Source organism: Eublepharis macularius, chromosome 1, assembly GCF_028583425.1.
Source record: "Eublepharis macularius isolate TG4126 chromosome 1, MPM_Emac_v1.0, whole genome shotgun sequence".
Lineage (NCBI taxonomy): Eukaryota > Metazoa > Chordata > Lepidosauria > Squamata > Eublepharidae > Eublepharis > Eublepharis macularius.
The window spans coordinates 95,071,565-95,193,460 of NC_072790.1; the positions used below are offsets into that span (position 1 = coordinate 95,071,565).

At 40.8% G+C, this 121,896-nt stretch overlaps 1 protein-coding gene across 2 annotated transcripts; it reads right to left on the reverse strand.

Moving 5' to 3' along the window:
- Window positions 1-42,706: 42,706 nt before the first annotated feature.
- On the reverse strand, window positions 42,707-110,440 carry HACE1 (HECT domain and ankyrin repeat containing E3 ubiquitin protein ligase 1). Of its 2 annotated transcripts, none has more exons than XM_054982509.1 (24): window positions 110,260-110,440; window positions 107,836-107,890; window positions 105,809-105,898; window positions 104,638-104,742; window positions 102,606-102,681; window positions 100,976-101,107; window positions 100,413-100,495; window positions 98,428-98,524; window positions 94,873-94,974; window positions 94,541-94,647; window positions 93,847-93,997; window positions 89,856-90,193; window positions 87,896-87,964; window positions 86,737-86,824; window positions 80,506-80,617; window positions 80,320-80,417; window positions 79,620-79,707; window positions 77,911-78,060; window positions 76,557-76,753; window positions 61,642-61,773; window positions 61,123-61,221; window positions 60,475-60,545; window positions 44,285-44,398; window positions 42,707-43,771 (listed from the first exon to the last, which is right to left on the reverse strand). In XM_054982509.1, exons 1-24 carry the CDS (start codon window positions 110,333-110,335, stop codon window positions 43,669-43,671), a joined length of 2,733 nt encoding a protein of 910 aa, XP_054838484.1. In that variant the 5' UTR covers window positions 110,336-110,440; the 3' UTR covers window positions 42,707-43,668. The 2 variants fall into 2 exon arrangements, with proteins under 2 accessions (XP_054838484.1, XP_054838474.1); XM_054982499.1 differs by having other exon boundaries at window positions 93,751-93,997.
- Window positions 110,441-121,896: the final 11,456 nt, after the last annotated feature.

Here is a 121,896-nt window from a genome sequence, read left to right on the forward strand (position 1 = left end):
TTTCCAGCTGACCGTCCATCATGCCAAACAAGAAAGTCTCTGGTTTCAATTGCATTTTAATCTTCAAAATCTCTTGAATTAATTATTGTATCTGCAACTTAAAAGTTTTTGCTTTTTTACCCTTCTTGGTTAGCACATTTCCAGCATATGTTCGATGTACCCTTATACATTCTGGCCAATTTCTCAGGAGTCATATACCAATGGTACATCATCTTGTAAAAGTTTTCCTTAAGACTGGAGCTTAATGTAAATTTCAACCATTTTATCCACATATTTTCCCATTGTTCCATTGATGTATCATGTCCAATTTTTTTGCCCATTTAATCATACATTCTTTCACTTGCTCTTGTCTCAAACTTCATCAAAAGTTTATACGTTTTAGAGGTAACATGTTCATCATTTGTACACAGGACAATTTCAAATTCAGGCTTATATTGCTCAAAGTCATAATGCCTCTTGTCTAACGTAAATCTTTCCAAAATTTGCATATAGGAAAACCATTGACAAACATTTCCTTCTGCTACTAAATCCTCTCTTGATTTAATTTTAACTTCACTTTGTGAAAATTCCAGCATATCTCAATATGTTAACCATTTGTCTGAACGCACCAGTTCCTTTCTAAAATGGGCTTCTTGCGACTATAGCCACAAATGGCTATTTTCAGGCAAACCCTAAGTTTATATTTGTTCCATATTCTCAGGATAGCATGCCTAATGATAATTAAACTCTACATTAGCCTCAGTCTTATTATACCATAAATATCCATGCCACCCAAATTTTAAATCATGCCCTTTGAGATCCAATCATCTTCTGTTTTTTAAAAAAATCCATTCCTTCATCCAAACCAACCAGTCAGCAGCAAAATATAATCTCAAATCAGGTACACCCAAATCTCCTCTTTCCCTTGCATCCTGCAGAACCTTAAATTTAACCTTTGGGTTTTTTGCCTTGCCATATAAATCTAGATATATCCCTCTGCCATTGTTTAAATGGTGCCTCACTTGTCAAATCCTGAATTGTCTGGAATAAAAATAGCATTCTAGGTAGAACATTCATTTTAATTGTAGCTATTCTTCACAACAGAAATAATTGAATTTTGTCCCATCTTAGAAAAGAGTCCAGTAGCACCTTTAAGACTAACCAACTTTACTGTAGCATAAGCTTTCGAGAACCACAGTTCTCTTCGTCAGATGCAGTTGGTTAGTCTTAAAGGTGCTTCTGGACTCTTTTCTATTTTGCTAACATGGCTGACTCCTCTGGATCTATGTCCCATCTTAGCATATCTTTTTTTAACTTCATTCTAAATCTTAATGTAATTGTTTTGAAATAACATATAATCCATATTTGACAAAGTAATACCCAAGTATTTTACCTTTTTATCAAATTTATTTTTATTTATTTTCCAATTTCATTTGATCCTATGTTTTCATATTTTTAGTTAACACTTTAGTCTTCTGCTTATTAACCTTGAAGCTTGCTACTGCACCAAATTCTTTCAATTTTAGCATTAGGGTTTCAATTCCCTTTCAGATTGTTTTGATGCACAACCTGAACTCTGGACAAGAGGCCACTATTAGGACTGGGAAACACAATGGGAAACAGAATTGTTTCCCGTTGTCAAAGATTCAGATGTATATTATCTCCCTAGCTGTCCAACCTATATGCAGAACATATCAGGGAAGAGAGATTAGATTTAGAAGACGGTGGAGTGAAAATTGGTGGAATTTAACAATTTGAGATATGCAGATTAACAATTTGCAGATACCACATATTTAACAATTTGAGATATGCAGATGATATCACATTACTGGCAGAAAACAATAAAAATTTGAAATGATTACTGATGAACAGGGAGAAAATGCCAATGCTGGATTATAGTTAAACATCAAGAAGATAAAAGTAATGACTACAGGAATTTTAAAAGTAATGACTACAGAATTTTAAGATTGACAATGAAGAAATTAAAATCTTTAAAGATTCTCTATTCCTTTGCTTAATCATGAACCCAAAGAGAGATTGCAAACAAGAAATCAGAAGGAGATTGAGACTTGGAAGGGCAGGCATAGAAGAGATTCTTAAGGATAAGGATGTGTCACTGGGGACCAAGATCAAGATAATCTTAACTATGGCATTCCCCATTGCTATGTATAGATGTGAAAGTTGGACAGTGGAGAAAGCTGATAGGAAGAAAATTGATTCATTTGAAATGTGGTGCTGAAGGAGAATTTTACTGATACCATGATTGGCCAATTTTTTAAAAAAGTAGGTTCTAGATCAAAATGCTAGGAAAGGTGGAAGGCAGCAGGAAAAGAGAAAGACCCAAATAAGATAGCCTGACTCTATAAAGGAAGCCAAATCCTCCAGCTTGCAAGATATATGTGAATGATAGGGCATTTTGGATATATGTGAATGATAGGACATTTTGGAGGTCTTTCATTCATAGGGTTGCCATAAGTTGGAAACAACTTGATGGCAGAGAGAGAGAATTTCAGAGACTGAAACTAGATCCAGAGGGAACACTCACTAAAGGAACTATTAGTATAGATTTTTCCCCTTCCCCCAGCAGCCCTGCCGTTGTGCTGAAAATCCTCTTTGAGGGTTGGGAGAGCTTCACAAAAAGCATTTTCCACAGGACAGGGTGCTCCAATTATGTGTGTGTGTGTACACGTGCGTGCACGTGCACTCACGCACGCTCACTCGCATGTGCTGTCAAATTGCTTCTGTCTTCCAGTGACCCACCTCCAAAACATTTTATCATTGACAGCCTTGCTCGGGTTTTGCAAACTGAAAGCCATGGGTGAGTCCGATACAATTGCCTCCATCTCTCTCCTTTACTGCCAGCTAGCAAGAGTGGAGGAGGCAGATTCCCCCTCATTGCTTCAGTGCCCTGTTCTGTGGTGCATTTTGTTTTCAGGCTGCTTGTGGGAGTGTAGGAAAAATCTGCTCTGCCATGTTATTCTGGGAGCTTTTCTACAGGATTCTGCTGCAAGGAAGTCATCTTGTTATCATTGAACTCAGGAAACTAATGCTTCCATTAGGAGGCAGCACATTATTAAGGTAACCATCAATGACTCCATTCATTTCCCATACAGATTACCAGAGGTAATTAGCACTAATTGTGATCTACATCAGGGTATAGCACAACAACAACAACAACAACAAGAAAATTCAATTCCCTCTCCATACCCTACACTTTAAATTGGATCACATCCTCCTGAGGAATATATTTATATAACTGTATAGTGAACACCTATTCAAATTCAATTTGCATATACTCTCTGATAAAAAATGTAAATCTAGACATTTGGAAAATTATCATCTTGAACTTAGTTCATTCACTGCAATTGAATCTGCTACTTGTAAAAATCTTGAGAAATAAAATCTGAGTCATAGAGGGAACTGAGGTGATGGGTGGTAAACTGAATAAAATAACAAACTCGGTTGCTGTCATCGACAGCCTTGCTCAGGTTTTGCAAACTGAAGGCCATTGGTGAGTTGGCTGCTGTACTGTATGTAAAATTTCATTTTTAAATAATTTATCAAACTGTATTTTTAAAATAATTAAAAATTATGCAAAACAAACACCGAGATACTGTCAAAATTAGCACTAAAATAGAACAAATGAGTAGAATTTCATACAGAAGAACAAGCCTTGCAGAGTTCAAAATATTGCTTCTGCAAAGGGAAGTCTGTCCTCATTAGCAGTCATTTGAGGCACATATATAGGAAGTACCCATTAGCAGTATTTGGATTTCTAAAATGATTTGAAAAACTCTGTTACCAAAGGTTCTTCAAAAACTTAGTAGTTTGGGATAATATGATAATCTCTCTCATGGAATGCTGCTAACTAGCTAAAGAAAATGAAGGAGGACGTATGAATAGGTAGTTTTCAGAATGCTTAATACTGCACCCTATTCGTTTCTATGTCTAATGACTCCGTCCTGAGCATCCACAGTCCCTGGAAGCTCATTAAATAGGACACCAGTTCTCTGAGACAGGAAGTTTTTATTTTAACCCCTGAAATTCCTGGCAGGTTTCTGGTGCACCATCAAAGTGGTAGTTTGGCACACCAAATCAGGTGGGGTACCAGATTATTTGGGGAATCATGGGGCAGGAGGTCACAGACATGACTTGCTCTTGTCATCATCTCCCATCCAGGTCAAACAGGCCACCAAAATGTTCTGCAGTGCTTGCTGGCTATGGTGGCACAAGGGGGAAGAACACTCACTCAGAGTCCGTGGGAGTGAACATAATCTTCGCACTTGTGTCACTCTCAGGAGGAGCGTGTTCTGTGCTCTTGCCCCGGGGAATGTAGAATGCACCTAATTATGTGTCCCCTTCTAGATGTGTATCATTGGTTACTGAACCTTTCCTTATAACCAACATCCAGTTAAAATGCACAAAGATCAACAGTTGTTCTGATGAAATTTCTGATCAAACAACCCCATATAATTACTATATACAGCTTACCTACTGTTGATCTTTGCCATGAAGCAGAGTTCCTTCAGAGAATGAGCTAGCAAAGAATAAACTGACAGGAAATGTATACATCCTCAATTTAGGAGGTTGAATAAAAATATGCAACTCCTTTCCTTTTAGCAATGGCTGATGAGATCATGATTTATTTTTCAGTTTACTATCACATCTGCAGTGCTGATGCACATGAAGCATGAATATATCCTGAATGTGCAGCATATTTAGGCTATGTTGATAGAAATGATTCTGGAAAGGTGTATTAGAATGTACTCCAAGTCTCCATAAAACACTGCTGTATTAATATTTAATTATGGAGGTAGTCACAGTATGTTTTTCTGGGCATGTCCCCAAGCTAACTCTAGACTATCGATGATAGTGTTGAAGCATGTACCTATGTAAATTGTAATGGCAGTTGTGTGTGCCCCTCAGTAGGGGAAAAAATAGACTACAGCCTCACACTGTGCAAGGAGGGTGCAGGTAATTGGAAGGGTCAATGGCTATATCAGTCAAAGAAATAGCTTCCCCTGAGAAAGAGACTGATTGTCCTGCATTTTATTCAGCAGCTAACCAACACTTAGCAGGCTTCCCTTTGCATATTATTGGTGCCAGCCCAATGAGGCAGAAAATTGCACCGTGTCATTTAATTTCCCAATCTTTGTTTTCATTGTATTAATCTTTTGGCTTTGCCTCACTTTATAATTTGAAAGCTCAGCTAGGAGCAAACCAAATGGAAATTCAGCTTACTTTTCATGTCTAACTGAATGTGTTCAATGCACTTTTGGGGAAGTTTAATTCTGCATAATCCCACCCATGAATAATAATAATTTGGTTTGTATGCAGACATATTAGTGTTTATTAAGCTTCCCACTAAATTCTTGGGAAATATGCCCAAAAGTCAGCCACCAAAACATAATTAACAAATAAGTTACAGGAAGGCAGCTGATAGGTTTTTTTAAAAAGTGATGTTGACCTCATATCCAAAATTTACCTTTATTAGCATACTAGGAAGTGTAAAATTATTCTAGGCAGTTAAATTCTTCCAATAGTCTTCCATTAAAATATTCCTTTTTCCCGGATTTGAAAGAAATGCCTCAAAATTCTTTTCCTCCTCCTGAACCACATTTGCTGGTTTGTGAATACCATCCCGGAAGACTCAATTATATTTTTAGTGAAGAAACTAGGAAACCTAGCTTTCCTGGGTAGCACCATAACATAAGATGGTTAGCAGAACCACTAGCCCCATACATGAAAAAGGACGGTGAAAGGAATCTCTTTTTTCAAGCGTTTGTGTCAGGTAATCCTCTCTCTCTCTCTCTCTCTCTCTCTCTCTCTCTCTCTCTCTCTCATAATGACATGTTCATGTCCTACTGTGTGATGTTGTATATAAAATGTTGAACTTTGGCTGTGTTCGAATCCCTGCTCACCCATGAAGGTTCACTGGGTAACCCTTAAGTCACTCACCATCTCTGAACCTGCCCAACAGGAGGCTGTTGTGGGAATAAAAAGGAGATGTTATCTGAATAAGGGAAGGCCACACCACCCTGAGTTTAATTGCGGAAGGGTGAGATAGAACTGGAACTAGAGGTGGGCACAGCTGAAAAAACGTACCAAAATTTGACACGGACCGGCCCGGTTCAGCGTTTGTGAACCGGTGGGTCGTGGGATGGGCATTTTTCACGGACACGACGACTTTGGGGCCGGTCCATTGGTCCATGGAACTGGACATCCTGGAGCCGAGCAATCAATTCCCTAGGCAATGGAGGGGACGTCCACAGACCTTTTCTGTCTGTCAAACAAGAGAGCTCCTGTCCTTTATGAGAGCAGAAAGAGTTAAATTCCCCCCCACACACACCTCTCAGGAAAATGGTTTCAGTTTCCAGCAGGCAGTAAGACCAGGAGAAACTGCAGGGTGGATTTTTTTAGTCACAGAGGGGAGTATTTGAAACTTTTGTTTGAGATTCTGGCTGCTTCTGTTCCACAGCCAGTCTCAAGGGTTAAGCCTGTGAGGACTCATGGAATACTTTTATATATTATACTTACTAACAATATTATTATTTAGAGCTCTTGTCCCGGCTGGTAAGGTACCTAGGTGGGTCAGGGCTCTGGACTACCCCGTCCTTGCCAAGTGTGAATGCACTTCCCACCACAAGGGGAATTTTAACCTCCTTCCCCATGGGTCCTCCCATCCCCTAGTATGCCGCCCTCTGGTTGCATACCAGCAGAGGGACTCGTTGTCCATAGCTGCGTTCGTTCCAGGAGGATCTGAACTCCCCCCCCCTTTGGGAATTCCTTGCCACTAGATCATGAGGATCCATGGTTTTGAAGCATGTATTTGCACCATGGTGGTGCAACAAAGTGGTGAGTGCATGGTTTTTTGAGTGCAATTTGTGGCAATAGACATGATATGGGATTGTATGGTGGATTTTGGGTGGCCCCATGTAAAAATCAAGAGGATCCATGAGGATCTGTACTTTTGAAGCACAGTTTTGCGCTGTGGTAGCACCACGGATCGGTGGGTGTGTGATTGTTTCGGTGCTGTCTGTAGACTAGGACATGATCTATAATATGACAGCCTTTTTGTTTTGTTTCAATATAAAATTCATATGAATTCACGAGGATCCATTTAAAATCATCTGGATCCAGCTTTTACCCACTCCCTTTGATCCAGAGGCCATCATTCCACAATACCACAGACTGCACGGGAACGAGCATTTAAAGTACCTAGAGAGAGTCTGTTTGAGACTAAGGAGAGAACCGGCATGAATAGAATGTGATGGCCTATGGACTATACACCATTATCAAAATCATTGAGTAGAATTGTTCACCAGCATTGGTCTCTGATATCTGAGATAGAAGGGTGTGAGCTTCCACCCACTATTGGGTACAGGATGGGCTTTTTTTCTGGGAAAAGAGGTGATGGAACTCAGTGGGTTGCCCTCGGAAAAAATGGTCACATGGCTGGTGGCCCCGCCCCCTGATCTCCAGACAAAGGGGAGTTTAGATTGCCCTCCACACCATGGTGCGGAGGGCGATCGAAACTCCCCTCTGTCTGGAGATCAGGGGGCGGGGTCATCAGCCATGTGACCATTTTCAAGAGGTTCCGGAACTCTGTTCCACCGCATTCTAGCTGAAAAAAAGCCCTGGGTACAGGAGAACAAGAAGTATAAAATATATGTTGGTCCATTCAGATCTGTTGGTACCAATGGTAACAGAAGGTACCCCTAAGGGCAACCATAGATGTGGACATTGTAATATTTGCCCTTTGATTTTGGAAGGAAACTGCATAAATTTGGAATCTCCAATGAGGAAGTTGTCTTTTAAACACTTCTCCACCTGTCAGACTTCAGGTATTATATTTTTAATTATATGCCCATGCCCAAAGTTATATGTCGGCAATACAATCAGGCCACTCCATACCCAGATTTTGGAGCATCTTTCAAGGGTGCAGAATTGAGTTCTGGAAGCCCCTCTCACACAATACTTTATTGAACAACAGCACGGTGAATCTGAATTCAAGGTTCTGGTCCTGTTTGTGAAACGTAGAAACTCTGGTCAGCGTAAGCAAAGAGAATTGCTTCGCAGGGAAGCTCAGTGGATTCACTTTTTAGACAATATGAAGCCATGGGGACTCAATAGTGAGTTCTTATTAAATTGCTTTTTGGGATGAGTATCTTTGGGTGTAGTTTGTTGTGCCTTTAAATTGTATGAGTAGTATTTAAGGGTGTAATGTTTGCTGTGCCTTTAACTGGAATGAGTACTGAGAGAATTGGTAAATGTAAAAGGGGAAATTATTTGAATGAGAGTACGCTAGATAGAGTGCATCAGCGTCATTCTCCAGTTCCCATGAATGAAATGAAATGAATTAGACGCGGGAAAGCTTTATCAATGTAATTCAGGTTTATTTATGAGAATAAGAATTTTATTGAATTCTTATACTATATGTAAATGTTATAGTGGACCATCAATATGCCCCTGAGGAAGTCTATGGGATGAAATCTGCATACTTGCTAGCCAGCCCCAGGTTGGGCGTTGCTTGTTCGGATCTCCCTCTGCCCGCCAAGTCATCTGGGATACTCTGAAAGAAAAGGAAAGAAAGAAGAATATATTACTTTAAGAACTTTCATGAACTTCCTGATACTCACCTTTGCTTGGTCCCGGAGTTATTACCCTGTGTTTCATTGTATATAGGGGGGAGTGCAATATCTATATATATTGTCTGTATGAATTGTATGAGTTTGTTATGAGCACCTGCCACCTTAATACAGCATTATATTTGTAATTTATTGTGTTTACGCCCGGGTGGGGTTTCCCACTTTGTTAATCATGATTCGAATCCCCAGCTGGCCAATCAGCAGGAAACTGGCTGGGGTTTGTGGCTGGGCTCTGCTAGTGGAGTTGGTAAGTGTAGGCTTCAGTCAGATCCACCAGCCAGTTATAAAGCCAGGGACTGGGTTGGCCTGGGTTGCAGTTGGGCTCTGAGTGCAGAGATATCAAGCACCATGAGCAGCAGCAGCAGCAGCTTGGCAGCAGCAGCTTGGCAGCAGCAGCAGCAGCAGCTCAGGCTGCTCAGCAGCAGAAAGCCTCAGAGCAGGCTGAGCAGTGCAGCAATGGCTTATACTGCTTGGGGATGCCCAGCACCAGAACTTCTTCCCACCACTTTAGGTTTGATTGTAGTAGATCTATTAGTACTCCTTCCATTTCTGGTGCTTTTCTCGATTTCCAGTTCTTTACTAGATAGTCAACAACAGTCTCAACTGACACTGGTGATAAAGGTTCCAGTTAGTATGCCTTTCCTCTACCCTAGCCCTATTCAAAATGTTGATTCTAATGAAAATACCCTACATCTCCTCTAAAACAGCTCCAGATCTGTGAATTAAATCCAGATATCCCAGATGATCACTCAAGTCATTCTCTTTCAATCCTTTACACTATACAAAGAATACTGAGTTTATTTTTACCTGCTACATGCAAGATGCTATTCTGTTTATAGAACACCATGTGGATTGTATACATATGATTGCCTTCCCCTCATCAGCAAAAGAATGTTTTTGCTACCAGTAGTAAATCCGTATAGTGGATGGGTTCCAGTCATTTGCTGTGCCATGGCATAAATTTTAAAAGCTATTTTTTTCCAAGGGGAGAAACATCTCTGGAAGTTAATTACTTGTGCTTTCTGCAAACTGACAGGTAGATTTCGTAGCCAGGAGCCAGTGTGAATTCCGTTCTGACATTTAATCACAGAGCTAATAGAGATAAGTGGGAATATGCATCATCAAGACAACCAAATTACCAATAACAATTATGATTACCGGTTATTATTTAACTTTGCTTTGCTATGGGACTTAGCAGCAGATTGTTTCACCTCATTTAAATGGGCAGTGAGTTTCTTTCCAATCTTTTTTTTTTCCTTTTCATGTCTCATTTTTATAGAATGGCACCTTCTCTCTAAAGATAGCGATTTCAACAGTAATTTGGATATGGAAAGTACATGGGATTAGAATAAACATTGGATTGGAATAAATATCGGGGGGGGGGGGAAATCCCCCTAACACCTAAAAAAAATGTATGGTCAAAACTCTGAAAGCAAAAAGAAAAAAATTACTTTCCAGTATATCAGCAAACCACTTGTTTTCTATTATAGTCTCTATACATATTGTGAATTATCTGGGGACACTCAAGTATAGGATTTTATGTGTGGTCCTCAATTCATGTGCAGGCTATCCTTGCTCGGTACACATGCGTGCCGCTTTCATGGAGCTCCCTTTGTATGATTCTATCTTCAAGTCACCAGGTTTAGACAGACTTACAGCAGAATTTTATAAAATGGTTGGGACGTTAATAGCTCCAGAACTGCAGAGCCTGTTTAACAGGATACTGAGGGGAGGGAAAGCCCCAGATTCCTGGACGAAAATTGAAATCATGACCATTTGGAAACAATTGAGGGATCTGGAGGATTCCAACTCTTATAGGCCTATTAGTCTGGCAAATCAGGACTATAAAATTTTTGCAAAAATATTAGCAAATAGACTTGAGAAAATACTTCCAAGTCCAATCGGTCTGAAACGTGGGGGGTTGTTAGAGAGGAGTTAGAGGAAGGTCCCCACCAATTTTGGCTTGATTCGGTTTGAAAATGCCTCCCCCAGGCGTCCGGGAAGACGGAGGCATTTTCCCATTGAAAAACCAGAAACAACCCGAAACAACCCGAAACGTTTCGGAAATCACTGTTTCGGATTACCCGAAATGTTTCAGGTTTTCTGAAACGTTTCGGGAAAACCCGAAACAACCCGAAACAAGTTGTTTCGGGTTTTTTCGGGTATCATATACCCGAATTGCACACCACTAGTGAGGAATTTAAAAATGTTGAAAAAACATTCTGGAAGAAGTTAAAGGAAAAGGGTTATTTTAGAGTGAAGGATTTATACAACACAGGGGATATTGATACCAGTACAAGAAGTATTAGGGAAAGTGGGAGAACAATATGGGCTAAGGATTATGGCTTTATATAATATTTTGAAACAGAGAAGGCATTGTAGAATACTAAATAAGGAGGATACTCCGCTTGAAAAGATATATTGTATTAAAGAGGGTAATAAGAAGGGTATTGCAACTTAATGAATAAAAACAAAGATTACATGACTGGGATAATACAAACTAAGTGGGAAAGAGAGGTGAATTTGACAGTACAGGAGATAGATAGACTAATGAAAGGAATATTGGAAATAAAAATAGAAAAATTTAGAGAATTGGAGATGAAATTAATATTGAAATGGTATAGGACACCTTCCCAATTGGCCTATATGATTAAGGGAATGAATTCAAATTGTTGGCATTGCAAGAAGATAAAGGGATATTATGTTCATCTTTGGTGGGAATGTCCTAAAGTAACTGAATTTTGGCAAATGGTACTGGGAAAGATGGAGGATTTATGTAAAGTTAAATTAGAATTGACAGGGAAGGTATTGTTTATGGGAGTTCTGGGGAATAATAAAGTAGATCACTCTAAACAGGAGTTGTTTAAAACAATGATCATTGCTGCACATGCAGTCATAGCTTATGGCTGGAAGGATGCGGCAAAGTGGACTATGGGTAGATGGAACCTGTATCTATATCAAATGATTCAATCAGACATCCTGTCCATATTAAAACAAGAAAAGACATGGGAGGATAATATATTAGGGATAAGGAAGAAATGGCTTACATATATAAATTGGGTAAGGGAAGGGGGGGCCAACAAAGATACATTTGACAAAATCCAAAGGGTGTGCTTATGGTTGCAAGTATAAAGTATTATTTTCCAATTGGTCGCTCACGGGAATGGGGGGAGGGTAACATAAAGGGGAAACGGTTGTATTGATGTAGGATTATGTTAATATAATGGAAGTGACTATGTATGGCTATGTAAACAAAGATATCAATACATTTTTTAAAAAAAAAAAAAAAAGGAAAGAGGAAAATAATATGTAAAGAGGGATACAGGGGAAAGTGACGTATCCACCACAAATCCTTGTGGGTTCCCTACCGTGCAACTGGCCCAGTGACCTTGCAAATTTTTCCAAGGGAGAAGCTGCCAGGGGAAGGGAAGGAGGTAAAGCTGAAGATGGGTGGGGGGAGATAACGGTAGGTTAGCTGGTGAGTGGGAGGGGAGAGAAGGAAGCAGAACATGAGGAGAGGCTACTGGGGCTTTCAGGTAAAGGAAAGAGGAAATAGTGGGGAAGGAGAAAATGAGATGCCTTCCCACAAGGTCTTGTGGGTCCCCCACTTGTTTTGATGTATTTGTCTACAAACACACACCTTTTCACAACTGAATTTCATTCCAAAAAAAGAGTGCCCCAAGTACTGACATTTTCAGGGGGGGGAAGCTTAAATGTCTACTACCCCTGATAGTCTATGTTTGTGTTTTCGTGAGGCAGGGGGTACATCCACTGATTATCATAGCTAGGGGAAACAATTGTGCTGCATGTTCATAAAAATACTTTAGAAGAAATATTTAGAAAACAACAAAGTGCTTAGAAGATATCTATTGCCTATAAAGCCTAGAGTAGACCAGCTGTAAACAGGCAGCTCCCTCCTGACTGGACTATGGTTAACTTTTAGGCAGATCACATTATCAATGAGGTTTATAAAAATGTTAAGCGCAGAGGAAACAGTTACATGGAATACAGATACCCTATGATGAGCAACAGAGCCAGCTGGTTAAAGGAACAGAATCATTCCCCAGCTCCAACAATGCAAAGACCTTGTGACCTTTTGAGCTCCCCCTCCAAATCTATCCACAAGACACAAAACTTCAGTGTTAACAAATACCTCTTTATTTTTATCAGTGGCAGCACATTCCACAGCAGAAAGGGCAAAGAACTGAAATCACAGAAGGCTTCACTCTATATGCAAATACCAACCCATCAGGAAGATCGTTATACATGACAGAGATGAGCAGTTTAATTTTCTGTAAAAGAGGTAAACAAGGCTCAGATGATCATGGAGGTGCAGCACTTGTGTAGCTGAAAGACAACATTCCTTTTATTGTGCCTTTTTTGCTTCAAGCTTGAGTAGGGGGGCTACATAGAAGGAAGGGTTTGTGTGAAATAAGTTTCACATTTGTCAACCTTTTTTCTGTAAAAAGGGAATGTAATGAAATAATAACGATGATGATGATGAAAATGTCATAAGATGGTGGGGGCAGTAAACTCCCAAATACCATCCTTTAACTAATACATCACAAAAAGCTGGATCTGTTTACATTGAAATGTTTTATCATATTAATATTTTGAGAAATGATTTCTGCAGCATTAAGAACAAGCTACTCGGTAGACTGCAGTTGCCTGCAATGAAGCCTCAATGCTGTTCTCCATTGGAAAGCACATTGGAGAAGGATGATTTTTATCAGCAAAATTACAGGAGCAAAGGAAGTTGTTAACACTCTTCCTAGCAGCCATTTTCTCAATGGAACTCCCCCCCCCACCTCCAAATCAAGCTGGGTTTACCCCAACCCCATTGATGTTCCAAACCCATATTTATCTTGAGTCCAGAAACCCCACTAGGTTGAAAACAGCTGGCAAGAGAAAGTTTAAGTGAAAGACAAAGCATTCCCTTCCAGGGCTGGATCTAGGGTTGCTGGTGCCTGGGGCAACCCTAGCCCAGCTGCACGCACGCGCACTCCCAGCGCGGCGTGATGACATCATTTTGATGACATCATCACGCAGGGCGCCGGAGGCAGCGTGCGGGACTGGGAAGCCACCCGCGCCATTCACCTCCCCGCAGGCGAATGGCACGGGCGGCCTTGCAGCCCCCCGTGCTGCCTTTCACCTGCCCTGCGGCACAGGGGGCGGCTGGCTTGCCGCGTGCCCCCTGTCCTGTAGGGCAGGCAAAAGGCAGCATGGGGGGCTGCGAGGCCGCCCGTACCATGCTTCTGCCCCGCAGGACAGGGGGCAGCCGGCTGCCCCCTCTCCTGCAGGGCAGGCAAATGGCGTGGGCGGCCGTACTGCCCTTTGCCTGCCCTGCAGGACAGGGGGTGCATGGCAAGCCGGCCACCCCCTGTCCCGCGGGGCAGGCAAAAGGCAGCGCGGGGGGCTGCAAGGCTGCCCATGCTGCCGCCTGCGCGCTCCGGCAGCTGGCAGCTGCTCCTGGCGCCCCGTCCCTGACTACTCCCCCTGCCCCCCCTTCATCCGGCCCTGTTCCCTTCTCTCCTGTCACTTTCCCAATGCAAATTAAAGGTGCTTTGCAATGGAGGAGGAGCCACGAGAAGGAAGTCATATCAGCTTAGTTAACATGCTAGTAAGAGATACTTAGCCTAAGATTTGTAACTATTTTCAAAAACTTCCTAATCTCATTATTATTATTATTATTATTATTATTATTATTATTATTATTATTATTATTTGTTAATTACCTAATAGTCCAACACTGTTCCTTACTGCTCCTGCTTTTCTTGAAAGCTCTTTGCTTACCATAAATCTTTCTTAGGACTTAAAAATATTTCTAGGCATAAAGACTATCAAATTGGGTCTTATAACACCAATTCCATGTGAACTCCACTGGTAACCAGTTTCTTTCCAGACTAATTTAAAAATGTTAATACTTATCTCTAAATCTTTTTATGGTCTGGTTCCAGGATGCTTGAAGAAGTTTTTTGTTTTTGAATGTTCAAGAGGACATTCTCAGGTGCTGTAATTTATTGCACTATAATTTATGTATTATCTTGTTTCTACTGCATTGTTTTCAATTTTTTTTGTAATCCAGTTGCTGCGTTGTTTATGGTATATTTTATACTTCTTTTGTTGTATTGTTTTTCTAACTTTGTAGTCCACTTTGAGTTTCAACAAGAAAGAATGATTATAAGCGGGATACATAAAGACTAGACCAAGAATAGACTGGTGCAAGATCACAAGTGACCTCTTAAAAATAGGACTAGAAGTACATTAACTAACTAAATAAATAAATCAGACCAAGAGAGGGACTGGTGCAAGTTAATGTGATTTTCATCGCTGAGTGAGATTTGACCCTGAATTTTCTCCAGCCTCAGACTTACCATCACTTTACACTGGATCTCAGTGACAGCATTACTTGTTATTCTTTTTGTGTATCATGATTTTTTCCAACTATCAGTATATAGCTTTGTATGGTAAAAATTGTTGAAACTGGGGTAAGGGTAGGGGTGATATACTTAGGGTTGTTCCCATTGGAGTGTTAAAGTTCCATTAGGAGTGAACTGCTTTTCTGTGAGTGCTGCTGCATTCCAAGTAGATCTTTAGATTTTGTCCCATATGTGAACTACCTGGTAGTGTACAATATGACCTATGTTCTACATTATCAGCACAGATTATTTAGTGTTTTTAAAAATATATATTTGAAACATTTTTAAACCACCTTCCCACTCAACATAGGGTGCTAAAAGTGGCAAACAATCAAAAACATTAAAACCAGTTTTAAAACACATGCACATGTAACAATTAAAACAAAAATTAAACAAAACACATAAACAGGAAGAAGGGTCAGTGAGAGAAAGCCAAACAAAACAGAAGTCTTCATCCACTGGCAGAAGACAATAATAGAGGGGGACAGAGGAATCTCCTTGGAGAAAGGATTCCATTAGTTTGGTGCCAAGACTAATAAGGCCCTTCTCAGGTTTCCACCCATCTAGCCTCAGATAATGGGGGCATCTGAAGTAGGGTCCCTGCAGATGCTCATAGTGGTCTGGAACGTTCATATGAGAATAGGCAAGATATGCCGGCCCCAACCCATATAGGGCTTTAAAGGTCAATATTAGCCTGGAAGCTAATATTGATCCTGGAAGCAAATTGGGAGCAGGTGTAGGTGGAACAAGACTGGAGTGACATGGTCCCTATGACATATTCCAGTCAACCATTCTGGCACAGCATTCTGTACCAATTGTAGCTTCTTGACAATTGTAAAGACAGTCCCACATGGGCCGTTTCCAAATGGCTTACCTGAAGCCACTCCATGCCGCAACGTTGTGGATCGTGCCGAGGAAAACGTGAAATATCGCGTTTTCTCGTGCGAGTTTTGCGCGATGTCGTGCAAAACTCATGTGAGAAAACGCGATATTTCGCGTTTTCCCTGGCACGATCCACAACGTTGCGGCATGAAGCGGCTTCAGGTAAGCCATCTGGAAACGGCCATGGAATACATTGCAGTAGTCCAATCTAGATGTTATCAGGACATGCACCACAGTGGAAAGATCTTTTCCCCCCAGGAAAGGGGGAATTATAAGTGCGATAAATAAAGATGAGACCAAGAATTCTTCCCCCCAGGAAAGTCTGCAGCTGGATCCTGACCACCACTGCCCCTGCTTATCCGACAGGAGGCCCAGGTCCAAAAGCTACAAACCTGATTGTACTTCGTGAGGACTAGTTGTCTTTTGGTCAGTTGCATATTCCCATGAGAGCCCTATTTTGTGGTTTTGCATCCTCTCAGGTGTGTCAGGAAAGCTCCCACCCCTGGAGTCCAGGACATACTAGTCCTCTTTGCTCCAGCAGGGGAAAGCAATGGCATGCAATGATGACCTGTGCTGCTGATTATTACTTCCAGTTTGTACTATGAAATGACATCATAACACTGTAGGAATGCGGCCCCTTCCTGGCATGCAGCTACACTGCTCAGCCAGGGGCCGTTGATTGACACTCCGGAGGGGAGACGGCACCACCCCCTCGTTCCTAATAAGGATTGCTGGGAGGGCGGACCAAGCGCTTGTTGTGCAGCTCTGCCCTTCCCAGCTCAGTTCGGGTAGTCGCTTGGAGGAGAAGGACATCTCCAACTGAGCGACTGCAGTGAGCGGGCCCAGGCAGCGGAGAGCATTGGGAGCGGCTGAGGAGGCGTGGCTGTCGGCCAGGAAGAGCAGTTTCGGCGGCGGAGCTGCGGCACAGCAGAGAGCTTCCCGGCGCGGCAGTGGGCGGCAGCGGCGTTCCTTGCCAGATGCGTGCTGCCGCCGGGGCTGTGCAGCCTCTCGGCCGGGTTGTCGGGCAGCACTGCGTTCGTGTGTGCGCGGCCCATACAGGTTGAGGGGTCGGGGCCTGCTTTCGCTGGCGGAGGTGACGCAGCCAAGCGGCCTCCCGCCTTGGCTTACTGGTCGGCGGCCGGGTTCGCTGGGGACGGGTGGCTTTTGCAGCCACTGGGGCAGCGCGATTGCTGCATTAAAGCCCCCTTTGAGTTCGGCTCTAAGCCATGCACGGGCGGGTGGTTTTTGGCACCAAAAGGGGGCTGGGCCTTAAGTGGGCTTTGGGCCTTCGGGCGGTGGGGGCTTGCTTACCCGGGTAGCCCCCCACACTTGCGGCTGGGGGGTTACTGGACACGCAGCCAGCACTCGTCTGCTGGCCCCCCTTTTTTCCTCCCCCCCTTCTGGCCATAGGTGGCACGTTTACTATGGTGGCCGTTTTGTGACTGGCCTGGGTGGGGCGGTGGCCATTTTGGGGCTCGTAGCTTTCTGCATTGGGCAGAGTGCATTTACAATTTAGCTAGTCTGCTCTGCCTGATAAGCAGGCCTTAGTGGGGGTGTACTGCCCTAACCTTTGTGGGGAGGGGACTTTGGTATTGGCTGATTGTGAACCCACTGGTTTTGCTAATTGAAACACCACAAGTTCTAAAAGGTAAAAATGGCACCTAAAAAAGGTGGTACTGCTAAGGGAAGCAGCATGCTAAAAAAGTGCCTTCTAAGTGGCCCTTTCCCCCGGCAGTGTCCTCTTCTGACGAGGAGGACTCTTTGGAGAATCAGCAGGATATCTTGAGGCGATTAGAGGCACTTGAGCAGGCAAAGGGGGATGGGGGTGCGCCTAGACAGGTAGTGAATACTGGGAGACCGGTTCATCGCGCGTCTAGGAACGCTGTTAACCGTAATATTTTACGTCGTTTAGCAGCTTTGGAAGGCACTATTGGATCACCAGCAGTGGGAAGCAGCGGTGGGCAGGTGGCAGCAGTGATGACAGCCCATGAACCAGCAGTGGAAGTGGAACAAGATTGGTCTGAGGACCCGCCTCCTGTCGCGGTGGCTGTGGACCCAGTAGAAGTGACTGGTAAGGACAACACACCACAGTACACTTACCCATGGCCTTGGGGGCCGTGGGTGCTGGAGACCATGGGGGGGTCCACGGGTGTGACACAGGACACGCCAAATAGCCAGGGATCATCTTCAGCTGCTGGGGTGCAGCCCATTCCTGGTACGGGTTTTTCGCTTTCTGCCCAGCAGCAGCAAGCTGTTGCTCCTCAGGCTTGGGGAGCTCCAGGGACAGCAGCTCACATGGGCTCGCCGTTTGGTTGGCCTGCTTACCCTGCCACCCCTTGGGGCTATTATCCTTATCCATCCCTGGCTTATGGTCAGGTTCCTTTTAATGCAATGCCTTTTGGAGATACGGCCCTGCCTTTAGGGGACCATCTTACGCAGGCTACGAGGGATAAAATTTTGCGTGGCGAATATGTTGACATCTTTTCCCTGCTCTACCGTGAGTTAGAGAAGAAGGACAAAGAAGAAATGGACGATAGGGATAAGGAGCGATTAAGGAGAAGGCGGGTTGATAGGACATGGAACAATTGTCTGCCCAGCTTTTAATTTATGCGGGGGTAATTGCCAGGGCGCAGCCCAATCGGGCTGCGTCTTTTTTTCAATACCTTGACATTATCTTGAAGGGCTATACGGGCTTCTCGGGTGCTGCATGGATGCAGTACGATGAGGAGTTCTGTATGCAGGCGGCCATGAACCCTAGTCTCCAGTGAGACCGTATCCACCAGCAACTATGGTTGTCGGTGATGTCCCCTGCTAAGCCCAATTTGGTGGATCGCTCAGACAGCGGCCATGTGGTGCACCGCAGCTCCCAGGCGTCCAATACCCACGGTGGAGCGGGGCAGCAGGTTCATCCCCGGCTGCTCTGTTGGGAGTATGCATACAAGGGAACCTGCGCCAGGAAGCCGTGCCGATTTAGGCGTGAATGCCCCTCTTGTGCGGGACAACACCCATACAATGCATGTGGCAAGGCCCGTCAAGGTTGGGGTGGTAAGAAGCAGGGTGGAGGTGGCTCCGGAGGGCAGCAGCCTCCTGGAAAAGGGTCCCAGCCCGGTAAGGCTGAGGGTCCTTGAGTGTTTGTTGCGTGCTTACCCTCTTAAGGAAGATGCAGTTTATCTGTTTGAAGGTTTTAGGGATGGTTTTAGGGACCTAGGGCCCCGTTCATGGCTGAAAATTTGCGATCGGTGCAGGGTAAGGAACATATAGTCAGGCAAAAAATTCAGAAAGAATGTGCTGAGGGTAGGGTTTTGGGGCCGTATGCGCCCCCCCCGACCCCCAACTTCAAGGTTTCCCCTTTGGGGGTGGTGCCGAAGAAGGTGGCTGGTGAGTTCCGCCTCATTCATCACCTGTCTTACCCCAAAGGGGAGTCGGTGAATGACGCCATTCCGGGGTATCTATGTTCAGTAAAGTATACTTCCTTTGACCAAGCGGTCAAGGTGGTACGTAGGTGTGGGGTGGGCGCCAAGTTGGCAAAGTGCGACATTAAATCTGCATTTCATCTTCTTCCTGTCCACCCCGGGGATTTTGAGCTTCTAGGGTTTGCCTTTGAAGGCAAGTATTATATGGACCGTGCCCTGCCAATGGGCTGCTCCGTTTCCTGTGCAGCCTTCGAGCGCTTCAGCTCATTTCTTGAATGGGAGTTTAGGCGACAAGCAGCTTGTAGTGACTCCGCCCACTATTTAGATGATTTTTTGTTCGTTGGGCGGGCATGATCATCTCAATGTGCTGGGAGTGCCATTGGCTCATGAAAAGACGGAGGGCCCTTCTACGGTTCTTACTTTCTTAGGGATTGAGTTGGACACGGTTCAGCAATCCATGCGATTGCCTTTGGACAAGGTTCAAGACTTTAGAATCCATCTTCGGGAATTCTTGGGTAAGCGTAAGGCATCCCTGGTCGAGCTGCAGCAGCTCATGGGGCACCTTAATTTTGCATGTAAGGCAGTGGCTCCGGGAAGGCCTTTTTTGCGTCGATTATGCGACGCCATGGCTCCACTGCATGCCCCCCATCACCGTTTGCGAGTGACAAGTGGTATGCGGGCAGACGTGGAGGTATGGAATGAGTTTTTGGAAGGGTTTAACGGCATTACCCTTTGGCGAGACGAATTGCTGCTTGAGGCGGAGTTGCAAGTCACGTCTGATGCCTCAGGTTCCACAGGCTTCGGAGTTTATTTCCGAAAGCATTGGTGTGCGGAACAGTGGCCGCCAGACTGGCTGGCGTCTGACTTGGTTAGGAACTTGACTTTTCTAGAATTTTTCCCTATGTTAGTGGCAGTCCGTTTATGGAGTGAGGAATTGGCCAACCACTCTGTCCACTTTTGGTGCGACAACATGGCAGTGGTGCATGTGGTCAATTCCTTAATGTCCAAGTTCCCCAGGGTGATGCGATTGGTTAGGGAGTTTACGTTGTTGTGCCTGCGGAACAATATATTGTTTAAGGCCAGACACGTTCCTGGAATTAGCAATGGTGTGGCAGACGCTTTGTCTCGCCAACAGATGGAGCGTTTCTGGCAACTTGCACCGGAGGCAGATCCTCGTCTGGTGGTGATGCCCCCAGACCTTTGGCTGCTGGGGAGGCCGAGGCGTGTTGTGCCATCCAGCTAGCCATTGCACCCAGTACGAGGAGGGCGTATTGGAGAGCGGTAGGCCAGTTGGAGGAGTTCAGGCGGGGGGGCGGGATTGGTCGGTGTTGGCCTGTCCCTGTCGAGCATATTCTGCAGTTCTGTGTTTGGCAGAAGGGCTGTGGGCTGGCAGTGAAATCCATTAAGGGGCAACTTGCCACCCTGGCTTTTGTTAGTAAGGCCCGGGGATTTCCTGAGGCCACAGGCGATTTCCGGGTGCGGAAGATGCTTGAGGGATGGTCTAGGGAGAGCGTGGTCTGTAAGGATCCACGTGAGCCCATTTCACCTTTAGTTCTTAGAGGCCTTGGTGCAGTTTGGAAAGTAGTTTGCAGGTCAGGCTACGAAGCCAGGCTTTTTCATGCGGCTGCTTTAAATGCTTTCTTTGGCGCCCTTCGGGTGGGGAAGCTTGTGGTTGCATCAGTCAAGGATGCTTCTGGTTGGGCCCTTATGGCAAGCGACCTAACTTTTGACGGTGATGCAGTGGTGTTGAAAATTCGTTGGTCCAAGACTGACCAGATGCCTAGAGGGTCGAACATCCGGTTGGGAGCTTGCTCTGATGTGGACTTGTGCCCGGTCAGGGCATTGAGGAGGTACTGGCAAGTGCGGGGTACTGAGCAAGGCTGCCTCTTCAGGCACCAGGACGGTTCTCCGTTAACCCGTTACCAGTTTGGGGCCGTGACTAAGCAGGCCCTGGCTGAACTGGGGTTGCAGGGAGTGAGTTTTGGAACGCATTCCTTTTGGATTGGGGCAGCTTTGACGGACGCTGCCATGGGCTATTCCGGACAAGTCATCCAGGGGGTGGGCAGGTGGCGGTCTTCAGCCTTCCGCACCTATGTGCGCCCCCTTTCTCGATTTTGAATGTACTAATTCGTGTTTTTCTTAGGTCCAGTGTTGCGGGTAGGACGGCAACGCATCCTGATATGTGGGCACAGCTATGTCTTCTGGGCAGCCCATCAAGCACGCAGGACACCAGTCGGGTCCCAGCTTGGACTCAGTGACCAGGCTACGGTTGAATGGCAGGGTAGACGTGGCCTTCAGTTGCCGGGCCTGTTGCCACTGTTGTTTGGTGTGGGGCGGGGTCTGCCACCCCACATCCTTGTTATTAATTTGGGGGGAAATGACCTCGGTTTTCAACAGGGTAAGGCACTGTCTTCCCAGGCGCTGTCTGATATGCGCCTCATTGCGGCACGATGGCCGGGGGTGCTGATCATGTGGTCAGCCATGATCCCTCGTCGGGTTTGGAGGGAGGCTGAAAATCGTCAGGCCATCGAAAAGGTGAGGATGAAGGACAATAGGGCCATCCAGAAAGGATTGGGGGAGGGGTTAGGCATCTATCTGCCTCACCCCAGGATCAGGGCTGAATTTCCCGACCTCTACAGAGGTGATGGGGTGCACTTGTCCCATGTGGGCAATCAGATATTTATAGATGACTTGCGGCAAGGACTTCAGTTGGCCCTTGGCCATCGGTGGGGCGCCAGGACCTAAGCAGAGGCTTGGTTCTGGCGTTGGCGGGTTTGAGTAGGAGTAGGGTGCGGGCCGGTGAGCCCCCTTGGTGCTTCCCTATTGTGGGGAAGAGGGGCCTGCCTAAAGGTCTGGTACTGCTGTGACGGCTGCCAGATGCAGAGGCAGGCTGCCTTCAGGAACCCCAGCCTGTGAGTCCTTCCCTCACTGCTATACGGCTGAGGTGTTCAGGAGCTCAAACCAAAATTGCCTGGCCGGCTGGGCCCGCCCCATCCAATGGATGGGTCCCACCTGGGGCTTCGGGGCTTGCCCAGACAGGTCAAGGCGGTGGTCCATGGGGACTCTGTGGCTTGACCTGTACCGCTTTTAGGTCCTTGCCGCTGTTTGGCTTGTTTTGTTTGTATATAGTTAATAAAGTGGCCCTTAGATCCAACTTGGTGTCCGTCTCTTATTCTGACTGGGGTGGCAATCACACATGCTTATGGTTAAATTCCTAGAGCATTATGATGTCACTTCTGGATTCAAACTGGAAGTGATATCACAACATCCTGCATCAAAAGGTTCCCACTGTTTGCCAGCATTCAGCTCACAACAAACCTATCCACATATTGGTGACAACCCAGCCCAAATCTCTAGATGATGTCTCCCAGCAGCCTCATGTAAATGTTAAAAAGAATATTTGAGACTCCTTGGTGCAGAGCTTGTTTTCCTTGGCTGTGAAGAGCCTTGATCAGTCATTTTTGAGGTTGTTTCTATCTGTCTAAAGCTGCAGGAAAAAAATGCCATGATATACTGACTGTCTTAGGAAGTATTTATCTTAGAACTGTCTCAAGTACAGAAGACTTTGTTACTGTAATAAAAAAGTAATTGTTTTCAGTTGTGGTGGAGAGGCTAATAACCTAATCAAACAAGAGACTGCTGTCAGGGTGAAAAATGAAAACAAAAAAGTGGAAGCTGGTTTTATTTTCCAAAGACTGAAGAGAGTATTATTTAATATTAATACAGGGAATACAGCAGAGCTGGGAGAATTGAGGAGGTAACAATTTGCATACAAGATGTAATTTATTTGTTCTCTGCCGTATCTTTTCCTCAAAAGGTTCTATATAAAATGAGATATGTATGTGGGGGGGAGGGGCAGAATAAGAGAAAATAAGTCAGGAGTGCTTCTTTAGGAATATCAAATGCTTTTGAAATTTCTTTAGCAATCAGCCAACAATTGATTGTCTCCCTCTCCTCTTTATAATACAATGTGGTATATTTTAGAAGGCATAGTTATTTCAAAACTTGGTTTGATATCCCACTCCTCTGCTTGAAGCCAGCTGGGTGACCTTGGGTAAGTCACAGCTCTCTTAGAGCTCTCTCCCACCCACCTCACAGGGTGATTGTTGTGGGGATAATAACAACATACTTTGTAAACTGCTCTGTGTGGCATTAAGTTGTCCTGAAGGGTGATATATAAATGGAATGTTATTATGTTATGTTATTATTCAAACATGTTTGTGTTTTTCCCAGGAATTCCAATCACCGATGAAATTCCCAGGCATTTCCCCAGAATTCCAATGACCGATGGATAATTCTTTGTGCATTAATCACCTCTGGCTTAGAGTTAATAGTTCTACCTGGTTTTCAGATGAAACCGCTGGGCAGCACTAGATAGAAATGGAAGTAACTGCTAGCAACAGGGATGCCAAATTGTGGCTGTCAAGAAGCTCCTTTTCTTATAATAGAGTTGTGATCTCTGGGTTGGTAAATTTGGCAATATTTGAGGGGTGGAGCCTGCAGGAAACAGGGTTTGAAGGGGAGAGGGACTTCTATGGGGTATAAAACCATAGAGTCTACCCTCCAAAGCTGCCATTTCCTTCAGGGGAACTGATCTCCATGTCTTGAGATCAGTTATAATTCCTGAAGATCTCCAGGCCCCACCTGGAAGTTGGAAACCTTATCTTATAGAAGCAATGTAGCCAAAAACATTGGCAACAGCCCGATCAGTGCTAAGGCATTCTCCTGTAGTTACTGTAGGGCAAATGTTCTACATTGTGTGGAAAGCAAGGGAAGCTAGACTTACATACAGTTGCCAATTATTTTTCTATCAGGGCTCATGTCCTTTATACTGCTGTTTGACAGGTTTTTGGAATAGAAAGATGTAGTGGAGTTAAAGTTTCTGCTGCTGATTTATTACATGGCATTTAAAGGCACAACAATCTTTTAACAGCAAGAGGCCATAAAAAGGTTGACAACTCTTAGACAGGGCTGAACGACTTGTAACTCATCAAATTGAACGCAGGCCACCAGCCATGTATTGGGGCCTGCTAAGATTTGATAAGTCACTGGCTTTTCTTTTTGCCTGGAACTGCAACTATACGTTAGGCCTCAGTCCCTGATGGTTTTTGTTTGACTTGCTAAACTACAAGTTGAACATGCAAGTTTCAGAGGTATAGAATTCCTTCCTTTCTACAGAGCTGTGAATTCAGAAATGAGCCACTAACAACTCAGGGTCCAGATTCAGTTAATCTATGTTTCAAGGATTTCCAACCCAGTTAACTCTCATGCATGGGAAGGTGAACAGATTCCAAACACTTTAATGTAGGCAATAGGGCTACATAAGAACATAAGAGCCACGCAACATCAGACCAAAGGTCTATCTAATCTGAAATTCTGTTCACACAGTGGCCAACCAGCTGCCTCTAGGAAGCCCATAAGCAAGGTGACAACAACAACATCCTCCCTCCAGGGTTCCCCAGCAACTGGCATAAAGAGGCATAGTGCCTCTGGCACCGGAAAGAACAGCTATTCATCATGACTATTGTCTGGCAGTATTTTGGACTTCCATAACATGTAACAGCCTACCACAATGTTGAAGAAACTAAGCTGGCAGCTCTAACAAAAATGAAGAGGAGGTTGGGGGAGGGGGCAGGTTGGAAAGATATCGTTTTTTAACATGGCCCTGCTTAAATCATTTTAAGCACACACCAGCATCCATTGTTGGTCTTATTAGTAGTGTCCTTGTAAACAACCTATTCTGATTTTAATCCTGCTCCCTACAAGAAGTTTCCAGAAGAAATTGTTTAACTTCCAGTCCAGAACTGAGGCATTTTATCGTCCTATTGAAGCTTACCCATTCAGAACTGTTTAAACCAACACTAACCTGTGGCTGCTGCAGTCATTTGTATATGCTAAAATGTCATTTTCTGCTGAACTTCTCAGTAGCAGGTGCAATGAAACTAGTAATGCTGAAGGGCATCAAAAAGGATGGTAATCAAGCAGCAGGAAAGCAGTTTCTTCTGCAATTATGCTGCACTATGCAGAAAAGCTGTCAACAAGACTGACCTCTTTAAGTTGTCATGCGAGAAGCCTGATTATTGCCGTTTTCTCCTCTCTTGCACTGGAGAGAGACAAAACTGTCAAGCATTGTTTCTTTATTATTGTCATTTCCTAGGGACCTAGCCACACAGCAGAGTGAGTAAAGATTAACAAACAGAAGCAGCTGGCCTGTTCCATCACTCCACTGAAGGTTAACAGAACTGCCACCTTGATGAAACCTTGCTTTACAATGCTGTTGCAAGCAAGTCAGCAAAGAGGGCTCTTAACTGGAGTTGAAGGGTCTATGCTTTTCTTGCAGATCTCTCACTGGCATCCAAAAGTGACCAAACATGTGGAATGCTGACAGGCTTATGCCCATGGTCATTGGCACTCAGGAGCTTGGTAAATCAGTGTGTGCATACTCTCACTTATGTGCCAACAGGGCCTTAGGGCATGCTTACATCTCTGAGGTTTCAAAATGCATGTATAGGAATGCTAACAATACATGCAAGCTATGCCACTTCTAAACATTTTTGTCTGTCTCTTGCATTGACACAGTGAGGATCTTGATTCTTTCAAGAAGAAGTTGCTGCTTACCTGTGATGGAGAGGTCATCCTGTGCATTCTCATTGATGAGCTTTATTTTTGTACAGAGTTAGGATTTGGAAGCTTCTACAGCTAGCTTTTTGGTGTGGAGTATGCCTAGAGGAGGGTAACCACACCTCCCACTCAGGTTTTTCTAGCATGACTGAGTATGGCCCAGCAAATGAAAAAGGCACCTGTTGTGGAGAACTTGGACAGGTCATGTGAATGTACAGATGATCATATGAAGAACATTAGTTACCAGTAAGCAACCTCTTCTTTTTTGTGGTGTTTGTGCATAGAATAACAAGCTGGGTACAGGTGCTCCAGTTAGAGAAAAGAACATAGTAATGCTCAGATAAAGGAGACACCAGCTGTAGCCCAAGTATAAACGGCAAAATATCTGAAGAAACTAAATGGTTGGACATGTATAACTCTAGCGGGAAGACAAAAATATGTACATTTCTGGTGGAATTAGGTGTATCTGTTGTGAGAGTAGCCAAGATTCAGGCCATAATCAAGTTCTATAGTATATGAAAAACTGAAAGTATGTATCAGGGAAGATACACGTCATCTTTTATTATAGCCTGTGTGATGAGAAAATGTTGTTACTTTACACAACTTTGATCTCAAAATAGACATAGACAGCTCTCCTAACACATAAGATGCACACTATATATTTACAGAAGAAGGGGAAAATGTAGAAACAAGGACTTGACATAAGAAAAATGACACCATGCACTAGAGATTAAGAACTGAAGTGGAGAATACAGTCAAAGTCCAAGAGCAACAGTTTCTCTAAAGATTGAAAGAATCATTGGATGTCAGCCAGATGGATCCTGAGAGATGAGTCAGTAGTACTAGAGACTAAAGGTAGAGCTGGTGTTGTAGGATAGAAGAGGATCCCATCCACACTAGAAAGCAAAATGCATCTGCCACTAGTCTTAAGATTCAATATCAGAAGGGCTGCTGATGTTGAATAGGACCTCTTTCAGAAACCTCCAGAAGCAAGTATAATACACTCAGGGTGAAGTGTTCTAGAAGCTTGCCTAAATGCAGGATCATTCTGTGATGTTGAATGAAAAGATCTGGCATCCTCGGAGTGTGGCCTGTACAACGTGATCAGGATGTTGTCCAAACAATCCCTGCTATCTTCCCCAATGGCTTAGGGTATAAGGAGAGCAGTATGGAAGACACCAAGGGGAAAAGGCATCCTGGCAATATCATAAGGAATGTATCTTCCAGGAACAGGCAACCCTCCCGCTCTCTCTGCCCGGCTCTTGGGGAGCTTCAGAATTTTCAGCATTCAGACCCTGGTTTGCTCTTCAAGTGATGAGTGTAACTTGGAGCCAGGCTGTAATTGACTACCCCAGCTTTTATCAGTGCCACCAGAAATTTTTCCTTTCCTTTTAGTGTGGCTGTGCATTAGCAATGTGTGCTCATGCCTTACTGTATAAAATCTGTCTTGCATTCATTATTTTTCAGACTTGTCACTAAACATGTAATTCATTGATTTTGTTACTTAGACCATGTTTATCTTATATCATTTCTGGTTTGCTTAGCTGTCCCCTGTACAGAACAAAAAACGATGTGATTTAAATCACAGGCATTTGACACAGACAGGGAAAGAAGAAGATATTTCACCTATAATGGTAAACATTAATCAGTTGCCTATCTAGTCTGGCGCTGCATATATTGTCAATAAAGTCATCAATCTTACAGGTGATTATTCTTTCAATTTTATAGAAAGCTTAGAAAGCTAATAGCAAGATGACAGGAAAATAGTCCACATAAAGCTTAGCCTCACTGTTGAGAAAGCTTTTCTGAAGTTCCAAGTTTTAAACTACTGGGAAGCAATTTTTGATCAGAGTTTTGCGTGGACATGAGCTATCCAGAGTACTTATGGAACCCCTTCCCTTAGAAATTTTCAAAGGACAGTCAAAAGTCTGGGATACTTTTAGCTATAGGATACTCTGTGGTGGTTTTGGACAAGATGATAAATTGGGTCCATTCTACCTATACATGCTTGTTTACTATTTAGTGACTGTATACCATGCATGTTTGAAATGAGCCTGGGCAGCTGGACAGTGGGCAAAGGCTGGAAGTACAACTTTCATAGAATACAAAATTTATGTTTCACTCCTTACCTAGGAAAAGTCAAAGGTAATTCTTCCTATTTAGACCAGTTGTATGCTGGTCCTGCCCATGCAGCCATCAGTAACTAACTCTTGGGAATGTATATTATCTCATTGTTAGCCATTACAGTAACCAAACAGTCAGCAAGATTCAACAATCTGACACTAGAAGTGTGGCAGTCATACAGATGGTTACACAATTCCAAGTGGACACCATGGAATGGAATTGCAAAGTGAAATCAAAACCTACAGTATCGGAAGAAAGTTGATCTTTTGAATAGATCCAAAAGAGTTAGCTGTGTTAGTCTTTACTAGTCATAAAATAGTAAACAGTCCAGTAGCACTAAGACTAACCAACTTTATAGTAACATAAGCTTTCGAGAACCACAGTTCTTTTCATCAGATGCATGGAAGGTATGAAGAAACTGGCCAGATTTGGATTGAATAGAGACTCTGGATGGTTATCTCATTATCAGAAGTAACTGCCTTTCAGGCATTCCATTCAGAGTCAGCTATGGAGGGGAGGTGTCACACCCAACCTGAATTGTGCACTCCACTTCTTTCATGACTTTTGCAACTGATTTGCATCTACTACCCCTCCTCCTCACCACCTATATATCTCTGGCCAGTTTCTTCATACCCTCCATGCATCTGACAAAGAGAACTGTGGTTCTCAAAACTTATGCTACTATAAAGTTGGTTAGTCTTAAAGGTGCTACCGATCTTCTGAATAAAATCCCTGTTACGGAAGAGAATAATGACTGAGCCCTACTTTTAACTTTCCTTTGAGAAGTGCTTTGAAATCTCACATTTTCAGACTGTTTTCTACTAGCTTAGGCCTGATTTTTGGATGACCAAAACAGCCTTAGACTTTTTCTTCTGACACAGCATTTAGCTTCATGAAATAACTTTAAATTAGTATGTTTATGTGGAAAATCTGGCAAACAACTTGTCAATAGGGGTGTACGCTTCAGGAATCTGATTCAGGTAAAATACCCGAATCGGACCTGATCTGGAAAGCTTCAGGATTTCCAAATCGGGCCAGCATGCTGGCCCTGGTTTGGAAATCCCAAAGCAAAGCTTCCAGAAGCATTCAGAATGTTTCAGGAAGCTTCGGTGGACCCAGGAGGTTAGGTTTAAAGGTCCCTTTTGCAAGCGGCAGGGTTTTTTAAACCTAACTATTCCCTCCCACCCTTTCCTCCCCACCCCACTTACCTGGCACCAGCAGAAGGGAAGGCTGGCCCTCTCTGCCGGCTGGCCGCAGCAGCCGCAGCAGCCGCAACCGCAGCTGCAGCAGCAGCAGCAGGAGGGAAGGCCCTCTCTGCCGGCCAGCCACACCAGTGCAGCCCCAGCAGGAGGGAAGTCCCTCTCTGCTGACCAGCAGCACTGGCCGTGGCAGCAGCAGGAGGGAAGGCCCTCTCTGCCAGCGAGCCACAGTGGCGGCGGCAGCAGGGAAGGCCCTGACTGCACAAGGTAAGTGGGGTGGGGGTGAGGGAATGGGGTTAAAGGGTGGGGGTGGATGTTTAAGGGTGGGGGCAGCCTCCTCCCCCTCCCTCCTCTCCATCACTTCGGTATGCTCCAAATCTTTACAGAGCATACCGAAGCGACCTGGAAACCTGAATCCGAAGTGGCATGCTGCTTTGGATTTCAAGAATTTCTAGATCTTTTTCCCACTTCTGGTAAACCCGAAGATCTTTTCCGGTTGCACACCCCTACTTGTCAATGTAACTTTGGGTAGGTGATTCTCTGAAACCCTAGTCTTCACTGGAGGTCTCCCATTCAAGGTCAACTCCACATAGCTTCTGAGATCTGACAAGATTGGGCGTACACAGTCTATCCAGATCAGGGATAGGGATTGCCAATTCCTAAAGAGGTATGATGTCATTTCCAGATTTCACCCAGAAATGACATTATGCTGTCACTGATTATTTTTTTCTTTCTTTCACTGGCCCAGCAGGCACATGGCAACTCTAACCAAAGAAGGTGAGGATCTGCTGCCAACCCCAAAGCCAAGTGCATGCAGAGCTTGGAGGTGGTGGAGCTGGTGACCACACCCTTCTTCATGGGAATGGAGTGGTGAAGGCAGGTTGGGTGAGCTACCACGCCTTCAGCCACCTCTTCCCTAGTGAGCTCAGACCCCAACCGATCAAGGAGCCACTGCTGCCTTGCAAACCAGGTGGGTGCAGAGCTGGCAGCTGCCTGCTCTTCCTTCTTCCCTCCATTGTGGGGGCAAAGCTGAGGAAGTCGGGCCAAATGAGCAAGCCTCATCTGCTAGCATCACTACTTAACAAGCCATGCACATGGGAGGCATTGCTGAGCACCACTCCAGGCTGCCACGCTACCAACAAGTGTCTTTTGCACCCCTAGAACCCGCCACCCACTGGGGTGCAAGGCAATTGCCTAGTGGGTGGGCTGCCTCTGTGTGCCACCCAGTCACTGAAGTGAATCTCTACCCTGACTATTACAAAAACTCTTCAAGATTTGTCACATTCAGGGTAAGAATCACATATCTGGGAGTCATTGTTCTTTTTAAAGCAAACCTTCATGAATTCTTCCTTGTCATGGAGCTTTTGAACATCCTTGTTATTTATGTCCTTCAGACCCAGGTGTGAGCATTTGCTGCAAGCAACACAAATACTTTAGGATAAAAGCTTTTTTCTAAAGCCAACAGAGACAGATGTTTGGCATATGTTTCCACTTGTCCAACCTCCTGAATTATTCTGCAGGTTTCCAATTGCAGGGGCTGCCTTTCTTTTTTCCAGGTGATTTGCTGCCTTCTGTAAGTTACATTTTCCCATGAATGGCCAAAAAACTTCATGACCTTGTGTCAGCTTTTGATGGCCCCAGAGAAAAACAATGTTTTACATTTCCCAGGTAGCTAGTAGGTATGCATCACCTTCTCCACAGCTGAAATTCTGGGAGGGCTGTGTGAGCCAGGAGCTGTTCTATATATTCAACAAAATAACTATTAAATATATACTCTTGACTGGTAGCATCATCAAGATAGTAGAAAATACACTTTGCTTGGATGTTGAGTACTTCATGATGAACCATGAAATGTGCATGAGCTTATGCCTGTGAAGATATAACAGACACATCTAAATGTTTCTTATTTTACTAGACACTGTTCTGGCTCTTAGAACTACAGTTGCTCCTAATCTTTAAAATTGTGCTTTTTACCATTTATCAAAATTCCAAAATTAACTATCCATAGATAGAGAAAAACGTATTCCTCCTGGCTGATATTGGAAGGCATCAACAAGATTGGAAACAACTACTTGTTTATTACTTCTGGATACAGTTTTCATGGACAACACCTTCTTCATGTATTGGCCATGAATATCTTAGAAAAATGCATCTCTTTTTATGAGTCCAAGCACATCATGTATGGAACTACTTTATACTGACTCAGACCATTCATCTGTCTAATAAAACTTCTCTGACTGGTAGATATCAGGGATTAAACATGAAGCATGCAAAGCATGTATACAGTCACTGAGCTATAAATCCTATAGTCTCCCCCTACAAATGCAGACTACAATGCCCTCTATAGTACTGCTTCTAAGGGACCTGGGATCCCAAGGAGTAACAAAAAGGTGAAATGGGCAACCACGGTTTCCACCTTTCCATTTGTGGAAACCCTGCACATGATCTAACCCCTTGTGCCAAATCAAGACAGCTTATCTTATTTTGCATGTATTGTATTTTTGCATATTTTTTCAGGCTCAGGGAGTCGTAGAAAGGAGCACAAAGACATGCCAAGGCCTCAACAGTCCTCACCAACCACTAGAAATCTTAATCAATCGCATCTGTGGCATCTCGTATTTCAGCTGCCACTGTTCACACATTCAAGCATAGTTTTCACAGCCTTAAGAACTGAAAACTTGATGCTTAAAAATATGAAGTAAGAAAGCTGGAGGTTTTAAGGCATTTGGATTATGATGAGCCAAATACTGCACTCTGTGCTTTTTCTGCAGTTGAACACACATAAACCTATTCTTACCCTCTCTTTTTTGCTCTCACTACCTAAGCAAATTCAGATGCCAATAGGGAGAAATGTGTTACTTTCTCGCATGGCAAATAGTGAATAAATATAGTTGGGACAGCATATGCACAAATACAGAAAGCATGCATGTGTTTCAGCCTTTCAAGTCATATATATCCTTCATGTTGTCTGAAATCCATGATGGTAGGACCACTTAGCTTCCCTCCCTCTTGATGTGTGCCAAGGACCGAACCTGGAAGGGTTTCAGCTCACCTTGAACTGGAGTGAGCAACTTTAAAATGGAGCGCTTCACTTTCATATCTCTCTCTCAAGCTTAGCATTCTTCAAACTGGGCCCCCAGAAAGCTTAGTACAAGTCTGCTAAAATCCTTATCCGGAGTAAAAGCTGCATAGATTTTATATATCTTATGCATCCTTGCAGGAGAACAAGAAGATTTTTTAACTTTTAAACCTGAAAGAACCCATAATCTGTACAGGTCCACAGGTCTCTTTTTTATACTCTTCATACAATCACATAGCTGAAGATGTATAATTGATTTAATGATGGCTTGAATAACCTAAATCAAATGACAGTGTTAAGGCAAAATGGGACAATGGACTGGAAAACCATAACTTTCCATTTTAGAGGATTATAATTAATACAGTATGATATTATTTCCATCCACTTTACTTTTGATAACCACACGTCATCGGATGTCAATATCAATGCTAAAAAACCAATCTTGTAAGACTTTGTTAAATTTCAGCAAAGGCATTATACAGCACATGGGGTACCTCCAGGAACTGTTCAAGAAGACATAGAGTGATTCCACACACGCTGGATAATGCACTTCCAATCCTCTTTATAGATCATTTGGAATGGATTTTTTTGTGTGCGGAACAAAAAATCCACCTCAAATGATTGATAAAGTGCATTGAAAGTGCATAATCCAACGTGTGCGGAATAGATACTAACAATGTCAATATTAAGTCCAATTTCCAACAATAACTATTAAATTAATGGGAAGAAAAATATATAGATGATTTTGAAGTATTTGAGCTGGAAGCTAAATGATATTGAAATAGAGGTGTTTTCCATGTGGGGACAGGTTTGTGTAGTTTCCTTGCTGCTGCTGCAGCTTTTAAACACAGTGCAAGAGCAATGGGGCTTCCCTTAGGATTGCCAGCCTGAGGCTGACAACCAGCAGGAGACTCAACATTGGGGGTGGGCCTTGCCAGAGACATGCCAACATTAACATCCAACACAGAGATGGAAGTGATGCCATTGTGTCCCCAGCAACACACTAGCATTTGGCCAAAACTCTATCATACAGTTTAGGTCAAACCTAGATGGCTCACGAGTGACACTATGACATCACTTCTGGTCATGCCAGAAGTGACATCGGTGTGTCAGGATGCCAACAGTCACTCCCATTGCCTCAATCCATTTTTCTCTTACCACTAGGGATCCCATTTCCCTCAGTGGAGGCAGGGGATCCCCTGCTTCCAGCCTCCAACCCACCACCTCCCACTAGGCTCGCAGGAGGAAAGGCTTTGAAACAGGGCAAGAACCCCTCAAAGCATGCTCCTGCATGCTCCAGAACATTTCTGCATTGCGCCGGGAATGATGTCATTCCTGTACAATGTGAAAGTTCTCCAGATCGTCTCCGGATCTTCTCCTGCTTTCATACCTGAGTGTGTGTAGCAGCCTTACCTGCCATACAGCTGAGTGGCAGCATAATGGTCTATTGATATAACACTATTAAACTGCAGGGTTTTTTTCAAAAGGAGAAAAAATGCCCAGGGAGAGGAAATGGCTATTGTGGGGAAAATGGTTGCTGTGTGGGCAGTGAAGTTGCCAACCTCCAGGTAGGGCTTGGAGATCCCCCTGAATTACAACTTATCTCTAGACTATATAGGTCAGTTCCCCTGGAGAAAATGGCTACTTTGGAGGATGGATTCTGTGATATTATACTCTGATTAGGTCACTTCACTCCCTAAACTCTGCCCTTCCCAGGCTTCACCCTCAATTCTCCAGGAATTTCCCAGATTGGAGTTTGCAAAGCTAGTGGGTGGAACCAGGAAAATCCAAAGTCTTAAAAAAAGGCCCTTGGGGGCAGGATGTGGCAGGAAAAATGGCTGCCAAGTGGACAGGAAAATCCAAATTCCCACACAGCAGCCACCCTGGCTGTACTTTCCCAAAACATTAAAGCAAAGCAGGTTAGGGAAAGGCTGAAGAAGAGCTGAGGATAATAATAATAATGATAATGACAACAACAACAACAGTGTGCTTATATACTGCCCTTCTGGACAGATTAGTATGTCATGTATGCCTGCCTGCAGTACATGCCATGTGTATGTTCTGGGCAACCTATTGATCCTCTGACACTATGGAGAGTTCAGACTAAGTACCATTCAATGCCTGTTATTTGGAAGTTCAGTGTGTTATCTCAATCAGTGTGTAACCCAATCACTTAACTACTATGCTACAGCAGGTCTCAGAAGACCTCAGGAGATTCATGAATGTCCCATAATGCTGTAAGGAAGCAGGGAAAACAAAACCTTAAAGAAACAGCATCAAACACTGGGCAAATAACCCACCTGGAAACACCCACATTCAAAATAAATTTTTCCTTTCTTCAAGGAAGGAAAATATTTCCAGCACAATATTCACAATGGACATTTATACTTGTAATAGTAAGATAATCTCTCTTAGAATGGAATAAAGCATTATTAAAAAAAAAAAAAAGGTATGGTACCAAAATTGGCAGCCCCAGGTAAAAGTCTCTCTTGTACCCTGTAGGACTGGAAATGCTGGGTGTGCATTCCTTTTCTTCCCCATAGTCATTGCTGAAGAAAAGGATTAGTGCTGCACCTTATGCAGCATTGTAAAAGCCAAGGGAATGGTGCCCCAAGTACTGGAGCAGCATTGCATCAGCAGAGTCCAGAATTCAGAGTTTCCCGGCACAAGAGGTGGAGCGACCTGCTCTGTCCCAGTCATCTGCTACAGGATACCAGCAGCTACAGCTTTGCTGTAAAAAGCCTCCAACTGCACCACACCAGCTAAAGCTGGGATACAGTCCGTGCTTAGATAAAAAGGTGACGTTTTGAGTCTCAGCACGCAATTACAAACATCCCATGGAGATTGCTGAATGCACAGCTGAAATGCCTGATGTTACATCTATGGGTATATTCATCTGAAAACATTTTTAGGCTGTAGCTAAACAGATGCATATTGTTTTTAATTTATTTCAGCATTTCTATCATATATGTACGTGATGTGTTTAAAATGGGTAATACTTTTAACTTGACGGTTTCATCACACTGTTTTAGACATTGTTATCCACATGCTATTGACCACATCCACTTGGATGATACTGCCTAAAAAACAAGATCAATACAGTTCTAACAGACAACATTTGTAAAAAAAATAAATAAAGGAGAGCTGAAATAGTTGCACAACTCTGTTCATACACACAGAGAATTGATACCATTCTATGTATAGCTGGGAGGGAAAAAAAGATTTTCTAGGGTGCTTATACATACCAAACATTTCTGGGGTTCTTTTTCCTCTCTTCTGAAGTGTTTAAAATTCAACTAGACAGTAGCAATTTTCTTTTAATCTAAGCAAACTGATGTGTCAAAGGCAATCAGTATACTGAAGCTATCCCTAGAGAATCCTAATAATCTTGATGAATAGCTGTGCTCTCTAGAAAACTCAGCCATTGAACTCTTGGCATAGGATGTCACAAGCACTTAATGGTGAGCTAGGTCAAGCAGCACAGGTCTCACAACCCACATCTGCAGAACATGCCATGTAACACTTAAAATGCTATCAAGAATTGCAACACACCAAATGGATTTCCAAGCAGGTTTTGGGGCTCTGACTGGTGTACAATGAGTGGTGGCATAGATAAGAGAACTCTGGGCCGTTCTTTATTTTTGCACAGAGATGCAAGGCAGTTTACATAATGTCAAACAATGCAATTAAGAGCACACAATCTAATAAACAATGCATTAAGACTAGGTCTACAAATATTATCATCAGTGCAAAAATGTTTCAGACATGATACCATTTATTATTTTATATACTTCATTTAGACCCTGATTTTCTTCCCAATGAGGACCAAAAGCGGCTTACATAATTTTCTCCTCTACAGCTTATCCTTACAACAACCCTGTGAGGTAAGTTAGGCTGAAAATGTAGGATTAGCCCAAAGTCACCCAGCAAGCTTTCATGGCAGAGCGGGGATTCAAATTAGGGCCTCCCAAATCCTAGTTGTGCATTTCAACCACTAAATCACACTGGCTTTTAGTCTTACATTGCATTCATGATTCAGGAGCTGCTGAATTTTTTTTCCCCTTCCTGTAATCTGCTCTGACCTGGGTAGCCCAGGAGAGCCTGATCTTGTCAGATCTCACAATCTATGCAGGGCCAGCCTTGGTTAGAAATTGGATGGGAGATCTCCAGTGAAGACCAGGGTGCAGAGGCAGGCAATGGCCAACCACCTCCATTTGTCTCTTGCCATGAAAACCCCACCAGGGGTTGCCATAAGACAGGTATGACTTGAGGGCATTCTCTACCACCAATGTGAAGGTAATTCCAGAAGTCCTCAGGTCACATGGGAGGAACCCATATTGCAGCTTGCACCAACATCCCCAACACAGCAACTGAGATTATGGTAGTAGTATTGACAGGAGTCACAGTGTAAACTCCTCCCATGAGGGCATCAGTAGTTACTTTCAGCACTGGAAGGAGCCACACTGAAACAGTACTCATGCCATGAAAATAACAGATAAATAGACCCTTACTGGAATCTACAGCAGGTTCCCATTGCTTGGAAATGTCAGAGGCCAACCTATGGGATTCATGCCCTCCCACTTTATGCAGTGCCCAGTTACAAAGCCACTTAATTACTTTGTGACTGAAAAAAGATTTTAAATAATCCAATGGCCCAGCACTTTTCCCATGGACTATGTTGGGCATTTTCCATAGCTTTTCCTAACCAAAGCAGAGAAGAATAGGTAGCACATAACTGGTATGTTTGAGTGAATGTCTGCTGCCGCCCCCACATCCCAAGATTTTTATCGAGCCAGATTATTGCTACTTCACCTTGCTTTCTGTCTCTGCTACCATATGTACTGTAAAAGTCATTAGTTTTAATGACTGTACAACATTAGATACATCATGTTTTCAGATTTTAAAGCAGGCATTGGTAACTTTATCTAAATAATAAAAGTTAATGAGAACTCAAGATCTGTGGTCTAACAAGAGATCTCTTTCCTTCCACAGATGCATGCAGCAAATGATCTGACACAGAGGGAAAACACAAAATAGAAACCTATCAATCATTCTAAACTGCATGCTAAACATTAAGTTGTGTTTTCTCAATAGTCTTGTCATCCTTGGTTGTTAATAGCATGCAGGTGTTAGTAACCATTTCAATATTATTAAATCCTGTTTCACCATGTGTCATTATCCATGTTGTTTACACTATTAAATCAAAAAATGAAAACCCCAATAGTGTATATTAAACCTTCTGAAGTCTGTAAAAAAAAGCTAAATTGTCTGAAGTTATCTCCCTTATCTGTATTCCCCAATGATATTTAGACCCCTGCCCTCATATTTAGAGATTAACAAGGGCTTTGAAGAATTTCCTGATTTAGGATTATTTACACTATATGAAAGATAAGAACAGTTCCCTGGGAGTGATCTCTTCCTGAGTAGACCTGTTTAGGACTGTGAGAGATTCCTGCATTTACTGTACAGGCAGAAAGATGGAATAAGATTTCTTGGAAAATGTCACAAAACAATCTCTCATAATTAGAAAACAAGAGATGGTTTGTGAAGTAAGATGTAAGACTTCCTTGGTTGAGGCCAGGAATTGCAACCATTGCTCCCCCATGCATGTACACATGCACGCATGCACGCACGAGCTAGATGCGTTAGCTTTATAACTGGACAGCAGAATAAGAACTAGTTTGCAAACTTGCAATGAAAAATAGAGTATATGATACCATGTCTGTGTCAACTGCTTCCCTAGTAAACTGTTAGCAAACCTTTTAGGGAACTATTTCCATATCAACTCATCAGCCAAGGAATTTCTGCATGCCTGCCACAGACTCATAATATTTAGCTGAACATTCTGGGAAATCTCCTAGGCTCATAGTTCCCAGAACTGACCAAACCTGTTCATAGCATCCTTACCTTCAGTGAACCGAGGGTAACCTAAAACAGATCCAGTACCCTTGCTGTTGTACAAGGTCACTTGAAAAGGAAGATCAGTTCTGGTCAACGATCTGCTTGTCTGCCATTAATGAGCTTTTCAATGAGGAATCAATCCCCCACTCACCTGATTTCCACAGGCATATGCTCCACTGGCACACGCCCCTTTCTTCTCCCACCTATTGCATACAGCTGAAACTTTTAGTACAATATCTGAGGAGCATGCCTCCAGCTTCATTTTATAGTGTTGCCAATCTATCATGTGAGAATTGGCAGTGACAGACCAAAGCAACTCAGCATTTCTCTTCTCATTCAATACTAAGGTTTGAAAAGATTTGTATGTTTACTATCTGATTACTAATTGCATGTGAAAAGGCAACTGCTGCTGCTTGGAATGGTTTTTACATGCTGTTTCTTTCAGAGCTTATTCCACACCTGTTTACGATTATTCAGTGGGTAGAAAAGGTTTTTTGGACACACTCATGGGTCCTCATTGTTCTCCGGTTGAGCCCTGGCAGTGAAATTAGGTTCCCATGCTGTTTTTATTGACTGAACAATGCCAGAAAAGCAAGATCTGTACGCAAACAAAGCTGTGATTTCCCCGAATGCTGCTGCTACCCATGTTTTTGCAAAGAATGGGAGAACTGCCATGCTGAAGATGCATCAAAGTAGGAATAAAATGCAGTTATAGCTTTACTTTTTTTCTCTTTAGACGCCTGCCCACAACCAAGTATTCTGGGATTACAGGGTACCTGTGATTTTTGACAGGTAACAGCTTGGATCCTAACCTTTTCCAGAGAAGACTGGGAAGGTGATATTTACCAATTTTCCCTAGCCTGCAGCCCCCCGCCTTAACCCCATGATGATCCTGAAAATTCACTGGGGGAATAATTTGGCAGGAAGGGATCTGATACTGGAGAGGGGACTTCGTGTATCACAACAACTCTACTCATGAATGCACAGAAAACAACATCTGCTACTACAAAAATCCAGCAGGAGGCCTAGTACATATGCCCAACCATTTAAGAGAGTATTTTGCTGAATTCTCTTCCTTTCCTCTGACTTTATGCATATCTGAATGACCAGTTCTCCCTATATGAACTTGTGTATCGGTTTCTTCTCACCATCCCTCAGTTCAAGATCATGTGCTAATACTCCTGTACCAATTCCTTGATTACACCTACTCTGTAGAATGGGCTTTCAGAGGAAATGACAAGAGCTCCTTCTTTTCAGGCATTCAGGAAGAACTACAATGTGATGCCGTTTGTGCTTTAATAGGTCTCAGTTATGTTTGTGCCGGAGCTAGATGGACTGTTATTGAGTTTTACTGTGTGGCATATTTTAGTTTTTACAGAACTGATTGTAAGCCACTTGAGGCAATATATGGTAAAGCTAGAATATAAATGCTTTAGACAAAAATAACATCGCAGAAGACAGAAACAATACCACAATACCTTGAGAGGCCAGAGTGAAGGCAGAGAAGAGACGCCTCTCTACATTTACTGCACATGCAGTAAAGAAAGTGATCTGAGAGAGACCACCAGTAACTTCTGGCTGCCTCTTCCTGAAACTCCCTGAAAAGAGAGGCCAGAGCTTCACAGAATTTAAACTGCAAATCACTGCAGTAGCAGGATTGCCATCCACTCTTAATACTATACGACACTTTAATATCCTAATTTTAAATCTTAACCTTGTATTTTAAAATATACCTATTGTACCGATAAAGCGATATATCTCTACATGTACTTTTGCAATATGCTTCCAGACAATGTAGTTTACAAACACTGATTTAACAGATCCCTTAATAGAACTAGTAAAGGGTTGTCAAAGACAAATTTGAATATAGTGGTGTTATTTATTAGTACACTGTATGATACATAAAATTTCAGAGACTTTTTTCTAAAGTGGCTTTTTAGTATGTGCAGCTTGATATTCAATACAATAAAAGATGGGGAATGTAAATACTCAATATATAAGCTAACATTATTATGAGACAGATATTTAGTCTACTACAGGCAACAAAGCTCCCTGGTTCAACAAACTGTATTATACTCAAATAATGTTTTTTTTGCTCCCAGTACAGGAAAACTCAACAAAAGAGCAGATGGCATTAAAGTTAATATGGTACATTATTCAAGGTACATAGGACTTCAGAATGGGAAAGGTAGGGCTGTTATTAATTTCCATGAATTAAGTATATTAACATTAATAACAATAGCATTCGATTTATACACCGACCCTCAGGACAACTTAATGCCCACTCAGAGTGGTTTACAAAGTATGCCATTATTATCCCCACAACAACACCCTGTGAGGTGGGTGGGGCTGAGAGAGCTCCAGAGAACTGTAACTAGCCTAAGGTCACCCAGCTGGCTTCAAGTGGAGGAGTGGGGAATCAAACCCAGTTCTCCAGATTAGAGTTCCGTGCTCTTAACCACCACACTCCAAGAATATCTGCAGAAGCCATCTCACAGAACTCTTATTTTCTGGAGCTGAGGAGAAGAGATTTACAATGTGGGATTTTGACCCCAGTAGCTTTTGAATTTGTATTCTTGTACAAACAACAAAAGTTTAATTTTTCAAGCCTAATTTTTCACGCCTAATTTTTGATTAACCCGGATTCGGTTTTTTCCCAACTATGACTTATTGTAGTCTTAGTGATTAATATAGTAGATTTATAAAGGTGGAAGAAGCTTGAACGTTTTTCCTGCAGTGCCCTCAAAACCACATCTAAATTAGTAGTTCTTAATAAGTAGTTTATGGCTCCTTTGCTTACAGGCCCAATTCAAGGTGTTTTAAAGCCCTATACAACTTGAGGCCAGCATATCTTAAGGACTACTTTCTACCATATGAAACTACCCATCTACTCTGGTCATCTGCAGAGGCCTGTTTTGCGTGTCCCCACCATCTGAAGCTAGATGGGTGGCAAGAGTCTTCTCAGTAGAGGTGTACAAAACAAAACAAACAAGCTGGAAATACACCCAGAAATCACTGTTTTGTTTTGTGAAAGCAGCTTCCAGGATGGTGAACCAAATCTGGGAAACCAAGTTATAATGGCACAGTTCTATTGAAAAGTTTGTATGTTTCATTTCACAGTAGCCACACTAGGCAGTGGGCTCACATGACAGCATCTGGTTTTCCTTAACAGCATTCACCAATGAGATCCCAAGGGAGAGAGACCTTACATTATTAATTAACTCAAGCGTGGAAAGGGGGAATGCATGTATCTTGCCTGCCCTGTTGCTACACAGAAAATGGCATTGTCTCCCTGCCAATCAGGCCCTCACAAAGGGAGACCCCTCCCTGTCTGTCAACTTTGGAAATGTTTGGAAGGGGGAATGTCAGACTTCAATTCTAGGTTGCAATTCTAAAGACAGTTCCCTGGAAGTACACATTAATGAATAACATGTACATCTGAGTAGATTTGTTGGGATGTATCTTTTTTCAGCACTTCCCAGGCACTGGTCTGTCTCTTCACCTCCATCAGGGCACTTGGACAGTCGCTGTGAAGAAAAGTGCCACTGGGGAACGTGCAAGTATTCTGTTCTGTAAATCAGACTTGATAAAAGCCCTGGAAGACTTCTAAATACACTTCCCTGGGAAGTTAAACATTGCATGAAAAATATAATTTATTGGTAATATAGAAAAAGAAAACGGTGAATATAAAACAGGTTTTTAGTATCGCTGCAGCCACCCCACTACCATTTCGCCAGCCAATTGCTCACTATACTGTGCACCCGCTGACACTTGCTTACTTTAGGGTTCGTTGTTCTGTGTGCATGAGTGTGTGTTGTGTAGTGTAGTGTAACTGAGGAAAAACTCAGAGGAACAGCAGTTTAGAGAGTGGACTGTGTTCTGAGTGATTCTGGTGCCATTAGGTGCAAAAACTGCTGCCCCAAAGAACCTAAAAACCCACATTGCAAAGAACAGGTCCAAAACTCATGATAATGAAAAAATCCTAACAGATTTGATCTAAGCTTGCACCCCACTAGTTGATTTGGGAATCCCAAATCCAAAACAGAGGCTGAATTTTTTTCAGTGTACACCCTCAATTATCATGCCAAAACTTTAGAACTTCCTCCCCAGGGAGATTCATTTGCCCCCTCTATTACTGTCCTCCGCCAGCAGATAAAGACCTTTGTTTTGTTTGGGATACCCCTAATAACTGTTATTGGCATCCTCCCTGTTCTTTGAGTTGTGTGTGTGTGTTTATATTGAAGTTTGATTGAACTGTTTATACTCTGTTAAATGTACTTTTAAATTTAAATTGTTTTCAAATGTTTTAAATTTTTGTAATGTTTTAATGTTCACCACCTTAGGGACCCACTTTGAGTAGAAAGGCAGCACACAAATGCTTTAAATAAATAAATAAATGTTGGATGCTATGCAAAGACTGATGAAACAACTGATGCACAGATACAATAAAAAATTAACTTTTAATGCATACAAAACTCTGAAGGGCCATGAAGTCACAAATGCTTCAACAGTGTTTGAACAGTGTTCATTTTAAATGTATAATATAAATTATCTTTACATTTTGCCAGATGCTTAATTCTTTATTAACAGAATGGACTTTTATACAGATAATAAAATACCGTAAAGCTAAAAAACTTCTGTAATATAAGTTCAGTAAGGTAAACAGGAAAATACACATCAAATTTATTGTTTTCCAGACTAAGTTGAAATTTTGTATACCATGCTCCCTGGGAACACAAATAAATAAATGGCACTTTTTGCATGCAAGACAACAGAGTGAAAGGCAGTGGCTGCAATTCTGTGCCAGGTGTCCGTGCTTAATGTTCTTTTTATTTCTGTGAAACAGAAGTAGCTTAATACAGTGATTCTCAAAGTGGCCTTTAACTGTGGCTGAAGGTAAGGCTCCAGAACATGCATATTCCATACAATTCTACAGAGCAATCAATGCCTTGGAGGCTGCATCAAAAGTCCTAGGAAGCCATGGTTTGAGAAGTCCTGACTAAATGTCTCTCTTTACAGGGAGTCAGACCACAACACCTCCATTACCTGGCCTTGAATAGGCAGGCAAGCACAAAGCTGCCTATTGGTTAAAATTATGACCATTAGAATCATATTGACAACCTGCTAATCAGAGATTTGGATCAGGCATTAATACTATTTCTAACTCAGAACCACTACTTCAAAACTGAAGAAAGCTACAGAAAACTTAATTTAAACCATGAAATGGCATCCAAGACTCACGATGATAGAGGCAGAAATGGGTCCTTCTCAGCCTGTGAAAGTCAATGCTGCCTATGGACTGAAGCATCGTTTGTTCCCTCCCTCCTCTTTATTGACAGGTTCCTAAATTACTTCTGCCATTCTGAATTGCACATCAGAAATCAGAGACATTTTCTGACTTCATTATGCCATTGTATAACCGTAGCTTCCACAGTGTAATGCCACAAGAAGCCTGTCCTTAAGGATTTCTTTTCTTGGGTATTCAGGCAACTTCAGCATGTTGATACTGGAATGAAGAAAATGCAACCCTGTTAAAAATCTGAAAGTAAAAATTTGTTTTGTGCAAGGTAATTAACATGACACTATGTTTTCAGATCTCTGTTCTGATTCAAAACACTCGAAGATGAAATAAGAATGGGGAATAAAAAAAGTCACTTTTCATATACAGTTGTCCTACAGAAGAATATCCTTTTATCTTAAAATAAAAAAGCAATATAGCAATTTAGCATGAAGTGTCCTTTAGTGATATTGTACTGCTGCCCATTAAACTATATGACAGTAGTTAGAATTCTTCCTTCAGCACTGTGGAGAAAATAACTGAAGTACCCACCTTTTGAATATCTTAAGCCATTCTGCAGTGACTAATGATACTGACCAGAGACATTTTTATAATGAGGTTATTTAAGGGTGTGCCTCTAATCTTGAATAAGTGTTTGCTATTCTCTTCCCCACATCCCTCAAAACCATAATGAAAACAAGAGACATTCTTAATGCATTTAAATAAGACTATTTAACCTACCATGTGCTTGATGTTGGCAGAAGATTTGGTGTATATGGTACAGCTGCAATTGTGAAATTTTGCAACCCACTACCACCCATTATATGTGCAAAGCCGCCATGGGGTACCCTGGAACTGAAAGAATGCACAAATGAGTCATTAAAAGTAGCCTACTACTTTTTAAAAGCACAAGCTGTGAGGACATAATTAGACGTTACTGTTGAGTAGCAGATACTTGTAGTCAATATGTATCAATTTTCCACATTCTACATACTGCGGAAAATGGATTTGCTCCATCTTCAGTACAATACAAATACAGAATTATATATGGAGTATGCACAAGTCCCTGTGAACTCAGTACCAACCATTTATATTTTGAATTTACAGACTATCACTTCTAGTAATAACACACTCAGATGCCTTTTATTCCTACCATGCTGCTGTGAATTCTTTTCTTCCCTGTACAGATACACACTAAAAACCAACTCAGGCAACTCGTTTTTCCATGCAAGTTTCAATGTCTTGTTCAAGCTAGCTAAAGGCAAAAATGGAGAGGTAAAATTTCTGGACATGTTGAAGCCCCAGAAAAACAAGAGTCCCCCCTCTCTCTCACACACACACGAAAGAAGAAATTTGGGGGAAATTGATACTTTCAAACCTAAACATCAACTGCAAGTATACTCAGCAATTGAGACTGAGTTGCAAACTGCTGCATCCTATGCTACCATAGCACATACACCTTAACTTTTTGTCATGTGAGATGCAAGAAAAATAAAATAAAAGTACAAAGCTAATTAAGTAGTAACAAAATGCAGATTATTTGGACAGAAACACTCTCAATACAATCATAATAGGTATGACTACCAGCATATTCCGATATTGTTTAAACTTCATAACACTGAAAACACTAAACTCTTTAATAATGATTGAACAAGTTTTAGCATTTTTAAAAAATATATTTTTATTGGTATTTTGTACAATACAGTTAAGGAGCCAGAAATTCTTGATTACACAGAAATAAAATGACAGGTTATTACATAACATTGATGTTGCATACGTAGTAAAATTATTTGTAACAGCAGTATCTAGACTTATAAATGACGCATACATTTACCAACTTTTGAAATAGCTTTAGGCTAGGTTGAAGGCTATTATTTTCTAAGTATTCAAAGAATGGAAACCGTTTCTCCATAAAGTTTGTGATATTTGGAAAATGTTCTGCTTGGTAAATTTTGTCGTTTAATTTTTCTGAAATAAAGTGGTCCCATATTTTTGAGAACCAATTTTCAATTGTTGGAGTATTTTTTGATTTCCATAAAGTTGCTATAGTGCTTTTAGCTGCCACAAGTAGGTGGCAGCTACTTCCCTTCTAATTTTGGGAACGTGAACATTATCCCATTGGTCAAGGAAAATTATTTCGGGTGATAAAGGCATTTCGTATCCCGTTATCTGTTTAATTTCTTTTAAGACTTCCTTCCAAAATGTGTCTATGTATTGACATTTCCACCAGCAATGGGAAAAAGTTCCCTCTTCTCTACTTCCTTTCCAGCATTGTGGTGACGACAATGATGATACAAAGTTTTAGCATTTTAATAGCTGACAAAATTATTTACATTTAAACAAAAAAAATCTTGAAAATGTTGCATATATATTCAGCGGAAATTATTATTGTCAAATACTATAGATTATGACATATGACACATTGTGAGTAAAACCTTGTCTTTCATTTCACTTGTTCCAAATGGAAAAAAATATATAGGAGTTTGTCAGTGTTCCCCATAGTCTCCCAATCTTTCCCTTAAAATCCTCAGACATTTTCATGCTATACATTTGAAATGAGTGAAATGTTTAACACCAGACTTTACTCACTCAAAAAGAGAAATTATTTCATAGGTTTTTCAAAGATAACCAAAATTTTCAATTTTCTCACTAACAAAAACCTCAGAAAAAAGCAAAACCTCCTCCTACCCAATATTTCCTTTTTCACATCTCTAGGCAGAGCTAGATGATACAACATTAATTTCAGCCAACATGGCAACCCTGTGAAGAATTCCTCCTCTTCTTGCCTAGAATTATGGAACCATGTGATGTGGCATCATCATGTTGTGCACCCCCCCACTTTTTTCAGCTAATCATGTGGAATAGTGATAGAACACACAACTGATTACACTGCACACTATTCCAATAATGACATGTTCCAGGGAGCAGAAACTGAAATCAGTGGCATAGAGTGGGTTTGGACTGCCCGGGGCAATTCCCAGGCTCCACATGCACATCCGTAAAGCACGCACACACCCGGGATTGTGTGATGATGTCACTGAAAGTTATGTCAATGCGCAGGGCGCGGGAGCACTCCCACAATTCAGGCTGCTCACCTTCCTGCCCCCATCAGGCAGCTCTCCATGGGAGCCATCCGTGCCACCACCTACTTGGCATGCTCCTCAGCTGCAGGATGGCCACCCCGTTGGTGCGGCAGGCGGCCAGGGTGCCGTGGGTGGAGCACAAGCTGTCCTGTGGAGCACAAGCTGTCCCTGTCATGGCGCCCAGTGGTGCCCCCCCAAAATTATGCACCCGGGGTGACCGCCGCTCTTGCCCCCCCATGCTACGCTACTGAGTGAAATGACAAAGAATTGCAGTTTTCAGTGGCAATGACATGTGTGTTATTCCTCCTAGATTCCATCTCAAAACTACAGCCATTTGCTTATGGCAAAAACATTTAATAGATGGTTGTAAAAAGACCAGAGAATTACAGTTAAGGATTAAAATTTAAACACCACAGTAACTATGTAGCCCTGGTATGTTCCCCCTTTCCTCTTGAAGAAACTGGAGTGAAAGAAAGTGGGGGGTTGATGCAATTCAATTACAGAAGTACAGTTGATGGTGGGGCTGAGAGAGCTCCGGAGAGCTGTAACTGACCCAAGGTCACCCAGCTGGCTTCAAGCGGAGGAGTGGGGAATCAAACCCGGTTCTCCAGATTAGAATCCTGCACTCTTAACCACTACACCAAACTGTACACAACAAGTATGGCACAGGTCCAGAACAGTATAACACAAATGTCAGAGCATATTAAGGGGAAAATGGACGATTTTCAGAAGCAGTTGACAGAAAATAAGCAAGAAATGACTAACTTGACACAACCTGTACACAACCTGTACACAACAAGTATGGCACAGGTCCAGAATAGTATAACACAAATGTCAGAGCATATTAAGGGGAAAATGGACGATTTTCAGAAGCAGTTGACAGAAAATAAGCAAGAAATGACTAACTTGACACAAGCTATCACTAAATTGGATGAGAAAATGGGAGCAATAAATCAAAAAGTGGAAGAGGTGGAAAATAGACTGAGAAGCTCAGAAGAGGCTATAATTAAAATGGAAATGGATAGGGCGGCTTATATGCTAAGATTTCAGAACATACCTTAAGAGGAGGAAGAAATCTTGAGTGCCCTATCGTCAGAAGCGATAGCACCAATATTAAAAATGGGAAGGGGAGAGTTTCAAAAAGAAGTTGACCTTATTTATAGAGTTAATTCAAGTCTTACAAGGAAAAATAAGCTACCAAGGGAGGTGCATGTGAGATTTACAAAGAGAATGGTAAGGGACACAATTTTGAGAGCAATGAGAGATAAAACTCTGAACATAATAGGGAATGAAGTGAAGATACTTAAGGAGGTACCATGGAGAATGAGACAAAAAAGAAGAGAATATTATTTTCTTTATTCACGCCTGAATCATAATTCCATTACTTACAGATGGCTGATTCCACAGGGGTTGCTTTTTACATATAATGGCTAGAGATTTAAGATTGATTCTATTTTAAAGTGGGTGATCTTTTAGACAAACAGGGAAAGAACCTCAAAAAAGGAAAGAAAAGGTAAAAACAAAGGATGTAACAGAAGAAGAGAACTTACAAGAAAGCTCAAGAGGATCAGAAACTGAATTGGAAGAAGGAGCTAAACCACCTCCATTGAGAATAAAAGGACAGAAGAAGAAAAAGTAAAGAAAAGGCAAAAAATTAGACTTATAAAATGGACAAGAAACAGATTAAGATCCTCTCTATTAATATTAAGGGATTAAATTCACCACAAAAAAGAAAGAGAACATTTGCACAACTTAAAAAATTAAATGTAGATATAATTTGCCTCCAAGAGACACATATTAGAAAGGATGACCAGAAGTTTTTGGAATGTAAAAAACTGGGGGGATTCGGTTTCATTTTCGTGGCCATGTCGGACACTCCTCTCGGCAGGTCCAAGAAGAAGCGGCCGAGCAGCCTGACCGGGCGGCTGATCTGCAAAGGTTAGCCCCCAGGGCTCCCAGGGAGGGAGTCTGGGTCCGGGACGCGGCGGGAAGAGCCCTCTGGCAAATCGAGGCAGGGGGTAAATTGCCCGTTTGTCCCTATGGAGGCCAGCAGACGTGCGCGGCACCTCGCGTGCTGCTGGGCCGCGGAAAACGGCAAAGAACAGGACTAGGCGGAAGCCTGTAAGTAAGCGAATCCCTTCTGTCACTACAAGCATATGTGAAGGAGTGGTGGGATCTGAAGTTTAGAAGATTCGGATTTTCCCCCCTCACAGAGTCTCGGAAGATTGGCGGTCCCCCCCCCCTAAAATGGCAGCGAAAAAGCAGAGTCCTGCCTTGGGCAAGTCAGTTACGGCTGCCCTGCAGGGAAGAGTCAAGTTGCTCGAGGAATTGGTGAAAAGATCGGTTATCGAAGCCATAAAACCCTTTGTTGACAAGCTGAATGAAACAGATCAAAGGGTGGGCTTAATTGAGAGCGATGTGAAAGCCATCAAGGAAGTAGCGGGGGGGGCAGAGAAGTCTGCTCGGGAAAATGCGTCACTTATGAGAGCAACGAACAAGGTGCTAAAGTTGGTGAAAAACCAGCTGATTGGGCTGCAAGTGGAGCGAACACAGACCATTTTGCGTCTCCAGAATGTTAAAGAGGAGGAAAACGAGGATTTAAAGGATCTTGCCTCGGAACTTTTAGCGACACCCGCGAGGGCAACTAAAGAAGTAGTAAAAAGCGCCATTTTGGGAGCCCGTCGGGCATCTTCAAAATATGCAATGAAGCGGCAGCTGCCTCGCGAGATTGTTATTGAGTTTTCATCTAGGAGGGTCAGGGACATCATCCTATATAACGCATATAATGCGGACTTGGACTTTCTGGGAAATAAAGTCAAGATACTGAAGGACGTTCCATTTTTAGTTCGGAAGAGAAGAATCAAGTATAAAAGGCTGGCGGCTCTTTTGAGGGATCGTGGCATAAAGTACAAATGGCTATTTCCGGAAGGAATCGGGTTTAGTTATAAAGATCAAGCTTACAAGATTAATTCGGAAGATCAGCTAAGGGATTTTGTGGACAAAAACCAAGAATTTGGGCAAGACACCAAGCAAAAAGAAGAAGATTCAAAGCCTGAAGGGAGGCAACGAGCGCTGCGGCTGTAGCTGCTCAGAGAGAACTGCGTCCGAGGCCCAGGAGGGGGAAAAAGATTTAATTTGAACTGTAATTTGTATTTTGTAAGATTAACCATTCCATCAGTACTTTATTAAGCTTTATTTTTCAATTATGGCAGTATGAAGGGAAAGCATTGAAGTGTAGTGTTTAGTGTTTGTAGGCTGCCTTCCCCTTTTTTCCACCCCTCCCTTCCCCCTCTTTTTTTTCCCGTCTTTTCCTCCCCTTGTACTATTGTAGTTTTTTGTAGTTCACTGTTTTAGATGTTAAAAATAATATATATATATATATATATAAAAAGGAATGTAAAAAACTGGGGAAAACCTTTGTAGCCTCGGACTGGAATAAGAAAAAGAGAGGTCTTGGAACATATATTAAAGAAGAATATGACCCAAAATTAATATATGCCTCAGAGGACGGTAGACTTTTGCTAACAGAAATCCCAAAAAAAGGAAAGAAAATACTGTTGGTAAATTTATATGCACCTAATGAACATCAAGATGTCTTCTTCAGAACAATGCAACAAATATTAAAAAATTATGAGTACACTGAACAATGCTGGATGGGAGATTATAATGTGCTATTTGATAGAGAAATAGACAAGAAATGATCAAAAACAACAAAAAAAGCCGACAATACAACTACCAAGATTTTTTTTACAAATGGTAGAAGAATATAGTTTAGTAAATGCCTGGAGAATGAGAAATCCAACAACATATGAGAAATCTCCCCATATGAGCCCCAGAGGACTCTTCGCTTGAGCGACAAGCATCTGTTAAAGATCCCTGGCCCTAGGGAGGCCCACCTAGCATTGACCAGGGCCAGGGCGTTTTCGGCCCTGGCCCCAACCTGGTGGAACGCTCTGTCTTGCGAGACCAGGGCCCGGCAGGACTTATCATTTCGCCGGGCCTGCAAGACAGAGCTGTTCCGCCAGGCATATGGGTGATGCTGGGCGGTGCCCCACCCCCCTAGTGGGGGGGTAAGATTCTCTGCCTTCCCGCCCAAAGTCATCTCACATCTTTATATGATCGCTGTAATCTGCTCTATAGACGGTGATAGGTGAATGTATAACGTGCTGCTATGTTTTTATTGTTGATAGCTGTATTTACATGGTGCTAATATATGTTTTAAATGAATGATATGTATTATTTATATTTTTAATGGCTACTGCTTATGAATTGTGTAGTGTGTTTTAAATTGTTGTGATCCCCCCTGAGCCCACTTGGTTGGGGAAGGTGGACTATAAATTTAAGTAAGTAAGTAAGTAAGTAAGTAAGTAAGTAAGTAAGTAAGTAAGTAAGTAAGTAAGTAAGTAAGAGATTATACATTTTATTCGCAGAGACATGAATCATGGCCAAGAATAGACATGTACTGGATTTCTGCAAACCTGATGAAAGATGTAATGGAGGTAGATATATTACCGAGAACTTTTGCAGACCACAATCCAATACTCTTGATAATGGCAGATCTCCCCCAAAAAATCTAGATGGAGACTAAATACTTGAAAAACAAGAAGTTTGTGGAAGAAACAAAAAAAGAAATGGAATTATTTTTTAAGCAGAACATACAACCAGAAATTGTTATGTCAACAGCGTGGGACAAAATCAAGGCTTACTTTAGAGGATTAGCAATTAAATTTTCTGTACAACAAAAAAAAAAAGGAAAAGTCACAGAGATATCAAGAATTGACAAATGATTTAAAGAGAAATGAAGAAGATCTAAAGAGAAACCCTACAACCCAAGAGCTGAAAACAAAAATAAAAGTATTGCAGCATCAAATTAACGAACTTTTGACGGATGATACAGCAAAAAAAAATTAAGTTTGCGAAACAAAACTTTTTTGAAAACACAAATAAACCAGGGAGATGTCAAGCATAAAAACTTAGAAAAGAAACAGCAAAAAGAATCATAAATGTAACTAAGAGATGAAGAAGGATCAAAGAAACAAGAGAAAGTCTAAAAAAGATCCTAGAACATTTCTATAAAAAACTGTACCAAAACTTGAAAAAATTCCTTTAGAAAAGCAGAGACAATATCTGAATTCAACCTTGATTACAAAACTAACGGAAGCACAGAAGATAATATTAAATGAACCAATTACTATAAGGGAAATAACAGAGGCAATTATAAATCAAAATAGAGGGGAAACACCAGGCCCAGATGGACTCCCGGCTGAATATTACAAAACCTTTGAAGAATGCTTGTCAATACCCTTTAAACAATTGGAAGAAAAGGTCTTTGAGGAAGCTAAGATTCCAGATGCATGGAAAGAAGCTACTATATCTCTAATTCACAAAGAAAATACAGACCACAAAGAGGTGAAAAATTATAAACCCGTTTCATTATTAAATGTGGACTACAAAATATTTGCTACTATATTAGCATCCAGATTGAAAAGTATATCGAACCAAGTAATACACCAAGATCAGACAGGTTTTTTACCAAAAAGGCAGCTGAGGAATAACGTTAGAATAGTTTTAGATATTCTAGAGTACTATGAAGTACTCCCAGAAAAACAAATGGCTTTGATATTTCTGGACGCAGAGAAGGCATTTGACAACGTCAATTGGCAATTTATGTTAGAACAAAAAAAACAGATGAATTATGGAGAAAAAATTATAAATATGATCCAAGCGATATATACTGAACAATGGGCGAAAATAGGTATGAATGGAGATCTGACAGAATTTATTAAATAGAAAAAGGAACGAGGCAGGGATGCCCACTATTGTCACTTTTATTTATTTTGTCTCTGGAAGTCCTAAATAATGAAATTAGAAATGACAAAGAAATAAAAGGAACAGTAATAAAAGGAGAAGAATTTAAATTGCAAGCTTTTTCTGATGACTTGGTATGTATCTTGGAAGAACCAATAGAATACATTGACTGCCTGATGGCGAAAATAAGATTTGGGGAAATGGCAGGAATGAAGGTTAACCAGCAAAAAACAAAGATTATCACCAAAAATATGACAAATGCACAAATTAAAGAATTAACAGAGAAATCTGGATTCCAACGGGTAAAAAGAGTGAAATACCTAGGAATCTATATAACCAACAAAGCTACCTCATTGATGGAAGATAATTATCAAAAATTAATAAAAGCAGTTGAGGAGGACTTAAATAAATGGAAAGATATGCATATATCACTGCTGGGATGTATAACCACAAACAAAATGAATATATTGCCAAGATTCATGTTTCTATGCCAGACCATACCAATTATACAGAAACAAGCATTTTTCCAAGAGTCAACTAGAATAACTTCAACATTTATATGGCAAGGCAAAAGACTTAGAATAAGACTCAAAGTGCTACAGGACCCAAAAGAGAAAGCAGGATGTGGCTTGCCAGATTCGGAAACCTATTACAAACCTGTGCACTGGTACGGATTAAAGAATGGATTCTAATCCAGAATACAAGACTTTTAAAGTCAGAAGGGCATGATCTCAAATTGGGATGGCATGCATTCCTCTGGTATCAAAAAGCTGAGGTACATAAATACTTCAAGGACCATTTAATAAGAAAATCTTTAATGTTAGTTTGGGAAAAGGAAGTATTAAGCATGACCATATCTTTCAAACCTGAACTGTTCTTATTAAATATTATGCCGGAGGGGATAGAGAAGAAAAAGGGGTATTTGGTACTGCATATAATCATGGCAGCGAGAATGCTAGATATGGGAAGAAGATAGATATACCAACAAAAGGAGAACTGATAGAAAAAGTCTTAGAAACAGCAGAGATGGATGTTTTAGCAGAATTGATAAAAGAACAAAGTAGGCATGAATTGCAGGAAAGATGGACACCCTTCTATGGATGGGTTAAATCAAAATATGGAATGAGAATATAAATATATGATATGAGGATCGGACCAGAGAAAATAGATAAAGAAGGAAAGAGAGGGAGAAGAGGGAAGGAGGGAGGAGAGGGGAAGAAAGAGGAGGGGAAGAGACAGAGAAGGAGTAAGGAAAAAAGGAAAGAGAAAGGGGAAAAAAATAAAAAAGAAAGAGAAAATGTTTACCAGAACTAGTCTTACAGGAGAATTAGGTCCAGAATAATGAAAAGAAGTTACAAAGAGGACTGAATTGTAGAGATGGAAAATGAATATAATACATAAGTATGCAATTTTGTTTTATATTATCTCTCTTGATACCCCCCTACTATCCCGTGGTGTTATGTTTATGTGTATCTTTATTTGAAAATTAATAAAAAGCATATAAAAAAACAACGTAACCCTGGTTACATTGAAAAAGAGATTAATTCTCATTTCACCTTCCAGAGAAACATGCTTCTATTCAATTCAAATGATGCTTTAATACCAGACAGGCTTTTAACTAGTAGGAGATTGCTATATTCTTTAGCAACTTATAACTTGGAGGGAAAAAAATCAAGTTGGATATCTGCCCACCTGTCTGAAACATTTTCTCTAGCAAAGTTGCCGCTAGGAACATACCATATCTTAAATATCAATATCTGACACTTTTTTCCTCACAAGAAAATCAAAAATGTTCCAGCTTTTAATTATAAAGAAATATATCTCAAGAAAAATGCTGATATATTAGCTGCATTCCAGTTCTCCTGCCTAAAAAAAAAAGTGGTTTATTTTTGCTAAGATTGGCAACAATTTCATATTTGAATTCTTTCATGAATTCTTAGGTAGCCACCTGATCCCAGAGCCATTTTACTTTTTAATTTGGCAGTAACAAAACTTGAAGGACTGCTTCCTACCAGATGGTTCAACCTGCCAGTTAAGATGTGCCTACGTGGGCCAAATTGGCCCCATGCATAGCAAAAATGCAATGTTTGGGGCCAGTTCTGGCCCAGGTGTGATCCCATAGATTCTAGCTTTCAGGTGGAAGTGACCTCATTGAGGCCTCCAGACTGCATGCATGCAAGGAAGCCGAAATGGGGCTCCAGCCTGCATAGCAACACTCAGTCCCCACTTTGAAGATACGAAGACTGGTGGTAACCCTATGTGGTACTTGCTTGTGGAATGCTTTTTCCCCTTGAGGCTCACCTGGTGTCAATGTTACTCTCATTTAGGTGCCAATCCAAAATATATCAGTTCACCTAGGCTTTTAATCAACACAATTTATAATGTGCTTTAGTTTAAAAACTTTTTAAACCGCTCAGTTATCTGTTTTTATGTTCTGAATGGATTTTTTAAATTCTGGGTTTTAATTAATAACTTTTAATGTTTTCTATTTTCTTATTTGAGCCTGTGTTTAATGAAGTGTCTTTATAGAAATTGCAACTGGGGGTGTGCCCCCCCCCAAAATCCAGGTAATCAGGGACAGATTCTTTGATCTGGGTTAGAAAATCCCAGATATAACCAGCCACTATTCCTTTGGGGGGAAATGTCCAAGGGGCTGGGCAGCATTTTTTTAAAAAACAACTTCCACCAAATTTGCAGGGAACCTACTCCTGAATGTACACTAAAGACCTCTCTAATTTTAGGAGGATTGGCCCCTAGGGTCCAATTTTATGGGCCCCTGAACAAGCTGCCCCCAGCCACTATCCATCATTTCCTATGGAGGAAACATTTGCAACGCTTTTAAATTCCACAGCTCCCTCCCACTGCTCAGGATTTTCTTGTTCAACATTCCTCCCTTGCAAGCTTGTTATTGTGAAATCAGAAAACCCTAATGTTGAACCAGAGAATTCCAATGTCAAACCAGAGAATCCCAAGGAGAATCCCTTTACTGAAGCAAAGTTTAAAAGGTAGATAGCAGAGGTATCTTAAATTATTTATTTTTTAGCCTCTCCCTCAAACAATGCCCAAAGTGGTTTACAGAATTAAAAACAACAATAAATTTTACATATTAAAACTAAAAGAAAAAAGTATCACTACAATTGAAGGGTCCCACAAAAATATAACCAATACTTTAAAAAAAATCACAACAAGGTAGCAAAGATTCCATGATACATCATGGCTGGTTAAAGACCTGCTGAAACTGTTCCACCATGCATGAAGGGGCTCTTTTGGAGCTCGAAGAGGGGTAGAATGGGATAGGAATCCATTCTGCTTGCTGCCTCCTTCCCCACCCTGTTAGTACAGCAAACCCCAATCTGGGGCTCAGGCATGCAATCTGTTTTAACCAGATTAAGCCAGATCAGCATAAATCCAGTTTATACGATGCTTTCCAAACCCAGATTGCACACCCCTAAATCCAACATTCCCAGATTAACCTGAGAGACATGACCTCTTATATTGCAAACATTACAAAACAGGAGTGCTCAATTACAATTTCCAATCCCACATGAGGGAGCCCAAACCAACCCAAAATTATTGAAAATAACCACAAACAAATGTATGCTTCTGCATGACTGACAGTTTATTTTCTTTAAAGGAGATGTTACCTACCAAAAAAGAGTTCAAATATACTTTAGGATTATCTCTTTCACTCACTTGTTTGTTTATACCTGTTCCAGTAAGAAATTGAGAGATACCAGATCTCAATAAATTTGTCCTATATACACTGCTTTTTCCTTCCTGTATATTCTTATATAATGATTTTTATATTAACATAATATGCCATTTTTTGCAAATGCCATTTTTGCAAATGCCATAAATTTTTTGCATGTGCCATATCTCTCAGACCACTTACTCTGCTTCCAAGCTTGCACTCATAATTGTCATGCTTCTGTAGAGAAGAATTTTATTTAAAAGTTTTGGGTTTTCCCTGCATCTTTACAGAAAGACTATTTAAAAGAGCTATCTTGGGTTCAAAAGGTACTCTACATTCTAAAATTTCATTTAGTGGCGTGAATATTCCAATCCAAAATTTTTGAGCTTCTAGACGTTGTCACCAAATATATGAAATGGTCCCTGCTCTTCTATTGCAACATGAGCACCAGTTGGAAGTTGTAGTTGCCATTCATGCCACTCTGTCCAAGGAAAGGTACTACTTATACATAATATTTAGTATGTTTTGATTCCCATATACATGGATACCTACCTTTATGTAATTTGTGACCTTTTCTCATCCACTAGAACTTGTGCACAAACAGCCATGTACAGATTTTCATTCCAGATGCCCACATTCTTAGCTTAACTTGTTCAAACAAATTAGCCAGATTTTGATTTCTCTAGCATTTAAAACCTGGTTTGAAGCAAGCCCAGGGGAGTAAAAATCTAAAACAAATTATCAGACTGTGATTGGTCATTGTTCCTTTTTCAATCACAGAAAACAAGTTTGTAATATTCCATTCTGTACATAAAAATGCCAGCTGTTCTGAAGTTACTATATACATTGCAATAAAAATGATATTTATAGCATAGTGATATAGAGAAAAAAGATGTACAAATTAGAACACAGGGGATACAAATAAAATTCCAAAGAGTAGTAAATGTTTGAAAAGTCATCAGGTATCTTGTACTGGCATATGAGGCAAAAAGGGCAGCAAGAACTGGTGATCAAGTCTTAGAAACCATGAAAAACCTACTAAAAGTTAATTCAAAGAACACCAGCGTCATATTACTTCACCCATAAAAATAGCATCAGAAAACTTTCATTAAATTTTGTTTTGTCATATGTATCAGAAAAGAGGCACAAGATATGCTTAAAGGAATTCCATGAAATAACAGCTATTATAGGAGGCATTTGGTTCACTAGATCAATAAAGTTAATTATATGGTCTCTAGCTGAAAAAGGAATGCTGGTCTTTTCATTCAAGTGGCACTAAATGTTTACTCAAGCTTTTGGAGAAACCTGTAGTGCAGTTTCTGAACCCATAGAAGCCAAGTGGCAGCACAGTTCCTCATTGAACATAGAAGTTTGGGAGGAGAAATTTAACTAGCCAGACTACTCTTGAATCCGTCAGTTTGCTATAGTGGAGCTTATAATATATTCTGAAAGTGTTACAGATTTAACTTCTTTTCCACAGTCTTGAATGTTGTTACACACATAACCCATTCCAGGTGGTTTATTCAGCTGCCACCAGCCTCTTAAAGCTATATTACTCAACTCCAAGTTAGGAGCTCCTTGAGTGATGGTATGTCCCTAGGCAAGGTAGCTGATCTTTCTCAACTCCCACTCCTACCCCGGTCTTTCTGGGCATAATAATCTTCTCTGCTGTATTCCATGCCTCCAGAGTAGCAAAGTTATAGGACAGTTACTCATGAGCTTTTTGGATCTACAAGACATCACCACTCCACAGCATTTTTAAACTGATAATCTAATTATAATTGTAAAAAGAGAAATCAAAAAGTAAAGTAAACTAGTAAAAACCATCCCTACCATATTACCAAGTAAAGCAATTCTACTCCTATCACCTAAGGAAAAGAAGTATCACAAGAATAGGCAGAAATCTCCCTTTTTAAAAATAGACACCCAAGGGTAACAGGGTTTCAGCTTCTAGGTGCAATCTTTTTCTAGGGAGCTGAACCTACTATAGTAGATACTACTACAGCATCAGCCAATATTAACCCAGTACTGATATGAAGGAAAAACTTCCCCTGACATATTAAAGATGGTTCCTTATAACTTTAAACTATACTTGCAGAGTTTCACTTCAAAAATACAGAAAGGCTATTAATACAAAAGAAGGTAAAGGCTCTTGCAAATAACATTTGCAATTGACTAATACTTGAAACAAGGGATTTCCACACACAAAAAAAGAGGGATAATTATTGGGACAACCCATGTATCTTATCACTGACACTACAGCAGTCCCACTTACAAAACAAGCAATACTTCATTCCATCAGTCTGCCCTTATGGTTTTATAGAGGACTTTTGGCATTCAAAAGTGTAAAAAAGTGTTTTCATCATGTGCTCTCAATTAATTTATATGTTCGATGTATTGTCGAAGGCTTTCATGGCCAGAGAACGATGGTTGTTGTGGGTTTTCCGGGCTGTATTGCCGTGGTCTTGGCATTGTAGTTCCTGACGTTTCGCCAGCAGCTGTGGCTGGCATCTCTGAAGATGCCAGCCACAGCTGCTCGCGAAACGTCAGGAACTACAATGCCAAGACCACGGCAATACAGCCCGGAAAACCCACAACAACCATCAATTTATATGTTGTTCTGTTAAACAAGTTTTCTTTGAATTGAATGTTCATAGAAGGGATGGCTAAGTGAAGTGTACTATGACTAGATATTGGGGGGCAGAGTGGACTGGTTTGTTCAGAGGCAAGAAAAAGAGAGGAAAAATTAGGTGCTCAAAACTGGGAGACGTCTGTGCTCTTTTTGTGGAAGGGATTAGCCTAAGTGGCAAATGAGGAATGTGGAAAAATGCTTTCATTTCTAAGTTTGGACTGTATCAAAGCCTTCACCCACAGTCTAAAAAGTGTCTCTTAACTGAGAACAGGTAAGGGGGAAGCAAAATGCTTTCTAAGTTTCACCAAGGGTCTTTAGTTATGCTGAAGACAAAGGAGTGGCCAGAAAACTTTCTGCTAAAAGCCACGCTCCTAGGAAAAGCTTCTCTGGCCTGCCCCTTTGACTTTCCCAGTGGGTGGGCAAAGGGAAATAATAAAACCTCCTGACTCAGGGAGGAGGATCTCTTGGGCTAATTTGAACTGGAAGCTGAAGGAACTGACAAGTTGGCTCCTTGCAGGTGCTGGCCATTGGCCATGTGGGGGCTGAAGGCCTGAATCATGAAACCAATAAGCTGGAACTTTCTAAAATAGAGAGCCTGCCTTAACAGAAGATCTAAGTTAGGCATGCGCAGAGGGAAGGACAGAGGAATTGCAGTTTTACCTATTTCTGAGTTTCCTTGTTTGCTTTGGTGCTGTGCTTAAATGTGTGAGTGTGAATATTTTTTCTTTCCTTTAATGAATGTGTTTTTCGGGGGTAATTCTTAAATGCTGGTAGCTGGTCTCTGTACCACACAGACTTTCACTGCTCAATCATGCTGCCAAAAAAAAGTGCCACAGGAAGGGGGTGGTTGGTTGGCAATTGGCTGATCCCCCGGTGATGCAGTAAACAACCTATCAAGTTTAGGTGAACACTAATATTTCTTTTGGATTCTTCCCCCTCCCCAAAAGCAATCCAACAAGAGAAGTTTAACAGAAGCTGCTTTTCTGGGTTAATAGCAATGAACAGGCTAACAATGAGCCTAGTATAAATTTCTCCAGTTTCTCATGTCCATTTCAGTTACTGTAGAAGAAAAGCACTCATTCAGTTAACAAATTGCTTAACAACTGAATCTTGATTTGTATCAAGAGAGAGTCTAAAATCTATTAGTTCAGTTGCTGAAATAGTAGAACTGATATTCTAACAAACTGGAACCATAACCTCATTTTGTTAAGTGAAAAGTCCAGAAACTGGTCAAGTGGTTAAGTATATTTTATAACAACAACAACAACATTCGATTTATATACCGCCCTTCAGGATGACTTAATACCCACTCAGAGCAGTTTACAAGTATGTTATTATCCCCACAACAATAATCACCCTGTGAGGTGAGTGGGGCTGAGAGAGCTAGAAGCTGTGACTGACCCCAAGGTCACCCAGCTGGCTTCAAGTGGAGGAGTGAGGAATCAAACCTGGTTCTCCAGATTAGAGTCCCGTGCTCTTAACCACTACACCAAACTGGCTCTCTGTATCTTATGATACAGAAGAAACCCCCTTGACAAATAAATCAAATTAACACTTCAGATTTCACCCTCATACTGAGACAATGATCATACATTTTGGTGAATGATACAACATACAATCTCAATATGTAGGTCCAGAGGAGTTAGCCGTGTTAGAGTACTGGACTCTTTTCAATATGTAGGTAAAACATTTTCATTGAATTGATATGTATACTCACCTGCCTGTAACAAACTGCAAAAGCAACACTCGTTCTTCTTGAGTCAATTCTTCCACAACCTCCCAAAACCACTAAATGAAAAATAAGTCACTTTGAAATAATTTTCTTCAAATACAAATAAACAAGAGAACAAAAAGAACTGTGCATTAAATTACAGAAATCAATTTCCAAGTTAGATGCAAAGTAATTCTATCTCATACTTTCTTACCTTGCCTTTCCTACAAAGAGCTGAATGTGGCATACATAGATCTTGCCTCACAATCTTGTGAGGTAAGTAGATTAAGAGATGACAACTGGATCAAGATTACCCAGTGAGTTTTTCATAATGAGACGGCATCTGAACCTAATCCCACACTGTAACCATTATGCCACACTGACTCGTACCTCATTCCCATAATAGAAAAGTGACAATAATTTATTCCATTACTAATTCAATTTACAGCCCACATTTCCTCCTTAATGGAACTCAGGGAGGCCTGTCAAGGATTCTCTTTAAGTTTCCTATCCAGGCACCTGCTGGTCCTACACCTGCTTAGCTTCAGCAAGGTTTCTGTATCAGCTCCCCTCCATTCTTAGAGAACCTAAAAGTAGCAGAATCTATGAAATACGAATACATAATCATTCGTATTCATCCCAAGGAAATTTTACCTGAACAACTGGATCATCTCTTTCATAACCACTTGTGTATTCTGTATTTTTAATCCAATCACTCACATCTATTTCTGGCATACCTGAAAGCAGCAATTCCTTCAAAAAGGAAAACACCAAAATCAAGATTTCAAAAGACTCATTATTTGCAACCTTAAGTTAAAATCAGTTGATGTTCAGCAGATATGAAACCAATTGTTTATATAGGTGTTTGTTTTTTCACATCAGCTTATTACTGCATCTGCCCACTGCTGGATACAAAAAACAAAAGCTCATGGTTATCTACAATCAACCTGGGGGGGGGGTTTATTTTATCTAAAATTATATGAAAAGTTCTTCTCTGCCCCAATGATATCAATGAAACAAACTCCACCTCCCAGAATTGCTCAATCTAGTATTCCAAAAGTATTTAAAATATTTCCACCCCACCTGCTAACCATCATTTAACTGCAGGCACTCCCAGTCAACAGCTTGCGCTAAATGCCAAGTGACACAAACAAAACAAGTCATGCTACTTACCAGTTCATATTCATCAAACAATTGTATTAGAGAAGGTGGAATGAACATATGGAAGCCTTGCAAGAAGGCATTGATCTGAGGCTGTATGGCTCTCGTCATCCGAAGCTCAGTAACAAGTTGGACATATTCAGCCTGAAAAGAATGGCATATATATTTATATAATTGTACACAAACAAAATTTAGCTCAGTTGTTACATTAAAACCAGCTATTATCAAAACAATCTATAGATGGGGAAGTTAGGAAAAGGGGTGCATAGGGGTAGATTGCTGAAGGAGACTACAAACTATTAGGGGCCAAATAAATTCTCATCAAAACCACTCCCCTGTTCAAGTATTTGCTGGCTGATTTTCTTATGAATTTTTCCTTTAAAATACCTGCTTACTTACGACTGTTACTGGGGGAAAACAACTGTTTCTATTATTGAAGGGATTTTAATTTTTTTTAATTTGTATATTTTAAAATATACATGCATAAGATTACCAAAGATTATGCATATTGGCTGGAGAATGCAGAAAAAACTGTACAGACAGGCATTCTCTGAGGCCTGTTGAATAGCATGTACACTGACCAGCCAATGTGTACCAGTCTATCATAGACAGATGTATATGTTCTTCATAAGCTGTGGTGAATCTGCACATTGGCCAGTTGTGTATATCATCCAACTCACATTACCCCCAACAAATATTTACACACAATGCCTAAATCAAAACAGCAAAAAAAAATTATGTACCAATTAATAGTCCACACACTAACATCAACATGCATTATAAAGTCTAGTAATGTTAATATTTATATGCTTCCTTTATCAGAAAATACACTGGTTAAAGATATTACACAAAAGCTTGCCCAAACAATTCTATCAATACTAAAATAAAAACCCTGATTAAGGTGGCAATTCTTAATTATTTACCTGTCTGAAATTGTATGTATTATTCATTTCAAACATTTCTATACCACCTTTCCCCCAAGTACAGTCCCCAAGGCAGTGAACATCAAAACATTAATACATTTCAAAACTGAAACATTTATATCATTAGAACAGCATTTAAAAATGTGTATTTAAAATATTTAATTCAAGAAAAACAAACACACACACACAACACAACAAAGGAGAGGGACTAACAGTTACTGAGGGACATCAAAACAAAACAAACACTACAAAAAAATCTTTACCCATTTGTGGAACATAATGATAGAGGTAGACAAATCTCCCTCAGTTCCAAAGACTTTGGCACCACAACCAATGGATAACATTAGATTTAAGACTAGGTCTCTTCCTATGCTCCTTGTTGTAGTTCTGAGCATTCAGGAATCATTCGTCATCTCCTGGTGCTACTTTTCTCATAATCCAATATATATTTTTCATAACCATGGACAGCACTCCACTTCAGTTTAGTTTTTTACAATGAAAAATGATAATGTAGAGAGACATGTTTGGGAGGTGCTGTATAACACCTTAGAAAGGCTGTGTAAGGTCAGCAATAACCTTATTCATCCCCCCCCACACCTCCAAAGGAACAAGCTGTGTTCTTGTTGACATACAGAACAGATAAATAAAGCAAAATAACAATTACAAACTTGAGAAAATACTTAAGACTTGCAGCATAGGAATTATGGTTTGGATAGTCCAGACTCCTTGGTTGGATAAAGGACATATCAGAAAGGCTGCGGTCTTTAATCTTAAATACTAATAGCCATAATCTGTGAATATTTAAATCCAGAAGATTGGAGTCATGAACAGATAAGTCAGATTTTTTTTACATATCCAGAAGTTGCCCCAGGTTTGCAGAAAAATCTGAAATCTAATAAAATTTTTAAAAATCGGGAGGTTTTTAAAAAAACCCAAAATGATAAAAGGATTGCCTGTAGCTTTAACCAGAGGCCCTCAGTGGCTGTTGCTAGGCAACCATAACAGTTTATCTAGTATTCAAGATTGGTTTCTATCAGTAAAATGCAGGGGGATGTTTTGGCCTCTGAGGGAAGCTTTATCAGGGACAAGCCCACAAGCAACCACCAGGTGATTTGATACCATAAGACTGTTCAACAGCAGTCCCTCCCAAGACAGTTTATCATAGTGGTTAGAGTTTCAGAATAGGATCTGGGAGACCCAGGTTTGAATCATCACTCTGCTGGAAGTTCACTAGCTGACTCTGATCCAGCTGCACACTCTCAGCCTAACTCACCTTTCAGGGTTGTTGTGAATATAATATGGAGGCAAGGAGACTGATATAAGCTACTCTGGGTCCCCATTGTGGAGAAAGGCAGTATATAAATGAAGTAAATTAAGAAATATAGAAGAAAATGGGAGGCAGATAAAAGGTAAATTTAGTGGGTTTGAGAGAGAAAAGGGCATAGGAAACAGTGAGCACTAAGAGCATATGGAGACTGCCAGGAGAGACAGAGGAAATAGGGTGGGGAAGTGGATACAGAGAAAAGTGAATTATCCCTTCAGAAATCTGTGCAACTGGGCTATGGGGAGAAGCTACTGGGAGGGAAGGGAAAAGCTGAAGACAGGAAAACATACAAAGGTGGGTGGGAAGGAGAGAAGGAATCAGGTAAGGGGGGAGAGACTATGGGGCAGAGAATGGAAAGAGGACATGATGGAGGAGGAGAAGACACCCCCCCTCCCACAAGTGCTTACAGGTTTCCCACTTGCAGAATGTTAATTTATGACCAGTTACAAGAAGATTGTGGGATAAAACTGTTCCTGGACTATCACATCGCACTGTAGGTAAATACCGCACCTCAAAAATCTAGTTAGAACTTTGGCAACCAGAAGTGGTGGCTGAACTCTTGCAATAAGGAATTACTAGAGTTTGGAAACCAACTTTAACAATTTTTTCCCAAAAAGCCAGAGGAATGAAGTGTTCTCAAGAATACTCCTGTCATGTATGCCTGTCTGCAGTACATGCCATGTGTACATTATGGGCAACCTATTAATCCTCTGACACTACGGAGAGTTCTGAGTACCTCTCAATGCCTGTTATTTGAAAGTTCAGTGTGTTATCTCTGCTTTGAAGTTAAACACTTTCACTCCTGTAGCCAACGGCCTTGAGGCCAGATGCAGCTAGTCTAAATTGTAACTTCCCTGAGAACAGGAATGATTTCATACCCAATTTGCTATTGTTGCTTATCATAGACTAAACTCTGATACTTTTTGTCTCTGGCATTCGCGCCAGAATTTTTTTTTTTATAAATAGTTTTTTTTATTTTTATTTTTTTTACTAAGAAAAGGGGAATACAGAATAAAGAGGGATGGGGGGAAGTTCATGTTATATCACTCTAATACATTGCACCGTTCAATCTATTTCTTGTCACATCAATCTGTTCTGCAGATCAGCCACTTATTTGCAATTTTTCCATTCATTTTAAATAATGTCCATAAAAGTCTTCATCCTAACTAAGAGCTAGGTGTCTTCAGATTTCCTCTGTATCCAGCTATAAAATGGATCCCAAATGTCATTATATATTGTCCATCTCTTTCAATAAACTCGACAATTTATCCATTTCAGCTGTCTCAAGAATCCTTTCAATCAGATTTTCTTGAGTTGGGATGGCTGTCATTTTCCAAAGTTTCACATATAGTATCCTGGCTGTTGTGATTATATTCAAAATCAAATGTTTTTGATTTTTATTAACTGGAACCGCCATGTGGTTTAATAAAAAGAGTTCTGGTCTCAAAGGCAATGAAATCTTAAGTATCTGTTGAGTCGTTTTGTGGACCATCTTCCAGAACTCTGCTGCTTTTTTACATGTCCACCACACAAGATAATATGAACCCGGGTAATTCTCACATTTCCAACATTTATTTGACATATTTAAAGACATTTTGACTATCCTAATAGGAGTTAGATGCCATCTATAAAACATTTTGTAAATATTTTCCTTCAAAGAGGCTGCTTTTGTCATCCTTAAATTGCCCTTCCACATTTGCGACCATTGCTCTAAGTCAATTGTGTGTCCCACGTTCTCTGCCCATTTTATCATGGTATCTTCAACTTCCTCCCCCTGTAATTTTGCATTTAAAAGCATACTATATAATTTCTTTATTGTTTTAACATTGGCACCACACATTATCATATCAATATTCTCATCCTTTTTGTAGAAGCCCATTACCTTGTCTTTTTTATATCTAGATTCCAATTGTGCCTGGCCCCACCATCCCAACTCAATGTTTAAATCTGTCATTTCTTTTGGGTTTTTAACTAGACCAGCTAGTTTCAACAGTACCTTGTAGGTAGGGGCTTTCCCCTCTTTTTTCAAGTTAGGTTATGTAAATGCTTCGATTGGGGAGACCCACAAAGGGATTTTCTCATAAAAGATTAGTCTTATTCTTTTCCAAACCATCACTAATGCCTACCTTATCCAATGATTTTTGAAGTATTTATGGTATTCCCATTTTTTATACCAGAGAAATGCATGCCAGCCCATCAATAAGTCATGTCCTTCCATATTTAAAAGTCTTTCGTTTTTCAGGGTAATCCATTCTCTCAACCAAATCAACACACAGGCCTTATAGTATAACCCCCAATCCTGTAGAGCAAAACCTGCTTTTTCCTTTGTGTCTTGTACTGCTTTCAGTTTAATTCGTGGTCTTTTATTCTGCCAAATAAAAGACTGTACAGCCTGGTTAAGTTCCTTGAAAAAAGCTTGGGGTACCCCTACTGGTATGCTTTGGAACAAGAATAGAACTCTTGGTAGAACAATGTATTGTCGAAGGCTTTCACAGCCGGAGAACGATGGTTGTTGTGGATTTTCCGGGCTGTATAGCCGTGGTCTTGGCGTTGTAGTTCCTGACGTTTCACCAGCAGCTGTGGCTGGCATCTTCAGAGGTGTAGCACCAAAAGACAAAGATCTCTCAGTGTCACCACTTGGTAGAACATTCATTTTTATCACCGCAATTCTTCCCAGCAATGATATCTGCAGGTCTTTCCATCTTTCCAGATCTTTTTTAATTGCTTTGATTAATGTCATATAACTATCATCATACAGAGAACTACATCTATTAGTCATCCAGATTCCTAGGTATTTTATCCTCTTTTCAATTACAAGCTGTGATTTTTGGGTTAGTTCTTCCATCTGCTGTTTCTGCATGTTTTTTGTAATGAGCTTTTTCTTTTGAGTGTTTATTTTTAGGCCTGCCAAGGCACCATATTCCTTAATTTCTTGCAGGAGCTCCTGGATTGATGTTAAAGGTTCTTTTAAAATGAAGACTAGATCATGTGCAAATGCTTGTACTTTATATTCTTGCTTCTTAATTCTTAATTCTAACTCCTCTAATTTCATCTGAATTTCGTATCTTATCCATAAGTGTTTCCAATGTTACTATGAACAGAAGAGGTGATAGTGGACAGCCTTGTCTCATTCCTTTTTGATTTTTATTGGTTCTGTTAGTTGGTTGTTAACTAACAGGTTACTAACCTGGAGGTGGGACATTAACGTATAACTAACCATGCTTTCCCTCAATATGTCACTTCTGCCAATTCAACTGTCTGAGCACCCTGAACCTGATAGATCTCTAATAAAAGTTACTTCAACCAATTCACCTGTGTGATTGCTGTGGAGAACTTAGGGATTTACTTGCCAAGGACTGACAACTCCCTTCCAGCTCTGGAATATCTTCAGATACTTACAAAAAATGAATGGAATGAGTTGTGAACTGTTACTTAAAGCATTGTCTTGAGCACAAGCCTTTCTACATTTGTGGCTTGCTGATGCAACTTCAGTATGTGCTGCTTATGGCATTTCTTATTCAAGTTTGACAGTTCTTGTTCTTCACGCACTAACAAAATGATGGGCTGGAAGCCACTAAGATACAGTCTTCCAAACTCTGGCCTTTAAGGTAGATTCGTTTTTATGCCCCTTACCAGCAGTTTAAAGCTGAAATAGAAGCATTGGTATCAAGCAAAACACTGCTCCTGAAAAAGCTCCGTTTACTGGAGCACATCACACAGATCTCCTTGGTATTTAGAGATCTGGAGGATAAAATGAACATCACATGTTTGTAATGGTGCCAAGTCTATTCCTACTCACCTTAATTCACACTGAAGATGTTAGTATAATCTCTTTTCCAGAGGCTTTCTGAGAGGAGCCAACCCTTTGGCCAGGAACATTCTGTTTTTGGAATTCTGAAACTATGATGAATTTGCAATGTATTTTTCCAATGAGTTTGCACTGGTGAATGACTAGTAATAGAAATAAGAAGCGCTCTCAAACCAATGTTCTTGACTTAAACTTAGTTGCTCCAGGACGATCGCCTTTAGCACATGGTCTTAAGAACTGTGTATAAGATGATTTAAAAGCCTGTCAGTTGCTTGATCCTGTCTTGCTGTTATCCCTGCTCTCCTCCTCCACTTCTGCTTGTTCTGTTCCCTATTGGACTTTGCCCTATACTCCCAAATGCCAGAGAGAAAACTGACAGAAGACTGGCTGCTAGGCTTGGATCTTAAGGTGATATTCTGCTGGCAAAGCAGCAGCTCCTCAGACAATGAAGAGGAGAGATATTTTTTTTCCAATCCCCCCCCCCAATCCTGCTGCAAGTTCCCAGTTTACTTCCAGTCCACCAAGCCAAATGATTTTGAGGGACAAAGAAGGCTGCAGTTAAGTGAGGATGCTGATTTCATCTGGTGAAACTCTGTTCATGGTGCTCAGGATTCAAACTTCAGCCCTTCTGAATGCCCAGTACTACAGACCAACCCGATACAAGCATTGTGACCACTGCAGCCTAATCATGCATTATGTAACACTTTCATGTCTCTTTGAAAACTTCTGCCTTGGGTTCCTCCCATTTTCAGAAGTTAGGCAAATTATGACCTAGCTGGGACCTTCCCTGTTCTGGGAATTTCTTTCCTCAGAGATAGTCAAATGACATCATCTACTATCTTTTAGGTGGCAGGGCAAAACATTTTTATTAATTTTTAATGCCTACTGCTTGTTCGTAGTTTTATTTTAATGCTGTCCTAGGCATTGTTTTGTGCTGCAGCTGCCTTAATGTCTTTAAGTGGAAAAACAGGACAGAATTTTAAAGTTTCAGCTGCAACTATTGCTAATAAAATTATACGGCAATACTTATTTATAGCAAGCAAAAATGTACCAATATGCTATACAATCAGTTTATGCTAATGATCTTCTTACATTAAGATAGCCTTCATGTAAGCCAAACCATTGGTTTATTATCATTTGTAAAATGAAGGGAATTTGTTTTCAGAATTCTATAAAAGTTTTTAAAGAAAACTTCCTTCCAATGCTCGGCTATGCAAGATGGAAAGAGGACAGCCCTCCCCCTTCTTGAGACAGCCTGCCATGCCACATGGTATAGGATTCTGACGGGTCCCCAGACCTTCAACAACAGCTTCTGGATGAATGCAGAGGGCTGCTAAGGGAAGAGAAAATCAATAAAAATCATTTCTGTAAAACCAGTACAACCCAGACATGCTGCTGGCACTACTCTGTACTATTCCCGTGCTTGTATCAGTTCTTAAAGTCCTGTAATTACAAGACTGGTGTGGAATTTGCAGAATTCCACACCACCTGCAGAATGCCACACCACCTGGCATTTGCAGAATTCCACACCACCTGGCTCTGTTCCACTTCCAGCACATCTAATTCAAAATATAAGTGACTAATAGTCTAAGAAGCAGCAGTATGAATATGCCAAGCATTATTGAACTTTATTCTTTCTCCTGCATCCATACTGGAGAACGGTGGGCCCCCCAACATAGCAACTGTGGGCGCCATGGCACCCACCAGCATCAGTCCTGGTACCCACTTTATGTTTTTAGGAAGTGGACTGGGCTAGATGGAAGTTTTTGAGGGTTTTTTTTAATGTTTATGGAATAATGCAGACAGTGGCTTTATGTAAAGTACTTTACCTGTGTAGATAGAATGATGTTCCAAAAACACAGTGGGACATGATTCTGAACACAATAAAGCTGCATGGCTAAAATGCTTAAAGCATCTACCTGGAACTTCTATTAAAGTCTTCAGATCTTCCCAGTTTTAATGTGTTTTTATCATTCATGTGGAAGTTGATAATAACATCACTATCTCAAATGTTGTTCACTTTCAAAAAATCATTTATGTTCCTATCAAAATCTGGCCAGAGTCTCTCTCTTACTGTACACATGTGCAAGTAGCTCTCGCCAGTCCTTCATCACCAACAGTCATTGTTATAAGTAGAATGCATGTTAAAAATGGCTGGGCTCATAAGAAAAAGACTCATGTAAAGGGATAGCTAGGAGAAAAAATTTTTTCTTTTATGTAAGTATGTTAGGTGCCTAAAAAATGAAGACAGATTACTGCCAATGAGGGTTTCTTACCTAACTCAATATCAATATGTCTATTTCTCATCATGGCAAAATCTATACCTGGAGATTGGGGCTATGAACAGAAAAGAAATCTTTCTACAAACCTGAGGAAAGCCTCGAATTTTGCAGAAAAATATGAAATAAAAATAAAAATGAGGGGTTAAAAAAAAGCAGTACCTACAGCTTTAAGAAAAATGTCCTCTCAGTAGCCATTATGGGGGCTGCTAGGCAACCAAAAGTATTACCAGCCTTCAAGCCTTGGCTGTTGTCAGTAAAAGGCAAAGGGAGGGAACAGCCCTTTTCCAGGGCTGCTTTGGCCCTTGAGGAGTGCCTCATTATGGCTAGGCCTGGCAGCAACCACTGGGCAACTTCCAAGACCCATTCAGGCCAGCTGCTTGCTACTGTTCAACAGCATTTACTCCACAAAAGCCAGTTTAGTGTAGTGGTTAGAGTTTCAGACTAGGATATGGGAGATCCAGATTTGAATTACCACCCTGCCGTGGAAGCTCCCTCAGTGTCCTTGGGCCACTTAAACATTCTTAGCCTAACTTACTTTACAGGGTTGTTGCAAGGATAAAATGAAGGAGAGGAGAATAAGCTGCTTTGTGTTCCTATAATAGAGAAAGGCAGGGTATATATGAAATAAACAGAAAATGAAGGGCAGATAAAGGGTAGATTGGGGGGTAGGTAGGTAGAAAGGAAAGAAGGAAACAGGGAAGTGTGAGGACATGGGGGCTGCCAGGAGAAGGGAAGGAGAAAATAGTGTCAGGAGGGAGATACAGGGGAAAGTGAGGTGCCTCTTTTAAGTCCTTGAGAGTTCCCTGCTATGTAACTGGGCCTAGCAGCTGGCACCATGCAATTGTGCCCTAGTTTTCCTGGGAACAGCTGCCAGAAGGAAGGCGGGAAGGCTGAGATGAGAAAGATAAAAGTAGGATGGATGGTGGGTGGGAAAGGAAGCAGGAAAATGTAAAGCTAAACCGAGCTTCTGCCTGAAATACTGAAGGCCTACTATTAGATTTATTCATAACCTTTTCTCCTGACATTTTGTGGTTGGTTTTGCCTCCCTGTGTCAGAATTCCAAAAGGAACCTGCAGGCTGAAAAATATTGCTGATCTCTGAACTATATACTTCTCTAGAAACATTTTAATGTGTTCCCTCTTCATGAGTGTTATGATGAGGGGGGGCGGGGAGTGTGCTTCTCACTCTCTCCCAATCTTAAGTTTTTCTTAATAGAGTCACCACCACCCCAATGAAACAAGCTTGACCTTTACACCAGCTGTTGAAGAAGCTGATGCGCCTCTAAGCATGTACAGAGTGACTGAGTAGAAGGCATGCATGTGAGGCTTGACACAGCTTGTCTTTATATATAGTGTGAAGGAGCAGTGTGCAAGGCTACAGCTAATAAGAGTCTAAGATCTATCTGTCCCTTTAGAGTTCCCAACTAGTACTTGAGGCATTCCTTGCTGGGATGGGTATCCAGTGCTTGGGAAGGTGAAGGCAAGGTATAACATTCCCTCATCCATAAGCAACATAATTGGCACCAGAGGCATTTTTAACATTCCAAAAATAACTAATTAGTTACTTTAGAGGGGAAAGATCAGGTGAAATCAGGGGTTGAAAATTCCTGATGTAATTCATCATATGAGGTAAAATCAGAACATGCACAGACTTCAATTCTTATGCTCTTCACAGATACTTAAAGGCAGATACTTATTTTGAGGCTTTGGTTCCCTTGTTTTTCCCCAAGCACTCAAGTATATTTTCTTTTAGCATTCTCCTTCTCTTCTAGAGTTAGGAACGCTGGTCCCCTTCTCTTCACATGCCAGTGCTTTCCTTCACTCCTTAGAAAGTCTCCACAGGAAGTTTCCAACCACATTCAACCAGAGATCTCTTCACTCTCCAGAGCTACCTCTCTGTCTGACTGGGTAGGGAAAATCTCCACTCCTTAGATGATCTATCCCCTTTTCTTTGGCCCATTTGGGAGTCAGAACCTACTTCCCAAACCTACTTGTCAACTTTCCCCAGTTCTCTTGTCAGTGTTAAAACTGCTCTCCATCTCCCAACTCTTCACACTCAATCTCTGTCTCTGCTAGGACTGAAAAAAGACCCTCCTCTTTCCAGCTCATGCTATCCAATTAGATGCCTTGGAGTAGCCTGTCACTCAATGCTCTCTCATTCTGTGAGGGATTAACCTTTAATAGCCCTGCAGCGGTGTGTACAGCACTTCCAGGCTTTTTAAAATGTGCAGTCTATTGAATAAGCCCACCCTTTTGGACCCTCCATTCTCCACTCCTTGCTGAACCACACACAAAAAGGCTACAGCGCCTTTTGAACCCTCTCTTCCAAGGGGTGGGGAGGGGGATAAGGAGTTTCTGCCCCTAAAACTAGTCCTTCTAAGCTGCCATGGTTAGCTGGCTCCCTTGTCACATTTTCCTTGTTATGAGGGTACTAAAAAGCTAGATGTCAGTTTGAGAAAATGGTGTTCATTGCTCTCTCCTTCTTAACTTTCCCAGGGCTGGATCGGAAAAGATGAATCACAGACCAGCTTAATATAACATAACAATCTGTTCCCCATCACAACAATATGTTCTAGGGTTAAGCTTTGAATAGGAAAACAGATACTGGGGCTGAACCCAGAGAATAACTGCCACATGTTAAAGCCCTGATTTCAGGGCAACAATAGCCACTCTTTCCATTCTAACATCTTCATCCAACTGGACTCACTATGAGACTTGTCAAAGTGGGCTCTGATCCAAAGCATTATACCACAATAAATTGGATAACCTTAAGATAGCACAAGACTTTATTTTTACTGCAACAGACAAAATGTGGCTACCTTCTAAAAGCTTGTCCTGTTGCCAAGCAAAGGAAGTACATAACATAGAACCAGCTCAGCATCAACATAAGAGTGCCTTCATTAAGCTGTCTGCTCTCAAAAACACTTCGCAATAGAGATCTGATTACCATTCAATCCTACATCTTTAGCAGTGCATATACACACTATTCTCCTCAAAACACCAAGGCACATTGTTGGGACAATCAGTTGATATTATCACAATCAGAAGGCATCATGCATTTACATTTCTTCTTTCTGATCACATCTGGAAATCCCAACAGCCAAAAAGACAGGCATCCACAACAAACAGGATGTTCAAATTTGAACATCTGTATTTCAAACCTTCAAACGGGAGCACTTCTTTATAACCTAAGAGCTGGTGCAGATGTAAACTATTTGAAGATGTGCAAAGTGCAATTTTAAAAAATGAAAATCTGGGAGGGGGGGAACATAAACTTAAGAGCTGCAGTTCCTGCTTATGCTTCTAAAATATTCGATTCTTCCCACATTCCCAAAAGATGATCCTAAGGAAAGCAAAGATGGAGCTAATGCTGCCTATGCTGAACTTTATCAGAGGGCTTCATAGCACCTGACCTATATAAAATGCAGACTCACCAGAAGTCACACAGAGGCCAGTATTCCTCCTCCACCCTATTATTCCCACAGTGAGGCACATGACCTCTCTGCTCCTCCACATGTAGCTATACCAGTTTACACTGTTAAGTTTTCCAATCACTGTTAGCATAGTTAGTGATCTCCTATCCTGCAATAAAATGGCAATGTAGAAAATGCTATGGTTATGATGGTATTTCAAATGAGCACAAGCTCTTTGTACAGCAATTCCCATTGATAAATGTAAATAGCATACTTAGCAAAGTATATGTTTATTGTGCCAACTGAATACCCATTATGTAAGATCTTGTTAACTTACAACCCCCAAGCTGCCTGGCACAGATCCAGCCAAAACTCAAGTTATTTTAGGTGTCCTCCAGCCCTTCAACCTTAAATTCTGAATCAATAACTTGAGAGGCAGCACAGCAGACTTAGGAGGATCAAGAGATGAACCTTCAAATCCACCGTGAGATAAAAGTAGGTAGAACAGATAAAAAGCAATTTCTAATCATCTTTCAATCCCAGTTTGCACCATTCATTGACATGGCAGAAGATTCTGACTACTACCACACCCTAATTAGTACAATTCAAATTGTTAGGAAGCAGGATTTAAAAGCAACACTGCAATCCAACTGCTGCATAAATCACACCTATATATACCTAATTTTTTAAAGAAAAAAATGAGAGCAAGCAAATTTTATCTATTCTTTCTGCACAACAAAATTCTTCAATTACCAGAATTATCATCATGTACAATGAGTAACTAAGGTATTAGAAAAATCAAGACACAGAACAATATAAACTGCATTTGTAGAAGCCACTCTGGTCTCAGCAGTAATCATCTTAGGAAAGTGAGGAATACAAAAAGTGACATCAAGTGGCTGCTTGCTAGCACAGCATGATCTCCTATCAAAATCAGCATACTGATACTAGGCCCAAATGAATACCCATGCACTAGGATCTGTAATATTTTCTCTAAAAGGATATTTAGCATGAATAAAGGAACACTGTATTCCTCTACCAAATCAAAACACCTTCCCTGAAAACCCATCTAAATGGGAATTTTCATATCAACTGCTTTCTATATTTCCTAAAGACATGGTAAAGTTTATGTTTGCTAGACTGTTTTATAGATGGCAATCATAGGGACACTATTAACAGCTTTCATTAAATGGATATTGTTGCATAAATGTAATTACATCGTTGCCTTTGATGATGTAAATGACAGAAATATAAATAGTTTGGGGGCTATAACAAAATAGTTCAGATTTATTACTGATCCCAATGTAAGATTACAGGTGTGCCAGATAGAAACAATACAGGCAATCTACTTTCCACAATGTCTACAGGGCAATGAAATGGAATGGAAGCTAAAGTAGAAATCCACGTTCATATAAGCAAATGACATACATTTGATAACATGAATATTCAAGACTAAATGTGACCTCATACCTCATTCGTGCTGCCTTATCTGTCTGTGAGCAATGCATTCAGGTTATACCCATATATCAGCTTCTGATTTTTGCTTTGGCACGTGCTGAAGCAGAAGCCCAAGAAGCAGTGCTTTCTAAAGTATGAATAAGATCTCTGCTGATGAATATAGATGTGCACCAAAAAAGGAAAATCTGGATGATCCTGATCCAGGTTTCAAGGATACCAAAAAAATTTGGTATCCCTGAAATCCCAGTCAGATTCTCTGATCTGGGTTAGAGAATCCCAGATTTATCCAGCCATTATCCCCTATGGGAAAAAATATCCGGGGGACATTTTTAAAGTGAACTCCATCAAATTTGAAGGGAACTTATTCCTAATTGTCTACTAAAGACTCCCCAAATTTCAGAAGCATTGGATCCCAGGGTCCAGCTCTATGGGCCCCTGAACAAGCTGCCCCCAGCCACTCTCCCTTGTTTCCTATGGGGAAAACATTTCCAAGGCTTTTAAACATCCTTCTTTTGCCTCCTGTAGCATGTCTGAGCTGGGTAGAAAGTAGCGAGTAAAATATGAAGTGACTGTGGGAAAATGTCTGGAGCACATTTGTATTCCATATCCCACATCTAGTTTAGAACTCTTGCTTAGAAATATCCTCAATCATAGCTAAAGTATCAACACAGCCTCTTTAGGGGAAAATTTACACTAAGCCCCAGTTGAAACATTACTTGCAGAGCATGGTGGCTCCTCCTATGTAGCCCAGTGCCACAACACACTGGTAATATCCATAACATGAAACTACATCAGTCAAATGTAGGTCCTTTGCACACACTGTTGATGTAGGGAATAATCATTTAACATGCCAAATTTCTGTGACTCTTTATTACATAAACAACTGATATGGCACAGGACCAATGTCATAAAAGAGGCAACCACAACCAACAAATATCAGGCCTTTTCTGATCTCACAGTGACTGGAATTACTTTTGACCTATTCACTTGTGCACATTACACATAATATACTATTGAGGGCAATTTAGGCAATATATATACATATACATACATACATACATATAGTGCAAACAGGTACTTAATGCAAAAGAGAACTCTCCACTCACGTTGCATTAACTGCACAGAAATTACCAGCCAGTAAACTAAGCTGGTTCATTTTGAGGGGGTGGGAGGGCAGGCTCCCAATCACTTCAATTAGTATTTCTGCTTTAGTGGATATCTTTAGATCATACAACATTGCAGAACAAAAACACTGGATCCAGCCTAATGGTGGAGCCTTCCTCAGACAAAGGGAGCTTTTTGCCAGTGCGAACAGCTTGACACTGGCATGACACAACTCTTCCTCTCAGTCAAGACTGCTAGAGTTATTATGTAGGAGTGATAAAGAGAAACTTTGCATATACTTAAATGTGTTCATTGAACATACATACCAAGTCTGAGACTGGGCTATATGCAGTGAATCACAGCTAAAATAAAACTGTAAGTAACATCAATTCATAAATGCTCCCTAATATGCTTGCAGCAAAAAATCAAACTAGATTCAGTAAAGGTCACGAATAGTCATTTAAATGTTACTTTGCTTTTATTTTCAAAAATTCAGGTTAAAAAAGCTTGCCTAGGACTGCTGTTACCGGTTTCATTAGCTGGCAAATTATGAAGCTGTTGTCTAACCTGGGACAGAGTTTTCAGTATTATGCATTTAAAATCCAAAGCAACTCACTTTGTTTTCCTGTGTAACTATTATACTTGCACCTCCTGGTTTCAAAGGCACTTCCTCCATTGCGCCAAATACATCTGTCTCGACAGAGAAGGTCAGCTCTAGTCCTAAATCGCTGATATCATTATCTAGAATCCACTGCAAGTTCTTTGCATATTCTGGATCAATAGATGCCACATCCTGATAATTTACAGGAATACCTAGGAAAATACATATAGAAAGAGCTCTCGTGCATATTAATTCTGAAATGGTTTTGCTTTATTTGTGGTAAAGGAGTGCCCTCTACAGACACACTGAAACAGTGCAAGGATAAAGAAGAGGGAAAGAAATAAATGGTAACAGGAATCTACAGGGTTTTTTTAAAAATAATTTGTTACCAGCTGCAACAATGACACAACATAATTTGTGTCATAAAGACTACTATAATTATGGTCATAAAGGATCACATGCAGTATTGAGAACATGGTTATGCTTCCAGGAAGGGTACAATTTCAAACCTCAGCTAAGCAACATTTTAAGGCAAGCTACACTGAGCCTCAACTTCCTATCTCCATCTATAATATGGGAATACTGACATCTTTTACAAGGCTGTTTTAATGTGCACTTTAATATGCTCCATGTTAATGTTTTAACAAGACCATGGTTCAAAACTCCCACTTTGTCATCGTAGCTTGTCATCGTGACCATGGGCAAACCTTTCTCTCCCTAACCTACTTCACAGGGGGGTTGTTACTACGATAAAATTAAGGAAGAGGGAACTATGATATAAGCAGCCTTGGTCCCCACTGAGGAGAAAAGCAGGATATAACTATCTAAATAAATGCATGCTGAACAGTAATCTGAACTGCTTTTTACAATATGGGTATAGCTCAAGACTGAAGCTTTTTTAGGAACTCTGAATTTGAGTCCAGTGTCACCTAAGAGATGAACAAGATTTTCAGGGTGTAAGTTTTCAAAAACCAGAGCTTCTGTCTTCAGAGGTCTGAAGAAGGGACCTCTGAATCTCAAAAGCTTACACCCTGACAATAGATCCAGAGGAATTAGCCATGTTAGTCTGTAGTAGCAAAATAGAAGAGTCCAGTAGCACCTTTAAGACTAACCAACTTTACTGTAGCATAAGCGTTCGAGAATCACAGTTCTCATCAGATGAGACCCTGACAATCTTGTTCTTCTCTTAGGTGACACTGGACTCAAATTCTGCAGCTGTACTGCAAACCAACACAGCCACCCACCTAAAACTATCCTTTAGTAACTGTGTGACCTTCACTGAGCCTACAGCAACAGAACGCAAAAGAATTTTCACTTTAATACATTATAAATTATATCTTATCAGATTAATGCCTTAATGGAATCATACCAAGAATATGCTTGTAGAATGACCTTGTGAAGTAAATATTCACTAGTTGCCGATGATTCAGGGCTAGCCCCAAGATCTGTCCAGCAAATCGAAAGTAATTTAAGTGATCGGGATTTACAGAAGAGTTGCTATTTGGCTGGAAGGTGGTTCCTAGAAAAACAAGAACTTGTTTCTGCTTACAAGCATTTTAAAATTAATTAGAACACTGAGATTAAATTTATTTTAAATGATTCATGACTCTCAACAGCCAAAAGAAAAAGAAAAAAAAGATGTAGCTGGAAAAGAAGCCAAGAAAGAGAAAATTCAGCTAAGTAAATTTCATTTACATTTTAAATAAAATTTCACTCTGAAAATGAGTTTTTAGAGTTATAAAAATAACCTGCTCATAATTACCATATTCTTAAATTCTTTTATTGGGTATGTTTCAATATGTTTTATTTCTAATGTTAAACATAAATTTGTTACTGCAGATAAGTGCTTTTAGTAGGCGATACTTTAAAAAACCATGACCTCTGCAAAAAGTAGTACCAACGTGATGATTAAGACAATGTGCAACTAAGACAATTCCAGATGTTTATATTCAAGTACAACTGTTACACAAAATGGCATAACAAAAAACCCAGATCCACTTTTAGACAGGCATCCCAAATAGACAATGTCAAGATGCAGAAAGGCATACTTCTGCACATCCCAAATTTATATTCCTGTTTTGAAAGAACAATCATTGAAATGTGCAGAGTGAAATCACCATCATATCATTTATAATCTTTGGATACTGAATAGGTGGTACATGTTGCCAGATGTTCTAGTCTGGGTAGCTTTAAGCAACCCAAAGGATCCTTGAAAAACAATGTTAATAACCATGTCACTCCACACAGAGCTGCACCATTTTAAGTGTATTGACTTCAACTGACTTTGATGGGTATAACTCTGCTTAGGGTTGGAACTGCAGGTTTTTTATTGACCACTATATTTTAAAATTTAATGTGTATGCTGTCTCGAACCATGGAAAAACAAGAAGTATAAATATTTTAATAAAGAGATAAGCATGTAGAAATAAATGGACTCCACAGCTTTGTGTGTTGCCTTTTAAAAGACTGTATATAGCTAAAACGACCACAATTATAGAGAAAAAAAATTCCCAGAATAAGTAGCCTTATTGTTCCACTTTAAAATTGCTTCCAAATACATGTAGAAGTAGCCATGGTCTGTCCGGTTCTTTAAACAAATCACTGGGTTATGAACTAATGGGGAGGGCGGGGGGTCGCAAGCATCTTCCTGTGCTGTCATAGCTAAGATTCCTAATGTTTCTCCAACAGTCTTTAGTCCAAAGATGTAGGCCAAGATCCAGAACACTAGCTCCAGAAGCCAAAGGGGAGATTTGCTGAATGGCAAGCTAATTTTGAAAGTGAGTTTATGCAGCAATCTGTGGTATTACTTGGCTATCTGCAATGTAATGTCAAAATTCAGCAGGGCTTGTGCAAACCCATGGCCAATGCTAAAGTAGCTTTTGGTCCTTGTCCTGCCCAATTTCTCATATCACTGAATTCTGTCATTTGTACCACAGGAGTTGAACTGATTTAGAGGACCCATTACTACACTTAAGGCCAAATACAAGAATGTTGTCTGGAAGATAATTTCTGGCAAGAGACTCCTATTAACTGTTTCAGATTATTACCAGAACTTTGTTATAAGAGACAGTAACATACCATCCGCTGACTGAGTAAAAAGTGCATAGTCTGGATTAACTATCTCATTGGATAGGATATCAAACCACTCACGTACCACACCTTGACCCTAGATTAAAAAAAAAAGGAAATGCAACATTTCAGTTATAGTGCCATATATGGCTATATGAATTTTTAATCCTTTCAAAATGATCATTGAAATATTACAATACTGTTTAAGTGGATTTTGAATCACAGTCTGAAAAAGGCCAGGCCTCACAAAAAATAACAATAATGATCCAGTGGTCGTGCCTTTAGAAGGGATTGCAGGCAGTTTGCTGATGCATCTTGCTTTGTTCGGCACAATGGGTTTCTGTCTGCTTTGGACCAGGAAGCACATCATTAGCACCTAACACCTGCAGTTTCTCCTTTGAGAAGAACCATACTCAGCTAATGCTCACCAACAGCCAACGGTCTAATAAAAGAAAAAGGTCTAGCCTGATAGGCTTTTTGATCCACAGGAGTCTTTGCCTTCAGAAACATGGATGGTGCTCTTTTCCATTTTGATCTATCTGCATTGGAGCCTGATACAACGATAAGCCAAGGGACAGAAGAAGATTTTTCTTCTTAATCCAGGGGAGCTTGCTATGTGTTTCGGAACAGCTATCCTCAAGGCACTATTTTTATACGTATCTCAGGAAAACTATGTTTTATGCATTACACAATATATAATTTTACTCACCATGCCTTCTTCACCATGGAAACGCACAGCAATTCCCTGTTTCAGTTTTGCACAGTTTGCTTTAGACACAACTTCACAGCTGCTCCTAAAAATAGAATCTAAATATGAAACACCAATTAATTTCTTAACTTGTGTCAACACAGAAGTGTTTTGCACAATGAAGATGGCATGGATGAAACAGCTTACCTCTGTGGACCAAAAGAATATCATTTTCATTGACTGGCCGATGAACCATGTCTGAGTCTGGCTGTCCAGAATTCAAATGCTCATAAAACCATTCACAGCGATCTTTAAAGGGCTGGGGAGATGGGAGCCAAGGGGAGAAAACAGAGAGATCAAACAAACAAGAACAAATGTTTCAGATATGTGGTTGCCCACTTCCCAGTGGAGCCTAAAGATCTCCCAGATTTACAATTGTTTTCTAGACTACAGATCTCAGTTCTCCAGGAGAAAACAGCTGCTTTGGACAGTGGACGGTAAAGCAACATACCCCGCTGAGTTCCCTCCTCTTCTCCCAAACCTCAGTCTTTCCAGGTTCCACCCCCAAATCTCCAGGAATTTCCCAACCTGGGGTTGGCAAGCCTATTCATACACATTATAAAGAAGATTGGGACAGGTGATGAAGACCTACTTTGGTCATGCCTAGTAGATTTTGTTTTCTTTCCAACATTGCAAGTGGGTTGGAGCCTGAAGAAATCCATGCTTACAATAAGGGAGCAACATTTGCTTATTTCTCCCCTCCCACAGCAGCCATCCAATTCTCTATTCTCCTTTCAGGGGCAGGATCCTGCATTCCAGAAGCAGTGAGGGAGGAATTTTGTGCTGCAGTTGGAAAAGGGAAGTAAGAAAACCCCACTCTATGGGTAGAAATCCTACCCCAATAAGCAAATATTTTGATTGGATCCAAGTCCTTATGCTAGAACAAACTGCTTCCAAAATTCCAGTTTCATAAAGATTTTCTATAAAGCACAGAGGGCTGCCATTTGAGTAACACAAGTCCAAAGCTGAACTCTAAACTGGATCTGAACAACTCATGACAGTGTAGACTGATGAATTATAGTGGCTGGATAGAAAAGAGGATGGGGAGGTAAACTGATGAATTTTAAATAAGAGAGTAGCAACTTGCTTTGCTTTAGGCTTCCCCCTTTCCCTGAATATTCCTGTAGCCAAAAGAAATGAAAGAGATGACGGATGCCTGATGAAATTTTTAAAAGTTGCTGAAGACAAATGAGAAGCAAATGGTGACAGAAATAGAATAGGAATTCTAAATGCAGCTGTTCAGACACCTGAATACAGAGACAAAGAACTATTATAATAACGAGTGGTACTGTATTGATAACCTGAGATATGCCAATAAAGGCTTTGTTATTGTTGTTGTTGTATAATAACGAGTGCAGAGAAACAGACGAGAACAACAAAAACGGAAGAACAAAAAACCCGTTCCAGAAAATCCAGGAAATCAAATGGAAATTCAAACCATGGCTAGGAATGCTGAAATATCAACAGCGATATACATTTTCTGATTAGGACAAAATAAAGGAAAGATTAAAACAATACACTGAAGAACTACACAGAAGATATGAAGGGATTACAGATTCTTTTAAAGAAGAATCTTTTAATAAAGAGCCTTCAATTTTAGAAAGTCAGAGCAATTGGGAGAAACAATCACCATAAGCAGATGTATCAGTAGAGATATTTCAAACTGCAGAAACTGAGTACATAAAAATCTTAACATGACTATGCCAATAAATATAAAAAATTAAACAATGGCTTATGGACTGGAAATGCTCAATCTACATTCCAGTTCCAAAAAAGTAGATGTCAAAGACTGAAGCTACTATTTGACCATTGCATTAACTTCCCATGTAAGCAAAATTATACTCAAAATTTTAAAACAAAGACTCTTACCATATATGGAAAGAGAGACAGATGTTCAAAAAGAAGAGGCACTAGAGATCATACTGCAAATTTACAATTGTCACTGGAGCATGCTGGAGAATTTCCAGAAAAAAACAGTTTGCATTTTATGGATTATGCAAAGCTTTCAACTGTGTGGATCATGAAAAGCTACAGATGGTTTAAAAAGAAATGGGTGCACCACAGCATGTGATTGTGTTGGTGTGCAATTTATACTCTAAACAAAAGGCTACCTTTTGGACATAATATGGGGAGGTGGTTTCCAACTGGTAAAGGTACCAGACAAGCATGTATTTTATCTCTCTGTTTATTCAATCTATATGCAGAATATGTTATAAGGAAAGATGGATTAGATTTTGATGATGGAGTGAAAATTGATAGAAGAAATATTAACAATTTGAGATATGCAATGAAACCACATTACTGGCAGAAAAGAGTAAAAACTTCAAACGACTAATGATTAGGGGTGTGCGCTTCGGGTATCCAATTCAGAAATATTCGGTATTTCTGAATTGGGGCCAGCATGCTGGTCCTGATTCGGAAATACCGAAGCTGGTATTTCCGAAGCGATTCAAGTCACTTCAGAAATATTCGGAAATAAAAGAATCGCCTATTTGCTAGCCGTCTGCATTTGCAAATAGCTAACAAATCTCTGCAGGAAGCAAAAGCTTCCTGCCAGTTCTTTGAAGAGGGGAGGGGGGAGAAGGTGTGAGTGACTCACTACCTCCTCCTCAACCCTTCCCTCTTGCTAGAAAAGGCTGGAATCTTTGCATTGCAATGCAATGTAAAGCAAGCAGCCAGAGATTCCTGCCTAAATTGGTCTAGCGATTATGTTTTTGTGATTCTCTGATGTGAAGTGAGCTGTGTTATTTTTGCGTAGAAGACTGCTTTCATGCCCTGTGTTGTGCCCTCCTGCTAGGTAACCTAAAGCAGTGAAAGAAATAAAAGTTTTTTGCCTGCAATTGTGTTTCTGTGATTCTCTGATGTGAAGTGAGTTGTGTTATTTTTGTGTGGGAGACTGCTGTTGTGATGTGTTACAATACTTTGCCTTTACAGTTGTAATTTGAAAGTGAGAAAATAAATGTTTAAAAACTTAATTCAATGTGTGTTTGTGTGTTGTTCTCTGGTGTGCAGGTTAGTTCCAATCATTGGGAACAATGGGGAGTGGCTGGCCAGCCTGCTCGAGGGGGTGGGGTAAATTTGGGGAGGGTGTCTGTGTGATTCAGGAGTGCCTTCCTAGGGATGAGCTTGCACCCAGGAATGTGCCCTCCAATGTGGCACCCCTGGCCTGTGCATAATTGCCCTGGGAAGGACAGTTTAAAAGTTCCCATCACAGGGAACAATGGGGAGTGGCTGGCCAGCCTGCTCTGGGGGTGGCAGAGAACTTTGGGGGGCCTGTCTTTGGGTCTGTGGGGATGTTGGGGGGGGGGTGGATTAGGCCTGTGGCCGTACATGCCACATTCCATGTGTTCTTGCTGTGGGAGTCTGGATTTTCCCATAACAAGAGCCAATGGAGAGTGGCTGGCCAGTAACTGCAGGGGTGTTTGAGTTGGGGGGGGGGGCTATTCTGTGATGGGTTGCTTGGGTGTGTGTGGTGTGGCCAGACTGTGGCTGAGGCCATTGGCAGCACTAATCCATGTGTTTCTGCTGTGGGGATGGAAGTCCTCCACACAATAGAAAGAAATTGCATGGTGTGGTTGTGGGAGAACCACCTTGGGGGGGCATGTCATGGCCCCCCAAAGTGCAATCTTCCTGAAACCTGGGGGAGGGTGGGAGGACAGGTAGGAGCAGGTCGCCTGAAAGTTGGGTGCATTTTGCTTGCAAAATGTCACCCCAAGCCACCTAAAAAGATGACTTGTTTTCCCCATAGAGAATAATGGAGAGTGTAGGAGGATGGGGATACCTTCTTTGGGGGGCCATAATCAGCCTAGGTCTGTCAGGCCTACCACTATGGCGGGAGGCCTTCCTCCAGCAACCTAGTTGCCTGCCATCTCTCCAAGAAACAGCTAGAGAATTTTTTTAAGGCAGCATCTGCACTGATAACTGAGAGTTAGGGGAAGGTACCCACCAAGTTTGGTTTGCTTCCTAAAGAAAATAACTCCCCCCCCCCCCCAGCTCCTGGAAAGCAGGGAGCATTTTCCCCATAGAGAATAACGGCCGAATCTTTAAGAAGCAAGCCCAAATCTTTCCAAATCGGGTATTCTGAATCGGTTTTCCGATTCAGGTAAATCCGAATCGGGAAACCTGAATCAGGCTGGCCCTGCACACCCCTGCTACTGATGAAGGTTAAAGAGAAAGAGAAAGTACCAAAAGCAGGATTACAGCTGAACATCAAGAAAGCAAAAGTAATTATGACTACTGTGGAATTACATATTTTTAAAACTGACAATGAAGAGATTAAAATTGTTACAGATTTGCTATTCTTGGGCTCGATCATCAATCAAAAGTAAGACTGCAACCAATAAATCAGAAATAGATTGAGACTTGGAAAGGGAGTCATAAAGGAACTAGAAAAGATACTTAAGGGTAAGGGATTATCACTGAGGATGACGATCAAGATCATCTGTACTATGGTATTCCCCATTACTATGTATGAATATGAAAGGTGGACAATGAAGAAAGCTGGCAGAAAGAAAATTGATTCATTTGAGATGTGGTGTTAGAGGAGAATTTTATGAATACCATCAACTGTCAAAAAGACAGTTGATGGTATTCTGGTGGTCGTGGTGGAAGCTAAAATGACAAAACTGAGGCTATCGTGCTTTGGTCACATCATGAGACAACGAAACTCACTAGAAAAGACAATAATGCTAGGAAAACTTGAAAGCAGAAGGAAAAGCAGAAGACTCAGCATGAGGTGGCTTAACTCAATAAAGAAAGCCATAGCTTTCATTTTGCAAGATATGAGCAAGGCTGTCGAAGATAGAATATTTTGGAGGGCATTAAATTCATAGGGTTGCTACAAGTTGAAAGCAACTTTATGCCACATAACACACACATTTTCATTGCCTTCCTCCTCCATTTCCTCCTGCAACGTAGTGTAGCCTAATAACTAACAGCCAGTAGATTACAAATGTAGTAAGGCTTTGCCAGCAGCCTGACAATGCAAGGAAACTTGGGATACTATCCAGAGACTCTGCTTGGAGAGGGGAAAGGAGTCAAGCAGCAGTTTGGCATTTATCAACATACTGTGGTCTGTTATTTATGAATTGTAGACTAACTCAAAATTTGCACAATAACTGTAATTTAAACAAGCAACAGTTTATCATGATGTCTAAATGCAGTCTGTGAAATAAAAAAAATTAAGACTATGCTGGCACCTGTTAACTAAGGCCATGCTCCAAGTAATCACTCTGACCCAGAGGTTGTGAACAGTATGTGATCGCATTCTAATATGCATCCACGTGTGCATGATGGTACCAGATCCACTTGAACATGCATGCAAATATTCAATATATACAATAGAATTCTCATGTTTTAAAGGGAAACGACGATACAACATCCCAATCAACTGTTCAGCACAACATGTACATATGCTAGTCTGGTGCAGAGGTCAGAGTGTTGCACTAGGATCTGGGAGGCCCAGGTATGAATCCCTACTCTGTCATGGAAGATTGCTAGGTTACACTCACTCAGCTTCACCTAACTCACAGGGTTGTTGTGAGAATAAAATGGAGGAGAGGAGAACGATGTAAGATACTTTGGGTTCCCACTAGACATTTACTTCAATTTGGCCAATCTGGCCATCTGGATCCATGCCATTGCAACATTAAGACTAGACTACTGTAATAAATAGGTCTCCCATCAAAGTCAACTTGGAGACTCCAGTTGGTACAGAATGTCACAGCTGGGTTATTATCGTGAGCTAGGTGGAGCATACATATACATATACATTCTGTAGTCACTCCATTGGCTGTTCATCAGTTACCAATCTCAGATCAAGGTACTGGCTATCACATACAGAGCCTTTCCTAGCTTTGGACCCTCATATTTGCAAGACTGCCTCTTCCCTTGTATCCCACCACATTAGCTTTGTTCTCCTGAACAGGGCCTTCTGAAGATGCCACCCTACAAAAGTGCCTGTACACTTTTCTGTAGTGGACACCAGCTTGTGGAATGTCCTGCCTAAGGTGGTCACGTCAGGAAGGCTCCCACGCTCCTGGCATATCACAAAATATGTAAAATAGAATTATTCAAGAATGATTTTATTTAGGAAACAGGGCTACATCGTAACAGATTGCCCAAGGAAAATGCACTCTGTTTCTACTGATGTAATAATGTGTTCTGCTTTGTTTAACATGCCACGTTTAATCAGAAAGCAGATCTGTTTCAAATTTCTACAATTCCTAGTCCTATTACATTGCTTCTTAAATGTATCATCCTATTGACTGCATTGATTTACATTATGTAATCTGCCTTGAATCTCAGTGAGAAAAGCAGACTACAAATAATGTAAATTAAAAAATATATCAAACCTTATATTGTTTTCTGAAAACTTACCTGTGCTTTTATGATATGCATGAATCGGGACATGAGTTCAGGACACTCAAGAAGAAAGTGAAAGTGATCAAAAATAATTTTGGGATTTCTGGAAAATAAAACATCTAGATTAAGTCTAGTCCTTTATTTGATTCGGGAGATTAGAACCAGACACTGAAGACACTTTTGGCCTTGATTATAGCACACCAAACAGGATGTGTAAGAATCACAATCAACAAGTTCTAGGTTACCAAATTCAGCAATATCTTACTTATTAAACGTAGACATAATATGAAATGTTTGGCTTCATAGGAAGTTTAGGGTGCATATAATAAGCTACTTAGACAAAATAAGGAACCTCACAAAACATGTAACATTAACATTCATACGTATACTACAAATGTAATACCTCCCCTAAAGAATGCCGCCCAGTGATGGGCTTTAAAGTATGAAGGCGGTCAGAAGCCTGAAGTAGGCATTTTTGCATTAAGTTGGAAGGTTCCTGGTATGTTTAGATGTAGCATACCAGCTTAGTGCAGAAAACAGATTGCATTAAACAAGACTGTAAATCACCAAATTCCAAAGGGAAAGACTAAATCCACCTAAGACCCCCTTGTGAAGGGGCACACAAGAGCTCATCTCTGCCAAACCACAGTATGTACTGCTCAGTTTCAGAACCCAAGCCATGCTTGGAGTCACTTGCCTGCTTTTGTTTTCTATCTGTTCAGCACTTGGCTTCACAATTCCCTCCCACCTCCACTGTACAGCAGAATCTAGTATCTGAACCACATTTGCAATTATAATTTGTCATTTCACATAGTTAGCATAAACCTTGTTTTGCAAGTCCAGTTCAAACCACAGTTTCTGATTTTGGTCTGCTAGTTAATTGCAAACCATAGCTTGTTTAGTACTGACTATACTAAAATGAAGTTTAGCTTCCTTAACCATAGCTTGGAATGACATCTCAACTGAGCCAAAATAGGTCTCCTCTCTTTTCAGCCTTACATTCTTAACTAGAATGAAAACTCACCATTAATGTCAATGTTATGTTCAAGTAAAATTAAACTTCAGGTACGCATGCTAGCTAAACAGCTGATTTATCTGAAACCATAAATTGCAGTCTGAAGTTAACAGTGTACCAAAAACATTTCATTAAACAAACTTGTTTCTGGAGACATACCGGTTTACAAAGCATTTAAGAACGTTGTCATGTTTGCAAACAAATTCTATGAAGCGAGGAGATGTCATTCTGAAATGAAACATTCCAATTAACAAGGTATAAAAGTCTAACATAATATTTTAATTCCTAGGTGCAACTGAAACAGTTTCATTAACTGAGAACACTTCTTAAAAAATAGGCGATAGTTTTCTTGTCTAATACAAGCAAGTTATGGGGAAGGAAAAGTATCTGGTCAAATGTGCCACAAAATGAATTTATATAAAAGGACTGCTGAAGCACTGTAGACATTACTTTTAAAGAAGCTCAATGACTGAAATAGCCTAATGGAAAATTCTGATTTGAACAGACAGCAGGTAACTTTAGGTCACATTCTCTGGAATGGTTCAAACATAATGCCAAATCACGGTTCGATGCTAGGCAAATGAACATCAGGTTCACATGTTCCTTCCTTCCTGGTTCCCTCCTCCCTTTCCCACTTCTCAGCAAACTGCAGCTTGCTATTATATGCACACTGGGTAAACATGGCTTGTATAAATTGTTGTTTGCTTAAAAACAATTACAAACAGCAATCAACCCATGGCTTGCAATTCTGGTTTCAAGGCTTGCTACACAATGCCAAATCATGGTTTGATATTTTCTGTCTTTCAGGTTTCCCTACTATATGCAGGTATTATGATGATTAAATTAGTAACTCCCAGTGTCAATCACCTTGAGCTTCATGGAGAACGTAGATATACATGATAATTCCAGCCTAGGGTCTCCAAACCTTATGACTTCATACCTTTGCACCAGATTTTCTAGTAATCCTTACTAACCCTTCACTAGGGGTGCCATAAACTGAAAGAGGTAAATAAAAATCAAATAAGTAAAACTAGCTTTCAATACCTTCTTCACATTCACTATATTTCTAGATGCAGAACTCTGCAAGCATTGCACAGAACAGTACATGGACATAATTTAGATGACCAAAAGCGCTGCTTCAGCAATCTTGGTACCCAGATATGCTGAGTTTTTTATCTTGTGAAGCTCTCCGTTAGTATAGATGACAGAAACCAACAAAGGTTGGGTATACAAAATTTGCTTAGCTGGCTTTGCACAATACATACAAGGATTCCTGGGATACTACAAATCCCAGTCAAGAGCACTGGGAAGTGTAGATGCAGATGTGCCCTCCATTTTCCTAGACAATCTCAAAGTCTGCCTGCACTGTATGAACACAGTAGACATTCCCTTTGGAAGAAACTAAAGAATTATAGAAGACTGTTTAATATTTTTAAAAGCTAACAATGCTACATGAACCAAACTGAAATTTAACATTGTCTTAACAAGGATATTTCTCTGTATAGATATCTCTATAGGGATCCTATCTTATACAGCCAATGAAGCAATTATCAGTAAAACGTCAATGTGTTCTAACAATATGTACCAGAAACACATTATAGACTAGCAAGAGGTAACTGTAACTCTTAGGAACAGCTGATCCAAAAGTATGAAGACATAAGGATGAAGGGGGGGAGGAAACTTTAAGAAACTGCATAGAATTATTGATATATCCCAGTTACTGGAAGGTCCATTAAGATAAATATTGTCAACACTACACTACCACAAAAATCAGATCCACAGTGATGAGGGACCTTTTCCTATAGGGAACTGTGTTTTTCTAGTACTAGGGCAGACAGACACACAGAAACTAAGATGTGGGTTGGCTATTATCACAAAAGGCATTTCTCTTTACAGACCTAAGATCTACAGACTAAAAGTTAACACAGAGTTCATGCGTATTCCATATCCTTAAGCAATGCCATAGTTTTTGTTTTGGCGTTTGTGTGCTTCTCTAGCATTACAACTATTGAGACTCCTATTTCAAAAGATCAGCAGCTACTCCGCAGGAAAGAACCCTCTGACATTTGCTTTAAATCCTCATCAGCTGTTTTTTAAATAATGTTAAGATCCTGCTTACCCCAAAGGCATCTGACAGGAACAACACATATAAAACGCTTGAATGACAGCACTCAGCCGGTTGGCCGTCACAGAAATAACATCCTGGTAATCTGCATAAGCTTCTTGTGCGCTGCCAACTTCATATATTTTAGAGTCCCCTGTGTCAGCAGGTAGCACTCTGCTCTTCTCAGATGAAGCAACATCAAAGACAGGTGTAGAAGTGCCATCATGCTGGTCTGGTCCTTTTTGCTTCAGTAAGATGGAAGTGATGTTGGCAGAGTCCCTTTTGTTTTTCATCAGTTCTGCTGATATCAGAGCTAGCCATTCATCTAATGAGTGCCAGAGTAATTCCAGAGGCTGCAAAGCACCAGGGAAATTAAATACAAAACCTAAACCTGAACTTCCAGTGGAACACTGAATGTATCAGTCATAGGTTACAGCAGACCTATTACAATTCTAATAAGTTATCTCGACAACCAAGGAAGACAGGCCTCTTGTTCCAAACTCCCTAAAGCATATGCATTTAGGAGGAGGTGAAATAGCTTGATTAAAAAACATGAAACCAAGAGTGCCAACTTTGTGTTTTGGCCAAGTTTTGCAGATTCATTTTGTTTTTAATAGTGTTTGTCATTCAAGCTGCTGAACAGAAGGCTATTAGTGACTTTGAAAAAGCCTATCAATATGCACCATGCTAGCGCATGGGAGGGTGCTAGAATATGTAATGAGAATGCCCTCTTGCACCACAAGTGACTTTGGATATGGTCACCACCATAGATCTTGCACAGAGTAGTCCACCAACTCACCAACCCCACGTTAAATTATGCAAACTTATACTAAAGCAAAGGGGTTAAAGGAATTAGGCCAGGGAACAACACTGTCCAATAGTTCCTCACACATATTCTCCTCCAGCTGCCTATAAAGTTATTTAATAACACACAGTCATTTTGTGTTCAAGCTCAGCATTAACAGCTACAGACACCCAGGGAAGCAGCCATAAAAGCTCTGTCATCTTTTAATACTAAAATCATCAGATATGACCACTGGCACTCTGAATAGAGATACTCGTGAGTTATTTGTATCCTCTCCAACACTACAAAGATGTGCATCTCCAGCCATTATCAGCTGAGAAGAATTTTGAAAATGCATGTTAAGACTAAAACGTAATCAGCAACCTATAATCTGCACAGGCTGCTGGGGAAGCAAAACTCTTCACTAAGGCCTTGCTTACATTATCACCATACCAAATATATACAACTAGCAGACAAGAGGTATATCTTAAAGAGAAACTACCCAGAAAAATCACTCAATAGATCAGTAATGTAGTGTCATGGCAAGTGACTAAAAGCAAACAAGAGAATTATCTGAAATCTATCTCCATTGGGCATTGCAGAGATCTCTACTACACTTAACCATCTAATAAGAGGAGAATTCTACGGCAGTATTTTTTAACTATCATATTCAGACAATCAGAACAAAATGTTTCAAATGAACATACAATGAAGTTCACAGAAACAGATATATACACAATACAAATGTCAAATATTTGTACAGCTATTTCTATAAAGATACAATCTTGTCAACAAGCAAAGCAATCTGAAGCAGAGTTGTTTAGTGAGTGGTCAGTGATGACCATTAGGAGGGCGAAAGGAAATAAATTGCCATATCTGCCTCTTTCATCAGTGGAGCTGCACTAACAGAAAAAGAATCATTTGATCAAGAGATTAGGTCTCTTACTTTCTGGCTAACATTCAAAGCCCTCTGAAGGAACACCTACCAGCTGGAATTTTGCTGACCTGAAACAAGCTTATTTCTTACTATAAAAGATCACAACTGGACATACCAATGGATATACATACGCAATTTATATTCTGTAAAGGGGAGGCTGATAATATTTTAGAGGAAGAACATAACAGTCACCTTGGCAGACAATGTCTCATTACTTTTATAATTAAGTCAATAGATTTAATATTAATCATCATACAAGGAATTGCAGTGACTGCCATACTTGAATATCACTGTGTAATACACAAAGTAGACTGAAAGGGTCAGTTTTACAAATGGTGGCTTCCACCATAGTCAACAGGGGTAAATGTTCTCATGCCAATCTACAGAGAAAGAACCATACAACTGACTATAAGGTTCACACAGCTGGATATTCACACATTCCCTAGAGCTTGGGCACAGTCATACAGCTACTATGCTACTGAACTATGCATGCTTCATGTTCCTAGATGCTCATACTTTTTTTTAAAAAAGGGGGAAAGGAGGATCCATAACTGAAAAAAGCTAAGATGACACCAAGTCTGGCACAAAACATTCACCAGCAACAGATCTACTGCTTCAGTGTCTCTTGAGACTACAGGTGGGCACGAACAGCAATACAAACAAAAAAAGCCACGAACAACCTGATTAGCTGTTTGCGAGCAAGCTGTTTATGAGGCTCCATTTCCGACGAACATGTGTTCGTTCCAAGCCCTGTTCGTGGTGTTCATCAGCCGTTTGTCAAGCCAAACAGTCTGGCGCCTTTCAATCATTTCCCTAGGCAAAGACTTTCTGAACTCCTGTTGCCCTGGAAACCCCAATCTAAGCCCAGGGGCTCTTCACCCCCGACTCAGCCGCTTGTCAGGGAAAACCCTGACAAGGGCTGATTGCAGCTTACTAGGGTTTAAATTTCCCTCTCCCTGCTGCTGCGCAGTACAGGAAGAGAGACATTTAAATCCCCCACTCAGCTGCTTGTCAGGGAAACCCCTGACAAGCAGCTGAGTGCAGGCTCCCGGGGTGAAATGCCCTTGTCGTTGCTGCTGCACAGCAGCAGGGAGAGGGACACTGCACCCCCAACTCAGCCACTTGTCAGGAGTTTCCCTGACAATCGGCTGAGTGCAGCCTGCTGGAGTTTAAATTCCCTCTCCCTGCTGCTGCGCAGCACAGAAAGAGGGAAATTTAAATCCCCCCCCTCAGCTGCTTGTCAGGGAAACCCCTGACAAGTGGCTGAGTGAAGCCTGCCGGGGTGAAATGCTCTTCTCCCTGCTGCCGCACAGGAGCAGAGAGAAGGGCACTTCATCCCCAACTCAGCCGCTTGTCAGGGGTTTCCCTGACAAGCGGCTGAGTGCAGCCTGCTGGCGTTTAAATTTCCCTCTCCCTGCTGCTGCGCAGTACAAGAGGGACATTTAAATCCCCCACTCACTTTACCCCCGACTCCGCCGCTTGTCAGGGGTTTCCTGACAAAGTCTCCCCACCTCCCTCCAGCGTTTGTAAATGGCATGGGGAACCTTCTTCCCTTCAGAGTCTCCCCTTCCTCCCTCTAGCCGGCTGGAACAAGGGAGAATTTGAAGGGAAGGAGGTTCCCCACGCCATTTGCAAATGCATGGGGAATCTTCTTCCCTTCAGAATCTCCCCCCGCCTCCCTCTAGCTGGATGGAAGGAGGGAAACTTTGAAGGGAAGGAGGTTCCCCACGCCATTTGCAAACGGCGCAGGGAACTTGCTTCCCTTCCAAGTCTCCCCCCTCCCTCCCAAGAACAGCCAACCACGAATATGTTCGTGAACAGGGTTATGTCCGTGGTTGTTCATGATTCTGTTCGTGGATGGCAACGAACAACGAACATCAAGTTTCATTTTTTTTTCCTGTTCGTGCCCACCTCTACTTGAGACACAGCCCAGGCAATATTGCCAGAAAAGAAATCAAGCACACAAAATCCTCACAACAGCAATCTTGACAGCCACTATTAGATAAAAGCAATTAAATTCATGGAATGAAGTCTTGTACCTGGAACCTTAAAAACTCAATTTCATGCTACAGGAGAAAAAATGTAAAATAAAGAAAAGAGATTTTTAAAAGACATAAGTAATTAAATTTAAAATGCTATAAAGGGGAAAAAGTGACCCCAACTTAAAAATGGTTGTCAACCAAACTTACTTCCTCCTCATGAGATGCCTGATTAATGAATGCATGCTTTGTGAAATTCATCTCCTTAAGGTCTATCTTCCTAATAACGTCAATTATGTTTCTGACCTTGAAAACTTGATTTCTCGGAGTCTTATTTCCATTGTAACCCATGTCATTTCCATTATTGGGAGTGGATGGGCCAAGTCGAAAGACATGACAAAAAATCCTCACAATCCTCAACAAACTCTTCATCTGAGCTTCATAATTGCTTGACAGGCTGAAAAGTACAGAATGTAAAATAGATCGGTTTAAGCAGAGGCAACCCTATGATCAAGATTAAAATTGAAGAACTTGAAATTTTCAAACAACAAGTGAATCAGCAAAGGCACCACAGCCCTTCTCCAATGAACTATTACCTATTCTAGTAGCCTCTTTTCTCATCTGGCTAAACCATCCCTCAGACCTCCTACATTTTCTGACAAGGAAGTTTAGGCCCTGGGAGCAGCCCACCCAATCAACTTTTATGCCTGTCTCCCAATGCAATAGACAGGGGGATACGCGGTGTGTGTGTGTGTGCCTATTACACTGCAAATATTAGTAACATATTTTACCCGCCCATTATTTTCTCCTTTGTTTCTCCTGCCAACCTATGACAAAAAGTTGTTATCAGGACCTTAAGAGAAAATCCCAGAACTTTTAGCTACACCTTTCAAACTTTACGTACACACATTTTGATGACAATCCATATCTAATCCATCCCATGTGGAAAATCAGAAAAGTGAACCTAAAGAATCATTACTCTTGTTTCTATCTGAATTACCTGAGCAGTTTATGACCATTAGTTGTTGCCACCTCAGCAAGGCTAGTCAAGATTTTTAAGTACTGGTTTTCATTCTGCTGAGATAAGTGTTCTAGGACTTGTCGCAACTGAATTAAAAAAAAAAGTCAATTAACTTTTTTGGTCACAGCAACGTAGAATGTTAATACCTAGCAATTTGTATTGCTTGTACAGAATAAATTCTAAAAAATATAGCATGTTAGAATTAAATTATCCAATTAAAGTTACCTTAACTGCTTTTAGAAACTGCGAAATAATTTTTAAAATCACCTACATAATTCTAAAAATAACCTACATTTAAAACCAATTTTTACCATGTTTTCCCGTAGATCCTCATTTTGGGTCATCTGAATAATTGTCTGGAAAAGTCTAGGATGATGTTGTATTAGAACTTCACAAGTTTCTCCATAGCCACCCTGAAAAAGAAGAGAATTATAGGGTGAAACATAAAGTGGCATAATTGAAACTGACTGAACAAATATTAGCAGTTCTAAATTCACATAAGAAACCAGGTCAACCAAATCACCAGGAGGGAAACCCACAAAGATTCAAGAAAGAGGGGAGATCCTGTTTTCCCTCTTACTGCTTGCTGCAGTTTGGGCTTCCATTCCTTTGCTACCAGCATCCCCAAAAGCTGCATCCCCAACTGTTTCTCTTCCTCAGCCTGGCCACCACTAGTGTTCATGTGCACAGCAACACAAAAGGCCATCTGAACTCTGATAATTTTTTTTTTTGCCATTTCAGTGCATCTGCAGTTACGCTGGGGGTGGGGGGTGGGGAGTGATGACAAGGGTTTTAGGGGTTTGCTTTTTTAAAGAAAGTTTCTACAAACCTAGATGTTTTCCCAGATTTGCTCACTAATCAGTAGTGCTGGCTGATCCCACTGCACAGATTTAGCTACCCAGAGGAGCCAGCACCAGGCTAAAAAATATAGTGGTTGATTAGATGAAACTCCTTTGGATCAGAGTACAAACATTATACCTTAGATTACACAGTAAAACTTGAAAAACATTTTAAGTGTAAATGTTAGATAAGTTGATAAATATTCTACACAGAAAAAGTAGCTCATTAAAGCACATTTTAACTTCAGTGCCACATCACATATGGATATTTCACATCCAATTGCTATTTGAATTGCCCGAACTATACAATTGTTCTATTGTGACACATTTAGAGGTCTCTCATACCTCAACATCAATACTTTGAACTTAAATTCTAATATGATATTTATATAAAGGCAAACATGATACATTTGTTTAATTTATCTCTACATACAAACATTTGTCTACTGTTATCCAGACATGATATCTAAAAGCTTTCGCAGTAAGCGCCAATCGCATGCAATCTGCTGCAAAAAACAGCAGAATGCTTTTAATCTAGTTGTGGCTTTGTATGTAACATGGACAATCTCGCAAAGGATGCATAAGATGCATACGTTTTTCTATACTTTCTAATATATGGAGGTAGTCATGCACCACTCTGTCACAAAATTGAGTGTTATTACAGTTGAATAGGAACACATACATTTCAAAAAACAATGGGACAGTTGGTGGAGCAGGGAAGAGACACAGGTTTTCCTTTTGCACAGAAAGAATTTAGTAATTTTGACTTCCGGGATGGAGCAGTGAAGGCACGGCAGTTGTGTTACAAGCTCTCTGCCATGATCTCCCTGGTTCCTCGGGACTCGAGAATTCAGGCGCCCAAGTCGGGGGGGACTTGGGCGCCTGAATTCTCGAGTCCCGAGGAACCCCCCCTGTGGGCGGGGGGGCCCACAGAGAGGGGGGCAGGCTGGAACAAGGTGGAGGAGCTCAAGGGGACTGGCAACTCCCAGTAAGCCCCCACGCCGGTTCGGAAAGCAAGGACCAAAGGAGAAGCCAATATGGCTATGAAGCTGCAAAAGCCGAAAGTCCGACAAGCAAAAATAAACTAAAGTGAAAATAAAGCAGATTCCTGATAAAACAAACAAATGCAACTGGAAGACTGAGCAAAGTGACCCTACAAGACTTCCCACCAAGTAAGAAGATTGTTTTATGATTTTACGAGGGCCAACCAGCTTGCTTACAAGGCGGCTACCTTGGGCGAACACTGGGAGGAGGGAGTTCGACACGGAAGAGTGATTGCAAAGAAAACTCTCCCAGGAGAGGGCTGGAAAGCAATAAATCTTTGAAAACATAAACGGTAAAAGCAAAGCTTTTTACCACTTTGATGAGAGTTTGGACACAACATCTATAAGTAACTTTGAAATGGTTTTCCCGGAAGAAATATTTTCCAACTTGCAAGAAATTGCTAAATTGATGACTGAATTACTAACTAAAGCAGATGAGATATTTGGAGTGGAAGAGGATAAAAATACTATAAAAGATAATAATGCAGAAGAAATTTCTAAAGGGACAGACCTAGCTGAAAAAAAATTAGAGCGGAATGAGGAAAAGTCCAGTCTACAAAACGGAGGAATATACCAGTACGTCTCTGTGAAGATACAAGGCACAAGCAAGAGAGGGGAGGGGCAACGAAGCAGACCTATGAAGAAGAAGCCCAGCGTACCATTTCTGAATGAGGAAAAAAGTATGCAACATATCTTAAAGAAGAAAAATAAGCAGAGAAATAGCAGAATTTTTACTGACCCTCTCCACAATTGGTTAGAAGACAAGAAAAGCCACCTTTGGGGATGCAGATGGGAAAAGGACTTGATGTATCATTTTACAGGAAGAAAGAAGAAAAAACGAGAATGAAATCCAGATTATGATCCAATAGTATAGGTTTAACCTCTTTGTCTATCTGTTCTCTCTAACTTGTTATACTTTCTATGTGCTCTGAAGGGATAGGAGAGAGGGGGATTGACGGAGCTGTAGAGCCTTCTGGTTTCACTATTGTTATTTTGAAAGAGAGAAAGAAGGAGAAACAGATTATGCTTTAGGTTACCTCTCTATGTTTAATGATATGTAACACAGACTTACTGAAAGTTTAGATGTTTTATAACATGTTAGATATTGTATATTCACTGTTAAAGGACTAGTGATAATGTGACAACTGGGTCTTTGGAGTTCTTCAATTACTTCTAGACCTTAGATATTCTCTCTAGAATATAAATTAGTGTTTAAGCTAAATACTTATCTGTTCTTCCCAGCCTCACTATTATGAAAATCCAAATATATAAGCTTAGATGGCTTGGATAAAACAGATGAGCTACTCTTTCTAGAATATAATTTAATGTTTAAGCCAAATACCTATTTGGTGTTCCCAGCCTCACTATTATGAAAATTTAAATATACAAGTTTTGACGGCTTGGATAAAATAGATGAAAGAATGAGGGAAAACTGGTATAAAAATGTTTCTTTTTTATATTGATATATGATAAGGATCATGTATCTTACTGCTCATATCTTCTACCTTTCTATTTCTATCTTCTACTCCTGGAATGATTAATGGATTAACAATTTTGGCTAAAATGCAGGAGATTGGAAATGGGACTTATGCATAATATATACAAAAGAAAGAATTATTAGAAATGAAATAAGAAATAGAGTAAGTGGATAAAAAGCATAAAAATTAAATAATGATTGGAGAGATTAAAAGGGAAGCTTGAAGGTATAAGGGGTGTTAACCGGTTATGTAGTGGCTTTCTGTATTTATGGATTGATGGATATACGCCTTGTACACGAATCTACTATTGAAATCTTTGTTCTTGTTTGTTGTAATCCCTTTCCCCATTATAAAAATCTAGTAAAAATAATTTACGAAGAAAGAATTTAGTAATTTCACATGTATCCTCTGAAAACACTTTGATATGATAGGTGTTGTCCTCAGACAGACAAGAACTTAGACTTTGGTTATAGAAAAATACATGTTGACTAGAAGCTGATTTGTACCTGTACACAGAGATCAAGTGGGGTGACTCCATTTTTGTCTGGCAAATATTTGGCCCCTCTCAATAGTAGAATCTGTGCAGTATCTCTTTGGCCATGGCTATATGAAACAGGAATGTTATAGGATCTATTTAGAAGACAGTTTTCTACAAAATATTTCAAAACAAATGAGTAGTAGCACACCAACAGAAACCCAACTGGAGCACAAACAGTATAAAGCATTTTAGGCAGTTAAGTGATACTCTTACAGTCCCAAGGCTAGAAGTAGTCTGTAAAACCCACTTTAAAGATTGACACCTATCTCCCTACCCCCCCCCCCACTCCCATAGTTAAAAGCCTAGGTAAAAGCATTTTGGCATGATGCCTAAAATAGAGTACGGTAAGTACTACGTTAGCATCAAGGGAAAGGGCATTCCACAGGCAAAGTGCCATTATTGAGAGAGACTTGGCCATAATAGCCACTTACTTCACCTCTGCAGGCAGAGCACAGACAACAGAACTTGTAAGAAGGATATTCTAATCATCATGGAGTATGACAAAAATTCCTGAAAATATCCTTCTTATCATAATAGGCATAATTTGGATCAGCAACCAGAAGAAAAACTTCAAAGTTTTGTCTGCCTTCCACAGCTAAACACTATCACAGTTGTAAAGCAACTTTTCTAAATAATATTATCTATAATAATCGCAATTCATGTATTTAGTGGTAAAGATTTTTTTTTAAAAGAGGACTAAAGTTTCCACGAACATACTCCTATGCATCAGTTGAGCTCTTCAGACAGCAGTTTCCTGGTGGTACCGTCACCTAGGTTGGTCCATCTGATAATAGGTCACAGGCATTCTCTGTGGTAGGTCCATACCTCTGGAATGGCCTACCAGAGTGGACACAGCAGGTGCCTTCCTTTGCTGCATTCAAGAAGTCTGTTCTGTTCCAGAGGGCACTGATGGAGGATAAACTGTAGCGGCTTTTAACCATGTAATTGTGAATTGGTGTCTAAACTGATTAGCGCTTGGCATTACTAACATGGACTTTCAAGTATTTAAATATACCTAACTGGATTGAAGATTTGCAAGTTTCCATTTCTATAAACAGTGTACTGGCTCCTTGCAACTTGAATGAAGACAAGGAATCACCGCTGAGTTCTAATAATTTGTACAGGTCTTTTACTTTTTACATTCCACAGAAGCTGGCCATGTCTACACATATAAGAGACACTCCAGTTGAGAGTTCGCTAACTAGGCTGGCAGTATCCTCTCAGAGGTGGGACTTACGGGATTGGAAAGTAAAGGGCAGGCTTCACTAGAGATGCAATGCAGATTCACAATGAGGATTTGTCCTAGGTACAGACTTCTCAAGAGCCCGGCTCTTAGTTGCCCCGTCTTCTACCTCCTGAACATGACTGGAGATAGAAGCTTCGTGCCTCCGTCTCTCTTTTTATTTCTCCCAACTCCACTCCAAATCCTAGCCAAGTAGCTCTTACATAGCCACCAAAGAAATGTTTCCAACAGAAAATTTCTCATCACATTGTCTTTTTTTATGGTACGTTTTTTAAATTTTAGCTTCAGGCACAAAGAACAAGAGTCCAGTAACTTTAATACTGTTTTAAGACCATAAGTATCAAATTTCTCTCGTAAGAAAAACAGGAGCAGTGAACTCAGTGTCAGAGCACCCATCTGCTTTAGAAGGTCCTAGGTTCAAATCCTGACACCTCCGACTGTAATGGCATTTAGTAGCAGGTCTGGCAAAGACTTCTACTGGTCCTAACAAACTGTAGATCAACAGACTAAATTCTGTTTAAACATCTTCATATGGTTCTTCTAGGCTGTGAGAGTGATTTGTTCCTAACCCTCCAGTGAGTTTCATGGTGGAAAAAGATTTTAGTTTGGTTCCCATGCAGCCAAACTAACGCTCATTCCATAGTCTCATGTAGCAGTGAGAGTAACATTTTATTTTAAAAGCTTTTTTTAAAAAAAACAGCAAATCGTACCTGCAAGCAAAATAAAGTGGAGTTGCTCCTGAAACATTGGGCCTGTTAATATCTGCACCGCTGTCTAATAGGCACTGGACTGTCTTTTGGGAAGAAAAAATGAAAATTAAGAAACAAACACACTTTTTAATTTTAATTACCCCAAACTATTTCCTGCTATAAAGGTTTAAGATACAGAATGATGTAGAATAGTATAACAAAAAGCTTGCCAGGTCTACAGCTCTGCTAGCAGGGAGAGAAGGAATATTTCAGCAGATTTTCTTTCCTCATTGCAGACCCCTGGCCCCATGGCAGGTGGCTTTTTGTCCAAAGGTCCCAGTAATGCATTTTCAGTGTTACAGAGGAATGCAAATGTACATCCCCCTTTATAATAACCTACTAGAGAAAAAAGCTATACTCAAGTGCTTTCTAGAAGAAACCCAGCATTCCCACAAGGACTAAATCCCTATGAGTACTATCAATAATAAAACCAAGTTTTTAATGAGCTATGCTTTCTATTAATGAACTTTAAAAAAAAATAATAACACATTAATGGCCAATCAAAGTAGCTCTCATTAACCTACCGTTTTGTGGCCATTCTGACATGCCACATGAAGCGCTGTCTGTCCCATAGCATCTTCAACATCTACATTACTAACGTGTTGAACAAGATCATGAAGCAATTCTGTTCTTCCATTAACAGCAAGCCAATGTATCTGGATACATATAAAAATCAGGGGGAAACTCATCAGCAAATAAATCTGATAAATATAAACACATAAGGTGGAGGCAAGGCAAATATAATCATGGTTTAATCATGGGCACTGAACACAAGCATAGGGGCTCTGTCAACCTGAGGGTCTTAATAATGCAGAGCGGCATGCTATTATTTACTCCAGGCAAAGCATAACAGTTTAAACAAAACTGTTATGTCAGTGATTTAAAAAGTAACACCAAATATAATGATACCCAGAGATTCCAACATGCTCCCAGATCTTTGTAGACTGCAGGGACTTCAACATACTCTATAAAGAAAGAACTGCTCTATGAACACTATGGGGAATTCCAAACACACACGACACAACACTTACCTTGTGTAAGGGAACAAGGATACACAGGGATGTGATTACATCTGAAGTCTGCAATCTGTAGATATATATGTTCCCCTCAATGGGCCTAGTACCACACATCCCAGACAAAGGTTTACAAATTTGGATTTTAGAAGCAGTTTATAGTCCAAAGAGGGAAACTTATGATTAGGAAGTAGGACTATTTCTGTAAGCATCCACACTTTCTTTTCATTGCAGACCCAATGTTAATAGTTTTGTGTTTTTTAAAAATGGGGGTGTCAAACTGTGGGATTAACAGGAAAATCTATTTCTCAACAAGGATGTACATGGTTGGGAAAAGAGTTATGTAGTAATGTTATGTAGTAGCACCTACCTACAAGTACGTTTTTAGGATAGGGCATAACTGCAGTACCATCTAAGGATGGTTATGACATCCAGTCAAAATTGATTTCACGACCCAACATGACTCCCTCAAACTGCTCAAAGAAATCAAATCCCATTCTAAAGGAATTCAGATAAACAGTCCATCCAAGTTCTGTTACAGCACTCACAGGAGACTCTGAAAGTGTCTGAGTTGCTTATTTGAGCCCAGAAGTATGGACCCCTGGGCTCTGAGATACAGTTCAGGCACTTAGGGCCATCTAAGGACAAGGGATAAGGTTTTTTAAAAAAACCATGACAACAACTTTCAAAGGGATGATCACGAACATCACACAATTCAATTCAACTCAGTTCCCAATAGTGGATTTAACCCTAAACAGGACACAATGGTAAGATCCACTCATTCCTAATACCAATTCATTATCACAGATAAATATCACTTTGACATCACATGCCAAATAAAGTGTTTACAAAAAGAAGCCACTAGAGAAGAAAATGTTTTAATGGTAAATTCTGTGCATGTCTATGTATCATCACAGACACAGCATTTGACATATTAAGCAAGCACTTCAACATCACCTAACTGACAATTTCCCGAAGACAAAAGGACAACCTCTTTGTTATTTACATTAATTGTACTGAAACAAGCTTATTTTCTACTACTGGGAAGAGAGTTCAAGCAGTGTAAGAAATTAATGCACACATAGAACAGTAATACTTTAATCTTTCAGTAAAAGGCTATAAACACATATATAAAACTTACAGCCGTCAGTCCTTCATTATTACAAATGTTGACATCAGCACTGTATTCTAGCAGCTTGCTCATACACTTCTTCTGGCTGTATAGAAAAACATTTCATTACATTTCAAGAAAGACTTACTCATCTTCTTTGGCTTCTGAGGCCTGTTTTATGCACTTACTGGGCTAGAAAACCTCTTCGCATAGTGACACAGCCTCAGCTTAGAGAATAAAAAGAGGCATGAGGGATCCTGGTACCCCAGAGGTCAGAGGGATTTAACATGGGTGGCTGATGAACGGTTTAACTTTGAGCAGCATGTGGTTTTTCCCCTCAGAAAGGGTGTCTGGCTTCCAATTCATGATGGTCTTAAGAAATAGTTCATCATGACCCAACCACTGCTTGCAACTGTATCAATGTAAGTCCGGCTTTGATGATTGCTAGTACAGCTATTTTGTATTTAGATTTGTTTCTTTGTTTCTTTTCTCTTTTCTGTATTTATGCTAAGGAAATTGAAAAATAATTGTTATTTATAAAAATAATCTTGAAAGCACACTCCAAAAGCCCTGGAGGAGAGAGAAGCCTGGCTACCATGGGGTAATGAAGCAGAGGAAACGGAGCCAGTATGAGGAGGACCAGGAAAGAGCCTAACTGACCTGTAAGGCAACAGCAGCATTTTCCCTGCCTCAGTCTCCTCCAGCAGCCAGTTTTCCCTCAGCTCAACAGCCACCCAAGCTTTGCTTCAATTTTTCCTAAAAGATCCCAGCAATAGCAGGTTTAGGAAAGATCACAGGAAAACTGGGGGGAAAGCCAGAAGATGTATGAGAACAACACAATGCTATGCGGGAGCCAGAAAAATAACCACTTCCCATCAGCAGCAGACCTGGATCAAATTCCCAGTGTGGGAGCAACCTAAGAGGAGATCTCATCTAATGTAACGAGGACTGCAGACATAGTAAATGCATATGAGATTTCCACCACTGTATTTTCTATTTAAAAAACCCCCAAAATAGCTTTAACTGTTTTTTCTTTTTAAAAGCAATGCCAAGATTTGCAGTACACCAAATTCTGTTAACAACAGTGGTTTTACAGCAACCTCAATGACTTGCACGATCCAGCCCAGATATTTTATTTACTTCATTTATACCTTTCTCCCCAAAGCAGCTTACACCATTCTCCTCTCCTCCATATATCCTAACAACAACCCTATGAGATAGGTTACGCTGAGAGAGTGTGACTGGCCCAAGGTCACCCAGTGTCCTTCCATGGCAGAGTGGAGATTCAAACCTGGGTTTCCCAGATCCTTGTCTGACACTTTCACCATTAGACCACATTGGATCTCAAAAGAAACGCACATGTGCATAGATAAGAGATTTCTTGCCAAGATAGGCAACTCCTTTTATTTCTACAAAGAACACCGAACAGTTACTACTACTGAAATTAATGGAATAGCAGGCAAAAGAGATCTGTGTGTGCACCTCAAGACTTCCATACCTGAAGTATTTGACTGAACCACGGGAACAGATCATCCAAAGAGCACCCTTTCCTAGTACCGCCTGACCTCTGGTCTCTCTTCCAAGAGTTCTGAAGGCAATGCTACTGATGCAGACACAATGAAATCTGCAAAACGTTGCTCAACTGTATCAGACAATCCTTAGGATTGTTGCTTACAGCCTCCAAACATGCTTGCTAACCACAATGGCTTCTACAGAATAACCTGCACAAGCTCATCTTATTTTGCCCTTTGTTAACGTCTACTCACATGAAATTATTGCGCATACACTTTACATTGCCTGTACTAATCTTGATTCCATTTACATCATATTCAATTTTAAAAAGTTATGGTAACCCTGAACTATTTTTGCTTTTCTGGAGCAATTCACCAAACAGGGTTGCTTCACAGCTTTTGTTCCTTTCAGCAGAGATCATGCAAGTCTTCCACACATGCAAGTCTTCTGGTCTTTTGACTAGAATGACTAGAAACAACCTTGTGCCTGCTAGACTTTCTGTTTAAACTTTCAGAAGTAAAAGGCCGAATGCAACAGCCACATCTCTTACCCATTTCTAGCCGCCAAGTGAAGTGGTGTACATCCAGAAATATCTTGATAGTTGGGGTTTGCTCCTTTCTTTAGCAGTAGAACTAGACATTCAACTGACCCACAGCTGAAGAAAAAGATTGGGAAAATCTTTAACCAAAAGCCAGACAAAATTTTAAAGGTTCCACAAGAGCTAATAGCTTAATGATTTTATATCAGATTATCTGTATCTTCAAGGACTATCTGAATAACAGAACAGTTGACTAAATTCATGTGCTTTTAGTTTGCAATGGCTTTTTTATTTGACTGGGCATTAGCTGATCACTATTTCCTACTGGTATTTAGCGAAGAGCAGAGATGAACACGTTAAGCAAGTCACCACATATTTAGTTAAGGTGCAAACTGGTGGATTTCAAGGACTTACATTATTTCTTCTTTTCCTTCCCAGGCAGCCCCCACAGCCCCTTTTCCTGTCTGTTTCTCTCCTTTCTACCCACAAGCCAACCTACTTTGATCTGCCCCCATCTTTAGCTGTCTCTCCACCCCTCACCCTGTTATCTCCTCCCCAGGGTAAGTCAGGCGCAGTTGCATGGGGGCCAAGCCAGGCCTAGTGGTATGAGTAGCGAAGCTCCAGTTTATTCGTCTCCATTATGGTACATGACATGGGAGGGGGACTATTTCCAGGGCTGTTTTGGTCCCCAAGTCCATCCCTGCTCCTATCTATGGCTTTGCTTTACAGAAAACAAGGCTTGGAAAGCTCAACAATATTGCTGTGGTTGCCCAGGAACTTCCAAAATGATGACTGAGAACTCTGTAGACATTTTTTTCTTAAAGCTACAACTGTTTCTGTTATGGGGGGATTCAATCCCTTAATGGATTTTTGTTTCTAGATTTCTGATTTTTTCTGCAAATCTGGGGATTCCTTCAAGTTTGCAGAGAAATCCCCTATTTTTGTCTCCATTTTCTGGATATATTAATTCACACTCTATGGCTCAGTTCAGAATTAGATATATGGTTTTATTAAAGAAATGGAATTGCCACATTGACCCTGCCAATTCACAGTGCCTACCCTTTAAAAGCAACAGGGCAAATCATAATAAATTAAAAGCAAATAAAGTTTCTTTAACTGAAAGACTGTTGTAAAGCTCTTTCTTAGTAGCAGCACTTCCCTAGGCTTCTGAGGTCAGCCTTACTTTGCTGCAATATGAAGCAGACTCCTCTTCACACGTCCAAATGCGTAATTAACATCGAACTTGGAATTTGATAGCAACTCCAAAACAGACCTAATACAAAATAAATTTAAATTAGCAAGAGTGATGTATTTTCAAGGTCTTTTTGACAGAGGTAGATGCCTGCTGCGTACACAACATACTGCAAAAGGTGACACCCTTCCAAGAAATATGCTTAGCAGTCAGTTTTAAACCCTACTGACCTCAGTGGAATTTATGTTCATATCATGCATTTCTTATGAGGGTGGATATTAGCATAAATACAGATACTTCTGCTGTTTCACATTATATTAATGTGGTTTATATATTTCACAATTTTGTGTGCATTACTAATTGAGTCTGTGAAGACTAAAAACCATTCTAAAGGGACTCTACAAACAACTGCTATGTACTGCAAAGTTAATATTTCCATTCTCTCCTTGTTTAGATTGTATTTTTTCCCTGCCCCCTAAAAGTTTACAGTTTATTATTATGAGAATTCTATCCTGACCTATTTTGAAGTCACATGTCATAGCTAGAAAGTCTGCCGAACTTCAAAAAATGATACAGGGAACTGCCCTCTTGCAAATAATTGCTCTTTATCAGATGAAAGGGCACAAATTCACCCCCTCCCTCCCCAAAATGCAGTTTTCTTAACATATGTTGCTTCTTCAACTTGGCTGGCCTTTAGGCCCTTTCAACTGCTCTTTGAATCATGAGCAAGGGACAGCCGCAACTCGGCTTCCTTTACCATCTGTCTCTTCGACTCTATAACTGTGGATATAAAACTAATAGCAATTAAAGGCCTTTGGAAACTCTTGCTCATGCGTCCGTGCATAGAATGGTTTACAAAATCCACAGATGATTTTGCTACAGATCTATTTTAAACAATATTTTATTACTTAATTCACAGATTTATCAGTTCTATAAATATGGAGTGGGGCAAGAGAAACAGAAGCCCAAATGCAGTGAATTGTGTAGTTCTTCAGAGCCTGATCACTATATTTATTCAATACAGTATACAGTATTGTTTCACATAGTTTCACTTATACAGTAAGTGAAATATCTCAAGTAAAAATTCACATTACACTGGTCTTAAAGCCCCTTCACTATTTCTGATACTGAAGAAACTACCTGTTTTGGGGTCCCATTTAAGGTGTTAGTGCTCACTTTTAAAACCCTTCATGAGGGGTCATGTCTTTCAACATGAAGATAGTTTTAGGTAGGTAGTCATGTTGGTCTGCAGTAGAACAGCAGGATTGGAGTCCAGTGAAACCTTAGAGACCAACAAGATTTTCAGTGTATAAGATGTGACTCTCAAAAGCATATACCTGAAAACATTGTCACTTTCTAAGGTGCCACTAGACTCAAATCCTGCTCTCCCATGACTCCAATGGAACTGCTCACAAAAAGGTCTCCTAGCAGTCCCTTCATTGTCAAGAATGCAGACTGTTACAGCTCAAGCCTTTTCTACTGCTGCCTCACTGTTTTTCAATACCCTCCCAGAAAAGGTGAAGCAAGCACCTACCCTTGGGGCCTTCCAGAGAAGCTATTTAAAAGTGTTTATGGGGCAGGTTGACGCTTATATAGGCTGGCTCTGAGTTATCACTTTGAAGTGTTCTGGTAATATGTTTAAAGAATTTTAATAGATTATTATTGGTGTTGCATTTCTCACTGTAACTCACTTTGGGTCCTAATTGTATCATAAGAAAGAATAAGAATACTCTAAAATATATATTCAACAGATAAAAGTCACCAAGCTTTTCTTCCTAGTGTTCAAAAGCTTGCTTTTCAGGAGGTTTTCACACGTTCTCCCCCCCCCCCAGAACTCTATCACCAAGGGGACTAAAAACTCACCTAGTGTTAAAAATAACATCTGGAAATCAACAAGACTCTTAAGGCAATGCAAAAACCAATGTATTTATTCAGAGATGCTTTAGATCCAACACTCAAATGCACCTTTATATGTAGCTGGGGTGTTTTGTTTTACATGTCTAGATATGCAAACATACCTGTGTTGGTCAGCCATTACCATTGGCATTAAAGTGTAGACAGCAGTTTCATTATCTGTAGAAATTAAATTATTACAGGTTAACCTGTAGCCAGTAACTGAAAAGAATAATCAATTAATTTACTTGGGTATTCTATAACATTTGGAATTTTTTAGGAGGTACTTTAAGATTTCATTTGAAAACAAATGACATTTTTCTTCTGACCACAGTGCTAGCAAATTCTTCCAATAAATTGATTCACATGTGACTTCCAGATTTTGAAGCTGCACAACATCAACTTGTCAAATGATTTTTCTCAGTTGCTACAGAATTAAATTATGGTTTTGAACCAGTGGTGATTCCCTTAAGCAAATCAGAACTTCCTCCCATTGCAGATCCCAAAACCCCTTGAAATGCTGTTCCCAGCAGACAGAGTACCCCAGGATTGGTCAGGGGGAAATTGGTGAATATGCCCTCCTTAGCTTGTGGAAAATCTCTGCTAGAACCAAGGCTGTAAAATTAACAGGATAGCAGTGAAATCAATTTTCATCCATAGAGCACAGCAAAAATGCAATTCATGCATTTAATTTCTTGAAGGAAATGGGCATACTCATCTGAACATGAAACTAGGAAACAATTTCTCAGATGTCAGTTTTAAAGCAAATGGAGAAGATAGTTCAAGAGACCGCTCTGTCAGACTGTTGCAGGAAACATACCATGAAGCATAATGGCACCTTAAAATTTTTGTTATTATTTTAGCATAAGCTTTTGTGGACTACAGTACACTTCTAGCACATATAGTGGAAAATGAAGGTAAACATCCAAATAAATAAACATCATAAACCAAATAGTTAACTGTTAATATAATATGCCCTGTTTGTTTGTTTGGGATTGTTTTGTGTTTAAAATAAGAGTTGGGGAAAACAGAGCACAATCAAAATGAAGATTGCTTACTCTGTAAGATCTCTTTTTCAATTCCAAACCTCAGAATAGGGGCTATGATTTAAGCATAAATAAAGCCCCCCCACCACTTCATATTATATAGAATATAAGTTTATGTTCTTTGTGTGTTGTTGTAATGCCTGGTGATTCAGAAGTAGAAGTTCCTTCCTTAAGATGAGTCACCTTGTTTTTAGTGCCCTTACACATTCAAGGAAACACTGCACTTTACTCACACAACTGAAGAAAGTGGCTTTGACAGGGCAGGGATACAAGTGAAGCTGCAACCCCTTAATCTCACAATTTATTTCTGCTTACTACCTCAACTATCACCTTCCCAAGGGTCTCTTACATAAACCCAAAAGGAAAGCAAGATTTACATGCACTTCTACCTAAGGCAACAGCCTTAGAGGTGCTTTGATCCTAACCACATCTCTTTCCAAATTCTAAGTCCCTATATTCTCAAGATAGGAATGGTAGTATTTATTTCTATATTCTCAAGATAAGAGCAGTAGTATTTCTTTATATAATGAGAAATATTGGTGTTCAAGCTTACTTGAATATTATTCCACTATCCAGAAAACCATTCTTACCTCAGATATGAGAATCCTCTTCTGCTGAGAGAAAACCCCTCACACAGCCCTCTTGTTTTTAATTTTCATGAAACAGCTTTATAGCAAAGCATAACACCAACGTGCCTCAGTACAGTATCATCTGGTTTGCAACAGCTCTCCAGAAGGCACAGACCTTTTCCAATCCAGAGACTAAACCCAGCTGAATACAGTCTACAGCTGATCCTTGGTATCAAAAACCCAACTCCTTCTTAAAAGGTTAATGCATCCTTACTCTAATACCCACCATGTTCAGCTAGTTGGAGATGTCATTTAGAACCATATTAAGGTTTATTCCAGAAACGTGAGAGGCAGTTACAGGAATAGACTCGACAGCATACCAAAATGTATTTCCTTATGAAGGAAAAGTTCCAGCAAGTCTGATATCCCAGAACATAGGGAACTCGCTTCCTGAGAGGAGCATGACCCCCATCACCTATTCATTTCAAAAAATGCTTATTCCAAAAGTTAAGCACCATTACCACAATTCTACCCCCCGCCCCCAACCCTTACCGAACCCCAGACACTGCCCTAGTCCCATTCAGCTACTTTAACTGCTCTCCAAACTTGCAACCCTGAAGTCTTCCTTTTACTTTCCCAGCAAGGCTTGGTCCCAGAGCAGAAGGCACCCACTTCTCGACAGATTTGAGAACCGGCCCCTATCATTTTAAACACCAGCACCCAAACCCTTGTTAACCCATAGTGGTAACCTGCTCTCCCCCCTTATCCCACCATGTTGAGGTTTTCTTTTTACCTGCCCAGGTATTTCTCAGCCCACAGGCGCTTCCTTTCCACCTACCGACTACCCCTCGCGACCCTCATGAGTCAAGACAAACACGCGAGTCCCTCCCTCGCCCCCGCACTGTCCCGACTCTTCTCCCCTTCATCCTCTCACCCTCGGGCAGCTCGACTGTGCGGGCGCGACGCAGGGACCTCGTGAGCCGGTTAAGCTGCTCCATGGCTCTCTCCATCCTCAGGGAGAAACCCCGTCCGCTGCCAGCCGCAACCGCGGAGCACCCCTCTCAGCCCATCGCCCAACCGGCGACTCCTGAAGCCCAGGGACCAGTCCCTGACTACTGAAACGCTACCTCTTTAGCACGCATGCGCCAGCCTCCCGGATACGCCATAGAGCTAAGAAAAAGAGAGAGGTAAAGTACGGGCTGGCGCATGCCCAAACACTGAGTGACGCTCAAGGGAAGCTTCGATCTTGTTTTGCCCATAGTTTCTAATACTGTGGAAACAAATCCGTTTCACGTATCTGAGAAAACGGTCTCGGGTTCAAAAGCCTTTGTTACAATAACTTTGTTAATCGTTAAGGCCCCACAAGACTTTCTGTTGTTAGGAAGAATCTAGAAACGCCCCTAATCTCGCGTCTTAAGGATCGCTGCCTGAGCGCCCCGGTTCTTCAGTGCTGGAGCCTCTGCAATAGTGCAATACACTAAAGCCGGAGGTGTTACTAGACTGACCGTCATAGTTAACAGAATGTCCAAAAAAGCATACTAAAAGAGTCAAAAAGAAAAAAAAATTAAAGACTTCCATTTTTTAAAATTAATCTTGCAAAGGATCTACCTGTACTTAGAGACCCCCTGCTACTCACTATCTCATATAGATTAGTTATAGGGTAATTGTAAGATGCTGGCAGCATTTTATCATCATAACTGTGCATGTCGGAAAGTCTCTACCGGTTGCCTACACTTCACACCACCTCCCGTTGTTTAATTTCTAAAGATCCAAAAAAAAAAGGGTGGGGGGGAGAGGGAACTGAAAGAAACTGAAGAACAAACGTATGAATATAGTAACAGAAGTTTAAAAACCCATCTCAAAGTCATAATGATGCCAGTGATTTATCTAGGACTGTCCCACTTAGAGCATAATATTTATTCTTAATTTGCCTGTGCCATACTGTAGAGCTAGAATCCTCTAAGGAAATGATGAATGAATATATTTAAAAGTGGATTGAAATTATGTGATTCAGGCCAACCTAGTAACTTTGCCCTTTAGGATAGAAATAATCAAAGTTCACTACTCACTAGCATAGAAAAAGAGTTTGGACATGCTCAGAGTACCTCTGATCAAACAGCATGACATCATGCTGATGTTTTAAAGTGTGTGATAAACTATAACTGGAATAAAAGTTAAGACACATTTTTTAAAATAACAGCCTCATCTTGTTCCATTCATGTCTTGAAATAATGTATAACTTGAGCACTTCAAGAGAGAGTTAATATGAAGTAAGAGAAGACTAAATAGCCAGGTGGAATCATAATTAGAATCTGAACGTAAGATGTGGGAGATTTAGGTTCAGAACTAAGTTTACTTTGCCATGAAGGTTGCTGGGTGACCTTGGGCCACTCAGTCTCTCTCAGCTTGACATACTTCACCGAGCTGTTGTGAAAATAAAATGGAAGAGTGGAGAACAATATACATTTCCATGAGGTCCTTGAATGAAGAGAAGATTTAAAATATACTAAATATATAAAAATCAGTCTTAACTCCACTCAGGCAATATACTCTGGCTTAATCCATTTGTGGACTGAAGTGGCTGTTTCCGCAATGACGAAGGGGAGAAGGGGACATTAGAAACAGGAAGTTTATCCAGCAGAACTCTTCTTAAACTATTTTATATTTTTCATCTATAAGAATGTGTTCAAAATAGTAGCATCGAAATTCACAAAATGTGATCATCTACTAATGTAATTCCTTTATATTTTCAGATCAGACTCCATGGGTCAATATTTCAAAACTAATTAAAGGATTTCTGTAGCACATGTTTACAATTTAAGATACTCTGCTTTCTTCCCCAAGAGGGAACCAAAGCAGTTCACAACACCTAGTCTAACACTCTAACCACTACATCAAGAAGGCTCTATTTTGTATTGTGCTATGTAACAGAAGTATTATAAAAAGAGGTCCACAATGATGTTGTTTTGGAAGCTGCCATATACCAAAATATGCATCATCCCCTTAAACAAATTACAGACAGGTACCATGTCTATTAGGAGCAACAAAACCACAAATTGTCTTATGGCACCTTAAAGACTAATGCACTGATTTATTTGTCAACTTTCATGGACTACAGCCTACTTCAAAAGAAGTTTACCTACGTGCTGTCAAGCTGCAGTCAATTTACAGCAAACTCCACCAAGGGGCTTTCAAAGAAAGCAAGAAGCAGAGGTGGTCTTGTAATTGCCTTCCTCTCAAGTCTTCCTTGGTGGTCCCGCATGCAAATACCAACCCTGTTTAACTTCTGAGATGTGACAAGATCAGGCTATGCCCTGCTACCTCCCTTTTATAAAAGAAGTTTATCACTCAGTAAATCTGCATTGCACAAGCCTCTTTCTATCCCTTAAACAATCAAGTATCTGGAAACCTTCAGAGTAGAGATGGGCACGAACTGGAAAAAAATCGAACCATGCGGTTCATGGTTCATCAAATTTCATGAACCTTGAACTTTCATGAACCTGCCCTGGTTCACGAACCGGTTCGTTTAGTTCGTGAAAACGTCACATCTGGGGTCAGAAAATAATCACTTCCAGGTCAGCAGAAGGTCACTTCCAGGCCAGCAGAAGGTCACTTCCGGGCCAGCAGAAGGTCTGCAGGAAGTCCATCCCCTGTTGCATAGGAAACTGATTGATTGGCACCAGGCTCTCTGCAGTCACAAACCAAAAAAATGAACCAAACGAACCAGCCTTAAGTTCATGGTGGTTTGTCAGAAATGGGATCTGACGAACCGTGGTTCGCAAACCATGAACCGGCCTGGTTTGTGCTTAATTTTGGTTCGTATTTCAGTTTGTGCCCATCTCTACTTCAGAGGCATAATAACTGAGTTTCAGATCAGGATGTGATTAGGAACTAGCTATGGACTTGCCAATTGATTGTCTAGTTTTGCCTTTGAAACAGCAAGAGCTCCATTAGCAAACCTGGATTCTGCTGACTCGCCTAAAAGACTACAAACGAATGTCTATTGATATTACTTGGTCCATCCTTTTTGAACAAATTGTAGAAACTGGGATTAGCAGTCAAATTGTAACAGCACCGGATATTTTAATGGAAGATCTTCCTTAAGTAGCTGCAAGGCAAGCCCTCTGATGTGTACAAACTCTGTAGGGCCTTTTTAATGTTTGAAAATTCAGTAAATAAATGGATGAAGGCAAGCAGTTTATAAGATACAGGCATGTCAACTTTTTGCTTCAACTTTTTGCTTCAATGTTCTTATAAAAGAAACCTCAGCCAAAATTTGGATTCTTATTGGTGAGGTAGCAGAAGGATGGCAGAAAATGCAGGAAAAGGAAGGAGAAATCTATCTGTTATAATCATCTCTGTATTTAACAGTGATATGTGGGAAAGTGGGCAACTTCCTTTTTCTTTTGGATCAATGCAGTTACTTTGGGTCAGAATAATATAATATAACAAGGAACACTCCATGTGCGTCTCAGCAGTGGACCGAGACCAACTTTCTCCCTGCTCTGCACACAGAGTGATCACTGTCACTGCTACCCATATTTCAAGTAGGCTTTCCTTTCCACCTTTTGTTTTGCATGTCTTTCTGAAAACATGCCACAAGTGTTCGTTTGTCTATTCATTCTGACAACATTTTCATTATCACTGACAAGGTAGAAAGGCGTGCTTACTAAGGCAAACAGGTAATAAAGTGGTGCTATCCTAGCATTACAATACAAATGTTGGACTGCCTCAAATATGACACTTACAAGGGCTTAGGACAAATTTATGTACCTGTGTACTCCACTGTGTGTGTGAGCTTAATGGAAGGGAGAGGGGTAAAAATAATTCGCCAATGATGACATTTCATGATAGAGTGTGATAGGGTATGAACTATTTACAATTCTTTTCCTCAGAGAAGAGGAAACTTAGCAGGCATTAAGAGTGCAATCCTAAGCAGAGTTACTCCAGTCTAAGCCCATTGATTTCAGTGGGCTTAGACTGGAGTAATTCTACTTAGGATTGCACTGTAAGTCTGGCATGGAGTTATCAGGGTTCAGACTAGCTGTGACTCTCATTGTAACAAATTGTGTGCCTTGTTCACTTGTGTTGGTAAATCTTCATATGTGAAACATTCCTTAGGGTAGAGGTCCCCAGCATGGTGCCCACTGACACAGTTCCTGGGGCCCAACAACCCAGTTCCTGGGTTCCTCCCCAGCACAAGGATCTTCACTGTATTACTGTGTGTAAGAAGAAAATATTTTTAAAGCATGTTAATTTAAAAAGACACTGTGCTTCCGCCTGAAATGTTGAACAGTTACAGAGAGTTATGTATAACCTCACTCCCTAACATTCTGGGGTTGGCTCCACCTCTTATGGCAGCCATTTTTGTGGCTGCAATTCCAAAAGTGCCCACAGGCTTGCCAAGTTCCCATTTATGGTGGGCAATCTCCTGCCAATTCCCTCTGATGCCTGCTGGTCACTTAGGCATTGGTGGAAGAATTTGGGGAGGGGGGAAATAGCAAACATGTTGATTCCACTTCTACTTTAAACCAGAAGTGGTAAGGGACTCTCTGGCATTTTGCAAAGTCTCTAGGGTAAAACCTTAGAATGAAGAACCTCAAGGAAAGCAGGCCTGAGGCATGCAGGTAAAATGGACATGCATGTGCCTGTGGTGCTGTCCAATGATGTCATTCCTTGTGCAACACAGAAGCAATGAGTCATGCCAAGGCAGGTGTTCTTTTTTTATTTTCTAATTACTAACATCAAAACTACAAACAGAAAAAGGAAAAAGGAAACAAGGGGAGAGGGAAAAAACAACATAAGAACACAAACTACAACTACAAGTATTGAATCCCCTTCATAATACAATTATTTAAAGTTAAACTTTCTAATATGCTATTAGATTGGTAGATCTTATAAGATACAAACTACAGTCAGGATCAGGTCTTCTCTCCCCCCCCCCCCCCCCGTGTCTCGGTCTCAGTTCTCTTTCAACAGCTACAATAGCTGCGCTCACTCCCTCCTCCCCACTCCCCCCTTCAGATTCTGGATCTTCTTCTTGCTCGAACTCTTGATGATTAAGCACAAAATCCTTCAGCTGTATTTCCGATATTATCTTGTAGGCTTGGTCTTTATATCTAAACCAAATGCTTTCCGAAAATAACCATTTGTATTTTATATCACGCTTTCTCAGAAGAGCTGCAAACCTTTTGTATTTGAATCTTCTTTTCCGAGCTGAAAATGGAACGTCCTTCAATATCTTAACCTTGTTGCCAAGAAAGTCCAAGTCCACGTTGGTCGAATTGTATAAAATGGTGTCCCGAGTCTTCTTAGATGAAAAATCAATAATAATCTCGCGAGGCAGCTGACGCTTCATTGCATATTTTGAAGATGTCCGACGGACTTCCAGAATATCACTTTTTAACTCTTCTTTAGTTGCCTTTGCGAATGACGCCAAAAGTTCCGACACCAAATCCTTTAAATTTTCACTTTCCTCCTCCTTCACATTCTGTAAACGCAATACCGTCTGAGCACGATCCACTTGTAATCCTATCAATTGATTCTCCAAAAGCTTTACTTCTTTGTTTGTAGCTCTCATGAGTGTTGCATTTTCACGAGCAGATTCCTCTGCCTCGAGCGCTACATCTTTAATCGTTTTCACTTCATTTTCAACTGAGCCAACCCTTTGTCCGATTTCATTTAGCTTATCAACAAAGGGCTTCATAGCTTCAACGACCGACCGTTTAACCACCTCTTCAAGAGTCTCTCCCTTCCCCTGCAACACAGCCGAAACCGATTTGCCCACAGCAGGGCTCTGCTTTTTCGTCGCCATCTTAGGGCGGGGGGAGTCCGCCAACTAAGTTCCAAAACTCAATGAAGGGGAAGATATCCGAGCCTTCTTAAGCTTCAACTCCCACCAATCCTTCGCATACGCTTAGAGTAACAGAAGGGATCTGCTTACTTACAGGTTTTCACCTTAAATCTGCTTGTTGCCGTTCTCCATGGCCCGGCAGCACGCGATGTGCTGCGCAAGTCTGCCGGCCTCCATAGGAGCAGATGGACTATTTACCCCCTGGATCGACTTCAGGGGGCTCTTCCCGCAGCGCTCCAGACCCTGACCCTCTACCTGGGAGTCCTGGGGGTTAACCCTCGCAGGTCAGCCACCCGGTCAGGCTGCTCGGCTGCTTCCTCCCGGACCTGTGGAGAGGAGCATCCGACATGGCCGGGAAAACGAAACCGAATCCCCAAGGCAGGTGTTCTAAGCTCAAAACAGTAAAAATGCTATGCTTCGGGCCAAGCATTACAGAATCAGTCCTGGCACAACCCGTCACTTCCAGGTTGCACCCGAAATGGCATCATTGTCCCGCGCTGCAGGTACATACATGCACTTATGCACACATGCACAGATAAGTGCCCACCCCTCCCCCAACTCCATCTAGTTACCAGGGGGACTTAGCAACAATGTTCCCAGTGATGCACTGAGATCACTTCTGGGGGTACAGGAATGATGTCAACTCATCGCTGGCAATGTAAGCACATCAACAGTGATGTGAACATATCAACAGCAAGTCCCCCCTCCCCAGCAGCAAGTAAATCTTTCACTGGTTGTCAGGGACCTGGTGGCAACCCCATGGAGACCCCTGTTGTAAGGCATGGAGTTACCTTTGTTCGCAGCTGGGCATCATTATGAACAATATGAGCAATGTCCCTGGAAATAGCAAGTAGAACACCCCTGCTCCTGCAGTGCCTGTTACCATCCTTTGAAAATTCTTCATAAGCTTAGATGCTACTGTTCTTAGATATTATACAAACACGATACACTGAACAATTAAACCAATTATTTGTTCTTCCAGTTGGACTTCCTTCCTTTTCAAAATCTGTCTTTCATCTTGCTGTCAATTATATTGACCTGAAAAATGCAAGTTCAGCTGTTTTTCTTTTGCTTAGGATAGCTAGAATTCAATTGACCTGAAATACAATCAATACCATTTCTCTCTGATGTCGATGGGAGCCTTTCTACACAATTAACTATACATATAAGCCATGTTTCTGTTGACGGGTACTGCTAATTGCAATTTGATCTGAAACACTGCAAGACTTCACTCATCAAACCTCACACTCAAGACCAGTCACACCCAAAGTGAAGGGGACTGCTTTAAATGTCTGTGGATCGAGGAACACACCTGAACCTTTAGAACTGTAGTGCCAAGTTTCTATTATAGTGTCAAAGCTATTGTTTATTGCAGGTGAGTAATTTAGTTCATTTTACTTATAGAATATAGACATACTTGAGATACCTTAAAACAAATCACCAATGTCTTCTTAAGTATCCGTTAAAACGTTCAAGATCTACAGAGGCTGGTTTCAGGATACAGATGGAGCTTACATGATCCAGTAAAACTAACCAGACTGGTTCTAGTCAGTGTATGGAAAGGAACAGGTCCTGGAACAGGTTCAGTGCAATCCTTTCCATCCTTCCAATAGACTGAGGGCCGAACTATGCAATATGTATGATGCGAGTTGGGTTGGAGATCATATATATGATCAGGGAACTTACCTTCCAAAGCTCTCCATTGCTCAGTGCAACTTAGGAGCACTGCACAGGAGTGGGTGGGGGGGCTTCAGCCTTCCTTCCTGTGCTGTTTTCACAAGTAAAAATGATATGGGGGCCGGTTGCCCTGCTGTAGGGCTTTATGTGTACTGGGATACTTTGATTGAGAAGTACACATGCAGCCTGACAGTGGAGCAAACAGTGCCCTACACAGTAGTTTCTTCTCAGGAAAACAGTGTGGGAGGGAAAGCTGAGCCTCTTCCTTCCCTGTGTAGCATTTCTGAGCCTCATTGAGCAATGATGCGCTTCTCTTATCATACGTGTGACTCCAATTCAGGTCCTGGGTCCCCCAACGTTACTTATGCCACATATATCATGTAGTTTGGTCCTTAGAAAGATGTAAATATCTTTAGTATTGCACTGTAATTCATGATTTCCGTAATGGAAGAAAGGTGGAGTAAAAATAAAATATAACAACCCATTTCACAGTCAGCACATGCACTAAGAGAGATGCTCTTGGCTTCCCCCTTCCAGTTATGAAAGTCCCTCACATTTTTTTCAAAACTTCGTGTCAGAGAACCTTTTTGGAGACACCAGAAAAATCTTTCTGTCTGAGGTGCCATGTGGGACTCAAAGTTAAGTCAATGAAAGATAGGGAAATTTAAGTTAATTCAATAAAATCTTACTCTGTTTTGCTGATTTTTGCTTTTCTCTCCATCTGAATAGTTGGGTCAGGCTATAAATCTAAACAGATATATTTGATCAGGATAAACAGCCTAGGTTTCAATAAAATAAATGAATACATAAGTTTTATTCGGAACTCAGCAGCAATAAATTGCATTCAAAGGCAAAACTTAACCCAGAAATAATAAAAAGAAGTAAATGCTTCAGAGAATACACATAGACCCTATGTCTCTTCACCGAGTGAATAAAACCCACCCCACTTACATCTGCGGTCTGAGAAGGATTTCCAGGTAAGCTAAAGTTTGAGTACATGTCTTTTTAGAACTTAATTACAGAGCACATCTTGTTGGTATAACGAAAACTCAGGTTTCATAGTGTTAAGCAGAAAATAGGTGCCACCAGTATCTCACATGACTAGCCCTACAAATTGTGGCAACTGTAGAGCAGATGTACATAATGTATTGATTTTTAAGCATTAGTTAGGCTTATTATTTTGTGGGAAGCAAACACATTTTTACTTTTCTCCATCCTTAACTCTAAAAAGAAGAATATTTATTTTTCCTCTGTGTGAAAATTGCATTTTAAAAGAGCTGTTTCCCCTTTTCCCTCTGGAATGCAGCACAGCAGGCTAATGTTAATGAGGGGGAAAGAAGATAGGTTAATGCAGAGCCAATAATTGGCACCCAGAAAGCAATCTATATTGCTTTAAATAGAAAATGCAGTTAGAATGTCCCACCTGAATCAGGGGAATAAATCGCCCATCTGTAACTCCTGGTCAAATTTATCTCCTGCTGACAATGAATGGGAGTGGACTATAGATTTTGATGAAGCACAGGGCTCTGCTATTGGCAGATGGCTCTGACATCCATCCAAAGAAGATTATAACAACATACAAGGTGCAAAAAAGATAAAATTCTGTTGATCATTCATTGGTAAAGTTCAGGGTGTATTCCAGAAAAAAATTAAACATCTGCTGCATCAGAATCATGGAGACAAAGTGTATAAATTGTAAACTGCATTGATTTCAGTGAGATTTAGGGCTAAACTAGACAGGGTATTTTTAAACAAGTTGGGTCGGGGAAACATATTCTGTACATATGCAGCTCCAAAATGGGGGAAGTAATCCCCCTCCCCATGATCTCAGCTCAGGAAAATGGTATATGGGGAGGCAGGATCCCCTCCTTTCCAAACACCACATTCTTAAATCGGGCTCCTGCAGTACTTTAAAAATGAGTTCCCCACTGCCGCTGTGTGGCTGCAAAGAAAGTGAGTTGGATCTGGTAAACTCTTGCCAAGTCTAGCCCTTAATATTTTAATTTCTCTGAAAGTATCTTAGTATCGAACCTAGGTATATTGAGCTGTCTCAAGATTCTTGGTCTGCACCCTGTGTTAGACTAATTCAGTCACACGTAAGTAGTGGGTTCTCCTCTGCTCCTGCATGTGCAGTGCCTACTGCAGGATTACAGTGCTTGTGGAGAAGGGACTTCAGCACCTCCACACACCTGAGCCACTTTCCCAGTGTGAAACAATCCCAGGAGATGTTAATGGGCCTTTTGGAGAAACCCTAAGCTTGTCATTTGCAACCCCGCCCCCACCATCTCCTACCCTTGATATGAGGAGCCAGAGAAAAAATGGAGGCACGTGTCATCAATACTGATGATATAGGAATAACCTCTAATCTCTATGGTCCTTACCTTAGAGATTGGGTGAAGTTTCTAGAGAACCACCCAGAAGAGACATCACTTCCTTCTGAAACTCCACCCTTCCTGGCCACTGCCCCCAAATCTCTTAACAATTGGCAGCACAGAGCTAGGAAGCCTAGGAAACCCATATGTATCCCAGGGAACATATGAGTTTCCCCAAATAGCACACCGTCCCAGGACTGTTTCAGGAGTAAACAGCCACTCAGCACACACTGACACAACCAGTCCTTTCAGATCAGTATGCCTAATTCTGTTCAATCAATAAGTGGATTGTGTCATACCTGTGTCTTTGTTTCATATTGGATAGTTAAGGAACAGTTCCTATCTTCTTGCTCATGTCTAATCTTAGCTGTTACAGCATGGGACATTTGAGAAAAGGATAAGAGCTCATCCAACATATGCACACATGTATACACTTGCAAGGGAGAAGAGCGCACAAGTTGCACATTCTTCCTGATCACTGACAACATCTTATAAACCAGGAGTGATAAGAGATGGAGAAGGATGCTATAAAAGAGATACTGGAATTAATTGTAGCAGAAGATAGCAATGACCCCCCTGTTTGCAGCAGATGTGGTGGTGGAGAGGGGGTTGCTAACCAAAACAGTTGGAAGCTGCCAATCTTCATGAGCAGCCCATCCCATGTGACTGTGCTCCATGGTGCACAACCACAGTTGTGCCTGGGACTCCCTCCAGAGCTGTTCAGTAGCCATCCCCTGTAAGACTCAACTCAAGGACCTTGGATATGCTATACCTGTGCATTTCTCCTGTGCAATTTGTTTGCTACAGTCCTACGTACCATTCTATAATGGCTTCCGTGGATTTCAGAATTCATTATGCTGTGCCCAGTTGGGTATCTGGTCCCAAATGCATGATATACAGGTTTTAGTCCTGCTTGTTCCCTTGTCGCGGCTTTCACATCTGTACCTCCCTTGCCTGGTAAAATGCTGGCTGCTTCCCTGTTTGCCTGTCACAGGGCATTGTGAGCATATCATGCTATGTTTTGTGGGTGCAGGAGGAGTTGTATGGAGTAGGGTGCAATTGCTATGCTATCTGCACCTTGGTAAAAGGATTTTTTAATATGTATTCCCTCTGCTAAGAGAGAATGGGATATTGACTAGTAGTTGTCATCGGAGATCCATCAGGGTCTAAGGGTTTTATCTTCAGTTACATCAAATCCTGAAATAGTATAAACTCTGGTTTAAATATAATGGAAATTCTAACCTTGGGTATGAAAGATAAATGTATTGAAAAGCTGAAAAACCGGAGATGAATTCTGTGCATTCATTCATATTTGCTATTGTTGATTGACTAACTGTCTCTTTCTTTCCTAAACTGTATACCAGATACAGAATTATATAAGAAGGAGATGCTTTCTGCAGATAACTGGAAAATGTCAATGTCACAGCACCTTTGAATTATGTTGGGGATTATCTGTAGGAGGTTGCTTATTTAAAACATAATTTCATCAGTGAAAAACACTGCCTTGTTTCAGATAGTTCAGTATGGCAATGCTTTCATGTAACTGAACAGGCTAATTCTTTGGCGAAGTTTGTGTACCTCTTATCATGTATCAGATCTTTCTCTCAAAGAATACCATTGTAGCATTCACTGTGGGCACCATAAAAAACCCAACATATTTTTCAAGGTC

Excerpts from the sequence above, each read along its gene's own strand:
- HACE1 (XM_054982499.1), bottom strand. The coding sequence starts at position 110,335 with ATGGAGAGAGCCATGGAGCAGCTTAACCGGCTCACGAGGTCCCTGCGT. Across the intron at positions 78,061-79,619 it reads TTTTACTCAGTCAGCGGATG|GAACCACCTTCCAGCCAAAT; the intron begins GTATGTTACTGT and ends TTGTTTTTCTAG. Across the intron at positions 76,754-77,910 it reads ATTCTACAAGCATATTCTTG|GTATTCCTGTAAATTATCAG; the intron begins GTATGATTCCAT and ends GTATTTTCCTAG.